At 43.5% G+C, this 144,179-nt stretch overlaps 1 protein-coding gene across 1 annotated transcript; it reads left to right on the top strand.

Annotated features, from left to right (window-relative positions):
• Positions 1-49,049: 49,049 nt before the first annotated feature.
• LOC147443930 (serine/arginine-rich splicing factor SR30-like) lies at positions 49,050-141,593 on the top strand. The gene is made up of 13 exons (XM_086526719.1): positions 49,050-49,203; positions 98,570-98,676; positions 99,068-99,133; positions 99,203-99,277; positions 107,284-107,383; positions 107,458-107,504; positions 107,578-107,635; positions 108,580-108,629; positions 108,706-108,762; positions 140,613-140,674; positions 140,844-140,927; positions 141,018-141,045; positions 141,267-141,593. The coding sequence occupies exons 2-13, from the start codon at positions 98,590-98,592 to the stop codon at positions 141,273-141,275; spliced, it is 723 nt and encodes a 240-aa protein (XP_086382845.1). The 5' UTR covers positions 49,050-49,203; positions 98,570-98,589; the 3' UTR covers positions 141,276-141,593.
• The last annotated feature ends 2,586 nt before the right edge of the window (positions 141,594-144,179 follow it).

The raw sequence follows: 144,179 nt of genomic DNA, 5'->3' as shown, positions 1-144,179 counted from the left end.
TGTTAGTTCCCAAGTCTCATTTGTCACAGAATCAAGTTATAATCCGATTGCATTTATTGCTTCCACTTCATGCTATCTTCCATTTGAATAGCCTCTTGGTAGCAGGTAGGCTCTCCGTAGTTAGTGACCAACAAATAGTCTAACCCTGGCTGAAAAAGCTCAGGCGCACAAGAGACTCACATAGATCTCCTAACTACCTTTGACTGTCTCACCTACTATGACATCACTTTGTGCTCTGATACCACTTGTAGAGTGCACGCTGCGTGCATAGTGCAAGGGAGAAGAAGAGCACACACATAGAGTGAGTGGAGCTTAGCAAGGATAACGATGCCTCATCAATAATTATTCTATTGTGTATTAAAGAATAAGGTTGGATGTGTTAGTAATGGATGTGGGCATCCCAACCAATTGGCATGAACCACAGAATGTGGTTCCCAAAAGTTGTTTTAAAGTAGGGATATAGATTGAAACCATGCATGTTGTCACGGGTCTCTTCCCAAAAAGAGCATACATTTACCTCTTTGAATGTTGTGTTTAACCAATCAAAGATGAGAGTAGCAACCTAAACACCAAGAGAGTGCAATGCAAAGTATCCATATTCACAAGATGTAATCCAAGATAGAGAACTCTAAGCACTAACTTGAGCATCTCATCAAGGAATTTCTCACAAAGAGTTGGAAGTCCTTTAAGCATGAAGATTTAAATCAAGGAGACAGTTCAAGCAATCATACTTATTCTTCTTTTAAAGAAGGAAGAATTGTTGGAGAAATATTTGCTTCCACTAAAAAAGGTACGCTCCTTTTTTTAAGACATGTATTCGGTTCTTCATGTAGCTTACATTTTGGGAAAGCAAAGTTATGCAAATTATGCTTTGTCATAATGCACAAGGATCCAAATAATTTTAGTAGCATATCTCAATGGCTTCTTAGCATGGTGATGCCGCTACTATAGTTGACACACAAGATTTTGTGTCGCATAAAGGATGAGAGAAAAGATTGTGCTTAAAGCCCACGTCTCTCTTGCTAAAGGAGACTATCGTGTTTAAGCTACATTTATTGTTATGATGACAAGGTTTCAACTTCTAACACTTCATAACAAGACATATCCTAGGTTTTTTAAACCTTCAAGTTAATAGAGAAAGTTTTCTTTTGTGGTTTATAAACAAAAATTATCACATCTAGTAGACCAAGCATATCACTACCTATTCCAAGTGAATTACCTCCCTCAAGAGGGGATGATGACCTTAAGGTTGAAATAATGCTTGGAGCTCCTCCTCTTAATGGATCTCATCATGTTTCTCACACACAACAAGAGGAGATTCTCTAACAAGTTAATGAGCTCATAAGAAAAGGCAATGGTACATCCAAGATCATCTCCTTTATCCTCACTTGTGCTTTTAATGCAAAAGGAAAATAGGTCCAATCACATGCATGACGACTATCGTGCACTAAATAAGAGCATAATAAAGAATTGATTTCTAATTCCTTGCATAGAGGACATATTTGATAAGTTGTAAGGATCTTCCTACTTCATTAGAATTGACAAAAGTGGCTACCATCAAATAAGAATTGAGCCTAGTGACCTCTACAAGATTGCATTTCATACATAGTTTGGGTTCTATGAATACCTGTTGGTAATGCCTTTTAGCCTTACCAATGCTCTCACAACTTTTAATAGGTTGATGGAAAGACTATTTTAAAAGCATAGATCATACATCATGGAAGTACTATCTGATGATATAATCATCTACTCCCAAGAATCTGGAAGAACGCAAAGAGTACCTTAATGTGGGTTTTGAAGAGTTATGTGCTAACAAGCTCTATGTATATGGAAAGAAAAGTGAATTCTTTCTCAATGAGATACGATACTTGGGTCATATTATCTTTAAAGAAGGAATATGTATGGATTCTTACAAACTTAGAGTAATAAATGAGTGGCCACAAGCAAAGAATTTACATGAGCTAAGAAGACTATGTAGCTATTATGATTGACCTAGAGAATAACAAGACCCATGGACCTTTCTCAATAAAGGATACATTTCTATTGCATGGTTCACGGCTATGCATAACAAAGAATACGTGTGCGACGGTTATGTACGAATCACCTCCTTATGTAGGGTACCATGGAATGCAAGTCACAACCCAAGTAATTAAAACTTAATTCTGTTGGCCCATTATTACACATGACATTCAAACTATGTAGACCAATGGACAGTATGTCAAAAGGTCAAGTATGATAAAAGCACAATGCCATCAAGAAAGCTATGAAGATGCAAAATAAAAGCAAATGATTGTTGTTGGAAAGCATAGGTGCAATGTCTAATTAAAAAAAGAAAATGATTAGGTTCATTATAGATTCCCAAAGCTCATGCAAGGTATTCTTCAAGAAGAATTTGGCAAGGAGAACTCATGGGTCATCAGAAGTACTATGCTAGAAAAAAAGTAATATGGTATTTTCAAGCTAGAAAAAAGCTAATAGGGTATTTCCAAGGTTCAAGGCTGATCAATGATCCAACTCGCAAGCTTAAGTTGCTTGCTTATTAGCCAAGATAAAATGTTCCATGAAAGTCTATTAGAAGCCTTTAAGGTTAAATGCCTTCAAGTTTCAATTATAGCAAATGCTTATCCTAAGAAGAGGAGATACCACCATGAAGACAAAAAAATTTATAGCGGTGAGGTCTCTAGTAAGTATTTATTTAAGTTTTAGAATTGCACATTTCAAAGTCAGTAAAAGAATGCATAAGCTAGAGCTAAAAGAATGCTTTAGCTCTAACTAAAGGACTAAATGTACTTTATTGTTGCTTACAATAAATTTCATAAAATGTAAAAACAATGTAGATGTTGCAAAATGATGTAATAAATTAAAACTTGAAACACTTGTGTCTAGATGCTCTTCATTTATAAATGTTATGAATGTTTTAAATGTGTACGCATACATTGGGCAACTTTGCCTCCCATGTACTGGGTGCAATTTTTGGGCGAGCAATTTTTAGCGAGCGCTTTTTAAGAATCGGGTGAGCGAATTCTCGAAAGAAGGGACAAACTATCCATCTCTCTCTCTCTCTCTCTCTCTCTCTCTCTCTCTCCAACTAAAATTTGATTGTCGTTTCACGACCAACTTACATTCAAACAAAAAACACAATGGATTCATTCATTACACAGAAGTTCCTTACACACAGTTATGGTCTATTTCATATAGCAAACCCAGAATCTATGTGTTCCATTGCATCAAAAGTAAATACATATGGGGGGGGATACATCATGGGTGACGTGGATGAAAGAAGGGTGGTGGGGGGCAATATGCTCTGGGAGGAAACAAAGGTCGTGCCAATGGGGGCAATGCACCAAATGGTGGGGGAACTCCTCCAAATGGCGAGGGTACAAACTATATGTGGGGGTGGCTGTAGGTAGTGAAAGAGGCAATGGATCAAGCCTCAGATGTGGAGGCAATGAATGCACTGAGAGACGGTCCAGTTGCATGCCATGCCAGAACTGGGGCCGTGAAAGTGGGATACGGTGCTGCTACTACCCCGTCCTGACTGCTGAGTGGTGTTGGGAAAGATGGCTTGAGCGGATGAAGCTGCTAGGACACCTGCTTTGGTTGCTCAGTTACCTGAGCTCTGACACTCCTATGAAACATCAATGTCAAGCCTAAATCGGAAGGTAGGCGATGAGCTGGCTCCAGACAAGCATTAAAAACTGCCCAATCCTTCTCACAACTGATGCAATGCCTACGTAGTGCTGCCAATGTCCCAACTCCTGCAAAACAATCCAACTCAGATGTGGAGGCAATGAATGCACTGAGAGATGGTCCAGATGCACGCCATGCCAAAACTGGGGCCGTGAAAGTGGGATATGGTGCTGCTACTGCCCCGTCCTAACTGTTGAGTGGTGTTGGAAAAGGTGGCTCGAGCGGATGAAGCTGCTCGAACACCTGCATCGGTTGCTCAGTTACCTGAGCTCTGACACTCCTATGAAACATCAATGTCAAGCCTAAATCGGAAGGTAGGCGATGAGCTGGATCCAGACAAGCATTGAAAGCTGCCCAATCCTTCTCACAACTGATGCAATGCCTACGTAGTGCTGCCAATGTCCCAACTCCTGCAAAACAATCCAACTCAGGATCTCCCATGTCTGTGAAGGTACCTAGTAGCCATCTACAAAAAAAAAAGTAATCTTTGGATTTATTATACCTATAATTTTATAGGAACAATCAGAAAAACTTCCAAACAGTTTCTACCACCTGGCAAATGTTGGACTCCTCTCAACACCTCTACGATAAGGCCGGCCCATACGATCAAGCGTCTACTGTGTGGAATCTAAACCTGGTAGCTTATCCCACAACATGTCATCATCTGCAGAGAATCCACGTACATTTGCTGCAATCTCTCCATCCGCTCGATCATACCTCGGAAGCCGACACCCACCGATTCTAGGGGGTGAAAAAATGACCAACAACAAAGTACCAACCTACGAATGGAAGTAAAACATTATTATTTTGAAATGCAAACATCGAAGTTACTATTCATTATCAAAACAAAAAAAAACATACCCCCTCTAAATAGTCTTGAACAGTCGTACAGCTAGACTCCGACAGCCGTATGTACAATATCCACAACAACTAGAAACCAACTCCCTCTGCCTTCGAAGTGACAATGGACAGATGTTTTGCACGACATGTCACCACAACCATGCCATCAACCAAAAGAAACTCGGTTGCCAGAAGGAATGCAGCATCCACAAGCTCACTATCCCATTGGTTCCATAAAGGAACCCCACCCGTGCTAGCTGCATGTATCCTAGTGTGTAAAGGAAAGGCCATGTACACCAAACATACGCCACCCAATCTCAAGCTGGGGTTCATCTGCCCTATTCTTGATAGAGAGCCCAGGAATCTACGTAGTGACTGCATAGAACTGCATGCAATCTTTGTTAGCACTAAAATTGTGCACATAACTATGATTGTAAATTAGCGTGGCTTACCTGTCATTGCACAACACATCTGGAATAGCTTTTGCCAACTCCTTGGCACTAGCATGCACTGCAAGGTGGCGTGGCTCTACATGCATATCTGTATGTAGCAACATAAGATCAAATATATCTTTCAAGCAATGCTAAAGAGAAGAACACAACATTAACCATTTTCACGTACTTGGATGGTTATCTCCCACAACTTTGGCCATGTCTAATAGGTCCTCTGCAGCCCTGTCATGTGATGGTGAACATGGAGGGGACTCATGGATGCCCCCCACTGGTCTTGGAGTGAAGGATAGTGTCGGTACATTGTGGCTCATAGCACCAAGGCTATGAGCACTATCACTGACTTCTACAAAATACTCTACAACCACATGCTCGCTCTCACTATCAGTGGAAACTATAGCCCTCTTCTTTCTCTTCCCACGTTGCTTGTCAGCCGGTTGTGCTTGCGAGTCTTTCTTTGAGGTCTATTTCTTCTTGTCCGTTTTCTTTGATGTGTTTGGAGGTAGAGCATCCTCTATCACAACCGCTTTCTTCCGTGACACAGTATGCATCGCTATTAATTAAAAAAGAACAGTTATTGAGCCCATGTTGTATTGCTGTATGGCAAAGGTAAAAACTATATAGAATGATACCTATGTATAGCTCTTCCTCTTCGGGTGGGTACTCCTTGTCCGGGTAGTCCAGCCACCAAGCACACTTGAGCGACGCTCCCTTTGGCCGCATGTCGTCTATCCACTCGTCAGGATATAAGCCCGTCTCCTCTCTCTCTCTGACATGCACCATGCATCACTGAGGTGCTCGGGAATGGGAAAGACAAGAGCATATCTCCACCATCTACAAGACAGACTACAATGTTTTGAGCCACCAAGAACAATATTAGTGTGTCCTACTACATTCTTAATTTGTCAATTAAAGATGTCAAACCTGTACAACAAGCGTCGTGCCATGCAAGCAAAGTGGGGTTGCTCTTCAGGATCCTGTGTGGACTTGATCCGAGCACTCCACTTCTTGAAGACCTTCTCAAAGTGCTTGCGTTTGTATGTCAGTAATGTGTGGGCAAGCGTGCAACCATGCCTACCTTCAACCTTCTCATGTTAGATAGCAACATCATGATACTCGGCCTCCATTTTCTCGGCCATCTCAAGCACTCTCTTGCAGCAAATCATAAGTCACAAGTTAGATCATCAACAAATTGCTAGCTGGTGCACATAATCACTAAATCTAACCTTTCCAATTGCCACCAATACACGTGATATCGAAGCCACTGGATCCAGGCCTTCTTCGTCAAACCTATGCCATTCTCCTTCAAGGATGCATCACCGCCTTGGAGCAAATTAAGCAAACGGCACTTCATAGCAAAGGAAAAGCGAGACTTATTTTTTATTGCTACATAATAAAAAGAGAAATATATCGAATGATTTAAATGACTTTTACTTACTCTTTCGGGCTAGTGCGTGCACGCGCAACCTCTGCCACTCACTCTCGAGGGTGTCATTTTCGTGGTCTTCTCGCCCCAACCTGTAAATGATATACATTTCTAGAAAAAATCGTTTCCATTCTCTGGATTTGCCGCTATCTCAAGCCCTTTGTGCGTAAAATATTGCTCCATTTGAGATAGCTCTAGATTGATGTTTTCCTCGTATGCGTCAGGTGCCAACTCGTAGTCAAAACTCCCTTTTGATGGCAGCCCTTCCATTTTACTACTAAACATATGAACTCTTCCTATCATTTGCCACCAATGACTCAATCAAAATAGACATAATAAGATTTCTCAATCAGAACATATTCTCATTTAGCATTGGTTTAAAGCATACCTTCCAAAGTAGTTGCGCAAGGACAGCCATTCGCAATTTTAGCCACTTTGACTTTTTTGGACCTCTAAAATTCAAAGCCCTTTCTGCTGCCAAATGCGCTCTTTCGAGGAATTTTTGCAAAAGTAAAGTAGGGTCCGCCAACCCTAGCTTTCTCATCATGAAAATATCATGAGCAGTTGTGTGAGGCACTGAAACCCTCATGGCCCTGTTTAACACTAGATTGTAATTTACATAGTTAAAAAATAAGATGCATTTACATTCACACACAAAAAAGTTGGGCTTACCTATTGATCATTCCCAAAACCAATAGAAACTTCGCTGTCTCATGGGGCTGAAAATCAACTAGAATGCACTCCACCTTTGGTGCCTTCTCAATTGGGATATCATTCTCGTTCATCCACCGCATCCATGCCTCCAATCGGTGATTACCATCCCAAACACAAAGTACCTCTCGACCATGTGAGTAAGTTCGGGGATTTGACAAAGCTCCTCATCCAAATCATATGACATTGCAAGATCCCTCGAAGCGTGACCACGACGAGAAAATTGTTTGTGATCCTCCCCAGGAATCCATTCACTAACAATAAATCTTGCCATGGTTGGTTGGTAGCTTTTGTCTGCAATGGAGAGTTGCAAATCGGCCACATGGTCATCATGCGTGCGGATGGCGGGGTTTAAAAGAAGTCGACATAGAGGTAAGCGTGGAAGTTTGCCATCGTATGGTGCTCTATGAGAATCCACCCAGCCCAATGAAATGTGCTTGTCGACAACGTTTCCAAACGCTTCATCTCTTACATCTTCAATTGCGGTACCTGTTTCCACACGATGACTGGGTCCGGCGCTTGATTGTGTTGTTCAATCCACTCCAATTACGATGGACACAATGCGATCTAAAGAACTCAAGGCTTGAGATTGTTGGGTATCCCGTGTGCATAGCGGAGGTACTTCTTGCGACGTAGTAACATCAACCTCATCCATGGCACTAGTATTTTTGGATTGATTTCTTGTTCTCATGCTTGTGCTAAAGAATTAAAGAAGATAGATATAGGTATAATTTATGAGAAATTGTAGGTAAGAGTTTGAGAAAGATAAGTGAGCCAAAGAAAACTTGACAGAAAGAAAGAGAGAGATATGTGCAATAGAAGAAAATAGAGATGAGGAAAGTGAAAAGAGAAGGTCAATGCTCTTTATAAAGCTTTAATTTTTATTTCCTAATTTTAATTTTTTAATTTAATTATTTTGTCCTTGTGTGTGTTTGAGAGAGGAGAGTGAAGGTGTGTGTGTGTTGGCGTGTGCGCACTGCCACGTAGGCAGCACGCAGGCCACATGGCCTGCTACGTGTACTACCATTGGGCGACACGTGGCACGCCACGTGGCACCTAATAAGGCACCACGTGGCATGCCACGTGTTCTATCGCCCAGTGGTAGTACACGTGGCACGCCACATGGCATACGCGCTACTGCGTGGCCATGTGTACTATCGCCCAATGGCAGTACACATGGTAGGCCACGTGGCATACGCGCTACTCCATGGTAGTGCGCGTGGCCACGTGGCCTGCCACGTGTACCGTCGGCTAACGACAGTACACGTGGCAAGTCCATGTGGACACGCAATGGCCTGCTTGGCCCTGCGTGTCCACAGGACTCCCACGCGTGTGATTGTGTGTGTGTACTCTTCCTCTGGCCATGCGTTGGCTAGAGGTGGACACACGTCCCCGCCTGGGGGCGTGTGCCCGCCCATGGTCAACACGCTGGCCATGGGCACTTGGCCGCCCATGGCCAACGCCCCGCCCTCCCCCGCCTCCGTCCCCCCTTGTGTTAGTGCCCCGCCCCCGCCCATGGCCTACGCGCGTGCCATGTGCGCTTGGCCGCCCATGGCCAACGCTCCAGCCTGCCCGCCTCCGCCCCCCTTGCCCCACCTGCGCCCCTGCCTGCCCGCCCCCAATAGCGCCCCTGCCCCCGCCTCCGTCCCAAGTGGCGGCCCTGCATGCAAATCCCACCCCACCCCGCCCCCCCTTACCCCGTCTTCGCCCCCGTTAGCGGCAACACACACGCCCCCCCCTTCCTCGCCTCCCGAATGGCGTGGGAGGGGGGCAGGGAGTACTATCTCTTAAACGTCCCCGTTACCTGACTCCCCAACCCTTCGACTTCGACTTACAGCTTCTTGCCCCCCTATCCTTAGCACACCCTACTACTCACACATCTCCTTTACACATAAACATTGAAAAAAAATTTAAAATAAATAAATTCACGTGATCACATAGTCACAAACAAATATTTTGTAGCAAATATATTTTTTTAAAAATATTTTGTATTTTTTTAACATTAATTTTTCAAAATAATAAAATAATATTAATTTTAAATTTATAACGGCTATATTATTAGACGTGAGTATATACACAATTTGTTAGTTTATACAATGTGATCTTGTGCTTAATTATTTGCTTAGCATATTTATGGCGTGCTCTTTATTTTTCTTGAGTAAAGAGATCTCTTATCCTTTTTACAATGGTAAATTTATAATATCTGAGTCATTTCTTTTAGAATTAATTTCTCCAATGCAATTTACAACTTTAGATGCAATCATCGAAGTTGGTGATATTGAAATGAATTTGCCTCTTGAGAGGACGCTCAACAATTTGGGTGAATTCATCTATGTACTGGATGAACAGCTTTCACGTAAATACAAAGTCAACGTATCCCATCAAACATAATATGCAGGCTCACCTAGCATGACTCCCATTGCCATTGTGGATAGTCCGTCAAAGGTGCAATTCGGTCAAAAGGAGTTAATAGATCTATGTACCCCCCCTCGAGTTTTGCTCTCAAATAGCTTCAAAAGGAGTACATGACAAAAACTCTTACACGCCGAAAAGAAGGGCACATTGACAAAGCTTTTAATGCAAATACAACAAGTGGAACAAGTTACAGAGATTCCAAGGTCTTACAATGGTGATCTCGTTCTAGAATTTCCACCTACCATGGGAAAGTTGCACCATATGGATACGATGGAGCATAAGTATGATCCTCATTTGTGGTCGAAGCCACAAACGTCCAATATTGTTTTTCCAGGTGTAGTGCCTCTTAGTCATTGCATAGGATCTCTCAAGTGCATGAATGAACAATGTGTCCGCTTGGTTAATTATCATATTCCCAATACAAGTCATTTCAACGGGTACATACAAAAGGCAACTGCACCCATACAATATTGTAAGATTGGAGATAAGAGCCTTACATTCCACTTTTGTAAGGCAATTGCTTTCTGTACTGCAACATGTGATTGTGTAGTATACTATGTCATGCCATCCGATGAGACTACCACTAGAGTCATGATTCATCGTGGCACACATCAACACGATGTGTGCAACGTCACATCCAAAACACTAACGGACAACACCAAGGTGATGGTGCAAGGATTTTGACGTTGACCCACACGCAGGAGCCAGGAAGGTTCAAATGTGTTTGGCAAAAGAAATTATAAGTATAACACCAATGAAGGAATTTTAGGTGAGCAACAGCTATTTGCAATCGCTGAGGAGTTGGGGCAATTGGTGCAAGATAATTGGTATGAGCATTTTCTAGATTCTTATTTCGATGCAAAACTCTATGCTAAACTATTTTTTTATCTAAACACTTTTAACATTAACAGGTTTCGGAGGTCAGTATCTATTTTACGTAGAGGGGTTGACAAAGAATCTTTTGGCATTGATGCACTCCTAAAGCTGAAGCGAGACTGCAAATATGAGTTTTTCCATGGAAGCCGGTTTCCTGGTCAAGGTACGGAGGGGGAGAAATGTTATGTCTTCAAAATGTCCACAATTGGTCCAGGATCTAGTGTGGACCTAGTGAACCGAATGAGACAAGATCAAGATGGTGATCTTCGACGTGCGTGGATCCAGTTTGATCACACCAAACGCGTTAACGAATGGGTGGCTATGGCCTGTCATGTCTATGATCCAAGGTACATGGTGCACCTTAAGAGCTTTGTGGCTTGCCTTTGGCTCTCTCTAAAACAATCTGTTTGCAGCATGTAGGACCTTTTGACTATTGCAACTGGGTGACTATGGCCTGTCATGTCTATGATCCAAGGTACATGGTGCACCTTAAGAGCTTTGTGGCTTGCCTTTGGCTCTCTCTAAAACAATCTGTTTGCAGCATGCAGGACCTTTTGACTATTGCAACTTGTGAAATGAAACAGGAAGACATGGAAACGCAATGTTTGTTTTGGGAGTGCCTCAATGATGTAATGATATTGTGTGGGTGTGACAAAGCTAATTTCTTTGGCTTCATGGCGGATGAAGATCAAGCAAATTGGAATGCAATTTGAATTGTTTTCAATGGTGGTGACAAGACCAATACAATGAGCGGTCGAGAGCGTTCTTGTCTTTTTCATTGGAAGCAAAGCTTGAATCAACACATAATGAAGTATGTGGTGCAATCTTCTCAACACACACACAAAGAAATGTGTGAGAAGTGGAGGCAAGAACCAACAAAAGAGGCTACAGCAGCAGAGGCTCGTCTGATACGCCAATGGTGGCGTAATGGTCATTGTATAGACCGTAACATTCCATACATGGACTCATGGCTTAGTTGGTGGGAAATTCGTATTGCACATTAGGGTGGCATTATGACATGCGTAGAAAGTAGCTCTGATGGACCAAACACTCCACGCACTAACCTTGCGAGAGCAAGCATGGCAGTTGGCTAGCAGGGGAGGGTTTTCATAAACGCATTTCATTATATGATGCATGTACAACCGACCTTGTGAATTTCATCTTACAGAGCACAAAGGCCATTTCATACAGCCATGGAAAACACATTGGGAAGGGTCCATCAATACAAAAGCTTACGGAACGCCATGAAAAACGTCCCAATCAAGTGATAAGAGCAGTGAATGTGGCTATTGAGGGCACTCCAATGTATAAACAACCAACTCCATTGACAGGAGATGAGGAGACATCAAGGCAAAAACGCAATCCAAATGAGGTTAAATGTGGAAGATGATGCATCGCATAGGCCTGAGTACAACTCGGTCACCAAAGATCGCAAGAAGTGTGGAAGACCACGTAAGATCAACTTTGCAGAAGAAGGGATATGACAAACCCCAAAACAAAGTATAGGTTTTGGTGGGCAGTATGTAGTTGAGCGTAAGGTCAATGAGGCAATGTGGGCCATATGCCGAACTCCACAAGGTAGTAGGGTCACATGTAGCGGCACGCCAAGAGGAGGACGCAGGTGTGGATACAGTATAGCAGGTTCTAGCCTTGGTATACCAGGCCCATATTTTGAAGGATATCAAAAACATCCAAATGGTGTGGTGCGTCAATGGTTTTGGTTTTGTCCGGATCATGTCTTGCATTACCATATAGTAGACCAAAACATTGAGCCGTAGCCTCATCATCCACCACACACTTGGCCCGTGCATGTGGGCACCAACCTGTAGGAGGATGAGGTGCAAATATTGCATGAAGGGGGGTATCAAGTGGAGCTCAGCAAAGAATGTAACGCCAGTTGCTCCTGCACAAAATATGACAAACTCTCCTTTCAAGTCAAAAGATACATCCACTCCTGAAGGCAGTGCAAGAGCCACAATGCGAGATGGTGTGCGTGTACGATATTGGACTTCCATTTTCGAGGATGCTGCTCGCAAGATCAGCTTAGCACTAGCCCTGAGAGCGAAGGTCGTAGAAGAGATATGTGCAAGGGATGGTGTTAATGAGGTCTTCAAAGTAGAGACCAAAAGTGAAGATGGTCATGTCGGGATGTACAAAGTTTGTATTAGCAACCAACCATCGTGCACATGTCCAGGCTTCATGGAACGGGTGTCAAAGCAAAAACCATATCTTGCATGTGAACATTTGTATTTTATTTATCTACGTGTGCTAGGGTTAAGCCAAAATGAGAACATGTTTATCCATCAACCAATCATGACAGATGCTGATATCTTCAGGGCACTGAGCTGAAGCCGGACTTATCTAGGCATAGATGCATAGAATTTATCAATTCTCACTTTTTCTTAGTATGCTTCACCTGGACAACTGTACTACTTTCTAATTTTATCTTATGATGGCCACATTTTGGTACATTCATTTGCAATTTTTTTTCATATTTGAGAATTGGTTGTTTATGTGTCAAATCGTGTATAAAATAATATAATATTTCCACAGTGGCTATAAACTGCCATAGCTTGAATTATTTTTGTGAAAGCGTCCACTAGCTTCCTAGCACACCTCTCTTTCTTTTCACGATGTCCGACGATCTTGAGAGTAAAATCAAGTCTGTGTGGGATGCCATGGAAGCCATTCCCAACGGAGAGGTGTTGTATGGAGCCCACTGGTTTAGGGAGGCTCTAAAGGCAACAATCATTGTGTATCACCTCTATCAATGCCACAAGGAACTCAATATGCGGAGCTTACTCAGCTTGAACGAGAAGGGACGATTTGCTTTCTCTTGCTAGAAGAAGATTGGGCTCATCACAGAGGAGGATGAGGAGGAAATGACGAGCAACTAGGGAACGTGGTGAATCTTCATTTGCCACTCGAAGGCAACACATCTACTCCTAAAACCGGGCCTTCTAGAAGATGAACGCTTCTTGCCTATGTAATGCAAGTGCAATAAAATGTAGCTTTGTATTATTAATGGGTGTTCTTGTTTTAAGTACCCTTGTCTGTTGTTTTTGAAACAATTTGTTTACTTCCATATCTTTGACTATGTCTCAACCTCCCTAATCTCTCTCTCTCTCTCTCTCTCTCTCTCTCTCTCTCTCTCTCTCTCTCTCTGACTCTCTAAGAGAGGGAGATAGAGATACGAAAGAGTCGACAAGGAGAAAGAGAGAATCGTTTTAGGATTTTTCTCACTTGATTCCTAAAAAGCGCTCACCAAAAATTGCTCGCCTGGAAATATCCCCCCCATGTACTAAGTAGAATTTCCCTCTATCATAAAAATGTGCACTTTAAATATTAAGAATACACACTTGCAACAACTTTTCCTTCTAGCTACTAAGTAGACTTGCTATCTACTGTAAATATGTGTGTAGCTAAAATGTTAAGACATGCTTGTGACAACTTAGGCTCCCAAGCACCAAGTAGGTTGGTCATCTTGTGTGGTATGCTGTTGAGTGCAAAAAAGGGATTCTCTACAAATTGCCAATGGACCGAGGATTATCCCTTGTTATAGGAAGCATAGTCAATGATGACTATGATAATAAGGGTGAGGTTATTAATTTTGGCTTACTTAAACAATATTCTCTCTCTAGAATTGGCCATTCTAAAGGGAGAAAATGTTGGGGTTCAAGCCAACTCGCCAGATGCACATATAGAAACCCTCCTTATCAGAAGCATAGTCAATGATGACTATGATTATAAGGGTGAGCTAATCAATTTTGGCCAACTTAAACGATCTTCTCTCTCTATAATGGGCCATTCTAAAGGGAGAAAATGTTGGGGTTCAAGCCAAACTGGATGAATACTCATTACTAACCCATCCATAACTATCTTTATTATTTTACGATCAATAGAATAAGGGAGGGAGTGAGGTGATTATCCTTAGTGTAGCTCCACCATTTCACTGTCTCCCTCTCCCTCACATGCACGCACTCGCGCACCACTTCCACTCTCCTTCCATAATTGGTATCAGAGATTTGGTAGCAGGAAGCGACGACATTGACCTCTTTCCCACACATGCACGAGCTTCAAAACAAACTAAGGCTTGTGGTTTTGAGTGAATCACACAACACTGCTCTTAGCAGGTTTCCACGACAGTAAAAAATCTTTGCAAAGTGTACTAAAGCTCAAGAAGATCTTGTGAATGAGAAAAAAGGTAGCACATGGCAAAGCATTCTGCAATAGTGAATTAAAAGAAACAAGCAAGGGGAAGCTTTCAATGGCCCTAGACAAAGCCACTGGAAGGTTGCGTTGTTGGAAATAAGAAACCAAGATAGCACCGAAGATTTGAATGCAAGTAGCACATGGAAAGCATTTGGTAACACTAAATAGAAGAAAGGAGAAGAGAAGGATGTGAAGAGTACATGTGCAACACACACACACACACACTGCTTTTGGAACAACATTGAAGAAGGAGAAAGAGAAGCATTTGCAAGGCTACACACACAAACAATTTTCACCCGATAGGTATGATTTCTTTTGCCCACACACACTTTCAACATCCTCTTCTTGGCATTGGCTTCTCCAACATTAGGCATCGGTGAGTACTCCTATTTGATATCGGCTTTGATAGATCTCCACACACACGCATGTGCGCACACACACACACACACACACACACTCTTCAAGATTTGGCATCAGGGAGGACCCATGTATCAATTTTTTTGATGCACACATACAAGCTCTCTAGCATTGTTGAGAGCAAGAGACAGAGAGAGAGCTTGTCTACAGTGGGAGGGAGGTACATGTGGAGTCTTACTTGCCATTAGCAGTAGATTATGTGCATTCAAAGGTGTTATGAGCTCTCCATGCATTTTTGAGAGTAGATTTGGATTTCCATATGCATTTTTGGGCCATGATGTATGTTCTTTGAGGTATTGCATATGCATATCCATTGACAGCTTCTCAAAGATAGCTCACAAATACATCTTCATAGGTATAGGGACAATTCCAAGCTCTTGCACAACAAACCTATAAGTGACAGGGGTCAAATGCGTATGTATAACATTTGAGTTTGATCTTTGCTCTAGGCTAGTTGGCTATCACATGTTGTCGAAAAATTGGCGTGCTTGCCAGGGAGGTACTTGACTCGTGGTTCTGAGAGCTTGTGAGGAGGTAACACAAGATTCACTTAATGAAGTGTGATACTTGGTGGTGAATATTTAAAGTGCAACCATAGAAGTATCTCTCCCACCCACTCATGTAGACATAGAATTCTCAAAATAAGATGAAGATGGAAAAATCCAAGCTCATATCTAATCAAGGGTAACATGAAAGGATTTACTGATGCATTTATACCAGCTAACCTCTATCGCCCAAACAAGCCCCGAATTGTTCTTTAAACTTGTAATTTTGTGCTCACAATGATGTATATATTCTACCTAGCAATTGGAATGAGTTGTTTATATAAGTCTTCTTGGTTCATGTCAAATCATGAAAGAATCACCCTCTAGAGCTAAATAAATATGTGCACATTAAATGAATTAGAATAATCTAGGAGTGGTAGAATAATGGGGAGTGGAGAGAGAATAATATCTTGTAGTCTTTCACATCCAAAAAGAAATACAATTCTTTGTTGGAAGTGAATTTTACAACTTAAACACACACTAACCCTAAGAGATTGTACAAAATGGAAAAGGTGAAAGTCATCATTGTGTAAGTTATTCATTTAAGATAATATAAGCATAAAGGAAAGGATATAGCTATGGCCGGTTGCTAGGATATGAGAGAGATAGAGATAGAGTTAGAGGTTCATGCAGAGATAGCTTTGTGGTTAGAGAGAGAGAGAGAGAGAGAGAGAGAGAGAGAGAGAGAGAGATAGATGGAGAGATACATGTGTAATTAGAGAGAGAGAGAGAGAGAGAGAGAGAGAGAGAAAGAAAGAGTGAGAGATATGTAAAGATACATATGTGGTCAGAGAGAGAGATAATGGAGATAGGGGGAAGCAAAGAATATAAGGGAGAAGGAGATAGGTGGAGAGATAGAACAACAACAAATGTAAAGAGTAATGCCTTACCTAATACACCCACAAGTATGTTGTTGATTTGTCAAAGAAGCAAACAATATGTAGCTTTCGATACCTTTTTAGGACAATCAAAACCCTTTACTGATGAGTGAAAGATGTGTACATTAGATGATCTTAGGCTTGTCAAGTTATGAGTGTGCTTGCAAATTTAGCTAGAGCTTCTCCAAGATATACGTAGAAATTAGGGTTCTCTCTATGCCTTACTCCCTCCTACTTACATCACTTCATTCACTAACTCTTGATTACTTTGCAAGGGAGAAGGAGGTCCTTTATATAGATGGGGAGAACCCTCATGAGTTCCACTTGATTCAATGTGAACAGGGGATGAGAAGTCTTGAAAATGATTTACTCTTTGGTGGTGTGGACATGTAAACTAGGACCCACCATTTTGATCATATCTCTTCCGTCATAGCTGCAAAAATTATGGAAAAAGGAACATATTATTCAGCTCACGAGCTACAACTTTTATGAATAATACTTTTTCAAATTCATATGGGAAGTGGATGCCAAAAAATCTACAAAACCATGTTTTTTTCCTCTCTGCAAAAGTCTTCAGGTGGGATGTAAACATGATCTTGAACCTTGATTTTCCTTATGGTTCCAAAAATACACACATCATGGTGCATGTAAGCATGATCATGATCTTTGAAAAGAGTGTCCAAGAGTTTGTATGCATTTCAATAGAAAATCAATATTAATTTAAAATAGAAAATAAAATATGACAAAATAAAAATAGGATAAATCTAGTATGATCATGATAGCTATAGGATCTAGATAGTAGATAAATCAAATTCACATTCGTTAAGGCTTTTTATTCTTGTAAATCTCAATAATAAAATTTAAAAAGTTACCCTCAAGATTATTTGGTAAATAAGGTAGATAACTTTGCCTTATAACACACACACACACACTTATGCATATTATTGGAAATGCTATAATGCATTTAAAATATATTCATATCATTTGTTCCAATGATGCCCATGCCACGACACAACAACGTTTGACAAGTTACAAATTTGTTGGAGATAGGTGTCTATGGGCATTAGATCAGTGATTTTGGTTCTAGTGGGAGTTGTTTGCATATGGTTTTATGCATGATTAAAACTTTGAGAGTGCTTGTGCTCTATTGAGAGCGTTGACTCCTTGTAGGGAGCTGAGTTCAAAACCTTTTTGACTTTTGCTTGCACACTTATTGGTGCTTGTTTATACACATATTGAGCATCTTGTAGTGATCTACATGATCCCCATGTACATTGTGGATACTGCTTGTGTATGCTATTGTGGAGCCTATTTTGGCTTGATTTGGCAGCCTTGACCATATTTTAGCCTCGCTCTAGAAGAGCCCTTTTTGGCACTATGGCTAGTCATTGTGTCTACATAGCCTTTTGCGAGTGTTGTGCGTGAGGTTTTTTGAAGCTGAAAACTTTTGCGAGGGTGGAGACCACTACTTGTGGCCTTGCCATAGCATATATATATAGAGGGGTATAGGTGCTTTGATGCCAAATTGGTAGTCTTTCAACAATGTTTTTTGAGAAGTATATGCGACTTGGTGCCCTTTTAGCACTCTTTTATAGGATTCATTATACTCAGCTTCGGATAACAAAAGTGCCTCAAATAAGGTCTTTCTTATGAAAAAGCTCACGTGTTTGAATATGAAAGAGGGCAACCATTTTAGTTCACACTTAAATGAGTTCAATTGTTTGTTTATGTAGCTTACATCTAAGGGACTCAATTTTGATGATGAAATGAAAGCTATCTTCTTGGTATGTTCTTTGCCTTCATTGTGAAACAAATGTAACACTACCATTAGTAACTCCATCCCTAACATTTTAGTTTACTGTAAAGGGTTTATGAGATTCATTACACTCAGCTTGGGATGACAAAAGTGCCTCAAATAAGACCTTTCTTATGAAAAATCATGCGTGTTTGAATATGAAAGAGGGCAACAATTTGAGTTCACACTTAAATGAGTTCAATTGTTTGTTTATGTAGCTTATATCTTTGGGACTTAATTTTGATGATGAAATGAAAGCTATTTTCTTGGTATGTTCTTTATCTTCATTGTGAAACACATTTAACAATGCCATTAGTAACTCCACCCCTAAGAGAAAGCTTTCTTTCATTGATGTTACTAGTGCTTTGCTCACGAAAGAAATAGACACTAGCATCTTGACACTAGTGGGCATCACGATGCATATAGGGCTAGTGATGGTCATCATAGGCAAAGAGATCATAATTGTAGTCATGGTCGATCACACGATTGCAAAAATGCTCATAGGGAGTGTCATAAAATATAATATCTAACTTTACCAGATGATTTTCTCATATTAAATTTGATCAATTAATGTGGGAGAATAAACGGGAACAAGAGTTAGAATAGAGGCATGTGCTTCTAGACCTATCTCAACACGGGACCAAAAGGAGAGATGGTTACATCTCCATAGGGTCCAAAAGGAAATGGTCTATCAAAGAGCAATGTGAAATAAGTGCTTCTAGACTTACCTTAGCAGGGGACCAAGAGTAGAGATGTTTACATCTCAATAGGGGTCCAAAAGGAGGTAGTCTATCAAAGAGCAATGTGCTTCTAATGGAGCTTAAAAGACCTTAGGGCTAGCTTCATTAAAGACCTCCAATGGTTAGTGTTAAAAGTCCATTGACCTTAGGTGACCTTAGGCAAGCTAGGGCTGAAGTTGATCTAGGAACCCAACCTAAGCTAGAGGTGCTTGTCGTGCTTGATGACTAAGGTGCGTGCTTGATGACTAAGGTGTTGGAGGTGCTTGTCGTGCTTGATGACTAAGGTGCGTGCTTGATGACTAAGGTGCTTGAGTTTCTTCTCATGCTTGATGACTAAGGTACTTGAGGTGCTTGTCATACTTAATGAGGAAGGTGCTTGAGAAGCTTCCCATGCATGGGGAGTAAGGTGCTTGAGTCAAAAAGAGACCCTACAAACTTAATGAGGAAGGTGCTTGAGAAGCTTCCCATGCATGGGGAGATAAGGTGCTTGAGTAAAAAAGAGACCCTACAAACTTAATGAGGAAGGTGCTTGAGAAGCTTCCTATGCATGGAAGTCCCAAAGTTAGGGGAATCTTTGACTTAACTTTCCCCTCACCCAAAGGGCACCCCTTTTCTCAAAGGGCACATGGGACACATGTCAGACTCCCCCTATGCTTAACCACATGGTGTGCTTGAATGCTATTGGTTGGGCGAAAGAGGGGTCCAATGAGATTCCTAGTTCCATTCAACAAATATCTAGATATTTTCAAGCTCTCTCTCTCTAAGGGGTAAGGAGGACGTTTGTCCAAAGACTACCCATGTACTTGAATGCATCCTGCATGTGATTGGCTAAGGGGGAGAGGGGTCCAATGAGATTGAAACATGTGTAAAAGCTACAACTCGCCCCAAGCAAGCAAGGGGGGTGCTGGGGGGACACACACACACATACAGAGGGTTAATTTTATTTGCGAGTTAATCAATTCGTGTTTTTTTGTTAAAGGTGATGCTTTTTCGAGTTTATAGAAGCATGGCTTTCACTCATATGTATGCTCTCTAAGGTGGAGTTGTGGTATGTTAAATAAGTACCGAGGGAAGGAGAGAGAAGAAGGATTAGACGGAGAGAGAAAAACGTACTTGTGAAATAGAGATAGAATCGAGGTGTGAGAGTACCGACAACGAGAGAGAGAGAGAGAGAGAGAGAGAGAGTGGGAGATGAGGGGGAGAGAGGAAAGATAGGTTCAAAATGAAAAAAGTCCGGCTCAAGTTTGGGCAAGAAGGTTCTCAAGCCGGTTCAAATTATTTCATTTAGTAACTTAGTATATAATTGTTTATGTGTTGGTTTAATGTATATATTTTATAAATATCCCAGATGAAAGTGGAGTTTTGTTGTGAAAAAGGAGGTTGTGTGCACGTTTTCTACTCACGTGTGTGTGTGTGTGTGTGTGTGTGTGTGTGTGTGTGTGAGAGAGAGAGAGAGAGAGAGAGAGAGAGAGAGAGATTTTGCCTGTTCATATGCGTGTGAAAAAGTTCCAAAGCCAGGTCCACAAATAATGTTTTCCGAGCCCTTAGAGAGGCAGTTAGTGGTGGTTACTCATTGCACTATTATATGCTTATAGTATTCATAGGGGAATAATAATCATAGTGTTTCCTGAGCCCTTAGAGAGGCAATTAGTGGTGTCTACTCATTGCACTTTTAGATGCTTATAAATTTTATAGGGGAATAATAATCGTAGTGACAAATCATGCATATTTTATTGCACGCCCCACTTTAAAAGTTAGTAGTGGACTAGTAGACGATTATAATATTCATAGGGGCATAATATTCATATTGACAAACCATGCATATATTATTGCACATTCCAATTTAGCAGTTAGCATATGCTGCGCGGGACCCCTCATTTCACTAACACATGCCACTCTTCCATCACTATCAATGCTTTTTGAGAGCATGCTGCTTTAGCCTATATAAATGTTACAAGGCAAGCATCATATGCTGCACAAGTGAATCAGAGGTGCTAATCAAGAGAGATTTTTTCATTTTCCCTGTACTTATACAATGCCTATAGGATATGCAACTACTGGTAATGAGGTAGTTGCAAAAATCCATGAAGAGCTTCACAAACTCCCCCCCAACGCACCCCTTGAAGAAAAGAAGATGTTTACACAGAGAGAGCGTGACACAAACAAGGCGATCCGGATGTTCAACCACCTTAATCGTGCTCGCAACACCGGAGACCAGGAACTCAATGATGGCTTTGAGACAATGCGAGAAGCTCTGGGCAAGTGGGAGACATGGGGGTACATAGACAGCTCTCGAAGGGCCGCTTTACAGGCGGAGATTGACCATTTGCTTGTCTGCAAACGCACAATCAACCTGGTCGACATCTCTGGCTCTAATGTGGTAGAAGATTGAGGCAAGATTTAAATAATTATGCACTAAATATATATAGTTAAATAAATATGTACTAGCACATGATAAATTGTACTAGTGTGATGCAAGTTGTATTGTGTGTGTGTGTGTGTGCAGGTTTGATTCCCTACCTAATCATGTAAACAACTTATTTTAATTATATGATGCTTATTTTAACTATATGATGGTGTTCCACTCTTCAGTGCCTTGGCGAGAATAATTCATATGTCTCTGTCTGACTTATTATTATTGAAGTAGCTGTGATACTTCTAATCGGCCTGGTCTACTAACACATCTTCAAGATCTGTCATAATTTAGGGTATTGTTGATATCTTGTAGCTAAACTGAACCGCCAAATGTAACTACAAGCTGTTTGAAAACCAAACGTAAAGAAAATCTATGTGAATTTTTTATATAATGCAAGAAAAAGATGAGCATGTCTTTAGTATTTACCCTACTTTTAGTAGATTGTTGTTTCCTGTCCATGTAGGTGTTGTTGCAAACAAGGATGAATGTCTAATAAGCCAATTTGAAACTAGGAATCTAAAAAATATTGATGGTTGTACTTGTTTGGGCAGAGACCTCAAAGTAATGATACACACATAGACTCTTGCATATAAAATAGTAATCAAGAACACTTTACTGAGTTGAAGAACTGCATACGTACATAAACACACACATATAAATAACTATATATATTGTATAAACAAGTACTTTAAAACACTTTACCGAGTTGAAGAACTGCTTACGTACATAAACACACACATATAAATAAATAAATAAATAGATATTATATATATATAATATAAATATTATATATAAAACTATATATATTCTTAGACCGACAGTGTAAAGAAATACTGACAAGCAATCAAAATTTTGACAGCATAACAACGTGAAAAATTAAAAAAAACCCATTCCATACTTGCTTCCGTGAAAGCTTGCCTAACTTTCGTTAAGCTTTCCCATTCTATACTTGCTTCCGTGAAGCTTGCCTAACTTTTGTGTATACATGAAACCATGATTATGTTTCTAAACATGAACAAAAAGCATGATTATATTCACAAGCAATCAAAATTTCGGCAGCATAACGGCGCGAAAATTTAAACAAAAAAATTTCCCATTCCATACTTGCTTCCGCGAAGCTTGACTAACTTTTCTGTATACATGAAACCATGATTATGTTTTCAAACATGAACAAAAAGCATGATTATATTGACAAGCAATCAAAATTTTGACAGCATAACGGCATGAAAAATCAAACTAAAAGAATCCCCATTCCATATTTGCTTCCGTGCAGCAGCGAATGCTCACGGGAAGAAGAAATTACATACGCAAAAAAAGCATGTGTTGGTATATTACTTTGGTAAATCCAAAGCTCTCAACTAACTTCTATCTAGCATAATAAATATGAAATCATGGCTGAATTGATAAGGACGATCAACACCAACAACATGTCTTCAGTAATACCAAAAAAGTGGCACCCAAACACCATGGTCACACGTCGTTCCATAAAAATCACAAACTAGAAAAAACGATAGATAATACTAATGTTGATGTCAATCAAGGGCAATGTGATCCGGGCTCATATTGTTGCCAATCAGTCTCCTCATCGCTATTTGCATCAACTGCTGAAATAGCACGTACACATGGAGCCTTGAAGCGTGAAAGATGTTGATGGAAGACCTCTGGATCACTATCTATGCAGAGACAGTGTCTAAACAACTCAATGCAAACATTGCCAAAGCCACCACATCTAGAAAACATATCAACAATGTAGGTGTGCTCCGCAGTAAATGTCCGCACAAGCCAGCTAAAAAAAGCAAAAAATATGCGCATTTTTACTTTATGTAACATAGTCCAATAACGCATAGCAGGAAGCATATATTCTTACCGAAAGAAGTCAAGGCTATGCTCGGCGGCACCTCTAAGAGCGTGTCCTCCAATGTACTCTCCGTCGGCGCGCTCCACCAGTATTCCGGACTTAGAGTTGTTGTCCACGCTCTCTCTATCTCGTCGATCGTAGATAGGACGTTGACCCTTATGATAAAACAATCCTAGCAATAGTATTTCCATCTACAAATTACAATTAGAATGTGATCTAATTGAAGAAAACTACGAGCATGCTTTTCAATCAACAAATAAATTTACTTACTCTCTCAATCTCAATGGTCTTTCGCACATAACCATCGGGGATCAAAATAAGGATGGTGTGCATCATTTTGAATCCCATCTCGATGGCATGGTTAGACAGAATGCCAAAGTGATCAGTGGAGCTTAAGGTGATGTACCACCCATTGTCTGCCACATACTTTGAAGCTATTACGGCCACTTTCTTACTTAATTTTCAAGAGAATTGATTCCATGGAGGGACCTGCATAATACCTATTGTTAATTTAATTAAAGTTCCAAAACTATCATAGACTGTCCATTGTGGTTTTGAAGGATGCATACCTCGTTCTCCGAAAAAATTTCAACTTTAAAGTTTGTTGGAAAATCCGCAAACAAAAGAGAGGCCACTTCATTGCTCTTTTACCCATCAACATGGGCTGAATGGAAAATCCAAGATCCTGCGTACGATCAAATACATGTATTTCAAACATTCACAACACACACCACACATAGTTAGTCTTTCTTTTCACATGTGTTTACCATTTCTCATCATCGAGAGAAATTTTGTAAACATCTAGCATGTTGCCAATAATGGTCACATCACAATCTATGGAAGACATTGCATAATCAGAAAATAAAATATTTCATCAAGAATTGTTGAGTAGAAAGAAAGTGACAGCTAGATATCTATACAAGCAAGTTTACCTGTGGAGCCTTGAGCACCTTTTTGGTTCTTTTTGGGAGACTTCTTGGGCTTTTTGGATCTAACAAAATCCAATCGTTTCTTTATAGAGGAGATTGTACTATTGTTTACTCTTTTCGAAGAGGTGGCTTTCTTGGAAGTTGAGCCAATCTCCTCAATACCATTTTCATTTCTTTAAAGAACGTGCTCTAAAGCAAACAAAAATATATTTCTCACAAACATAATATAAATAGTATGAGCACTTTAACAATTTTGTAGTTTTTATAAATGCCAAAAATAACCTTTATATAAGTTCCCTTCATCACGTAGGTAGGTGCCTCGAGTGTAATCTAGCCACCAAGGGCAATACTCAATTTCCCAAGCAATCAAACCATAATCTCTCATCCATAGTGGATACATACACTCCTCACAAGAGAGGTCCCTCCAACTTTCAACAGCAATTGGCAACTTCTCCAACAAAGTTTGATCGTAAAGCTGAATTAGCCATCTACATAAAATGCAGTTAAGTTTATTTGAGCTCCTTTCCTAAGTGACTTATTTATTATACAAACTCTAATAAAAAATAGAATAACAACCATAAAGATATCAATTGTATTACCTGAATAATACTCTCCTCGAAGATTCCATAAGCTCTGGAATTTTTTCATCCGACTCTTTTGTGTTGAGCTTACTCCAAAGCTCCACAAAAGCTTTATCAATGTGGTCCCTCAATTGGTGATGAAACCATGCTTCAAAGCCCTCCGGCATTTCTTCAATCATTTTTCCTTTGATCCTCAAGCATTGCTTCAAGATACTTCCCCAATACCACTCTTTACGCAAGTACATTCTAAATTTCATTGCACTAATATAACGCTCAGAAGTAACATCATCTACACGGCAATGCATCAAAAAGTGCAATATTTCCTTTTTCCTATAGAGCAAACAATAAAAAAACCATAAATGCATTGATTCATTTGATGATTTCATGTGTATTTTTTATCCAAAAATTATTACCTCTCTGGTGATATTTTAGAAGTTGCCAAAGAGTGGACCTTGTCTCTTGTAAGACCCACTTGATCCTTTTCTCTTATCCAATTGAAGTTAAATAATGAAGAGAAGAACCCCTGGCCATTGGCGGGGTTGGCAATGGCCAACATCTATGTTGCATTAGCACGAGATCAAATCAAATCAATTTTTCAATCAAATAAATCAAATTCAAATGATATGTCAACTTACAATTTTGTAGAAATTCAAACATGAACGGTGAGAAGAGAAAGTGTTTACCTTATAAGCTCTTTCTTTGAATATTTTTTCTACTCTTCCTCGAGCAACCATTTCCTTTTCTGGCAGTGAAATCGAGGGATCATTGATCTCTTGCATCTCTTTGATAAGAGACAAGTCAAAGTCTTCCTTTTGTAGAGCAAATGAAAAAAAAAGTAAGATTTTACAAAATAATGTCAAGCTTTAGAAATTACATAAAAAGTGTACTTTATGGCAAAAAAATATACCTTCCATATGAGCATTGCTAATAAAAGAGCAGGAGCGTTGTACCAACTCCCTTTAGATGCCTTCTTCTCACAAGCAAGCTTTAACTCTATCTATCGAACCCAATCTTGGGGAAAATCTTTCAGTACAGAATCTTTGCTTGCCACAACCAGTTTTTGGAATAAGAAGATCTCCTGCCCAAAATTTGTGCTCACAGTGGTTCTACCAATCCTAAACCACAATATCTTAAATTAAATGGCAGGAGAATGACATCGATAAAGTAATAGCAATAACTTTCAAAACAACAAATGTGTCTACTCATTTTGAGAGCGCAAAGCTAGCATAAGCTCCCCCTCTGCACTTCTATCAACATAGACAAATTGACACTTCACAGAACAATGTCTCCACTTTATCATTGAAAATTCTACAACAACAAAAAAGAAAATTAGAAAGCATAGAGTAATACAAGTCAACTTTACATTAAACAAAAAAGAAATCACTTACGTGTTTTTATTAAGCGCATCCAAGTTTTTAAACGGTGATTACCATCCCAAATGATAAATTTTTTTTCCCTTAAGTCTTCCCACTCAAAGGGAAGGGAATTATCAAAATCATTGCTTATTTCTCGCCAAATAGGCCCCCATTCATCTTTGTCTAAGTCGGAAACATAATGTTGATCATGGCCTGGCTTCTGAAATGACACAAGAAATGGAGCTCCAAGCACACTGTATCCAGACATCTCAAACCTTTTCACCAAGCCCTCAGTGCCTGGACCCACCGCTCTAATGGTTTCATTTTCCATCAATCTGCAGAGAGGAATGCGAGGAGGTTCCCCACCTCTCTTTACAATAAAACCCTCTACAATCTCCTCCAATATTCGACCATGAACATCCTTTCCAAATACTGTTGGATGATCAAGAGGTTTAGCAACAATTGTTGTTGCTTCAGACACGCTGTGAGCCACCAATTCACCTTGTGTAGCATGAATATCTATGAACACCTCTTCTTCATGCACATCACTCAATATATCCTCTTTTTCATGCACATCACCCAAAATATCCTCCTTTCGACGGACATTGGAAGAAGCAATGGAAGATCGTGCATTGGCCCTATGCCCTGTAGTGCCAAACCTTAATATGTATCCTACTCCTACAAGCAAAAAACAATAAGAACACAACTAGTTTAGTGAGTATGTGGAGACAAATAAAAAGAACACAAATAGCTTAATGTATTTGAACTTACTTTGAGAGATACCTGTCCTGCCATGTTTAGATGGTGTACGAGCCATAATCTATCAACCACAAACAACAAAAATCTTCTTAGCAATGACAATACAAATATAAACTTCTAAATTTCGGCAGCATAACGGCGTAAAATGAAAATAAAATAAAAAACCATTCTCAACTTGCTCATGCATGGCAAGGAAAAATACAAATCCACTTTGACATTTGTATACCTCTTCTCTACAATGACCTGTTCTTACATCATTGTAATTGTTAGTGTAAGTGTGTTGATGTGTGTGAATGCAAGTGTTTATATGTGTGTGGATGTATGCATGATTGTGTGTGTGTGAATGTAAGTGTAATATGTGTGTGTTTGTATGCATGATTGTGTGTGTGTTTGTGCTATGTATGCAAGTGTTTTGATGTTGTGAATGCAAGTGTTTATATATGTGTATGTGTGCGTATGCATGACAATACAAATATAAACTTCTAAATTTCGGTAGCATAACGACGTAAAATGCAAATTAAAAAAAAAAAACCATTCTCAACTTGCTCATGGCAAGGAAAAATACAAATCCACTTTGACATTTGTATGCCTCTTCTCTACAACGACCTGTTCTTACATCATTGTAATTGTTACTATAAGTGTGTTTAGTATGTGTGTATGCAAGTGTGTTGATGTGTGTGAATGCAAGTGTTTATATGTGTGTGTGTGTGTGTGAATGTAAGTGTAATATGTGTGTGTCTATATGCATGATTGTGTGTGTGTTTGTGCTATGTATGCAAATGTGTTGATGTTGTGAATGCAAGTGTTTATATGTGTGTGTGTGTGTGTGTGTGTGTGTATGTATGTATGTGTGTGTATGCAAGTGTTTTGATGTGTGTGAATGCAAGTGTGTATCATTGTGTGTATGTGAGTGTGTGTGTGCGCTTACCTACGCACGCTCGCCCGATCCACCGAAGGAGGTTCAATAGGAGCTCCTATTGGGCCTCCTCCGGTGGATCGGGCAAGCCATTGGAGCTCCTATTGGACCTCCTCCAGAGGATCGGGCGAGCGTGCGTAGGTAAGCGCACACACACACACACGTGAGTAGAAAATCTACACACACACACACACACACACACACACACACACACACACACACACAGAGTACCTTGTCTTCTTTTACTCCTTCTTCTTCACAGCAAAACTCCACTTTCTCTTCACTCCACTTTCATCTCCTTCTTCACAGAAAAACTCCAGTTTCACTTCACTCCACTTTAATCTCAATTAAAACTCCACTTAAACTTCACTCCACTTTCATCTCAACTACTACTTTTTTCACACACACCATATATTACAAAAAATGATATTGTGGTATAAACACTCACACACACACACACACACACACACACATTCATTTATATATATATATGTATGTATGTATGTATGTATATACACACACAGAGATATACACAAAATGGATTCATATATATAATTTTACTAAAAAAAATACTACGCTTTTTACACACACACACACACACACACACACACAACCATATATTAAAAAAAATGATTGTATGTGTTTGTGTGTATAAAAAATGTAACATTCTTAAAGTTAAGTTATATACACACACACGCACACACAAGATGGAAAAACTATGTACACAATCATACATACATACACTCTCTAGAGATAATTATATATATCTTAACTTAAAAAAATGCTACGTTGTTTACACACATCCACAAAATCATTTATACACACGCACAGTAATGTATATAACTTAACTAAAAAAATTATATATACACACTACCAAAAACACTCACACACATATATATAAAATGGCAAGATGGAAGCATATATATAACTTAACTAAAAAAATTGCTACGTTTTTTATACAAAGTCAGTCATATAGAATGCTACGCTTTTTATACACACACTCACACAATCATATATATATATGTATATATATATACACACACACACACACACACAAGATGGAGACACTATTAGACTGCATTAAATGCAGTCCTTGAACCACCATTTAGAAATTAAATGGCCCCTTAAATTTGATGACATATTCCACTGCACATACATTCACAACCGTCATATATTAAATGCACTTCTTCAATCATGATTTTCATTATTCTTTGAACCATCACAAGATCTTATGCAACTGTCTTTTCGTCTACCTACCAATATTTTACTTTCATTAACCTTCACATCTTTCATTAACTTTCACCAGTTTCATTAACCTTCACTTTATCTTTAACTTTCGTTAACCTTCACCACCTTCACTTAATGCACCACAGTTTTCTCACATCTCCACCCTGTAATCTTTTGCTTGAGAGCATATGTCCAACATGAAAGTAACAATAACTTGGAAGGTTGGTGGTCAGATAGTCAACCGTGACATTCAGTTGAAGGGAAACTCATTGTTGCTTAGTGCTTACTATTTGCAGAGTTTGCTGCCTCCATCTTGCCATTTTCATTCACTATCTGCTCTTGTTGAAAGTGATTGTGGCCTAACAAAAGTCTTACTGCAACCACAGTGGGATATCGAAGGTCATCAGCATTTCTTAATAGATGGATCTTTTTCGAGCTTGTTTGAGATGCTTCATTCAGACACATTTATACAGGTATCTAACAATGAGAAAGGAAATGACAAAGAGATATCTGAAGATGTTTTAAGCATTGTGCATCTTGAAAGTAGTGGTGACGATATAGGACAGCTCAAAACTCAGTCAATCGTCATTTGGATTCAACAAAATCCAGGGGAAAAAAAGTTAAATGATCTGTTAACATTATGTGGAGCTCCTTTGCAAGTTGTTGAACTTCCACAACATTATGATGGAAATTTGTGTTTTGAGTTACCTACGACTCAAGATAAAACAAAACGAATGATAGGGATGGAACAACGCTTTGATGGTCACTTGTGGACTCGCCCATGTGTGACAACCATGGCAATAGCATGCACAATTCGTCTAAGCCACTGTTTGGGATGCATGCAGTGAAATTATTCAACGTGTCCTCATTATATTAAGGAACAAGAATTTAATAGTAGAGATTTTCATGGATATTTTGACAGATAGGTCAAAAAGGACTACCTTGCAATGGAAGAGAATACAAAAATAACTTGTCATTATTGTCAGAAGGTTGTTACTTGTGTTGCTGCTTGTCCCTGCAAAATCTATTATGTTTTGCCTAGAGATGGTACAATGTCGCGACTGGCAATACATGTTGGTAAACATTGTCATAATGTTAAGGCAGGAACCTCTAGGGAGTACTAAAAATAGAAAAAGGTGGCCCAAGAAAAATTCAAATGTTGGTGACTCAACAACTTGTGCTTCACTCCTTGATTGGTGAGGAAGCTGAAGTTACATTCGATATACAATTCAATTATTTTGGAAGAAATGATGCCATTGGTTCAAACCAAAGGGTAAGAGAAACTCAATTTTGTTCCTTGAATTTGTTAATTTTTTAACTATTATAAATTTAGCTTTCTTGTGATGCATCATGTAGGTTTTCTTCAATTGTTTCAAAGGAGAGGAAGAGTCAAGGTGTTGTTATTGGGGATGGATATGATAATATTTTATTGCTTCAAAAAAAGTGTGTGTTTCCTTTTTTCCATGGGAGTAGATTTCCTCGACAAGGTGAAGAGGATGATAAGTGCTTCCTATTTAAAATGTCCACTAAAGGACCAGGTTCTGGAATTGATCTAGTAAATCGGATGAAAAGAACTGAAACTAGTGACTTGAGAAATGCGTGGGTACATTTTGATTTTACCCATAGAATAGATGGATGGGCAACAATGTCATGCTCAGTTTATGATCCGAGGTAATCTTTAAGTATTTAAATATCTCGTATTTTTTTATCATTAAATAAAAGAAGATGTGTGAAAATGTTTATGTTGAATATCTTGCAGCATACGATCACTACAAATAATTGCTATATGTAAAACTAAAGAGGAGGATGCAAAGACTCAAGTTATTTTTTGGGAGAACCTTAATTCAACAATGGAAAAGTACAGACATGGTGCAGCTGACTTTGCAGGTTTTATGTCTGATGAGTCTGATGAAAATTGGAATGCTATTCGAACGGTCTTCAATGGCGGGCCAGATAATATCATGGAGGGACGTGAATGGTCATGCCTATTTCATTGGGAGCAGAGTCTCTACAAATATTCTAAAAAGTGGATACCTCAACATCTAACAAATCACCACATTGATATGTGTGAGGAATGGAGAGCTTGTAAAACCATTGTGCTTGCATCTCAAAAGGCACTTTCAATTCAAAAATGGTGGAGACAGCATCTATCTACAGAGAGCATCACAAGAGTGAGCAGATGGTTTAAATGGTGGGAGCAACGAATTTCACACTAGGGAGGAATTGGAACAGATGTAAGTACCTTTATGACAATTTATATTTTTAGAAAAATTTATAAGATTTTCATACATGAAATTTATAAATTTTAATTCATGTTTTTTTGAATTTCATAGGGTGGTCTAAGTCCGTGGGAGCAGGCACAAATTCCCAATGTTAATTTATCAGAAAGTGTACATGCCAGTTGGTTAGCGGGTGAAGGCGGAAAGAGAAAAATATTCTTGTATAATGCATGTGTAACAGATGTTATAAACTCATATATTCAATGTGCAAAGCATTGGATATACTACTGGGCGTTATATAGGAATGGGTCCCACAATGGAGACCTTGCTTTCTCGAGATGAATCTCAGCAAACTCCAACTCCAACCAACGTGGCCCATCTATTACACGAGGCTGTTGCAGGGACTCCCATGTATGTGCAGCCAATTTTGCATGGAGACAAAGAAACAGTACAACGCAAAAAGAGGGGCAGAACAGGAACAAATAGCTCTCATCGGCCGGAATATGTCATGGAATCTAAGCAACGAAACCATCGCGGTCGACCCAAAAAAAATTAAGTTTGATACCCAAGGACCAGGTATTTCTAACATTCCGCTGCAAATTAGTGATAGTGATGATGATATTGGATCTCAAAAAGAAACAACCACACCTTTGTCATCTCAAAGAAACAATGTGTTTGAGAGTGATGTGCCACGCACTCAGCGGGCCCTCAGGAGAATGCCCATTCAAAGTCAAAGAAAATGTTTTGGAATAGTAGGGAGAAAAAATTGTGACAATATCTTGCATAGTCGCTCAATTGGTCTTGTTGCTCCATGTATATGGTCCGAAAGAATGTTCAAGGGTAAAACAATTGAGCAATGGTTATGGTTTTGTAATCATGATAATTTGCATACTCAATCAATCAAAAGACAAGTCAAAGATTTACCTCCTGCTCCAAATGTTTGGCCAGTAGCAAGAGGGACAGATATCTCCACACAAGAACTTGCCTCGCTACATCAGAGTGGATTTTGGACAGAGAATTCAATGGTAAATCCACAACCTCTTGCTGGCGACTGCAAAGAAGGTGGTGGCAACTCGAGGAAGAAAAAGTGGAGGCATGGAATCTCTAAAGAGGCCATGAAGAAATTGGAAGTATGTAATAGTATGACAATTCTATTTTTGGATGAAGTGAAAAGGTCTCAAGAGCATGTAATTTTTCGAGTTCTCACTGAAAATAGTTATGAGATTCATATAAAATAGAGTCCAACATGCACGTGTCCGGATTTTCAAAAGTGAGAGAATACCAACAAATCCTTTTTGGCATGCAAACATATGTACTATGTGTACACAAAAGTGCTCGGACTTGAACCTAAGAAGCACATGATTATTAATCAGCCAACCCTCTCACCAATGGACATCGCTTTTATTCTTGGACAACCAAGGAGGATTTCTCCCTCCATTTAATTACAGCTGGTTTGGTATGCATCTTTCACTCAACTAGAATATTGATCTATGATATTAAAGTGTTTTTCTGTATTTATTTTGGTTTATTACACTTGTGATTATTTATCTTGAAAAAACATTGTTTATGCAGCAAAGGATTTCAAATTTCAAGCAAAAGACATGAAGCAACTTGCAAGCTATTTGGGAGCAAATTACTTGCCTTTTAGAGTGACCATTACATTTATGGCGACTATCCTTTTTTGTACTCTAATTTTGATCTTATCCTGTGGTAGTTTAGCGAATGTACTTACATCCTCAAACTTACGTTGTTTCAAAAAGCTCAAGCTTGGAAAAAATAGTATTGTCTCTATCTGGCATGATTTTTGACTTCATCACATTTATATGTTGTGGATTATTTAACTCTGAAATAGTGTTGTCTCTATTTTGCATGATTTTTTACTTTATCGCATGTTTATATGCTGTGGATTATTTGACTCTAATCACATGCGCTGTGAGCATATTTGACTCTAATGGCATGAGTTGTAAAATGGTGATTTTATTTGTTTACATTTTCACGTCGTTATGCCCTCTCGGTCTCTCTCTCTCTCTCTCTCTCTCTCTCTCTCTCTCTCTCTCTCTCTCTCTCTCTCTCTTTCTCTGCGTAGTGATATACAACTCTATGATTTTACTTTCTCTCTCTAGAAGAGAAGTCACTCTCTCTCAAAGATTTATGATCTCTTTTTCCAATGGTCACACGCATAAATACTATCTCTCTAGAATTTATACTTTCTCTCTCCGTCAACCACACATATATGGAGTCTTATGATGATTGAAAATTACACTAAATAGATACTTTATGGTATAACACATATTTGGTTAAAAAAACTCTAAAGATTGCTAAAATTGTCCAAAAAACTTGAAATGAAAAACTTGCAAATGTTAAATCTCCCCCCCCCCCCCCCCCCCCCCCCCCCCCCACACACACACACACTCATTTTGTGGATTCATTCTCACTTGGTGAAATTTGAAGAACTCCACCTCCTTCTCCAAGCTTGTGAGAAGTGAGAGACTAAACCAACACTCTTGGCTATGGAATGCAAATCCAACCAAGAGCCATGCTTCAATGCTTAAGCTTGCCAGCTTCTCCATCTTCATTACTATGCTATTATGTATGCTAGCAAGAAGAGTGATGATAAGTGAGGAACTATTTCTTTATCCTATGGAATGTTTCTTCTTCCTCTTCCCTACCCTCATTCCCCGCTAGATCTCTCCACCTTCGAAGGTGTTTGAGGCCTTGTGAGTGAGGCTTGGGATAGTTAATGCTTTCTACAAAGTTTATGTTATGCTTGTGATGCATGAAGCTTTCCATATCCATTGCATCACCTAGGTCACAAGGAACACAAAGATTGTATTGTACCAAGTCTCTCTTGATGGGAGAAACTATAATACAAATGCCTATTGGAGGGGGGACCGGATCCGTATGAATCCGGTCCTCAACTATTGTCATGTTCTCTAAACTCTCTCTCTCTTGCAAAAGTAGCGTTCATGCCAAGTTAACTAAGTACCATGTTTATGTTGTTACCATCAATTAAGTTCACCCGCTATGCTCGCAAAGTAATCTCACAAAAGTGTTTCATCTAATTTCCTAATTCCATCACTCTCAAACTTCATAGGCCATTTCCATTACATTGGTATCAGAGCATTTGGTTTCTCTTTTCTAGTATAAGAAGAGAGGTCCTTAAGTAGCCTATTAATGGTTGATTTTGTTAATTATATTAAGGTAAGTGGGACTGGGATCTATTATCGGTTTTGTTGAGCCCACTATGTGGGATATGGTGCACACCTCGGGAGTTTTGGTCTTAATAATGGAGTCTTTTTAAACTTGCCTACAGCTTTGCCATTATTGAGCCATAAGAAGTCCAAAAGGAGCTATCCCTCGGCAACTTTGCTATGTTAAACTCACTCCACTACTCTCTATAATTAACCAATTCGAGCCGTGGATGTAGATACTTAAGTGCCTATTTTCAAAGGCTAAGAGGACTAGAAACTAAGGTTTTGAATTGACAAAGCATACACTAAGTAAACACATAAGTTTAATTAGCATGGCTGACAATAACCAAGAGAGTAGAATGAACATTGATAACTTTGATTTTGCACATGAAGGTGCTAATGATGATGTCCCCATGTTTGTTAATTATCTTGTCACTAGGTTGCAACAAGTTATGGGCAACCCCGCTTTGCAAGCCAAAGTTACTCAACAACTTCGTGTTTATGGGATTTCCTTTCCTCTCCAAGAGGAGAGAGAGCTTAGGAGGCCTCTTGATGAGACCCCAAAAGAAGACTCTCTCCCATACGAGAGGAGGAATCCAAAGATCAAGAAAGTAATGAATCCCTAAATTCCCCTAAAGATGTGGCTCCACGAAGAAGGCGGACTAAACGATCGCCAAGAGGAAACAATTAACCCATAGTCCTTCTCCTCGTCACTCCAAAAGGGAAGAGAGGAAACAAAGGAAGAAAAGGGCAAGAAAGAGGCCATCCTCTTCTCCTTCTTCTTCACCTTCCTCCTCTACCGATGAAATCTATGGCTATTCTCCTAGAGAATACAAGAGGGAGGACATCGCAAAGCTTACTCTGCATGGCGAAGGTCACAAAAGCTCAAGAAGTTCAAAGAGGGAGGAAAGAGTATCTCTTTTCTCACCTATGATGGCACCTTTGGTGCTACCGACAAAGTATTGGCCTTCATCCAACAATTTGATGCGGCCTTTGGAGACAAGGGATTCACGAAGTCCTCCAAGCTATGCCATGTAGCTATGCACTTCCAAAAATTTGGCTCGTCAATGGTGGGCTAGCCTTCGTGGCAATGGTGAAGCCCCAAAGACATGGAAAACTCTACAAGTTTCCATCATAAAGCAATTCCTTGCAAGTGATGCAAAGGACAAAGTGCTCACCGAATGGTGGAGTTTGAGGCTTCTCTCTCATGAGTCTATCCACAAATTTGTGGACAAGTTTTGGGATTTACATCTCAAGGCTATTGTCTTTCGAAAAATAAACTTCGTCGACCAAAAGCAACAATTATGTGTGGGATGAAATGGCCCAGTATGTCAAATCCCAACGGTCTAGTTCTATCATCGAAGTAATCCACCACACCATGGTTGCTTCGCGCATCAATTTCCAACAAGGGGCTAGACGGAATGTCAAGCCCATGGAAAATAAAGACAAAAGTGATGCCAAGGGAAAAACCAATGCCCAAAATTCTTACCAAGGCTATTCCAACAACAACAACAATCGATCCAAGGAGAAAGGAGTTCACAAAGGTAAATATAAACTCTCTCCTAAAGAGCTAGAAGGTTTTCGTAAGGACCGCATATGTTTTAAGTTTGGAGGGCAAGGCCATGGTTATCGTTCTTGCACCAAGAGAATTGCCCGCAATGAGACTCCTGGAGCATATATGTTGAAGCTCCAAAAGAGTATGCTCATTGCCAAGGATTTCTCCTTTCCTATGCTTGGGAAAAGATGCAAGAGCATGATGCCTTTATTTTGTTTGACCCTGTTCAACTCACAACTTCATATCCACGGAGTTGACCACCAAGCTAGGCATACAAGCCCACGAGATGGGAGATGCATTGAAAGCCAATGGAGTTATCAAGGGACAAGACGTCTCAGTTACTTCCTTAATTGGAAAATTAATGCTTATGTCCAAAGCTATGTGGACAAAAAGGATTTCTTCATCTCCCCTCTCAAAGATGAGAATGTTATCGTTGGGGCACCATGGTTTAACCGCATGGCTTCCAACATGAATTTCCCTGAAAGGAGAATCTACTTCACCTAACACGGAAGAGAGCATGTACATAGATGCTAATGAGTCGGGGAACACCATATTCTTGCAATAAAGGGAATCAAGAGGAATTAGAGTCGTCTAATTTCCTAAATGGATCCCAAGATGTTTTCATTTGATAGCCCTAGTGAGCTACCTCTAAAATGAGGGATGATGACCATGAAATTGAGCTCCTACCAGGAAGCTCACTGCCTAACAAGCCTCCGTATTGAGTTTCACAAGCTCAAGAAGAGGAGATCATGAGGCAAGTGCATGAATTGGTCAAAAAAGGGATGGTGATGTCTAGCTCCTCCCCATTTTGTTCACCATTGCTTTTAGTGCAAAAGAAAGACGACACATATCACATGTGTGTCGATTATAGAGCACTAAATAAGATCACTATCAAAAATAGATTTCCCCTACCGAGAGTAGAAGATCTATTTGATAATTTACAAGTTTTGGCTTGACAAATGCTCTAGACGCATTCAAACTCATGATGGACAAAACTCTTCAAGCCATTCAAATTCTCTTGAAGAGTACAAGCGACACCTCCATGTAATCTTTCAAGTTGTGAGAGAGAATAAGCTTTTCATTAATCAAAAGAAAAGTGAATTTTCCCTACAAGAGATTCAATATTTAGGTCACATTATCTCTAAATATGGCACCCGTATGGATCCACCAAATTTAGAGATAATAAAAGGATGGCCTATCCAAGGAATCTACAGGAGGTACGAAGCTTCATAGGTATGTGTGCATACTATAGATGCTTCATTAAAAAAAATAATCTCGCTAATAGCAAGCCCATTACATGACTTTAAAAAAAAGAATGTTAAGTATTCATGGACTGCAAAAGTGCAAGAAGCTTTTAAAGAAGCTTAGGTAGAATATTATCTCTCAATGTGTGCTCACACTATTAGATCTCTCAACGAAATTTGATGTCCAATGTGATGCTTGTGGTGATTGCCTTCGAGCTATTTTGCTTCAAGAAGGGCATGCCATAGCATATGAGAGTCAAAAGTCAAAGACTCGACTTCAATAAGTGAGTATTGGGCAAATACAAAAAAGAGCTACTAGCTATTCTATATGCCCTAAACACATGAAAACACTATCTCTTGGGGACTGCATTCATCCTACGAATGGATCACAAAGCCTCAAGAACTTCATGACGCAAACCAAGCTCTCCGACAAACAAATGAGGTGGGAAAATTTTCTTTTTCAATTTAAATTTCATATTGCTCACATTGCTAACAAGCATAGTCAAGTGGTCGATGCACTTTCACAACGACCAAGGGTAAATGTGGTGTCTATAGCAACTCACAATGATCTATCTTTTATAATAGATAAGTATGCTACTAACTGAAACTTTAAGTACGTAATTACAGCCTTTGCAATAGGGAAGAAAAAAGAACCATTCACCTTGAAGGATGGTTATCTTCCAAACGGCAATAGGCTATGTGTTACTGACCCATACAATAAGAAAGTCATGTATAAATCCCATATTTCTCCTTATGCGGGGCAAAGAGGGAATCCATAATCTACTCTTCAAGCAGTAGAAATGTATTTCTGTTGGTCTACCATGAAAAGAAAACATACAAGAATATGTTTCAAAATGCGTGGTATACCAAAAGTTGAAATTTGATCGAGGGAAGCAACTTGGATTGTTTCACTTGACAGGCTTAACAAGAAAACACACTCTGTCTGTCAAAAAGACTATTAAGGCACATCAAATGGCAACCCTCTTTAGTTCTAAAATTTTCAAGCATCATGGCTTTTCAGTACCCATGGTGTCGGACAAAGATCTAGAATGACTAGTAATTTCTAGAAGGGTCTCTTTGAGAATCGAGGAAGTATATTAAATTTCTCTTTCGGCCTATCATCCACAAACGGATGAACAAATTGAAATAACTAATCTAATGATTCTTGATCTTCTAAAAGCCTATGTCATGGAAGTAGATCAATGTTCTCAATGATAGAAGTACCTACCTCTTATAGACTATGCGTACAATGATATTGTACATACTTCTATGGGGAAAGTACCTTTTGAGGTTAAAGAAGGAAGATCCAAAAGTCCCTTACTACTTAAAGTACATGGAATCTTCGCTGCTGATGAAGATAGACAAGACCATCAAGAATCTTTTACAAAGATTAAAGGGGTTATATCCATCTCACAGGAAAGGCAAAAAGGGCTGCTGCTAATAAGCACAGAAGAACCTTAGCCTTTAAGGAAAATGATTGGGTCTTGCTAAAGTTTCTCAAGGCTCATCTGAGGCATACTACTCGCAAGAGTCCTACGGACCACCAAGAGTATGATGCTAAACTAGCAAAAAGATACTATGGTCCTTAAAATTCTTAAACCAATCAATGAGATGGCTTATCAATTGGAAGTTGCCCAACCATTGGCTCATGCACAATGTTTTCCATGAGAACCTACATAAGCCTTACAAAGGAGCGCCATCAAAAGAAGCAATAGTTGCAGACCTCCAAAAATCGAAGATCAAGAAAAAGTACTTCAATCTAATTTCATCCAATGACATGAAGACAAGGTATTAAGAAACGGTAAGATTATTAAGTTAAAGAATTATCCTTTTAAAGATGCTAAATGGATGCAAGGAACCTAGCTTAAGTATAATATGAACCTTATCAATGCTTACAATGTTGTACTAGAGTAAACATATGAAAATGCATTTTAAATGAAAAATGTTTTTGTCTTACAAGACTAGTTCTCTTTTTATTGTGCACAAATTTAAATAGTATGCATGCTTACCATCATGTTTGTGGTGACGACGTCTCCCAAACACCAAGTAGAACTTGTCACTCTATTTTGGAAGTATGATATGGACTAAAGAGCAGACATGCTTGCGGCAGCTACATCTCCCAAGCACCAAATGGACTAGTCATCCATCTTGGAATGATGTCGTAGGGTAAAAATGGATCCTCTACCCGCTAAGAAACATGGACTAATGACTAGGCTTTGTCTTCTCTACCTCATAGTTGAGGACAACTATGATTTCAAGAGAGAGGTAATGTCATCAAATATAATATCTAACTTTACCAAATGATTTTCTCATATTAAACTAATCATTTAATGTGGGAGAATAAATGAGAACAAGAGTTAGAATAGAGACATGTGCTTCTAGACCTATCTTAACACGAGACCAAAAGGAGAGATGGTTACATCTCAATATGGGTCCAAAAGGAGATGGTCTATCAAAGAGCAATGTGCAATAAGCACTTCTAGACTTACCTCAGCAGGGGACCAAGAGGCGAGATGTTTACATCTCAATAGGGGTCCAAAAGGAGGTAGTCTATCAAAAGAGAACTGTGCATCTAATGGATCTTAAAAGACCTTAGGGTTAACTTCATTAAAGATCTCCAATGGTTAGTGTTAAAAGTCCTTTGACCTTAGGCAAGCTAGGGCTGAGCTTGAGGTGGGAACCCAACCTAAGCTTGAGGTGCTTGTCGTGCTTGATGACTAAGGTGCGTGCTTGATGACTAAGGTGCTTGTCGTGCTTGATGACTAAGGTACGTGCTTGATGACTAAGGTGCTTGAGGTGCTTCTCATGCTTGATGACTAAGGTACTTGAGGTGCTTGTCATACTTAATGAGGAAGGTTCTTGAAAAGCTTCCCATGCATGGGGGGTAAGGTGCTTGAGTCAAAAAGAGACCCTACAAACTTAATGAGGAAGGTGTTTGAGAAGCTTCCCATGCATGGGGGGGTAAGGTGCTTGAGTCAAAAAGAGACCCTACAAACTTAATGAAGAAGGTGATTGAGAAGCTTCCTATGCTTGAAAGTCCCAATATTAGAGAAATCTTTGACTTAACCTTCCACTCACCCAAAGGGCACCCCTTTTCTCAAAGGGCACATGGGACAAATGTCAGAATCTCTTTATGCTTAACCACATGGTGTGCTTGAATACTATTGGTTGGGCTAAAGAGGGGTCCAATGAGCTTCTAGTTCCATCCAACAAATATCTAAATATTTTCAAGCTCTCTCTCTCTCTAAGGGGTAAGGAGGACACTTGTCCAAAGACTACCCATGTACTTGAATGCATGCTGCATGTGATTGGCTAAGGGGGAGAGGGGTCCAATGAGATTGAAACATGTGTAAAAGCTACAACTCGCCCCAAGCAAGCAAGGGGGGTGCTGGGGGGATACACACACACACACACACACTCATTTTGTGGATTCATTCTCACTTGGTGAAATTTGAGGAACTCCACCTCCTTCTCCAAGCTTGTGAGAAGTGAGAGACTACAGCAACACTCTTGGCTATGGAATGCAAATTCAACCAAGAGTCATGCTTCAATACTTAAGCTTGCCATCTTCTCCATCTTCAATACTATGCTATTATGTATGCTAGCAAGAAGAGTGATGGTAAGTGAGGAACTATTTATTTATCATATGGAATGTTTCTTCTTCCTCTTCCCTACCCTCATTCCCCGCTAGCTCTCTCCACCTTCGAAGGTGTTTGAGGCCTTGTGACTGAGGCTTGGGATAGTTAATGCTTTCTACAAAGTTTATGTTATGCTTGTGATGCATGAAGCTTTCCATATTCATATTATCATCTAGGTCACAAGGAACACAAAGATTGTATTGTACCAAGTATCTCTTGATGGGAGAAACTATAATACAAATGCCTATTGGAGGGGGGACCGGATCTGTATGAATCCGGTCCTCAACTATTGTCATGTTCTCTAAACTCTCTCTCTTGCAAAAGTAGCGTTCATGCCAAGTTAACTAAGTACCATGTTTATGTTGCTACCATCAATTAAGTTCACCCGCTATGCTCACAAAGTAATCTCACAAAAGTGTTTCATCTAATTTCTTAATTCCACTACTCTCAAAGTTCATATGCCATTTCCATTACAAGAAGAGTCGTGGATGTGACTTACCAAATGCAGAATGCTATCATTGCCACAAGAAGGGTCATTTGAAGAAAGATTGCCACATTTTGCAACGTGAAAAGGGTAAAGCCATTGTCAAGTCAAACCCTCCTAAGAACAGTGTGAAGATCGAGGAGCTCAATGTAGTTAAGTCTCCACGAGTTGAGGTTGTTCTTGATGTATTATCCGTAGCCATCATATGTCTTGATATTCTTTGCTAACTTGAGTCCATATGCATTATTGGATCTCGATGAGTGTTATGTAAAAAATTGGATCATTGACTCGAATGCCAATTTCCATCTTACTCTCTATAGAGAATGGTTCTCCACCAGTTATGCTCTTATGCATGGTTTGGTCAAGCTTGACATTTGTGGCATTAAAGATGTGAAGTGATGTATGCATAATGGCACAAAGTTTATGCTTCAAGGTGTCAGACATGTGCCAAAGTTGACTAAGAGCTTAGTGTCAGTCAATCAGCTTAATAATTTGGGATATACTGTAGTTTTGGCAATGGTTTGTAGATGATTTGAAAGGGAAATTTGGTGAGTTTGAAGGGCCAAAAGTTTGGCTCATTGTACTCTTTTTATGCCTCTTTTGTGAAAGATAATTCCATTTATGTGTCGAGATGCCTTCTACTGAGTTGTGATATACTGGCTTGGTCATATGAGTCCGAAAGGAATAAAAAAAAACAGCGTTTGGGCTACTTACCTATCTTCAACTATTTTGATTTTAGCTTGTGTGAGCATGGCATTTATGGCATACCACTTTGCCATTAGCTAGAGAGTTAGGGAATCCTCTTGAATTAGTAGATAGTGATCTATGTGGACCTAGTCACAAATCCCTAGGGGGGCACTATATTGAACTAGTAGATAGTGATCTATGTGGACCTAGTCACAAATCCCTAGGGGGGCACTATATTTCCTAACATTCATAAATGACTCTACTTAGAAGGTGTGTCTACCTCTTAAAGAGGAAAGACAAAGTTTTTTCTACGTTTCAAAATTCTTTGCTATGGTAGAGAACCAGTCAGGTTAGAAGATGAAGGCTTTGCACACTGACAACATGGGAGAATACGTCTCCATTGAGTTCAAGAATTTCTATAGCAAAAGAGTAATTACACAACAATTTACTATGTCGTACACAGGTCCTGCTCAGAATGGAATTCCTAAACATGTAAAATAGGACAATCCAAGAGAGAGTGACCATGTTGTCTATGGAGAACTTACCTCCAAAGTTTTGGGGAGAAGTTGTTATGACAACAGTTTACATCATCAATGGCTTGCCTAGTATGCCATTAAAGTATAAGATTCCGTAGGAGGTGTGGGTTGGCAAGAAGCCAAACTAAGACAAGTTATGTGTATTTGGGCGTGAGACATTCTCACATGTCCCTAATGATTCCTAAAGAAGCTAGACCCCAAACCACACAAATGCATTTCATTAGATATGGTGCAAATGGAGAGATGGGCTATTGCTTTTGGCATTTTGATTCTAGAAAAGTGATTGGAAACTCACAAGTTATCTTCAATGAGTCAAAGATGTAAAGATAGCATGTCAAAGAGATTGAGCATCACAAGGTCAGATTCGAGGATGTAGCCTCAAGTGAGATCAAACAAACAACTCGGTCTTGTAGTGAAGTTCTACCAATAGTAGTGCTCAAGAGAGAGTAGAGTCCACAGTGAGAAGATCTATGTGAGTCTCTCATGCCTCTGGGTGCTTTCAGCTAGACTATTTGTTTGTCAGTGACTGCTTAGAGCCCACTTGCTACCAAGAGGCTATTCAAATGGAAGATAGCGTGAAGTGGGAGTAGATAATGCAATCAAAGTATAACTTGATTATGGAAAATAAGACTTGAGAATTGATAGAGTTGCTAGAGTGAAAACAAGTCTTTGCTTGCAAATGGGTGTATAAGAAGAAATACACGGCAAAAGATCCCAAGCCTAAGTATACGGCAAGCTTGGTTGCTAAGGGATTTAAGTAAAAGAAAGGTGTGGATTTTGATGAGATTTTTTCTCCGGTAGTCAAGATGACCACGTTGTATCTTATGCTTGAACTAGTAGCCATTGAAAACACGGAACTTGTTCATATAGATGTGAAGGTGGCTTTCCTTCACGAGGATCTAGACGAAGACGTCTCGAAGAAACATCCAGAGGGTTTTGAAGTTAAACCAACAAGCCTACAAGGACAAAATTGGTGTGTAGACCATGTAAGGCATTGTATGGCCTAAAGCAAGGCTGAAAACAATGGTACAAAAAATTTGACATGTACATGCAGACCCAAGGTTATGTACGAAGCCAAGAAGATCATTACTTGTATACCCCAAAAGAAACATATATCCACAAGGTCTTGCAATCCATCTTTGAATAAGTTTCATTACCTTATATTTCACTCTTTGATTTCACTTCAATCTATATATTTGCCTACGTACTAATGTTGCTTCATTTTGTGGCCCTTTGAAGCTTTATATATTTACCACCAAAAGCGAAAACCTCATGTAAAGAAAGTGCATTATCCAATTTTTCATACACAACTTTGATTATGTCCTCATTTGTAGCTTATAATATAGTTGGTCATCTTATAGAAGACACATATCTATGATAGCTTCTAGCTTTGCTTGAGCTTGATTGTGAGCACTTCTATAGTTTAGTACCTACATCGTTTCTGATTCCCTAAATTTTGTTTGTGCTTTGCCTCTCTCAAAGCAATCCACTCCATCTCAAGTCCACATATTCAAATTATTCTTGTTTAATGGCCTCCTCAAAATTATCCCAACTATCTTCATATTCCATTGCAAGCTCTTGTTTTTGCTCATAGAAATCAAAAGCCACTATTTGTTCAAATGTTGCAATCATTTGATCTTCATGAACCCCTTGAAGCTTCATCTCTATCACATAACACTTAGAGATCTCCTCCTAGGTTGTCACCTTCAACGATGTTACATTTTTCAAATGTAAGAAAAATTTCAAATCAACCATCCACTCATACTCAAGGCCAAGAAAAACTCAAAACTAATGTTTGTGTGATGGTTCTATTCAGCCTCAACCCCAATCGAAGTGTTTATTTTTCCCTCAATAATCTCTCTCCAACTTGGTTTGTCATGGAATCATGATAAACTTGACTTTTTTCCCCATATTTGATCTTGAATGGGTATTTTCAAGCCAATTTTTTGGCTTTTTTTTGCCATTTTTAGCACAAAATTGATATATTTTGATCATAAAATGTCCAAATGAACTAGGAGAATCCCTAAAATTGTGGAAAAACTAAGGTGAACATTTTAATTTCACATTATGTACGTGCCATGGTATCAAACCATTAGATGCACATTTTGGCTTGTCAAAGAAGATTCATCTTTGCTCTTTCCTCACTTACTAACAATAAAAGCTTGGTTTATAAAATATGTAACGTAGTGTACTTCTATTTTGAACAATACTTGCCTTTGTTCAAAACAAAGACCACTTCTGAAGTTATGAGCGTTTAAATTGTCCTTCACCACAAGTTGGAGGATCTCAAAATTTTGATAAAGATATGGAGCACATTAAAAAGTCTGTTAACATTAAAAAGCTCATCTTCATAAATTGAATCCCCTTGAACTTTGTCAAAGAATCAAGATTGATCATGTGTTTCATTATTTGCTACCACAAATAACAAAACACAAGCCTCATTTGTGAATTGGTACATATCGACTAGCCTGTTCATGGTATCCTTACATGATTTGAAACCAATAGATGATGCATCTAGTTGCATATATTAGATCTAATAATGAGAAAAAATCATATAATTAAAAAATAAATGCATATTCTTGGATTATACATGAATAAACAAAAAGTTAGTAGTAATTGATCGATAGATAGCCTTATCCATCGATAGACTTATTAATCGATAAGTTTATCAATCAATAAGCTTATTGATTGTTTACCTGTAGTTATAAAATGGCAAAAAACACCGATCAATTACACTTTCAATCATAGTACGTAGCTCTTTCTCTCCCACACACATACACACACACACACACACACTCTATTGTCACCTATAGGTATACACACACACACACGCACTTTCTCACTACTTATAGTCACCCACTCTTGCTCTAGCTTACGATCACACCATGTCTTTAGCTTGTAGTCACATATTCTCTCTCTAGTTACATGCATGTGATTAACTATACTTTAAACTCTAAAAATATAAATTTTTTAATTGTTTTCGAATTATGTGTACCTATAGGCCTATTTGATGTGTCCTACTTGCATAAGGGATGTGTTGAGTAGATAGACACTACCTGTGTTAAGTATGGAGCCTGATTTACCCTTGTAATTTTCTATGGTAAAAGCGCACATTTGTAAGGCCCCCATTATGAGGAGAAGCCATCGTGCGTGAAGGAAAATCATTCACCGGAAACCAAAATTTTCACGGCCAAAAATCAGGGGCAACTTTAGGGGCCTCGGGGGCAGAAGCCCCCGATACTTTTTTTTCCCTCGCCGGAATATTATGGCCGGACGGCGGCCGGAAAGTGGTCGGAAAACAACCGTCGGTTGGCCGGTGGTCGGTAGTCAATGGTCGGAAGTCAATGGCCGGTGGCCGAATTCAAAAGCGGACTTGTCTTCTCAAGGGCGGCCACACATGGGCGGATTGGAGGGTCCGATTTGGACTTATTCGCACAAGGGCGGCTACACATGGCTGCCTCTCATAAGAGAGGGCAACCCTTTTGGCCTATAAAAGGAGGCCATTTCTACACACATTTCATAGTGTGAAGTTGATGCAACAAGGTGAGTGTGAGGTGGTGAGAGTGAAGCAAGGCGGGAGCTCCATTAAGGGTATAATCCCTTTGTAAACTACTTCTTGTTTTGAAGTACTAAATCCATTGAGTGGCTGCTTTCCCGTGGATGTAGCCCACATTGGGTGAACCACGTATATCGTGTGTACTCTCTCTCTCTCTCTCTCTCTACTCTATAATCTCGTGTATGTAAATTTGTCTCTCTTCATTAAGTAATCTACTCAATTATCTATTTAGCTACGTCTTATTTCCTAACAACCTGCAAGGTTTGATGCAACATTTGGTGCATCTACCCTAGAGGTAGTTCAAGGGGTTGGAATTTAGACATTAATGTGGATTGTTTTGATTCGATATAGTCTCTTACTCCCACAATAATTTAGAAAAAACATTAGATGGCACACCTTCTGTTCAACTCACTAGGCCTACTTGAGGTGCTGTCTTAGGAGACTATGGAGATTACATACAGTATCACTGTTTTATTGTCTGTGTTTATTTTTGTTTAAAAAAAGCACTTGACCATGTTGTATTTACTTGATCGCATTTCAATTTGCTTGAGTGCATTGTTATATGATCACAATGTATCGAAGTAGCCTGCGTAAGTTGTTGTCATGTTAATGATGAATATTTTGTAGTCATATTGCTCACTTTTTCCTAGATATATGACTTTGTGAACTACATATATTTGATGTAGGTACTCCATACATCATGGCTGGTCAAATTCACAAAAATAGAGCTCAGATTTGTAGAGAAATTCATATGCCTGCAACTTTATTCTGCTAGAGAGGATAATCTTCAATGCTTATTTGAAGCCTTGAGATTCAAGCCCTTTCTTGATGATTTATGCAAGGATACATACAATGCTTTGTTTGAGAAAAATTACAAAGCATGTGGTGGCATGGAGATTTTGATAGAAGGGCAACTAGCAAACAAAGCCATGATAATTTTTGGGGTAATCAAGGTCATATCCTCTTCTTCTCGACAAGTTGCTTCCTCGTGCTCGCAAGAAGCCATCCACAAGTTTCCAACACTCATTTAAGTATCTAATTTAGGATCTCTCCTTTAAAAAATCAATTTAAATGATTTTTTAATAGCAATCTCTATACCTTTCACTGCTTGGGTTAACCTTGTAACTTAGAGAAGGTGAGAGATGCCAAACTGGGTAAAACTGAGAGCATTTATTCCCATTTAATTCAATCGATTAACTTATCAATCGATAGCATATCGGTCAATAAAATAATCGATCGATAAGTTAATCGATCAATAAGTAAGAGCAAATACAAGATTTTAGAAAATAGCGATGTGTCATCATATCATACATTTGAATAATATAATTGAATGTATTACATGGCCATTATTCACGTTAAAAATGTTTTACAAATAATGCATTATGCAACCTGGTGATGCATGATGCATGAACATATTGGGCACTTGGTCTCAATAGCCAATGTGCAAGTTTCATCATTATTGTCATCCATGTCATAGCGACAACGAAAGTCCTTGGATTTTGTAGGGAGGGAAACAAGAGACAAAAACACCTTGTGCTATATGATGCAACCAAAAGAGGACTAAGGGGCTCTTGGCAAACAAAATTGCAGCCTATGCAAGTTTTCACACAAAAGGAAATTTCCACATAGTGCTTGGCTGATGCAAACATGGAGCCAAAACAACCCTAGATGAAGTTCAAACAACACCAAACTTTACAAGCTAGGGTAAATTATTAGTCCACCAATTGACACTTTTGTCCCAATCTTAGAAGAAGAGTGAGAGGGTGTTGGCAATACTACTCAAGATATTGCATTCTTGTTGAATGAGGCCAAAGGTTGCCAAAATCCAATTCCTCACAAGGCAAGCACAACAAGTTGTTTCTTTCATGGCACGTTTTAAATGATTTTCCTTGCTCATTTATTTTGTGCATGAACACAGGTTGAATGGATTATTTTGTTTTGATCATGCCTCATATCTTTCTCATGCTGCAACTAATCTTCCACCATCACCATCACAACAATTGTTACGATAACAATTTCAATAGTGTGGGTCCATCATCTTTCCTAGAGTGTAATCCAAGAAGTCTGCTAACCGTGCAACTATACTCGTCAACAACCCCAAGAAGAGTAGCACTCAAGAGGAGAAGAAAAGGCCATTGGCATTTGCATAGCTTCAAAACACCTTCGTGGCATCAATGAGATTGTAAGGCATGGAGAGCCCAACCAAAACCCTATACGTTTGGACATGTCCTCTAGGCAAAGTGACTATCAAAGGTGGAAGTGGATGGACGTCTAGATAAGGTTTCAAGGAAAGTTGCAGTAGGTTGAATTTGTTGCTTGAAATTTGGGAGATATTTTGTTGCTCATGGGTCAAGATAAGTTGGAGATAGCCAAGCTGTGAATGTAATAGATTCCAAGCCCTTTTCAAGATTAGAGATGGATTCCAATGGATATTCTATGAGTTTCACAATTAGTCATTACTGAATTTTCCTTAAGTTCTCCATCAACACAATTAGTCATTACTGAATTTTCCTTAAGTTCTTCGTCAACACAATTTTCTTAGCAAGAATTAGGATTGACACCAAGCCCATTTTTGTAAATAGATATATGTTGCAAAAACATCGCATCCTAACCATTATGATGCAACGCCATTCTTGCTAGTTCTCCTTGTCGATCGACATTGGAATAGAGACCAATTCTTTGATGCAGAGGGGGGATGTGTTCGATGCCTTGAGGTGAGGTGCCACAGGTGGAAGTCGGTGCCCCACTCATGTGACATCTATGCTTTGCATAATGTTTTCCTCTACTCCCCAAGTCCAACTCCAGTGAGCCCTAAAATTAAGCATTGTATGTCTTTAGGAGACGTTAACAAATCTTTTCCAACCCGCCCCCCCCCTCTCTCTCTCTCTCACTCACTCTCTCTCTCTCTCTCTCTCTCTCTCTCACACACACACACACACACACACACACACACACACAAACAATAATCGATGCCACGTGTTTCATTAGAGAGACAAATCCAGGCAAAGGTGTGATTCTTGATTGTTTACGACGCGCTTAGCAGTCACCCTCTGCGCAGGTATGCTAAGCGCTCTTAATCTTGTTCTTCTCAATTGCAGTCGGGGGACGTGTTGTAGAGCTTGCATGTTGCAAAATTGGCCTGTCTGGCTTGTTTTTATTGCCTGCAAGCTAAGAGGCACCGATTCTGAGAAGCCCCCCCCCCCCCCCCCCCCCCCCCCCCCTTCTTCCCTTTCTCTCTCTTCCAAGACACACACGCGTGCGCGCGCGCGCGCACACACACACACACAGGAAAAATGTGTCCCAAACAGCTCTGTGTCTTTTTTCATAAGTAAGCTTTCTGCGATGCTACCATTTATGTCTCTATTTGGAAATTGAATGTGACAAAGAAGAATGATACTTTGAAGGAAGTTCAGCGTGCATCATAAAAGACACCTCTCTGCTCATTGCACTTATCAAAGAACTTAGCCAGAAGGCAACGTAGTTTTGCAATCAAAGAACCTTGTCGGAAGGCATTATTCATGCTAATTGCTTTGAAAGCTTTTACTTGACTGTGCCTATATTGGTTCTTTTTGCCCTGTATTTTTAGATGATATTTTCGCGCTTTAGGTCTTTTGGCCTAGGCTTCTTGTTTGGGCACCCCAATTTGGGCCTGCTCCTCGTTGTCTAGAGCTCCATACATGTTGGTCATAGAGCTTGTGGTAAAGGTTTGGTGAAGATATCATCAGGGTTATCTGACGTAGAACAATACTCAAGTCAAACAGTACCATCCAGGGACTTCTCACAAACAAAGTGATACTGTATCTCTATATGCCCGGTGTGGGTATAAAACACTGGGTTCCTCACAATGGCTATACAATTGTGCTTGCAATAAATCGTGGCCTAGTAGGAAACTTTTGCTTGGGTCTCTCAAAAGATGCAATTTGTGAAGGTCCTCGACTAAATGGTACCCCGTTTTGAGTCAAGGTATGCAACAACGAAGTACTTTTTGCAAACTTTCGAATGAAATGCCTATAGTAAGAGCATAATTCCAAAAAGCTCTTCACATCATGTACATTTTGCAAAGGAGGCCAATCTCGAATAGCTGCCACCTTAGGCGAATCCATGCTAACACCTTGTGAGAGTGCGCGTGTGCGGAAGAGAGAGAGAGAGAGAGAGAGAGAGAGAGAGAGAGAGAGAGAGAGAGAGAGAGAGAGAGACGGTGGTGTGTGGAAGAGGGGGCGGCCATGACTACCAGAATAGAAGACTCCTACAATGATCAGATGATAATGAAATGTGTACCCCCCTGGCCCCATATATATATGAGTGCCCAAGGGAGTCCGTACTGGACGGGCGGCCACCCCAAATCTGGGTGGCCGGACAAAGGTGCAACCTATACATGGGTTGCCAGCCCAGAGACATACTAGCCGTACAAGTTTGCCGTAGGCCTATGTGAAGCAGTAGAGTGGTGTAAATCTAACACCCCCTCTCAACACCTAATGCTGAACAAACCGCATGAAGCCGAAGATGTGAGGCAAATGATGAAGATGTCTGTTGCGATGTCCTCTGAAGGACAATACTTTGGCGAACTCCGCGAGTGTAGCAACAGTCTTGGGTGTCCCAACCGCCAAGAAATCTCCATGGTAAAGTGCAGTCACGAGCAGTGTAGCAAACTGCTGTACTCCGCCGATACAGGGTGAAGATACTGCGTGAAGCTCCCGACTTGAGTGTGAAAACAACTCCTTGTCGTGAAAGAAGTGCCAATAGACCTGCAGGTGTCCTTTCCAATAGGATCCGTGGTGTCTGTAGTCAAACCGTCTGGAGAAAATGGGAAAGCCTAGGAACGGTGAGAATGATCGGAAGCCTGTCAATGCATGAACCTGTACCTAGTGTGGCGAGGTGGCTAAGCTATGAAAAACTCCAGGAAGGCCAAATGTAGCAATCTGCACAGTAAACGTCCTCCGAAACAAGGAAAGCCAGACTAACTAGTCTGCACTGTAGAAGCTACCGTAAGCTGCAGCAGTTACCAGGAGGCCGCATGGACCAACACCGGATGGTGTCTTGTCAGTAGGTAAGGTAATCCAAGAGGAAAAGCCAGACTCAACAATCTGCGGTGTGAAGGGTTTTTGAGAAGAGGTGTGGTCAGACCAAGCTGTTTGCACCGTGATCATCCTATAGAAGTAGGGAAGCCAGACTGACTAGTCTGCGCTGTGAAGTGAAGTGGCCAGACCAAGATGTCTATGCTGTCTTGTCTGTATCTCCTGCCTCCTGCGGTGTCAACCAAAACAGTATCCGCGCCAACAACGCCACCAAACTGATCTTGGTATGGCTCTCATTGTCAACGAGCTGGGAGTGGTCTACTGCCCAAGTCGGGGGATAAGTCTGGTGTAAGGTTACCGAGGGTGAGTGTAAGCAACTTTGAATGTAGCAATCCAAATGATCAGGAGTGTAGAAGAGCAACTGCAATACCATCCGAGCCAAGCTCCAAGTGATTCCAGATGTAGTCGCGGGATGCCTGGTCTCCCGCATCTCGCGGGTAAACTCTCCTAGAGAGTCCAAAGCACTGAAGTCCCACTCCAGTCTGTAGATCCAAGCAATGAACTTGTCCAAGAAGAGATCCAAGATCCTCTCCCTAAGTCCATGTAGATGCTCTTGTGTAAGCAAGTGATCTAAGGTGTCGAGGTCAAGTTGTTAGTGTGCGTCCACCAAAGATGGTGTCTTCCGTGGGAATGTTGGAATCCCACATGTCATGAGCATGGCCATATCTCGTGTGAACTCCTTTGATGAGTGCATAGTGTGTTCAAAACAAACCACGAGTCACCACCCCCTCTGGAGTGCGCAACCGTCGAATGATGGCTGGAATGAATGGATTTCCCAAGGATCGTATGCCCGTAGATGATCAAGTCGATGTCGAAGATACCGTATACTGCAGCAGTCACTGAGAGACCGCACGGACCACCATCGGATGGGGTCCTGGCAGGAGGTAACTTCATCCTTTGTGAAAAACACAAGCCAGGAGGTTGCTGTCTGCCCAAAAACACAACTGCTGGGTGATGAAAACGCTGCTGTCCAGCGATTTTCAGCGTGCTCGTACGCTCCCGGCAAGGTCCGAAGCGGTGCAGAGGGTCTGGGGTGGGTGGGAAATCAAAGTCACAACCCCTAGTGGGCTGAAAACAGAGAAAACAGCAGGTATGTGTGGCTGAAATCTGATGGAAATGAAGAGGATTTGTCGCCGGCAAAGCACTGGATACTGAGCCGGGTACAAAGGCAAGATCCATGATGCGTGTGAAGCCCAATGCTCCCCCTCTTTTGCAAAGATCTGCCTTGAAAACGCAACTCTGCAAAAAACGCATGCGTTGGCTGCCCAAAACGCAGGTGGAAGGAGGCAATTCCGGCGATGAAAAGCCCTTGTGCTGCTAGTGCTAATGGGGGAGGGTAGAGATCTGGTGTTCTCCAACAAAAACGCAAGGGGAAGGATGAGGTCTTCGTGGTGGATATCCTCCAGCTGATGTCGCTGTCACAAACGGATCTTTCAGGCATTACGAGATCACAAATTAATGATTAATTGTCACAAACTGGTGACGTGGCTGCCCAGTACACACACACACACACCCTCCCTTTGGCATGAACAGTCCCGCGGAGAACCTGGCTGAAATGATGACGTGGTTGCACCGTACGGACAGGCCCGCGTTTTGCAGCACAGATCACGGAAATCTGTACAGCTGACGTGGTAGAACTGCGTACAGAAATTGCTGGCAGATTTTGGGCTGCTTTTTTGGCTATGCAATTTGCTATATATATATATATATATATATATATATATATATATATATATATATGTATATGTGTGTGTGTGTGTGTATATATATATATATATATATATATATATATATATATATATATATATATAGAGAGAGAGAGAGAGAGAGAGAGAGAGAGAGAGAGAGAGAGAGAGCCCTTTTGCTTTATTTTAAAAGGCTTTTGAGTTTTCAGCTTTTAGGGGCTCTGCTTTTGGGCATCCCTTGTAACCTTTAAATAAGTGGGCAGACTTCCCACTTCTCAGAGAATCTGGACGCAGAGTCTGAGAGTGAGAGCCTCCCACTCCTTTGTACTTTGAGTTGTAGATTAATACAAAAAGAAATACCGAAAGGGCGCCAGACTTTGGGGCCAATATCTCTAGGTTCGGAACTCTGCCGGGCTAGTGTCGAATCAATTGTGAACTGTGAACTGTTTTGAAGTGAATTCTTGTGGTGTTGCAGTAGAATCTTGACTTGGAGTGTCCAAGTCTGTTTCAGTGGTAGCAGAGCGCGGCAGATTTCTCTCCTACCGGGAAATCCGATTCTTTTTACGCGGCACTTATGGATTCAAGCAAAGATCGGTCGACTTCCTCCCGACTTCCTCCGCATCCGGAGATGCGGGAAGAGATCACGAAGAAGATTCATGCGAGGAGTACGGCCCGCCTCCGCCTACTCAGGCAGAGCTTGAAGAGATGGAGCGTCAACGATTGATCGACGATGCAACAAAGATGATGCTAAATTTTTCGAAGGACGCGAAATTTGCAAAATTTATGAGCCAGACCTCCTTCGACGAGGTGCACTCACAGTGGCGGCAAACCACAGAACCACCCCTCAAACTGGCACTCAAGAAACCTCCTACTCCAAGGGTGTTTACAGAGCATTAGAAGAGGTGGTTGATGCACGGATTCCTCAGCTTTTTGACGCGTTGAACAAAGCAAAAAAGCACAACAAAAAGCAGAAGAAAGGAACCGACTTCTTGGGTTATTTGGGTCGTCAGTCTACATTTGCATCGGCAAGAAAGCAGAAGAAGTGTGTTCGATTTGAAGGAGTACCCAGTTCTTCTTCTTCTTCTTCTTCTTCGAGTTCTTCTAGCTCCTCTGACTCGAGCGAAGAAGACAGAAAAGGCAAAAAGTGAAGCACAAAGCAAAGCTTCGGAAAGGGCAAGAAAAAGGCAAAGAAGTCTAAATCTCAACCAGTTGTTGACAGCTCTACAGAGGACTCGTCTTCGGATAGTTCGGACTCTGACAATAGCTTTTACGCAAAGAAGAAGAATTTTCAAAAAGCCAACCAGTATGACTTCCTGGAAGATAAAAGCAAGAAAGCTCGAGACATTAAAGAAGGTGGACAGTCAATTAAATTTGACACGTTTTCTGGTTATAGAGATGCTTCGAAGGCTTTGGCCTTCATCCAATAGTTTGATATAGCTTTCTCTGGAGGGCGTTACTCAGAGCACTCCAAGATTCGGAGGCTACCTCTTACTTCAAGGGAAATGCTCGAACTTGGTAGTCCACGCTTCTATTGAACAAGACAGCGCCAGTTAAATGGCTGAAGTTTAAAAGGCTTTTTATTTCTTCTTGGCTGACTCGAGAGTACGAATGCGACATACGAACTGCTTGGAACCATCTTCGGATGACCAAGAAGGATACATTGGACGCATATTGCGAGAGAGTCTGGAGCTCTTTTCTACCAGCCTCTTCATTTAAGAAGATCTTGTTCAAAGAATAGATTGAGCGGTTTACCTTGGGACTTCCTACAGAGATCGGAGATCACTGCTTAGAGCTAAAGTCAAATTCCATTTAGGAATTGATGAGTCATGCAAAACGGGGTTTTGCCATTCATTCACGCAGTTTGACCTACCCCACAGATGAAATCATGACGCAAAGGACCGAACAGACTTCGAACAAATGAAAGTAGAAAGAGGAAGAGCAACCCATAAAAGAAAGAAAAGGATGCACGACCCAAGCTCACTCTTCGGGAGAGAGCTCTCTACATCAAAGAGGAGAAGTGCTTTGGATGCGGGGAAATGGGGCACATCTCCGCGAAGTGTCCTAAAAAGGCACCAAAAGAACAGAACGACAAAGACGAAGAAAGGCCTGAGAGTTCAAAAGCAGCCGAGGAACGTCGACAAAGAGGCAAGACGAAAACAGGACTGGTTCCAGATTGCGTGGGTACTGACCCAAGCACGATGGACGAGAGTACAAAACTTTGCCGACCATGGGGCAAAGTGAAAGACCAAGAAGCCCTGATCTTCTTTGATGGAGGGGCCAAAGCCAACTTCATTTCACCTGAATTGGTGGCGCGGCTCGAGATCACACTCAATCGGATGGGACCACTAGCAGAGGCAGTTCTAGCGGCACCCGGTAGGGACGTAGCCATTACACCTGTCATTGGCAAACTTCGGTTGCATTGTCAGGGGTATTTGGGGCATGAGGACTTCTACATAATGCCCTTGGAAGGTTGTGATGTCCTCATGGGAATTCCTTGGTACCACAAGAACAACGCCGTGGTCGACTATTGGGCGAGAAAAGCGACTTTGACTACAGAGAAGGGCCGAACCATTGTACTTGATGTAAAACTTAAGGGCGAGTCTGTCCCTATCGTATTGGCTTCGGCCGTTTCAAAATTAATGAAATCCAGTCTGTTTGTTTACTCGATCTTTTTGAGAGAGATGAATGATGAGAACAGGACAAATATGTCTGAACTTATGCCAAGATTTTCTCCACACTCATGCCGATTGCTTTTCAGAGGGCCTGCCAGGCGAGCTACCACCCGCTCGTCCTGAGGATCATACTATTGATCTGATACCTGGAAGCACACCACCGAACCGGCCACCTTACCGTGTGAGCCGAGCCCAGAATGAAGAGATTATGAACGAAGTGAAAGACCTCTTGGAAAAGGGTCTTGTCTAGCCTAGTACCTCACTGTACTGCTCTCTAGTGTAGTTGGTTTTGAAGAAAGACAGATCCTGGAGAATGTGCATCGATTATAGAGCTCTCAACAAAATCACCATCAAGAACAGATTTCCGATTCCTAGGATCGATGATATTCTTGATCGACTACAAGGATCCTCGTGCTTTAGCATGATCGATTTGAAGAGCGGATATCATCAGATCCGAATTGCGCCAGGAGATGTCTATAAGACAGCTTTTTGGACGACTTTTGGGTTATTTGAGTTTTTGGTGATGCCTTTTGGCCTAACCAATGCTCCTGCGACATTTAACCGGATGATGGATAGGATTTTTTCAAGAGTACAGTCTATTTGTTGGCACTTTCTTTGACGACATCATTGTTTTCTCCAAGGATGAGGCAGAACATAGAGAACATCTGCTTTAGGTCTTTCAGGCATTACGAGATCACAAGTTGGTGATTAATGCGAAGAAAAGTAAATTTTTCCTACATGAGATACACTTTTTGGGACACATTGTCTCAGCAGTAGGAGTGCAGATGGACGCGGCCAAGATAGAGACTATCTGTGATTGGCCCGATTTGAAGAATGTCCATGAAGTTAGAAGCTTCTTGGGATCGTGTTCGTACTACAGGCGGTTCATTAGAAAGTTTGCAAAGGTTGCTTCCCCTTTGCATATCTTGACACATAAAGGAGTCCTTTTCTCGTGGGGACCCACAGAGGTGACTGCCTTTCAGACATTGAAAGAGAAATTGACTATAGGACCAGTTTTGACTTTGCCGGACTTGCAGAAGTCATTTGAAGTATATTGTGATGCTTGTGGTCGTAGTCTGGGTGCAGTCTTAATGCAAGAAGGCCATGTCATTGCCTATGAGAGCCGATTGTCCTCAGGCCGGAATTGACAACACAGATTTATGAGAAAGAGCTTTTGGCGGTTATCCATGCTCTTACTCACTGGTCTTCACAGACCATCAGAGTTTACTGTCACAGAAGCAGCTATTGGAAAAGCAGATGCGATGGGTGAACATCTTTCACAGTTTCACTTTCAAATTGTCCATGTGCAGGGACATAAGAATTTGGTGGCAGATGCTTTGTCCCGGAAGCCGTTGGTTCTGGCTATATCTTAGGAGCTTCGAGGATATCGTCGATCAGTATGCCACAGATACAGATTTTGCAGATATCTTCTCTCTGATACGGAATGGGGAGATAGTAGCGGGATATTCCATTCGAGATGGCTACTTGATGAGGAAAACCATGTTGTGCGTTACACAGCCGTTGAGGGAAAAGGTTATGACCGAATGCCACTGTCCACCTTTTATGGGTCATCGCGGCATTGCTACCACCTTGAAAGAGGTAGAGAGATACTTCTTTTGGCCGAGACTCAAGAAGGATGTGGACGAGTTTGTGCGCAGTTGCTTGGTATGCCGGAAGGTCAAGTTTGACAGGCATAAAGCACAGGGATTGTTACAGTCTTTGCCCATACCCACTTGCCCCTGGGAAAGTGTAAGGTGCAGCGGAATGAATGTTTGCGCTTTGCTCAAGATGAGTGCTCCGAACTGTGCTCAAGGTTCCTTTTGTTCTTATGAAAGGGAGAGCCTTCCGTTCTTAATGAGAGAGTGCTATGATCACAAAAAAAGTGAATGGACACTGTGCGTGCAAGTGTATGAGACTGAGAGATACAGAGAGAAGAGAGATACGACACTAGAGACGTTGTAAAACCCTCCTCCGAAGGCCCCACTCTCGTCGGCGAGAGTGGTCTACTTATGATTGCACAATCTGGTACAAATGGTATGCATGAGACTGATGCAAGTCTAGGCTATGTCGACGATGAGGACAATGATGACGAAGTCGACCTAAGGGCTGAAATCTGCAATCTTTCTACTGCTGTCCAAAAACACTATGGGCTGAAATCTGCAAATCTTCTATCGGCTGAATTCTGACTCTATGTCGATGACGACGATGTGACTATGACACGATGAAACTGTAAACCTTGCGGAAACTGACCGTGCGGCGAGGAACTATTGCGGGAAGGTGAGATCTGCGAGGTTCGGGACTTGAACTGCGGGTACTAACTGCTGAAAACTGAAAACACTGATGTTCCTCGACTTTCCGTCGCAGTGAATCTGCAAAACGCTAGGGTGTGTAGCAGATGCAAAAATGCTAGGGCTGAAAATCTGCAATTCTGACGCCGTTTGTCTTGCAAATGCAAAACGCTAGGCTGATCTGATGTCTTGCTGCTGCCGGAATCTGCAAGTGCAAATCACTGGCTGATCTGGTCCAAAAACGCTAAGCTGTTGCTGTGGAGCAAAAATGCTAGGTCTCTTGGGGGGGTTCTGCTGGGGTTCTGCGGAGAAGGTGCCTGTTGAGCATGTGCTCCTGCTACCTCTTCTGCCATTGAGTGCTAACTTGGGTTTGCTTATATGTTAACTTACCCAATTTGCCCTACCTACTTTTGTTGGGAAGTCACTTAAATTAATAAGTGAAAAATGTCAAAAATAGGTAAAATAGGCTAAATGCATTGGAAAATTCCCCTGACTGATTTTGATGGATTCTGATGGGAATGCTTATGATCATGCTGTGTGCAACCAGAGGATATGCATCTATGCTAAGTGACTGGGCATGCACGGTCTACAAATAGACTCACAAAAAGTGCCAGATCACTTCTAATCTAGACTGACTGGGCGGACTGAACCCTTGCTATGCTGTAGCTTGTCCACGGACACATAGGGTTGGATGTGTCACGTGACAGAAAGTATTGCAATGGATTTCATTTTTGATCTCCCGAGAACACAGAGTGGTCACGATGGTATCTGGACTGTTATTGACAGATTTATCAAGCAAGCTCATTTCATTCCAGTGAAGAAAACAGTCAAGTCGGATCACTTAACGAGACTGTTTGTGGCCCAGATCTTCAGATTACATGGCATGCCCGAGACGATTGTCTCCGACAAGGACCCTAGATTAATGAGTTTATTTTGGAAGGCTATTTGGGAGAACATTGGCACGCGGTTGTAGTTCTTGTCATCTTTCCACCCGCAGACTGACGGGCAATCTGAGATTGCCAATTCAATGGTACTAGATTTATTGAAGTCTTACATCTCGGATCAGAAGACTCAATGGGAAAAGTATTTACCTTTGGTGGAATTTGCCTACAATAACACAATATCCTATTTGACGGGGAAGGCGCCATTTGAGAGTATTGAAGGTGCTATGAAGGTTCCACCCTTTCTAAGCACGAAAGATAAGATTTTTGAAGCCGATGAGTACACGCGTGACTTGGACACGGCTTTTGCCAAGGTCCGCGAGGCTTTGCAAAAATCTCAAGAAAGACAGAAAAAGGCAGCAGATCGCCATTGTTGCGATATGAAATTGAAGGAGAACGATTGGGTGCTCTTACGTTTTTAGAAGGCACTCTTGAGAAAGAAAAAGGGAAAGGAGAGGCTTTTTCCAAAGCTTAGTATGCGATACTACAGACCTTTCCAGATCTCCGAAAAGATAAATGATGTCTCCTTTTGATTGAAGCTGCCCGACACTTGGAGGATTCACAATACTTTTCATACGAGTCCCCTGAAGCCTTTTAAAGGCGATGTGCCCGAAGATGGGAGCCTGATGAGCAACCCAAAGTGGAAGAAAACGAGGAGATCTTTGTTCCCAAAGACGGTTTTTGGTTAAATTCAAGAACTATCCTACATTGGATGCAAAGTGGATGGAGGAGGAGGACCTAGCAGATACTCCTCAGATTGTGAATCTTTACCTTGAAGCTTTTGGTTTAGCATAGTCTATTCCAAATGGAACACCGAATTCAGCTTGGCCGGTTATCTGGTGCAGCGGGTATGCACAAGAGGGGAGTTACTCCGCTCCTTTGTCAACAGATGCCTCGATTTTTGATACTATTGTCACTGATGTCTCTTTGAGCTTCAGGGATACTGAGAGCTGAGAATATTCTGCTGTAATGAGTTTATGAACTGGAATTCCCGATAATATGATACTGATTTGTTCTTGCCTTGTTTAAGTGCAGGAACTGATAAACGACATGACTGTAGCATTTTGGTATGAATGATCTCGATAGACATGGTTGCAATAGGGATTAGTCAATCGGGCATCTATGAGGTCCTGAGTGGATCTAGATGCGATTGCTAATTGTTCTGCCGATAAATCATGGTTTGAGATCCGAATGAATGTTGAATGTGATTTGTCATGTGATGTCCTGTGATGTCAAGTGATTGTGACTGTCGATTGGTACATGTGCTAGATGTGTGTTCCTAGTGTGTCGGTACTAACAGTCTGTAAGGATTCTAGGTACTAAATTCTTAATTAAGTACTTAAACTCATGATTAAAACTTAAGAAACTTGAACTGAACTCAGAAACAAGACTTAGAAGACTCTGTGTTTATTGATTGAATGTGTGATACAAGGGTTCCTTATATAGGAGACGAAGAGACATAAATGAAAAGACACGTCTCTTGATGAAGAGACATGACTTTAGAGGTAAAAGACACATCCTTTCGGCGAAGAGCTGCAACCATTGGGCGAAGAGTCGCACTCGTAGAGCGAAGGGGTGTGACCAGTCGTCGAAGGAGTGTGGCTTTTGGCGAAGAGGCACGTCTCTTGGGTGAAGGGTGTGACCATCCAAGCGTAGGGGTCCTCCTTGGCATGGCACTTCGCGTATCTGCAACTAGGAGTAGATGTATTGTTGTTAACATAGTCACAATCGTGACATTCCCTCCCATTTAAAATGAGAGCCCGTGTCAAAGAAATGACTTCTGATGTTGATAGAACTCTGGAAAAGCATTGAATCTTCGAAAATCTTCGATCTTTGAGTTATCGGAAACCTTTGTTTTGAACCTTTGCTTTGGCCGAACCTTCTTTAATGTGATCGTAGACTGTGTTTGTGAAAGAAAGACATTGAGATTAATGCTCTATGATTTGGGCATTTGTCACAAAGTGATGACGTGGCGGACAACAGAAACCCTAATTTCTGCCAGAAACCCTAAAATTCTTGCAAACCCTAATTTTTGCCAAAAACCCTAAATTCCGGAAATCGCGGAGGCGGATTATTTATTTATTTATTTATTTTTTGGAAAATGATGAGCGACGCGAATTTTGCTTTTGCTTTTAAAAAAAAAAAAAGAGAAAAGACTCTCTAAGAGAGAGAGAGAACTGATGCTTTTGATTTTAAAAGCTTTTGGGGCTCTGCTTTTGGGCATCCCTAGTAACCTTTAAATTAGTGGTGAGGGCCTCACTTCTCAGAGCATCTGGACGCAGAGTCTGAGAGTGAAACCCTAACCGCTCTCTTGTACTTTGATGATTGATTAATATAAAAAGAAATACCGAAAGGGGCGCCAGTCTTTGGGGCCAATATCTCTAGGCACGGAACTCCGCCGGGCCAGTGCAAATCTATTGTGATCTGTGAATTGTTTTGAAGTGGTTATTTGGTGCTGTCGCGGTTGATTCTTGACTTGGAGTGTCCAAGTCTGTTACAGTGGTATCAGAGCACAGCCGATTTCTCTTCTACGGGAAATCCGATCCCCGAATATTTTTTTTCCGCGGCACCTATGGCTTCAGGCAATGATCAGTCGACTCCCTCTGCATCTGGAGATGCGGGCTGGGATCACAACGAAGATTCAGACAGAGAGTATGGCCCGCCTCGGCCTACTTAGGCGGAGCGGCGAGAGATAGAGCGTCGCCAGTTGATCGGCGATGCAACAAAGATGATGCTCAATTTTGCCAAGGACCCGAAGATGGCAAAATATATGAACCAAACCTCTTTGAAAGAGGTACAGATGGAGTGGCAGAGAACCACAACACCACTCCCGAAACTCGCTCTCAAGAAACCTTCTGCCTCCAAGAAATATACGGAGAAGGAACTGGAGAAAGTGGTTGATGCACGGATTGCTCAGCTTTTTGACACGCAAAAGAAAGCCAAAAAGCAAAAGAAAGGCACTGACTTCCCGGGATATTTGGGTCGTCAGTTGACATTTGACAAGGCAAAGAAACGGAAGAAGCGTGTTCGATTTGAAGGAGTACCCAGTTCTTCTTCTTCTTCTTCTGACAGTTCTTCTAGCTCCTCGGATTAGAGCGAAGAAGACAGAAAAAAGCAAAAAGCGAAGCAAGGCACACAGCTTCGGAACGGGCAAGAAAAAGGCAAAGAAGGCTACATCTCGCCCAGAGATTGACAGTTCTACTGAGGACTCGTCTACAGACAGCTCAGATTCCGATGACGGAAAGTTTTAGGCGAACAAGAAGAATTTTTACGAAGCCAACCAGTATGACTTTCTCGAAGATAAAAGCAAGAAAGTCCGAGAGTTTAAGGAAGGTGGCCACTCGATCAAGTTTGATACTTTTCAGGATACTCAGATGCTTCGAAGGCTGTGTCTTTGACATCGCTTTCGCGGGAGGACGCTATTCAGAGCACTCCAAGATTCGGAGAGCTGCCTCTTACTTTAAGGGGAATGCTCGTACTTGGTGGTCCACGCTTCTATTAAGCAAGACTGTGCCAGTTACATGGCTGAAATTCAAGAGGCTTTTTGTTTCTTCTTGGTTGACTCAAGAGTTTGAGCGAGATATACGAGCTGCTTGGAACCATCTCCGGATGACCAAGAGCGATACAGTGAATTCTTATTGTGAAAGATTCTGGAGCTCTTTTCTACCCGCCTCTTCATTCAAGAAGATCTCGTTCAGAGAACAGATTGAGCGGTTTACCTTGGGTCTACCTACAGAGATCCGAGATCACTGCTTGGAACAGAAGTCGGCTTCTATTCAGGAGTTGATGAGTCATGCGAAGCGGGGCTTTGCCATTCACTCTGGCAGTCTGACCTACCCCACAGATGAGGCCATGACACAACGAGCCGAACAGACTTCTGGGAACGAAAGTAGAATGAAAAAGAGCAACCCAGAGAAAAAAAAAGGATGCACGACCCAAGCTTACTCCTGAGGAGAGAGCTCGCTTCATCAGAGAGGGGAAGTGCTTTGGATGCGGGGAACATGGACATATTTCCGCAAAGTGCCCTGATAAGGCACAGAAAGAACAAAATGATAAAGACGACGACAGGTCTGAGAGTTCGAGAGCAGCTGATGAATGTGGCAGAAAAGGCAGATAGAAAAGCAGAACTGGTACCACATGGCGTGGGACCTACACCGAATCTAATGAATGAAAGTACAAACTTTGCCGCTTTCGGGGCAAAGTGAAGGATCAGGAAGCTCTTTTGAAGGAGCCAAGGCCAACTTCTTTTCACTTGGAATTGGCGGCTCGATTTGGAACTACGCCCGACAGATTGACGCCACAGGCGAAGGTAGTTCGACTGGCACCCGGATGGGATGTTGCCATTACACCGAGCATTGGCAAACTTCGTTTGCAAAGACAGGGGTGTTCAGGGCACGCGAGTGACGTTCTACTCGGGATCCCTTGGTACCACAAGAACTACGCCGTGGTTGACTACCGGGCCGAGAAAGCGACTTTGATAAATGAAGGGCTTAGAGATTGTACTTGAAGAACTTCAGTTTTCTTACTCATTCTTTTGGGAGAACTGAACGATGGATAAAAGTTGAATATGTTTTGACCTGAAGAAAAGAACGCCAAGATTTTTTTTCTCCACGCTCATGCCGATTGCTTTTGAGAGGACCTGAAGATCATACCATTGATCTGATATCTGGAAGCACGCCACCGAATCGGCCACCTTATCGTGTGAGCCGAGTACAGAATGAAAAGATTATGAACTCAGTAAAAGACCTCTTGGAAAAGGGTCTTGTCCAGCCTAGTACTTCACCGTATTGCTCTCCAGTGTTGTTGGTTTTGAAGAAAGACGGATCTTGGAGAATGTGCATCGATTATAGCACTCTCAACGAAATCACCATCAAGAACAGATTTCCGATTCCTAGGATCGATGATATACTCGACAGGCTACAGGGGTCCTCGTGCTTTAGCAGGATTGACTTGAAGAGTGGATATCATCAGATCAGGATAGCGCCAGGAGATGTCTACAAGACAGCTTTTCGGACGACTTTTGGGTTATTTGAGTTTTTGGTGATGCCTTTTGGCTTAACCAATGCTCTTGCGACATTTAACCGGATGATGGATAGGATTTTTCGAGAGTACAGGCTATTTGTTGGCACTTTCTTTGACGACATCATTGTTTTCTCCAAGAATGAGGCAGAACACAGAGATCATCTGCTTCAAGTCTTTCAGGCATTACGAGATCACAAGTTAGTAATTAATGATAAGAAAAGTGAATTTTTCCTACTAGAGATACACTTTTTGGGACACATTGTGTCAGCAGCAGGAGTGCGAATGGACCCGGCCAAGATAGAGACTATCCGTGATTGGCCCGACTTGAGGAATGTCCATGAAGTTAGAAGCTTCTTAGGACTATGTTCGTACTACAGGCGGTTCATACGAAAGTTTGCAGAGGTTGCTTCCCCTTTGCATATCTTGACACAGAAAGGAGTACCTTTTTCGTGGGGACCCACAGAGGTGACTGCCTTTCAGACATTGAAAGAGAAATTCACTACAGGACCAGATTTGACTTTGCCGGACTTGCAGAAGTCATTTGAAGTATTTTGTGATGCTTGTGGTCGTAGTCTGGGTGCGGTCTTGATGCAAGAAGGCCATGTCATAGCTTACGAGAGCCGTTTGTTCTCTAGGCCGGAGATGACAGCACAGATCTATGGGAAAGAGCTTTTGGCGGTTATCCACGCTCTTACTCAGTGGCGGAATTACCTACTCGGAGCGGATTTTACTGTCTTTACAGACCATCAGAGTTTGCGCTACTTCTTGTCACAGAAGCAGCTTTCGGAAAAACAGATGCGGTGGGCGAACATCTTGTCACAGTTCCACTTCCAGATTGTCCATGTGCAGGGACAGAAGAATGTGGTGGCAGATGCTTTGTCTCGGAAACCGTTGGTTCTGGCTATTTCCGCAATACATCATAGGAGCTTCGAGGATATGGTCGATCAGTATGCCACAGATACAGGTTTTGCAGATATTTTCACACGGATACGGGATGGGGAGACAATAGCTGGATACACCCTTCGGGAAGGCTACTTGATGAAAAAGGCTATGTTGTGAGTTACACAGCTGTTGAGGGAAAAGGTTACGACTGATTGCCACTGTCCACCTTTTACGGGTCACCGCGGCATTGCTACCACCATGAAAGGGGTAGAGAGAGATTTCTTTTGGCGGAGACTGAAGAAGGATGTGGAAGAGTTTGTGCGCAGTTGCTTGGTATGCCAGAAGGTCAAGTTTGACAGGTATAAGGCAGAGGGATTGTTACAGCATTTACCCATACCCACCCGCCCCTGGGAAAATATTGAAATGGATTTCATTTTTTTTTATCTCCCAAGAATACAGAATGATCACGATGATTTTCCGATTACATGGCACGCCTGAGACGATTGTCTCCGACAGAGACCCCAGATTTATGAGTTTGTTTTGGAAGGGAATTTGGGAGAACATTGGCACGCGGTTGCAGTTCTCGTCATCGTTCCACTTGCAGACTGACGGGCAATCTGAGATTGCCAATTCAGTGATTTTAGATTTATTGAAGTCTTGTATTTCGCATCAGAAGACTCAATGGGAAAAGAACTTACCTTTGGTGGAATTTGCCTACAATAACACGATACACTCTTCGACGGGGAAGACGCCATGAGAGATTGTTGAAACTGCTGCGAAGGTTCCATCCTTCCTGAGCACGAAAGATTAGAAATTTGAAACGGATGAATATTCGCGAGATTTGGATACGGCTTTTGCCAAGGTTCGCGAGACTTTGCAGGAGTCTCAAGAACGACAGAAAAAGGCAGCGGATCGCCATCGTCGCGACTTGAAACTGAAGGAGGATGATTGGGTGCTCTTACTTTTGAGAAGGCACGCCTAAGAAAGAAAAAGGGAAAGGAGAGGCTTTTTCCAAAGCTTAGTATGTGATACTACGGACCTTTCCAGATTACTGACAAGATAAATGATGTCTCCTTCCGATTGGAACGGCCAGATACTTGGAGGATTCATAATGCATTGCATGTGAGTCTCTTGAAACCTTTTAGAGGTGATGTGCCTGATGATGGGGAGCCTGATGAGCAACGCGAAGTGGAAGAAAACGAGGAGATCCTTGTTCCTGAACAGATTTTGGCACATAACGATACGAAGAAAGGTAAAGTCCGAAGGCGGTTCTTGGTTAAGTTCAAGAACTTTCTTGCATTTGATGCGAAGTGGATGGAGGAGGAGGACCTAGCAGATACTCCTCGGATTGTGAAACTTTACCTCGATGTTTTGGTTTAGCACAGTCTACTCCAAACGGAACCCAGAACTCAGCTTGGCCGAAGATCTGGTGCAGTGGGATGCACAAGAGGGGAGTTACTCCGCTCCTTTGTCAACAGATGCCTCGATTTTGATACTAAAGTCACTGATGTCTCTTTGAGCTTCAGGGATACTGAGAGCTGACAGTATTCTGCTGGATGACTTTATGAAATGGAATTCCTGATTATGATATTGATTTGTTCTTGACTTCTTGTGAGTGCAGGAACTGATAGACGAAATGACTGCAGCATTTTGGTCTACTTGATCTCGAATAGACATGGTTGCAATAGGGGTTAGTCAATCGGACATCGATGAGGTCCCGATTGGACCTAGATGTGATTGCTAGCTACATTGCCGATAAATCATGGTCTAAGATCCGAATGAATGTTGAATGTCATGTGATGTCCTGTGATGTCTGGTGATGTCCTGTGATGTCGTGTGATGTGACTGTCGATTTTGTAAATGTGCTAGATGTGTGTTCCTAGTACGTAGGTACTAACAGTCAGTGTCTGCTAAGACGGTTTATGGCTTTTGTCGGTTTTGCAGGCGTAATCGCGGTCGATTACAATGCTTTCAAGAGGGGGGTATGTCACAAAGTGATGACGTGGCGGACAACAGAAACCCTAATTTCTGCTAGAAACCCTAAAATTCCTGCAAACCCTAATTTTTGCCAAAAACCCTAAATTCCGAAAATCGCGGAGACGGATTATTTAATTTTTTTTAATTTTTTTTATTTTTTTTTTGGAAAATGATGAGCGACGCGAATTTTGCTTTTGCTTTTTAAAAAAAAAAAAGAGAAAAGACTCTCTAAGAGAGAGAGAGAACTGATGCTTTTGATTTTAAAAGCTTTTGGGGCCCTGCTTTTGGGCATCCCTTGTAACCTTTAAATTAGTGGTGAGGGCCTCACTTCTCAGAGCATCTGGACGCAGAGTCTGAGAGTGAAACCCTAACCGCTCTCTTGTACTTTGATGATTGATTAATATAAAAAGAAATACCGAAAGGGGCGCTAGTCTTTGGGGCCAATATCTCTAGGCACGGAACTCCGTCGGGCCAGTGCAAATCTATTGTGATCTGTGAATTGTTTTGAAGTGGTTATTTGGTGCTATCGCGGTTGATTCATGACTTGGAGTGTCCAAGTCTGTTACAGCATTCCCTATGTGGGAGGACACAAGAGGTTTAATACTCTCTTGACTAACAACGCAGGATTATGCGCAAGGACAGATACCTAGATTGATTTCTAGGAGGATTACTCTTCTCGAGGTTGAGAAGGCGAAAGTGACTTAAGAGATTTTCGGATGAGGACACTTCTAATCTGTTGGAAAGACACGAATGAAGAGTTCTTACATTGCTCGTAAGTTTGATGATTGGTGAAGGATATCCCGGAGGTACTAGAGGAACGACATAAACGGATAATGTAAGTATTGAATTATTGAGTTTTGTGTAATTTAATTTTTAAGTTCTCTTCTGAGAAAGGAGTAGCTCAACTCACCATTGAGTAAGATTTTGATTTTTTCTGGTTTATCCCCAGCAGTTCAATTGGACCTCTACATTTGAGGACAATTGTTTATAAGTGAGAGGGATGTTGCTAAATTGGCTTTATCTGACATAAAAATAATTCTAAATGAATTATTGGATTTATAAGTATAAGGGTTTTCTTGCTTGGAACACAAGGAAAAATAATTCTAAATGAACTTATTGGAATTTAAAGTGAGAGGGTTTTTCTCACTGGAGACATCCCAGTACAGAATATTCCTAGTGCGTCATTGAGAGTAATGATGGGAGCACTGTGAAAGGGAATATTTGTAAGGCCACCACAAACGGGTACTTCTGATGCGTTACATCGGATGGGTGGCAGGGAGCATCGAGAAGAAGTATTCAACCATCCGTGAATGGACATCTCTGATGCGTCATAGGATGGGTGACATAGAGCATCGCGAAGGACGTTGTACTGTAAGTTCGGTAGGGTGATGGGTATTCCTGATGTGTCACAAGGTGGGTGATGGGTGCATTGGAAAAGAGATATCCACAGTCGAGAGGAAATTCCGAACTATGTTAGAATTGTGCACAAGGAAAACACTTGAATGAAGATGGGTTCGAAGGAAACTTTGAGGAAAAACGAATGCTTTTTGAGAAAGCAGGTTGCTTTTCGAAAAAGCAGATGCTTTCCCGCGAGGAAGTCTATGTCTTCATTGCAACCGTGCATGTGATTGCATCCAGGGACGCCTAGGAAGTGCTGTGAAAGCATTGTTTTTAGCTTATAAGGTTTTATTGAGTTCTTGGGCAGATGCATACTATTTTTAAAATACGCCGGCTGCCATTTGATAAATAAGGCAGCAAAGCAGCCAGCGTTCTCTCTCTCTCTCTCTCTCTCTCTCTCTCTCTCTCTCTCTCTCTCTCTCTCTCTCTCTCTCTCTCTCTCTCTCTCTCTCTCTCTCTCTGGCTGAACAATGCCAAAAAAAAAGACCGCGATCTCTACACGGGCAGCTTGTGCTCTTCTATCTTTGCGGTGACCAGGGAGCTATAAAAGCATCACATGCCCTCTCCCAAAAAAAAAGACCAGTTTTTGCAAGGAGGAGATGATGATGCAGATTTCAGCCGCAAAGAAGACGTTGCCGGTGATGCCCATGGCTGCCCCAAGTGTACCAGACGTTGCCAGGACCCAGTGCACGAGTCCCCTCGCGAAGAAGTGCCTACGGAGTGTGTTTCCATCCCGAAAGCTGCTGTTCTTCTCTGTTTTCAGCCCACAAACGTCGTAGACGGGGCTGATTTACGAGAAGGAACCTAAGAACACACCTCTTTTGCGTGTAGGATTGGAAGAGAAGATTTTTCTATGTAGAGATCTCTTTTGGGGAATTGCTTTCTGAGAACCGAGTTGCGTTTCGAGCGTTGGAACTTGAAGGTAACGATTTTCATGTTATGATCTCTAAGTATTTGTTTGCAGGTGTACTTCCTCTTAGTGAGGGAGTAGGAGCAGAGCGAGGCATGAGCCTCTGCAGGAGAAAGCGCTCTGAGGAACCAGAGCCAGATCAGCCCAAGGGTTTCATACCCAGGTTTGGGAAGCAGATCCACACATCGGAGAGAGGTAGTCTCTCTCGTTGTGATCCGGAAGTGGGGATTCCCAAGTAAGGACTTTGTGTTCGGGAAAGCAGAGTTGTTCTGCTGGAAGAGGACTTTGGAAACAGAGTTGGAAAAGAGAGTTGCAGGGATGCCATGCCCTGAGTTTGGAAGGTGAGATCCAGAGGCGAGAACTTAGATTCTCGAGGATTCAGAATAAGGAACGGGAGTTCCTTGGAATAGGGTTTTTGAAACAGACTTGGACACTTCAAGTCAAGATTCTACCGCGACACAACAAGAATTCACTTCAAAACAATTCACAGTTCACAATTGATTCAACACGGCCCGGTGGAGTTCCGTGCCTAGAGATATTGGCGCCCCTTTCGGTATTTCTTTTTGTATTAATCTGCAACTCAAAGTACAAAGGAGTGGGAGGCTCTCACTCTCAGACTTTGCGTCCAGATGCTCTGAGAAGTGGGAGGCCTGTCCACTTATTTATTCATTACAAGGGATGCCCAAAAGCAGAGCCCCAAAAGCTGTTCCAAAAGCTGCCCATTAAAAGCAAGCAACTCCTCTCAATTCCTAGGTGGGAAAATAAAGCAAAGCTTTAAAAAATAAACTCTCTCTCTCTCTCTCTCTCTCTCTCTCTCTCTCTCTCTCTCTCTCTCTCTCTCTCTCTCTCTCTCTCTCTCTCTCTCTCTCTCTCGCTAATTGCGTAGATGAAAAGCTGCCCACGCATCTGCTTTTCCGTATGCTGCTGCCAGCGCTTTTGGCGCCGCAAATTGCGGAGGGTCCGTACAACATGCCATGTCAGCATTTCCCATCGTTTTTCGGGCTCTACCGCTAGCCAGGGTATGTGTGTGCGTCTGCTGTCCACTGGCCACTGGCACGTTACCAGTTTGTGACATACCCCGCTCTTGAAAGCATTGTAATCGCCCTCGATTACGCGTGCAAAACAGACAGAGGCCATAAACTGTCGTAGCAGACACTGACTGTGTCACCAGGAGGCGTATTTTTCCTGTTGCCTTCCGTAAATAAGTATTAGATATATTTATTTTATTTTTACTTGTTTGTCCCAAAACCCTTGAAAAGGTGCAAGTGGACATTGCATGGCCAGTGTGAAACGGCTGCATCCAAATGGGTTTCTCACATCGGGGATCTAGGTCGGTCAGACAGGGACTGCTCGGGCCAGTTAGCACTGAATTCTGATGAGTATGGAAGCTCGTATGCGCCAAACTGGAATTTGGGCCACTCGTCAAGTCACTGCAACTTTATAAGTTGAAAGGGGCCAGTAAATTAACCCACATTGTAGATGTTGGTCAAATGGTAGTCTTCAATGATGGTCAGGAGACCGATAGGGACGCCATGGAAGCATCTCCTAAAATTTAGGGAACTGCTATTTTTGACTGGAAAATGTGTTCGCGTCATTAGCTCTGGAATGACAAGGGGAACATTTTATTGCTCTGCTGCCAAGTCAACTGACGCACCAGTTGAGATATTTTTAGCAGGGAAAGCCCAAACTCGGAAACTGGGCGACGTGTCAGCCTGTGAGCGATTCTGCCACTCTGGGAGGCAAAAACGAGCTGCATATCAACAAAGGGGGCGCCATTTTCAGCCTCAGGTGGATTGTAGCAGGTACAGAAGCTATGGAATGCTTACCTTGCCCTCTATGCACAGTATGGTGATGGGAGTGATGCCCTGCATGCTACATACTGCTCTCTTTCTCCCCTACGTACAGTATGTTATGCCCCACTAGTGGGCTTCTCATTTGACCTATGTACAGTTCTGGGGGTTTATGCGCGTTTGCCAAGGCAAGAGCCTTCTGAACAGGAACCGGATTAGCTAATTGCTAATCCCCCACAGGTACGCACAGTTCCATCACGAAAGATTGCGAGTTTGGAGAGTTTTCTCGCGTGAAAACTCGTCCAATTCACAGGGGAACTGTCCCATTGCGTGCGAGAGCCCTTGGGACACGCGTAGGCGTGTTCGCTCCGCTAAAAACGATCCGAAACAGGGAATTACAGCCTGCTGTGTTTTTCTGCAGGTTTAGGGTTTCGCACCTAAACTGCAAGGGGAACATCGGGGGAGCCTCGTGAGAGCCTTGGGATGCGTGTACAGGCTTTTGGGCTCCCGGCAGTGAAAAACAGAGAATTACAGCCTGCTGAATTTCTGTGAGAGCTCACCAGAAAGCTTCCAGATATCGAGGGAATCCGTCCTAGACAGGTGTTTTTGACCTATAGGGGTTTTTGCGTCAATATGCTGTCGAAATCCGGTTGAAAACCTGCGTTTTCAGCCCTCTCCAGGTTTGGACAGCTTTGTGAAAGCTTGTGCTAAGTGGTCGGATCGTCTACCTTAATTTGAATAAAGAAATACTGAAAGGGGCGCCAGTCTTTGGGGCCTACAGGGTGTCGGTCTCGTGTGCGCAGTGACATTCTAGTCGTTGGACGCAACTGTGTTCTCTTCCCTTCTCAGTGCTCTGTGTAAAGTTAACAGGTAATTGAAATAGTACCGCCCTCTACGTTGTACTGGCCGGTTATAGACTGTTGGTACCGACGCACTAGAAACACACATCTAGCACATGTACCAATCAATGGTCACATCACACGACAAATCACATTCAACATTCATTCAGATCTCAGACCATGATCTAATCGGCAACGCAATTAGCAATTGCATTTAGATCCACTCAAGATCTCATAGATGCCCGATTAACTAATCCCTATTGCAACCATGTCTATCGAGATCATTCAAACCAAAATGCTGCAGTCATTTCGTCTATCAGTTCCTACACTTAAACAAGTCAAGAACAAATCAATATCATACGAGGCAATCTGTTGACAAAGGAGCGGAGCAACTCCCCTCTTGTGCATACCCACTGCACCAGATTCCACCCAAGCTGAGTTCGAGGTTCCATTTGGAATAGACTATGCCAAACCAAAAGCTTCAAGGTAAAGATTCCTAATCTGAGGAGTATCTGCTAGATCCTTCTCCTCCATCCACTTCGCATCCAGTGCAAGATAGTTATTGAATTTAACCAAGAACTGCCTTATCACTTTACCCTTAATCTTTCTGTCTTTAGTGCCAATATCTATTCTGGAACAAGGGTCTCCTCATTTTCTTCCACTTCGGGTTGCTCATCAGGCTCCCCATCTTCGGGTACATCGCCTTTAAAAGGTTTCAAGAGACTCACATGAAAAGCATTGTGAATCCTCCAAGTATCGGGCGGCTTCGCTCGAAAGGAGACATCATTTATCTTTTCGGAGATCTGGAAAGGTTCGTAGTATCGCATACTAAGCTTTGGAAAAAGCCTCTCCTTTTCCTTTTTCTTTCTCTCTCAAAACGTAAGAGCACTCAATCGTTCTCCTTCAATTTTAAATCGCAACGATGGCAATTTGCTGCCTTTTTCTCTCTTTCTTGAGATTTCTGCAAAGCCTCGCGGATCTTGGCAAAAGCCGTGTCCAAGTCACTCATGTACTCATCGGCTTCAAAAATCTTATCTTTCGTGCTTAGGAAGGGTGGAACCTTCGCAACACCTTCAATAATCTCAAATGGCGCCTTCCCCGTCGAAGAGTGTATGGTGTTATTCTAGGCAAATTCCACCAAAGGTAAATACTTTTCCCATTGAGTCTTTTGATCTGAGATGTAAGACTTCAATAAATCTAGTACCACTGAAGATTGCCCGTCAGTCTGCGTGTGGAAAGATGACAAGAACTGTAACCGCGTGCCAATGTTCTCCCAAATAACCTTCCAAAACAAACTCTTGAATCTGGGGTCCCTGTCGGAGATAATTGTCACAAAAATACGGAAGCGTAAACTGACTTTTAATTGTACTTCAAATACTCAAGAGAATTAGATAGAAAGAGAGAAAGCTTGACACTTCATTGGGGACCAGAAGATGGGCTGGTCCCCCCCCCCCCCCCCATAAAGAGATTATCTTTTTTACTAAGGGAGAATCTTTACAAGCACAGGAATGGAGCAATAGCCCGTCCTCTATTCTTTCTTTTTTGCTTCTGACTGAGAGAGTGGGAAAGCTACTCTCTGAATACTGAGAGGATTTTCCCTTTGCTACGAGATTTTGGGAAGCTCTCGAAAACGAGAGTCTATCTTCCACAAAACTCAACGGAAGCTCTCAAAAATGAGAGTCTACCTTCCTCTAACTGTGTCCCTTTATGCATAATCATTCCTGCAACAAAAACAAGGCAGAAGCACGCAGAATGCACGCACACATGCTTGCTGTAATTTTCTGCACATAACCTGAAAATGTTACCTGAGCACCTTCCAAAGCCGAAATAGAGGCCTTTTTCGCGATGGAATCGCACCAAACTTTGTGTATGTGTAGTGTAGGTAGAGAAGAACTAGATTCTATGTGTATTTTGCTGAAATCCACCCTAAATGAGATGATTAGGGGCTGAAAACAGAGAATTTACAGCCACCACACTCTACGAAGAGAGTGCGTGTTGTAACTTCTCGCGATGAAACTTCACCAAAAGCTGGCTATGGCTATGGGAACCCTTGTTCTAGACAATGGGAGCACAAGGCCACCACATATGTGGCAAGGGGCTGCTCTCAAGCTACCATGGAGAGCTCCAATGCGTAGAGCATACTCACAATAGGGAGGGGGGAGTAGGAGCACTGCCAACACTGAGAAGTGGCTCAGTGGGGGAGGGGGGACCTCTTATCAAGCCAGCAAGAAGAGGGGGTGCTAGGAAGAGAGAGAGGGTGAGCGTGAGAGTGAGAGGGTTAGTTTGCATTGGTAAGTGTGCCACTTGGCACACTTAATAACTTAAAAACCCTTCAACTTTCACTTTTAAAAATTCACAAACTATTAATGAAATGTGCAAATTGAACCACAATTGTACACATAAATGCAACCAATGAAAATGTTAGTTGCTCCCCGGCGCAATGCCGTCCCAACACTGCTCTGGCGTTACTTGTTCGCACTTGTCCGGCCGTTTGGTCCAGCATAGATCATTTAAAATAATTTAATTGACTTATCCTAAGGCCGTAAAAATAATTCAGGTCTTAGGGTTACTGTTGTTCTAAGGACCCCATCTCATTCCTGTGCTTGCACTAACGTGCATAATTGTCTGAGCCTGAAATCTGAGGCTACTATTTACCCCTTTATTGAAGACCCGATTTCCAATCACTAGGGCTTCAGGGTGTTTTTTGCTAGGGTCTCCCTGAGGTGCTCTGGCCCAAACTTGAGCGCACCTGAGGCCCCAGAACTGCTAGATCTATTCTGATGTGCACACAACTAATTAGATAATTCTTTTCTCGTAAATAAATTAATTATTTATAAAGTCTGACATAGTTACATCCCTCTCGGTTCTAAACAGTTGACCTCAACTGTAGAGCGTTAACATAACTGTGCAAGATGTCTGGGTAGTCCTTGAGATCCGACTCAGTCATCCACTTTGTGTCTAAAGGGGTGTAATTCTTGAACTTGACTAAATACTTTTGATGTAGGCTCCCGGACTTTAATTGTCTCTCAGAGTAGTGTATTATCTGTTCAGGTTGAAGGATTTCCTCAGTCTCTTCGACTTCTGGAGGATCTTCTTGTACTGGCGTCACTGGAGGAGGTCCAACATATGGTCGGAGGAGACTTACATGAAAAGCATTATGGATGTGCCAATGAGAAGGAAAATCCAATCTGAAAGTCACGTCATTGACTTTATCTGTAATCTTGAAAGGGCCGTAAAATCTATGGGAAAGTTTAACAACTTTCCTTTTTCAGATCCGCTTTTTCAATCTAGCTTTCTCAAACTTTAGTAGAACATATTGTCCTTTTTCAAGATTGAGATTCCTTTTGTGCTTGTCTGCTTTTCTCTTCTGTTGCTCTTGAGTACGAAGAATCGCTTGCTTTACTTGTTGATATGCAATATCAATATTGCGCACAAATTCATCTGCGGCGAAGATCTTTTCTTTGGTAACCATAATAGAAAGTAAGAGTGGCTTTCCATAAATAAATTCGAAGGGAGCTTTACTAGTTGAGGAATGTATGGTATTATTATACGCAAACTCAACTAACGGTAAGTACTGTTCCCATTCGGATTGTCTTTCCGAAACATAGCACTTGAAGAGGTCTAAAACAATGGCATTAGCGATTTCGCTTTGACCATCTATTTGAGGATGATAAGCTGACGAAAAATCAGGCTTAGTTCCCAAGTTCTCGAATAATGCTTTCCAAAATAGACTAGTCATGCGAGGATCTCTATCGTTGACAATAGTCTTTGGCAATCCATGGTGCTTAAAAATCTGGGCTAGAAATATTCTAGCCATGTGATCAGCCTTCATCGTCTTCTTAACTGGAAGGAAATGTGCTTGCTTATTGAAATCCGTCTACTATAGTCCAGATTGCATCATTGCCATTCTTGGATCTAGGAAGATCCGTAATAAAATCCATGGCAATACTTTCCCATGGCGTGTTAGGCACAGGGAGTGGCTGAAGCTTGCCATAAACTTTATGTCTGTCATATTTTACTTTTTGGTAGACTAAACACTCGCGTACATATTTTTCAATGTCCGCACGGAGTGTTGGCCAAAAGAAATATTTTTCGAGGGCACTAGTGGTAGCAACAATTCCCCGATGCTCGGTTAGGGAGAATTATGTGCTTCATCCATCACCTTCTATCGTAAGGGCTGAGCTATGCATATTGCTTGTTGACGATATATCGTATTATCTCTAATAAAATAAGGTGGCCGTGAGTGACCAGCTTGAAGATCTGCCCAAATTGTAGCGAAGTCTGGATCTTGAGGATACATCTCACTAAGAGATTCTAGTTCCTTATGATAAATTGTTGTCATTGCATTAATCTTTGGACGCCTAGAGAGAGCATTTGCAACCGCATTCTTTGTTCTTGAAGTGTGTAGAATTTGAAAATAGAACATTGAAAGAAAGTTGGCCCATCTCATCTACTTTTCTGATAAATTTCTCTGTGTGAGAAAGTAGCGAAGACTGAGATGATCTGTCTTGATAATAAAATCAGCTCCTAACAGATAATGTTTCCGATTGGAAAGAGCATGAATTACTGCCATTAGCTCTTTCTCATATATGGAAGCATGCAACTCTGCATCTCTAAGGCGCCGACTTTCGTAGGCTATGGTGTGACCCTCTTGGTTCAAAACTGCTCTTACACAATCTCCAGATGCATCGCAGTATACCTCGAAAGGTTTGCGAAGATCAGGGACGGTGAGAACAGGTCCATGACTAAGTAGATACTTAAGCTTGTCAAAAGCTTGTTTTTGTCCAGGCCCCCAATCAGTGTTGCCAAGAAATGCGTTTCTTCACTCATGAAACGTACGAAACGTTTCAGAAAGGTTCTGTATGAGTTTGGACGTTTCAAAGGTAAAGTCAAGGCTCGTAAGTTTTCGCACGTCAGGCTGTAGCGTTACATGTAAACCTTGAAGCCTCTTGTTCTTTGTTTCGGTCATGAAATCCTCAATGTCATGAATGTAGCTTCTGTCTTGCTTCTAATGTTGAAAGTTAGTTCTATTCTCCCTCTTTTTCATGTCTAATTGTAAGATAATTCTTAAAACATAGATCTCAGCTTATACCACTTAACTTACGTACATTTCTTTAGTTTGCACGAAACTTCTGTTTTGGTGTTTCTTTCTCGGACGAAACCGTTTCGAAACTTCTGAAACTCGTTTCAAACAAAACGTTTTGAAACTCGTGGCAACTATGCCCCCAATGGAATGGAATCCGCTTCTTTGTCAGATCATGGAGGGGACCTGCTATGGCGGCAAAGGCTCGAATGAAACACCGATAATAGGAATAGAGGCCGAGAAAACTTCGTACATCATGTACTGTAGTTGGCGTAGGCCATTCTACAACTACTTGAATCTTATCAGGGTCCATTCTCACCTGGTTGTGAGATACTATATGGCCAAATATTGGATTTCTTTTGTTGTGTTTGTGTAATTCTTCAAACACTAATGCGAGATGCTTATAGTGTTCATCTTCCGTCTCTGAGAAGATTAAGACGTCATCAAAGAAAACGCTTGTAAATCTTCTATATGAGTGAAAGATTCTACCCATCATTTTGTTGAATGTGGCTGGTGCATTAGTGAGTCCAATAGGCATCACTAAGAATTCATACAACCCAAAGGTTGTTCTAAATGAAGTCTTATGGACATCCCGAGGAGCTATGCGGATTTGATGATACCCGCTCTTCAAGTCTATACGACTAAAGACACTTGCTCCTTGTAACTTATCAAGAATGTCATCAATCCGAGGGATTGGGAATCAATTCTTGATTGTGATCTTGTTAAAGATCTGTAGTCTATGCACATACGGAATGTGCCATCCTTTTTTTGTACTAGCAAGACAGGCGAACAATATGGAGAAGTACTAGGCCTTATTAGACCCTTCTCCAAAAGTTCGTTGACCTGTTTGAGGATTTCCTCTTGCTGCATTAGACTAACTCGGTAAGGGGGCTGATTTGGAGGAGAACTTCTTGAGATCAAATCAATTGTATGATCCTCAAGTCGAGAAGGTGGGAGTTCATTTGGAAGTTCGTCTACAAAACAATCTTTAAAAGTTTCTAATAACTTAAGTCTTTTTCGCTTTAAAGAGGAAGAAAGTTGTGAAGCAGACATATCTCTCTCTCTTGCAAAAATCAAGTACACTGAAACACACTTTTTCATTACTTTCTTGATAACAATGTGATTGGCGATGGGGATACGCCAATCACCTGCATCCGCAAGTACAAGATATTCCTTTCCTTTATGATCAAAGGATAAAGTTTTCTGAACATGGTGTAACCAAACTTTTGCCTCATCCTGGAGTCGAGAGAGAGGATGCTCGCCCCCCCTCCCCCCCCCCCCCCCCCGGCGCCTGCTCCTGCCTCCCCCCCTCTCCATTGCTCTCCTCTCCCCCCCTTCGCCCTCGCGCTGCGTGCTGCCCCTGCCGCGCGTTGCCCCCCGCTTTCTCCCTTGCCTGCGCGCTGTCTGCCCCGCGAGCGCTGCTGAGCCTGCACCCAGCCAGCGTGCAGTCTTGCCGCTGCCCCCTCTCGTTCGCTGCCCCCGCCATTCCAATCGTCCTTATCCTCTCGCCCCCCCCCCCCCTCCCCCCCCCCCCCCTTTGCGCATTCCCCCCTCCCCCCGGCCGCCGCCCAGAAGGCCTTGCTTGAATTGCCTTGCATTGGATTCACCGTTGGATTCTTCTTGCCGAGTTCTCAAGCGATAGCCTTCTCGCCCTCCCTTTTCCTTCAGAGCAACAGACACTAATGGAGCCTCATGCTCCGCCCCAGAGGGACTCCTCCGAAGCCCCCTCGCCCGACTCCGTTGAGCCCACCATTCGACTTGCTCTTTCGCCGACAGAGCAAGCGAGCCTAGCCGTTGAGGTAGAGCGTTTGCAGGCGATTTCGGTCATCTGCAAGATTCTCGGCACCCGACCTAGTAGAGGAGAGCTGCATGACCTTCTCCAGGCCCGCCTTCTCGCAGAGGTGGGCAAGATCTTGGACGTACAGATTCTCGGACGAGGTTACTATCCGTGACCTTCTCCAGGCCCGCCTTCTCACAGAGGTGGGCAATATCTTGGACGTAGAGATTCTCGGACGAGGTTACTATCAGATCGAGTTTGAGACCTCCGAGATGGCGTCCAAGGTCATCGCCATGAGTCCAATGACCATCCGAGCAGCACGTGCCCACTTTCGACAGTGGAGACATGGTTTCGACCCTGCTTCGGATGTTCTAGTAGAGGAGGCAGACATCCCTATCTCGGTCTGCTTTCCGGGTTTGCGGAGGGAGTACCTACCACTTTTATCCAGGATCGGCTCAGCCATTGGGACTGTTCTGGAGACAGCTCGCACGACAGCCTCAGTAGCTGCCAAGGCGGCTGACATTCCCTCAGTTCGCGTTTTGGTCAGAGACATCACACGCTCCCGAAGGTTATTCTTCTGTCTCGGGTGAGTGGGGGTTGGTTTAGACAGAGTGTGGAGTATTTGGGCCTCCCGAACCAGTGCTTCATTTGTCGACAGATGGGCCATCTAGTGAAGGCCTGTCCACGGAGGAGGCCTCGACCTACACCACAGCCTCAGCCCCAGCCAGGGCTGGCCAGTAGACACAGACAGAGACACAGCGCACACATGCAGAGCCACCCTCTGAGCTTGGGGCTCCAGTAGAGGAGGGATGGCAGCAGGCCCATGGTAGACGACGACAGGGACCACAACGTCAGCCTGGCACTTAGAGTGGTCCCGAGGTGCCTACTCAGCAGCAGTGGGTTCCCATGGGGAACCGTTTTGATCCTCTTGAGCAGGAGGAGGTCCCTGCTCCTGCCCCCACCCCAGCTTCACCCTCGACAGCCCCTCCCCCCCAGAGTTCCCCCCCTCTTTCTCATCCTCCCCCCCGCCTCCTGCTCCCGCCGCCTCTTTCCCCCGCCCCTCTACCTCTGTCGCCCCCTCCTGCCCCTCTTCTCCGCTGCTCCCCCCAGCTCCATCTCCCCTCCCTCCTGCTCCAGTTCCACAGTCGACCCAGGGGGCAGGGCCTTCTCCGGTGGCTAGGAGATCTCTTGGCAGCGCCTTTGCCACGAGTTGCCTAGCGAGAGAGGGACAGCCTTTCTTACGGCCCCCTTTGCAGGTACAGACATCTTCCCTTGCAGCTATCCCTCGTGGTCTGACAAGCATTGACATCCGGCGCCGATGGGACTTCTTCGACTACGGCTTCACTCGTTTTCTCGGCGACCCCTCAGCAGACCATGAGGGAGCCTGCTTCAGGGCCCATGTTCTGTTCCTTGCAGCTAGGGGAACTGAGGCCTTGGACTCAATAGTTGGTTTCTCCTTCCCCCTTTGCGGGAGGGCCCAGACAGAGTGGACTCTCGACTCAGTGTTGGGATGGTTGCACACACAGGTCCTAGAGTTCTCTCACCACATGGGAGAACTAGGAGTTACAGACATGCTCGAGACTTTGTGGCCATTGGCCAAGTTTGCGGTGACACCTCCAGACTCAGCAGGATGTAGGCACATTGTGGTTTACTTCTATGTTGATACACAGTGCTTGCCATGCTATGTATACATTCATGAGGACTCCTGGACAGAGGAGGTTGCTTTACATACGGCTCGCTCTGCTTGGGCTTTGGGCTAGGCACTCGTTGCAGTCACACCTATCTAGAGGACGCTCGGATGCGGATTACTCCCCATCCAAGCCAGCCTCGAACATAGCCCGTCTAGCTGCTGCGGCAGCATCTGTTCTCTCTCGCTCCCCATGAGGATCGTCTCATGGAACGTGCAGGGACTAGGTGGGCCCCAGTGTCAGCGTCAGCGAGGCCGACTGCGTTAGGAGCTTCAACGTTGCCTTGTGGGAGGAGAGATTGATCTCCTTATGCTTCAGGAGCACCATCTGTGTGAGAGCCGCATTAGACGTTGTGGTCAGCTCTTGCGTGGACGATATGATACTTTTTGGTCAACTGCTTTTGGACCTGGAGGCATCCAGGGTGGGGTATGTATGACTATTGTGGACTCTTTGCAGCAGGCCATTGTGGGCAGATGGATTATTGTGCCAGGCAGGGCTCAGTGGATTACTATGCAGGTTCAGGGTGGCCTAGTGGGTTTCCTGAACATCTATGCGCCCAATGTGGCGAGTGCTCGTGCAGAGTTTTGGTCACAGATAGTTGAGTCTCTGCCGTCGCAGGCAGAACATTGGTGTATAGGAGGGGACTTCAACATGTTGGAGGACCCTTTTGACATGATTGGTGGTAGCCATGCTACTGTGCATGGAGTTAAGTTGGTAGCTTGGGAGAGGTTTTGTATGACTCTGAGGGTCTCGGATGCGTGGCAGCACTCTGGTGTTGTGAGGCCCCCAGACAGTCTTGCCTTCTCTCGATCGGACCGTAGAGTGGGAGGAGTGAATCTATCGCGGATAGATCGCTTCTACACTAGTGACCACTTCAGTGACTTGGGAGGGTCAGTGGGCATCCTGACAGGGACCTCCTTCTCGGACCACGCACCAGTGATCCTCACAGTGGCAGACAGGCAGAGGAGTGGGAGCACGTTGCTTCGCATCCCAGAGAGGGTCTTGTTGGACTCAGCACTCAGAGAGAGGGTAGAGGCTCTCTGGAGAGAGGGCTTGGACATGCAGGATTCTCCTGCTGACAGAGTTGCCCCAGGGCTAGCTCAGATTAGCCATTTTTTTCTCCAGGAGTCTCTGGCTCGCCGGGCTGCAGCGAGAGAGGCGGAGCAGCGTCTCAGACGGGGCATTCCTTCGTTACAGAGGATGAAGGAGCAGCATCCAGACAGTCCTTGGTTGGAGGAGCAGTTACAGCAGGCTTGACAGGAGCTTGCTAGCACAGAGGAGAGGCGACATGAGTTTGCTTTCCAGCGACAGGCATCTCAGTGCACCCAGGTGGGCGACAGAGTGACTGGTGCTTTCTTTGAGGCAGTGGGACCTCGGCACTCGCATGCCAAGGTCAGTCAGTTGAGGAGGCCTGACGGGTCAGTTGCTTCTGAGCCCGAGGATATGCGTGCAGTTGCTACTGACATTTATCGTGAGTTACTGTCTGCACAGCCCCAGTCAGAGCGTCAGGATGCATGCAGGGAGCAGGTTTGGGCACAGATGCCTTGTCTTGTGACTGAGGAGATGCGTCAGAGGCTTGAGCTGCCACTTCAGCTTGAGGAGCTGCACACGGCTCCTAGGGCCCTCCCCCGTGGTAGCTGTCTAGGTGAGAGGATGGGTTGACTCCCAGTTTTTTCTTGGAGTACTGGGACCTGCTTGGCCCAGATCTCTGTAGTGCTTTTCAGTACATTTTACACGCAGGAGTGATGCCTGACAGCATGAGTGAGGGCCTGATCTATCTCATTCCCAAGGAGGGTGGCTTCTTGGATGAAATTCGACAGTGGCACCCCATCACCATCCTCAACTCAGCCTACAAAATTCTTGCCAAGGCTCCGAGTTTGAGGATTTTGCCACTCCTAGAGAGCCTTATACATGGGACCCAGAGAGGTTTTGTCAAAGAACGCAGTATCCTTGACAACATCTTTACTTTTTGGGAGGCTTCTGCCCTGGCACGGCTCCGAGGTGAGGACCTCGTGATTCTTCTTCTCGGTTTTGAGAAGGCATACGACAGAGTTGACTGGGACTTTCTAGAGGGCACTCTACGCAGGATGGGCTTCTCAGATGCTTGGATCAGAGGGGTGTCAGCCTTGTACAGACAGGCTTATAGTCAGGTACTTTTGGCAGGAGGTAGAGGTGATCGCTTCATGCTTACACGCTCGGTCAGACAGGGCTGTCCTCTTGCCCCCTTTTGTTCTATGCGGAGGCGATGAGCAGGTTTTTGGTGTTGCAGCGGGTTGGTCTACAGGGCTTAGCACTCCCTATTCGGGGAGAGGAGCTACTGGACGCTGAGTTTGCCGATGACTCAGCCTTGTACTAGATGGCCAGGAGGCCAACCTTCATAGGTGTGAGCAGGCTCTGGAGATTTTCTGTTGTGCATCGGGCGCAGTGATCAACTGGAGAAAGACAGTGGCTTTCTCGGTTGGTAGTGCTCTTGTGTCAGATTGGATGCCAGGAGAGGGTTTTAGGTGGATTTCCCCAGGGACTGCAGTTCGGTACTTGGGCTGTCAGGTTGGTTTGGACTTGTCTCTCGAGCAGCAGATTGCTCCCCTTCTCCTGTCTATCAGGAGAAAGTTGCTACATTGGAGCACGACTTTCTTTGGCTGGCAGAGTAGTAGTTGCCAACCACGTGTTGTTGGCGACTATGTGGTACATCACTTCCTGCTGGATCTTCTCGGGTTCTTGTATCAGCCAGGTAGAGAGGCTGATCAGGAACTTCCTTTGGTCAGGACGTGACACTCAGATAGCCCGAGCCAAGGTGGCTTGGCAGGTCATCACTCTTCCCTTACTTGGGATCATTGATCGAGCACAGCAAAGCAGAGCCCTTCTTGGGAAGTTCATCATCAGAGGACTTCTTCCAGGTGAGGAGCCCTGGAAGGAGTTCTTGCTACAGAGGCTCCGTGCTAGGGTGCCTCACGCAGGAGGCCCTTGGCAACCTTTGACTAGATGGATATTTACAGAGATGCGCCGAGTTGGTTTGAGCAGGAGATTGGAGGGCCGCTTCGCTGTGAGTTTGCTTCGATCTTGGGAGCTCTTGCGGCGTGGCTTGGAGCAGAGACAGCCTACGTGCACGGAGGAGCGCCTACGGCAGCCCCTCGTCTGGAACCCCATGGTTAGCACTTAGAGAGGCCACTTGGTTGGTAGTCGGCCTCATGTTTCCTGGGGTCCCATGGCAGCAGGTCCAGCGCGCTCTTTAGGTGATTGGCTAGAGTTCATAGGTTTGTCAGAGGAGATGCAGGGTCTCCAGCTACAGGGCATGAGAGGGGTGCAGAGCATTTGTCAGGACATCTCAGAGTCAATTCCAGCAGAGTGGCTCACGTCTCTCGAGCCAGTAGCACTCCGGTGGATGGGAGCCTTCACATGACTGGAGGTTCTCATCTCAGTCAGGGCTTGCTCAAAGACTGTCCCAGTCCTTTTCTTCGAGCTTCAGGGTGGGGGACACCTACAGCGAGTTACAGTAGAGGCCCCGCAAGATGCCGCAGGTAGCAGAGTGTTGTTTTCAGAGGATCCGAGTAGTGGGCATCTATGGGAGGACTTGTGTCATAGACCCTGAGCCAGCAGCTCTTGAGACTGGACACTGGAGGCTGTGGGCTTGAGAGTGCTGTCCACTGGCACGAGTACAGTGGGATCCTGGTGAGTGGCTATAGAGGGACCCCTTCTCTTCTGCAGACCACCCAGGAGTCCCTTTCTTTCAGTACACTGTTCGACTGGGACGTCATATACTAGTAGCACAGAGAGAGGCCCCCCCTGCTGCAGCACCTCATTGGCAGGAGGAGGGTCTCACAGTTGAGTTCTTGGCAGCCTTTTGGGAGAGGTTGTGGAACTCTAGACAGCTGAGGTGAGTCACCTTGTTTCAGTGGCTGGTCGCACACAGAGCTACAGCAGTTGGGAGCTGGCTAGTGCATAGTGGTCTCTCAGCCGCATGTGCAACTTGTGACCATTTGGTGGAGAGCCAGCGTCACTGTCTTGGGACCGTCCCTCGGCCCAGCAGGTGTGGCTACGAGTTCTTCGACTGATGCCTGCTCTCTCCACGGCTCGACAGTACACTTGGGGAGCAGTGGCTTGGTCCACCCTCACGGGCCTGGCACTTCAGTTTGAGCTATCTTCCACTAGCAGGATGATAGTGATGCAGGAGGGGCGACCTACACTCCAGCCTGTTGCAGAGCTTACTCCACAGGAGTGGTGCAGTGAGAGAGAGGAGTGTTGGGAGCTCATGAGTGGCCTGACACTCTGGTTCATCTGGCGGGCCCGTTGCTTCCGCATCTTTGAGGCTCGCCCTGTGCCACCAGCAGAGACTGTTCGCGATTTTTGGCTAGAGCTGATCCATACTCTCAGAGGACAGCTTGAGGGACTCCAGGGCAGCTTCGACCGCATGCGGGAGCGCCGAGAGGCTTTCCTTCGACTCTGGCGTCCTGGGCCTTTTAACACCATGGTCCAGGGTGTACTCCGATGGCATTACTGACCACCTGTGTGGCTCTTCCCTCCCCCCTTTTCTTGATTTAGCCCCATTGTACATATACTGGTTTTTTCATTGGGAGAGTCTCCCATCATGGTTGTTGTAGCCCTCTCTTGAAGAGGTGGTTGTAGCCCTATGGGCAGTTTCAGTAACTAATAGAAGGATCTTTTTCTCGGAAAAAAAAAGTTTTCTAAACATAGTCAGGAATGGGATGCATCTTGTAGTGCCAAGGCATTCCCAAGATGACATGGCACCCTTCAAGTGAAGCTAATAAGAAAGACTCTTTATCTTTTTAGTTGTCGACCTTTAAATTAAACTTCCCTATGATTGGAGTAGAGCTGGAGTTCTGCCCTTTGAAAGCAGATTGTGCTTGAATAGAAACTCCAAAACGGTTGGGTTGTAAATTCAGGTCATCAGCTAGCTTTGTAGAGATGAAATTGTCTGTACTGCCAGGATCAAACAAAATAAGAGCCCGTTGGTTGTTGATACTACCCCATGCTTCGACAAGAGCTCTTTCTTTTCCATCTTTGGTTGTATTTCCTTATACATTTGGGACTGCATTAGAAAAGGGTTGTTGCGGGGTTTTATTAGGGCAATCACCCTTCATATGTCCAATTTGTCCACACTTGGAGCATCTTCCTTCGCTGATGTAGGTTCTCAATTCAACAGGACAGAGATATTTCCCTTTCTTGGGCTGATTTGGCTTTGCTTCTGCATCGGAGGCGGTTCTTTTCTTCTTTTGAGAAGAAGAAGAAGTAGAGGGAGGCTGCTCATGGAGAGCCTTCTGCTTGGCATGATAGGTGCTTTGCTCCATCTTCCTAGGAGTACCCTTGTCATGTATTCCATCAGCTATGCGAGCTGATTCCATAAGTATCTGCAAGTTACCTCGAGGGTAAAGCTTCATAGCCTTTTGCAAGGCTTCATGCAATCCTGCTTCAAACTTCCGCATCCTCTCCGAATCTTCAATCTTCTTAAATGGAGTGACTTTCAAGAGAATGTCCCAAAACCTATCCACATAGCATGGAACAGTTTCATTCTGTGACTGTTAGAGTCAATCCCATTCTTTCTTTACCTCTTCCTCATAGTGTGGAGGAAGGAACTATGCGTAGAACTCCTTGAAAACAGTCCAATCTTGGGGTTTGCGATCTTCTAAGATCAGGGTCAACCACCAACTGCTAGCGGTACCTTTCAGGTACATGCTGACATGGCGAAGCTTTGATTTTTCTTTAAAGTTCCCTTCTGCAAATGCAACTTCAAATTGGCGGATGAAAGCCAAAGCTTTGTCATTATCACACCGTCCATTGTAGGTGTCGAATTTTACATCTTTGTCTCCTAACCTGAATGTTTTGTGCCTGTGGTGCTTCCTCTTATGGTGCTCCTTCTTTCTATGCTTAGACTCCTTGTGGACAGGAGTCCTTTCCCTTGAATGCACTTCTTGCTGCGACGGATCGTCAAGAAACATGTCTTCTGGAGCGACATGTCATCCAGATCCTTCATGAAAGGAAACTAAGGAGAGTTGGGAGCATCCCGCTCTTGAACCTTTGGATTAAACCGCACATGACATTCTGGAGGTTTCCTCTGCCTCTCGTGCATGTGGGAGGTTCCAATTAAAGGATCTTTCTCTGGTTCTTGCGTCTTTGGGTTCTGCGGGATTTCTCCCGACCCCATCGGCACTTTCTCCTTCCCTTTCTCAAGGTATGGAGAATCTATTGGACTTCTCGATGGGAGAGAGCTTTTTGCAACTCTGCCACCTGCTGTTGAAGGAGAGAGAATTCTATCTCGCCTCCTTCCATTTCTGCAATCTGCCAAGAGTCGTCAATCCCTTAAGAAAGAGAGAGATGACCTTGCTCTGATACCACTGTCACAAAAATACGGAAGCGTAAACTGACTTTTAATTGTACTTCAAATACTCAAGAGAATTAGATAGAGAGAGAGAAAGCTTGACACTTCATTGGGGACCAGAAGATGGGCCGGTCCCCCCCCATAAAGAGATTATCTTTATTACTAAGGGAGAATCTTTACAAGCACAGGAACGGAGCAATAGCCCGTCCTCTATTCTTTCTTTTCTGCTTCTGACTGAGAGAGTGGGAAAGTTACTCTCTGAATACTGAGAGGATTTTCCCTTTACTATGAGATTTTGAGAAGCTCTAAAAAACGAGAGTATCTTCCACAAAACTCAACGGAAGCTCTCGAAAATGAGAGTCTGCTTTCCGCTAACTGTGTCCCTTTATGCATAATCATTCCTGCAACAAAAACAAGGGAGAAACAAGTAAAATGCACGCACACATGCTTGCTGTAATTTTCTGCACATAACTTGAAAATGTTACCTAAGCACCTTCCAAAGCCGAAATAGAGACCTTTTTTGCGATGGAATCGCACCAAACTTTGTGTATGCGTAGTGTAGGTAGAGAAGAACTAGATTCTATGTGTATTTTGCTGAAATTCACCCTAAAAGAGATGATTAGGGGTTGAAAACAGAGAATTTACAGCCACCACACTCTACGAAGAGAGTGCCTGCTGCAACTTCTCGCGATGAAACTTCACCAAAAGCTGGCTATGGCTATGAGAACCCTTGTTCTAAACAATGGGAGCACGAGGCCACCACATATGTCACAAGGGGCTGCTCTCAAGCTGCCATGGAGAGCTCCAATGCGTAGAGCATACTCACAACAGGGGGGGTAGGAGCACTGCCAACACTGAGAAGTGGGGGAGGGGGGACCTCTTATCAAGCCAGCAAGAAGAGAGGGCGCTAGGAAGAGAGAGGGTGAGAGTGAGAGTGAGGGTTAGTTTGCATTAGCAAGTGTGCCACTTGGCACACTTACTTAATAACTTAAAAACCCTTCAACTTTCACTTTTAAAAGTTCACAAACTATTAATGAAATGTGCAAATTGAACCACAACTGCACACATAGATGCAACCAATGAAAATGTTAGCCGCTCCCCGGTGCAATGCCATCCCAGCACTGCTCTGGCGTTACCTATTCGCACTTGTCCGGCCATTTAGTCCAACACAGATCATTTAAAATAATTTAAATGACTTATTCTAAGGTCGTAAAAATAATTCAGGCCTTAGGGTTACTATTGTTCTAAGAACCCCATCTCATTCTTGTGCTTGCACTGACACGCGTAATTGTCTGAGCCTGAAATCTGAGACTACTATTTGCCCCTTTATTGAAGACCCGATTTCCCAATCACTAGGGCTTCAGGGTGTTTTCTGCTAGGGTCTCCCTGAGGTGCTCTGGCCCAAACTTGGGCGCACATGGGGCCCTAGAACTGCTGGATCTATTCTAATGTGCACAACTAATTAGATAATTCTTTTCTCGTAAATAAATTAATTATTTACAAAGTCTGACATAGTTACAACAATCGTCTCGGGCATGTCATGTAATGTGAAAATCTGGGCCACAAACAGTCTCGCTAAGTGATCCGGCTTGATTGTTTTCTTTACTGGAATGAAATAAGCTTGCTTGCTAAATTTGTGAATAACAATCCAGATACCATTGTGACCACTCTGTGTTCTCGGGAGATCAAAATGAAATTCATTGCAATACTTTCCCAGGGGCGGGTCGGTATGGGTAAAGGCTATAATAATCCATGTGCTTTATGCCTGTCAAACTTGACCTTCTGGCATACCAAGCACTGCGCACAAACTCGTCCACATCCTTCTTGAGTCTCGGCCAAAAGAAGTATCTCTCTACCCCTTTCAAGGTGGTAGCAATGCTGCGGTGGTGGACAGTGGCATTCGGTCATAACCTTTTCCCTCAACTGCTGTGTAACGCACAACATGGTTTTCCTCATCAAGTAGCCATCCCGAATGGAATATCCCGCTACTATCTTCCCATTCCGTATCCGAGTGAAAATATCTGCAAAATCTGTATCTGTGGCATACTGCTCGACCATATCCTCGAAGCTCTTATGATGTATCGCGGAAATAGCCAGAACCAACGGTTTTCGGGACAAAGCATCTGCCACCAAATTCTAATGTCCTTGCACATGGACAATGTGAAATTGAAACTGTGACAAGATGTTCGCCCACCGCATCTGCTTTTCTGATAGCTGCTTCTGTGACAAGAAGTAGCGTAAACTCTGACGGTCTGTGAAGGTAGTAAAATCCGCTCCGAGTAGGTAATGTCGCCACTGAGTAAGAGCGTGGATAACCGCCAAAAGCTCTTTCTCATAAATATGTGCTGTCAATTCCGGCCTTGAGAACAATCAGCTCTCGTAGGCAATGACATGGCCTTCTTGCATTAAGACCACACCTAGACTACAACCACAAGCATCACAATAAACTTCAAATGACTTCTGCAAATCCGGCAAAGTCAAAACTGGTCCTGTAGTCAAAACAGAAGCCATAAACTGACTTAGCAGACATTGATTGTGTCACGATTGTGACTATGTTAACAGCAATACATCTACTCCTAGTTGCAGATACGCGAAGTGCCATGCCAAGGATGACCCCTACGCTTGGATGGTCACACCCCTTCAGGCAAGAGACGTGCCTCTTCGCCAAAAGCCACACTCCTTCGACGAATGGTCACACCCTTCGCTCTACGGGTGCGACTCTTCGCCCAATGGTTGCAGCTCTTCGCCGAAAGGATGTGTCTTTACGTATAAAGTCATGTCTCTTCATCAGGAGACCTGTCTTTTCATTTATGTCTCTTCGTCTCCTATATAAGGAACCCCTGTATCACACATTCAATCAATAAACGCAAAGTCTTCTAAGTCTTGTTTCTGAGTTCAGTTCAAGTTTCTTAAGTCTTAATCATGAGTTTAAGTACTTAATTAAGGATTAGTACCTAGAATCCTTACAATGCTATTAGAGCAAAAAAAATTTCTCCGGCCTTTGGACTTGGCGTCTACTTAGCCTCGTCGTTGCCGACCTTACCCGTGACACTCACCTCGTGTCTTGTATGGCCATAGAGGAAAGATGGTGTACTTCTACTATCAGTACGAGGTAACATTAATTTTTCTATTCCAATTACATAAATAAAGACAGATACACAGGTGTGTGTGGTGTCCCCAGTGACTGTCCGGAAACTTCCTACGGGAGGCCTCTTCGCGTGCTTCTTCACCAGATTGAGAGCCTGAATCTTGGTGCCTTTTCACCTCGAGCGGACACTCCCTTGTGAAGAGTTGCATCTATTTGCCCCTTCAATACTTTGCACAACGCTTCAATTTGCTGAAATCGCTGGCTGCTGAAAACGTCACAAATCGGCTGAAATTTTTGAAATGCTTTGGTGAAATTCTGAAACGCTGGGCTGTGTGAAGCGTTGGAATAAACTTACGCGTGGGTTTTCAAATTAGATCGCTGACTGTGCTTTAATCACCTAGCATACATAGCCTTTTATAATAAAAAATTGCCATGTCATCAACTTATGCCACGTTAGCATAAGGCATAAAACAATAAACCTCTTCGCTGGCTGACCTGCCCCAAAACATTTCGCTGGCTGCTGGCTGCCCCTTCGTAAAAAAAAAAAAAAACTATTCGCTGGTAACTCTTTGCGAGATGAAGTTTACGCTATTAAGCCAGTAGTGCTACATTAAAATACCCCAAAAAATTTCAGCCCCAAAGTGGCCGGCCAACATTGACTGACCTGCCCTAAATTTTTAAAGCCCATGTGAACACACTCAATCACTTAGAAGGCCCCAAAATTATTACGTGCCTCTAGGTGCTCTAGGTGCTCCTCTTCGTGCTCACAGTTGCATGGACGCCGAGGCCAATGAGTTCTGCGTGTCAGTGCCATACTTGAGCTACATTGACTTACTCCCAGAAGAGTCTCTTCCGAAAACCTGTTCCCATAACCTGTTCTTGACCTAGAACTTGCACCTGTTCGAGTTCCTTTTGAGGCGTAACCATGCCGAATTCTCAGGATGGAAGTGGTCAATCTGACGACGCCCTTACTCTTATCAAGGAGCAGATGGCCACACTTTCCATAAGCCTCGCATCACTTCATACTTGCTTGGATGAGATGCAGACGCAAAACACTTCTCGAAGTCGTCCTGCTATTTCTTGGACAACTAATGCAGCATCTTCAACACCTTCTTCCGAAGCTTCAGTGGACGAACCAAACGAACCAGATCCAACTGAAGAGGTAGACAATCATGAACTTCAATTACTTTATAAAATCTTTAATGCTGCACAGAAGAAGAAGCTTGATGTTAAACTGCCGGAACCATACACTGGTCGCCGCGACAAGCGCTTGCTGGACCAATGGCTATTCAAAATGGAGGTCTACTTGTCGAACACATACTTGGTCGAGAGTAAAAAAGTTGCACTTGCTAGTTCTTTGCTCAAGGACATTTCTTTGGTGGCAACGACGGGTTGCTGATGGTAAACACACACCTTATTGGGATAAATTCAGGTGTGCTATTCACAAGGCCTTCGAACCTGCCAATGCGGATTTTCATGCGCGGTCCTCTCTTCGCCGCCTGAGCCAGACAGGTTCCTTGGCTGCGTACATCACAAAGTTCCAAAGGTTAACTCTCGAGATGGAGACCCTTAGTCCCTCTGATAAACTTCACAGCTTTATCGACGGACTCGAATCCAACCTGAAGGACGATGTGCACAGATACAACCCTACCACCTTGGATGCTGCAATTGCCTATGTGGAGCGTCTTGGCGATAATCGGCGCCCTACACGGAATTTTCTCCCTGGTGACAGATCTTCAAACAACGCTCGTTTTTCACAGCGCGATCGCAGAGTCAGCTATGAGCCAAAGTCAGCAACATCAGTCTCAGTTCAGACAGCAAGCAATGCAACCTTATTCAACTTCAAGGTTCTATTCTCAAGATCGATAATCTCAAAGCAGATCCTCTTTAAATATTCCTCCACTTTGATCGTGGTAAAGGACGTGATTTTTCTCAAGCTCGGCATTCCAATACTCAGCAAGGCTCTTTATCAAATGGATCTTCGACTTCAAAGAAGGAAGGATTATGTATAATTTGCGGTGGTGACCATAGATGGTATCAATGTCCAAAGAAACCAAACCCGTCTAATTCGAAAAGAAATTCCAACGCGGAAATTTTGAACAACTAGATTCTGCTAAGGATAAAGGAAAATCAGTGGTCAATATGATTCGTGTCTCAGAGGATACGACTATTCTTATAAAGCATGCTCAATGCAATTCTTCAGTTTTGGAACCTCTCTCAAAGCAAGTTTTGAGCCTTCTTGGAACACTCAATGGTCGCTCCATCAATGTTTTGGTGGACAGCGGATGTTCTAATAATTTCATTAGCGCTCAGATAGTTCAACAGCTTGGCTTAACAACTCAGAAGACATCTCACTTATATGATGTGGAATTAGCAGATGGATCAATTTTGACTTGTGATCAGACAGTTCGACAGTTGCATTTCGAGATTCAAACTTATGCAGAGCAACTGGATTTTGAAGTCGCCTTTATCTTATTACGACATGATTCTTGGTTAGCATTGGTTATTCCAATATGATCCAGCAATTAGCTTTCGAGGACATGCTATCAATTTGTTCAAAGATGGACGTGAATTGACTTTACACGGGCTTTCTCATGCGGAAAGAGTGATTCAAGCCTCACGTGTACTAGTCACACGACATGATACAGTGGATTATGAAGAGAATATGATTACCAATGCAGATGTAGATATTATTATTGATGAATTTTTGAATAAATTAACTTCTCTTGAATCAATTGTTGAAGACAAAGATGATTTCAAGCAAGAAGTTTTTTCCAAGTGATACTTCGTTCCCAGACAAAGATAAGGAGATAGTTGCAAATTCTGAGTCTGAAGACGACTATGCTTTCTTTGATTCTTTGTTGGATGATGATATGCCAATTGCAAGTCATGAAGTGACAGTTTCTGAAGCTGATTCTGAAGAATTTTGGGATTGTTATTGAAAGATGATTACAGCCTCAAGCCAAAATCCTCTCTAGTGATTACTAAAGTTGAAGTTACCCCATCTAAAGAGTACCTTGAGAAGATTTCCTCTTCCCCAAATATTTCGCAGTTACTGGAAGATTTTGAACGAGAAGTCTTACATCGCATGAAGAATTTTGAAGATCAACCTCTTGTTGCAGTTAACCTGATTATGCCAGATTCCTCTAAAAAGTCTTTGAATAATGCAATGACATGGGATTTAGCAGTCAAAGCAAAAGGTCAACGTAGACAGACGGTTCCAATCCAAAGATTCCTTGTGAAACGGTGGCAGTTCTTTCCAATCTTTTCCTCTTGCGAGTTATTACCACTAGCAGTGTTTTCTCGACGCGCATTAGCGTCTCTTCTTTGCAAAATCATAAAAAATGATTCACCTTGCAAGCATCAATGATGACTTACAAAATCTCAGGAAGATAGGATTCTAGCCATAGCATTTTCTGAACGTTCGAACCCGGTTCACAATAGAGCGAACCCTCTTTGATTCTCAGGGATGTTCTCCCATATGTAATTCTTACCATTTTGAAATGGTTGGCGAATTATACTCTTACGAACATAATAGTTCGAATTTATTCCAACAGCGTGTAAATGCTACTTGACCCTCTCATGGAGAAACATATACCGCAACCAAAGGTTGCTACTGTAATGGTAAAAGCACATAGCGTACTCAATGATCAACGACCATCAGAAAACCTCTTCTCCGCAATGAAACTCAAATTCCTTATACCGAACACATCTCAAATAGAGATTCTTGTGTCGGAATATCCTTGCGTGCAAAAAGGCGCTCAAGAGAGTATAACAAACTCCCGTCCAGTTCCTGAAAAGGAAGTTGGTTCATCTCATTCCGTTTAGCAGAAAAAAATTCGACTAGTAGATGACCCACCTTAGCATAGGTCTACGTTTTCGTGTGTTATCCATGTACCTAAAGGTGTACATAATTCTTAAGCTGTGCTAGAGTTTCAGTAAACCTAGGAGATTACCTTCCCTTCGTAAGATCCTTAGAGCGAAGACGCTCAACCAAATGATTTCTCGACTTGGTTCTAGAGCAAACCTGCTCATCAGAGAAATTGGCATTTCAAATCTCGAATTCCACCGGCACATGCCGTAGCCGGCTCTTGCTCCTTCCCTTATAATGAGAGTGTTCATTCACTTGTGCGAAAAGCACTACCATATCTTCCCTTACCGGGTAAGGGGTGTAGGCTCATAGGGTACTCAAGCTTGATAAAAGCTTTTCTTTTCTTGAAAACTTCGAATGGTTCCTTCATAATGTCCTACCCGCGATAGCAGGTAATCTGTTAGGAAATTATCAAATACTAGATCAATCAGTAACCTTCTGAATGGTTGAGCAAACCAATTCATCGCATAAAGCAATGTTTCAACTTAATTCTACTCTTATAGACACTCGAGAGTGATTGTCCCGGTTAAACACATTTATATACCTCGTGCATAAAAGCAATACGTAGTTCTCGAATCCCTCAAAGATTTAACTTTGATCAAAGACGTGCCCTCCCAACTTAAAGTTCGAGGGTCTTTTGTTCAAAATCTCAGGAGTCAATTTGAATGCCCTTACTCCAAACTTTCTTCGGATAGCCACATATCCGTCGAGGAGAGAGAACAAAAATTTGATATTTTAGTGTTCAATGGTTCACGTCCCAATGCGGGGATTAGATTCTAATGTACACTAAGGTGTACACTTTCAACTTTTATTGCTGACTCTACCATCTGCTGCAAAGTATCTTGCAGATGCGTCTACAAAATTTGGGCAAAAGTCCTTCGTTGAATTTCTTCATCTTTCCTTGCTTAGAGAGGGTCAAGAGTGGAGCTACCTTGGCAAGAGTAAACCACTACTTGCTTTGACTCGCTCGTGTTCCTATTGGGCGAACCGATCCCAATCTTCTTGGATGCCTTCCTCAAAGCGAAGTGCAAAAAAAATTTGTCGAAAAATTCAGTCTTGAATTGAATCCAAGTCTTGTTGTAAGTTCCTTGCAGAGCTTTGGTATACCACCAAGTACTTGCAATCCCCTTGAGGTGTTTGGTCACATGCCTCACCTTCGACGTTTTTCAGAAATTGTCGTTTGCAAAAGCAACTTCAAACTGTCGAATGAAAGTGGTAGCTTTCGGGACATCTTCCCTTTCGTCAAAAGTATCAAACTTGACTGGAGTGTTTTGAGGTCTAAAGACCTTCATATCCTTCACGCGAACAGATTTTATGGTCCAAAATAGCAATTCCCTAAATTTTAGGGGATGCTTCCGTTGGACTCCCACTGGTCATCTGACCATCTATTCCTAATGGGACTGCATCCAAAAATGCAATGTAGCCCATCTGTCGGATACTTTCCTTTGGTAACCCCACCTTAGCATTGTGCCTTTATTGAGTTCACTTTCTAGCATCCACCAACTTGCTAAGTGCGATGGGGGGACCTACATGATCTTGAACTGAGCCTAGACATCCTCTTACTATACGACTTCCAGTGCCGACCAACTTTCCGTCTGCAGATGAAACTACTGTTCACATTGGCCATACAATTTTCGATCATTTGCAACTTCAAAAAGAGGGTCTCAAAAATTAAACAAAAATCATTGGAAAGAAACCAACAACTAAGGTTAGCAGTTGCCACGTCCTCGTGACATAGTTAACAGGTGCCACGTCCTCATGAAAGGGCCTCTGCGTCTAGAAAATTAAAACAAATGCTAGGTGTAGCTGGACCTGAGAAGAGCTACGTGTTGAAACCGGCTGAGACCTATCGCGCGCGAGACCTGCTGCCTTAGCCATACGACCCTGTTACATCGCACGACGTGCTGCAGATGACTGCTGCCCTGCACGACCTGCTGTCTGCCCTGTGCGCACAGCCACACCTGCGCACCTGCAGCACTTCAGACATTGCTGAACGTGGCCTGCAACAGCAGTCACGACTACTACCTAGAGAGAGAGAGAGAGAGAGAGAGAGAGAGAGAGAGAGAGAGAGAGAGAAATGAAATGATATATTAACGTCTTCAAAAGGCCAAAATGACCTATGAGACCATCAGATACAAAGTGGTGAATCTAATACAACGTCTGAAGTACAAGTACAAAAAGTACTGAAAGTAAAAATGAAAACTGAAAATGAGTGTGAAATGTGAAATGTGAAAATGTAGAATAGGCCCTCAATGACAATCTGGGTGTCGTGCTAGAATGCCTCTGATCCTCTGTTGGAGTCTCCGTCGATGGAGTGTGCTCCTGTGTCTCGGTCGTGGTCTTCTCGATCTCCCGAGCTCAGTCGTCCTGTCAATGAGGGTGCCTCTCATATGAATGCGGGTACAACCCTGTGCTGGTGGTTGGTCTCTTGGCTCCCTCGATCCAAAGAAGTCTGTGATCTGTCTCTGCGACTGTCGTGCTCCATGTCTCCTCAACAGACTATCTCTATGTCGGTGTAGCTCAAGTAGATATAAGCCAAGGCATCTCTGATCCTGATACCTCATGACTCTATCTAGGGGTCCAAAACCCTCCCTGAATAAGCAATGGAAGCGCCCTCGTATCTCATAATACACAGTGCAGTGGCATATGTAGTGTAGCTTTGTCTCTGGCTCTCTACCGCATAGTTGACATATCCTAGACTCCGGTGGTATCCCTCTGAATCTACCCGTCTCAGTCTCCAGCTGGTGTGAGGATGTGCGAATCTGACCAATAGCACATCGCAGACCATGAGACAAATGAGTGTCCATGTAGCTCGGACGAGTCACAAACCCATCTCCCGAAAGTTGGAGAAGGTGCTCTTTGTAAAAAGCCATCTTCGTGCCCAACTCCTGCATCGGCTCTACCCATGTCCTCCTGGTGTCCAACTGTATTAGATCCTGCCGAATGAGTCTAGTGATCTGCGTCCGTGTGACTGGCAGGGAGGGTGCATCTAGGGAATACTGAAAAGGAGGCAATCTATCCATGCTGAGACCATGCCTCTGAAACCATGAGGTCATCTGCGCATACCAACATGATGCATCTCCTTGCATCGCTAACTGTCTAGAAGACTCAAGAGCCAATCTAGTATATCTGCCTCTATGTGTATCCCATAGACTGTGCATAAAGGACACTGATCTAGTAAGAGCCTCAATCTCAATAGGAGGGGCGGCTACCTCCGCTCGAATAATCGCATGTGGTACGGAGGCCTTGGCTCTAATCATCCGGGATATCATAAATACCATGGGTCTCTCCATGTTCCTCCAACTATCATGATTCACAAATGGTCCCCAAACTTGGACCCCATAAAGCATAGCTGAAGCAACCAAAGTATCAAAGAGCCATAGCTTTGTTCGTGGTTCTTGAAACTGAACCTGCGAACACATCCTCTCTAGCCCTCCCAATGCCGCATAGGCTCTGGACAGTCTAGTCTCTGCTGCTCTCCTCAGAGTAAACCTCGGTCCCGTGAATACCACCCCCAGATATGTATATTCATTTGTGTACTCCACAGTGTCCTGACCATATACGAGTGTAGGTGCCGATCTATTGACCCACTGTGGTGTGGTGTTAAACACCATAACCTTGGTTTTACCAAGGTTCACAGACAGTCCACTATCCTCTGCAAAGTTGTGCAATGCATCTAACTGTCTCTGCATGCCCTTTGGCGACTCTGATATCAACACAATATCATCAGCATATAATAATAAAGGGATCCATGTCCCTGCTAGCTGAGCGCCTCTGTCACCCTCTCTGTCAATGTAGTCAGAGACCTCATCTACATACATACCAAAAAGTGTAGGGGACAAAGGACACCCCTGCTTCACTCCAATAGTGGAATGAATAATGTCAGAAATCCCGTCAAGAGTGCGTACCTGGCCAGTCACTGAGCCGTATAAAGCCATGATCCCCCATATGATCTCTGTGGGTACTCCCAACTTCAGTAGCATGTGCATCAGTCTGGCCCTCGGCACTGTGTCAAATGCTTTGCGGAAGTCCACAAAGCAACAATACATCCGTCTCCCATGTGCCCGACCCTCCTCAATAATGGCTCTGAGTGTAAGAATATGGTCCAAAGTGGAGAAACCCCTCCTGAATCCAGCTTGTCCTGCTGCTCGTATGCCCTCATTTTCTGCCCATTTACTCAGTTGTTGTTCAAGAATGGATGCATACAACCGTGCCAATGTGTGCCCTATCATAATAGTACGGTAGTTCCCTGGCACAGTGGGGTCCCCTGCCTTGAAGAGAGGTACAATAGTAGATAATCTCCAGGACTTGGGTAGTCCCTCACACATGACACGGTTAAACAACCGCGCAAGAACCTCTGACAGTAAATCTCTAGCATGTATCAAGTGCTCTGCCACCAAACCATCATGATCATATGCTCTCCTAGTCCTCATCCTGTCAATGGCGTTCTTCACCATCTCAGTGGTAAAGAAGGTACTAGTGGCTGGACATGGTTCTAGAGGGTCCGGTAATGGTTCTAGAGGGGGGAGAGAGAGAGAGAGAGAGAGAGAGAGAGAGAGAGAGAGAGGACGAGGAGAAGAAAAACAAGAGATCCTTCTGTTCAAACTATGATATAGTTGCAAACAGAAAAGTGATTTTAGGAACACTGGTCCAAAGATAATTGTTCTTGAACACCAATCCCTATCAATGATTAGATTCTATTGGTGAAACCACTTAATGTCCAAAATCACATCACAGCTAATGAAGTTCAACGCAATCTGATGGGTTAGGGTTTCTGTCTAGATCAAAAAAGTAATTGATTACTGATTCATTAAGTAGGGAAAGCGAACTCACCCCTAGAGAGGTGATCCCAGGCTCCAGTCCAACTTTGAGTCAGGGCAAGACTCCTCCTGGCCCCGATATGACTTAACAGTTTTGCTTTAGTATTAGTGCTCTTGGTTTTGCTGTAACTGTGTTTTTGTCAATTGTTGTATTATCGTTTTCAAAAGATGTTCAAGTTGAAGGTTGCTGTTTGTTTGGACTTAAAAAGGCTTTGAGGCCAGGTGTCATTTCTTTGTTTCTTTTCTATGTTAATGTTTCATTGAATCGTGTGTTTTGTCTGAAGGTCCTCAATCCATTTAGATAATGAGTCGGAATCTGAGCTGCACAATATATGTGGGAAACTTGCCAGGAGATGTGCGAGAGGAAGAAGTTGAAGACTTGTTCCGTAAGGTTTGGTGCCTTCTGATACTTCATCGACCTTAAGGTTTCCGTGCATATTCAGGGTTAATTAGCTTAGTGTTTATATATGGTTTAGGGATAAGGTATGGGTGGTTGTCATAGTGATAAATGCTATTATATAGATTTCTGCTTCAGTATGTGTGCGGTTGGAGCTTATTGACCAAACTCTTTCCAAACTCTATAGTTAAAAGATTGCTTCCTACGTTCTCATGGAAAGAGCTGGGACATGGATTTTTAGTTCACATAAATATTTGGATTATTTGAGAGTGGAGAGGAGCCCAATGGTCAAGCTTTTGTAGGTATGACAAATAAGCTGACACAATGTGCTTGACTATGTTATGATTGTTCATCAATTGAATTTGACTGACTTGTTTGGTTGCAGTATGGACGAATTGTGGATATCGACTTGAAGCTGCCGCCACGGTCTCCAGCTTTTTGCTTTGTAGAGGTAAGTTGTTTACTTTTATGGAAAGTATTTACATACGGAAGAGACAACCATTTATGTGTACACTTACAGTTTGAAGATGCTCGAGATGCTGAGGATGCCGTGAGAGGTCGGGATGGTATTAAGTATGATGGAAGCACCATTCGGGTAAGAAACATTGGTAGACTTTATACTTATGAATGGAAAGAAATTTTCTTAGAAGCAATTAGTTGACTGTTAAGTGATTAGCTCAAAGAAACAAGTGCGGTTTGCTTATGGTTCCATGGAGCTATACCTTGATTTACCCTTTACAATTGAGCTTCAATGATAGCCTCGGGATGGACCACTTCATCTTTTGGTAGGTCATGCAATTGAATAGAAATCTACTGAGTGAACCACATTCTTGACCCAGGTTGAGAAATTTTTGATGTCAAAAAACACAAATCACAAATTCTCTGCACATCCTTGATGTAACCGGCAAGCCATTGGCAAGGCGGTCAAATCATTGCAACAATGACCGATCTGAACCAAAACAGCAAACACTTGAACTTGAAAGAGAGAATTCCACTCCCAGAAGCTTTTAGTGATTGGCAGAAATAGCTAGCCAATTGTGCCATGTCATAGCTTGCAATTTGCAACGCGATTGTGGTGCAAGATGCAGCATGTTTTTTGGGATGTTTGCACAGTCATCTCTCTCTCTCTCACTCCAATGGGACCGTGGGTGTAGCCACGTCATCATTTTGTGACATTCCCCCCCCCCCTCCCCCAAGAGAAGAGTAAGCGTTCTTGGTTACGCGTGCAAAATAGACATTAAGCAATAAACCAGCTCAATAGACACTAACTCCATGGTATTGTAACGAAAGGGCACCATGTGCCAACTAAAAGAACATACTTTTAGGACTTCAATACAACTGAACTAAAAGAGAGCGAATCCACACATGGAGTGACAGAGTTCCACTCTTAGGCGGCACTGGCCCCCATACTCTAGCGCCCCTTTCGGTTTTTGATGGATCCATGGGACTCGTCACTCACTATAGGAGTCTCCATTTGCGATAGGGTCGGTTGCTTTGCCTTAGCCATTCACATCAATTGCGGTGATTATGGCGAATTTAGTTATCACATCCAGATTGCACGAATCTCTAATTGATGTCTTGATGCACTCAATCTCGTCATTACTTTTTTTTTTGTTCAAGAAAAAGATCCTTCCTTTAGCTAAGAAACCTGCCCAATGGGCTACAAAGTGCCCCTACTAGAGAGGGCTACATCAAAATGTGGGGAGACTCTCCCACTGAAAAAACAAGGTATGTACAATGATGGATAAATCAAGATATGGGATGAGGAAACAATCACAGTTGTGGGCAATACTGCCAACTAGGCACGCCATGAGCTATGGTGAAGAAGGGCTGTGGTTGCCATGCCAAAGTCGCAAGAAGGCCTTGCGGCGCTCCTGCATGCAATCGGAGCTGCCCTGAAGGCTTTCAAACTGTCCCTTGAGTGTATGGATCTGCTTCAGCCAGATGTCACGTACCAGACAAACCTCGACCAATGAAAATAGAAAGAAAAAGAATCCCCAGAAAAAGAAAGATGCACGACCCTGATTGACTGCAGAAGAGAGAGCTTACTATCTGAAAGAGAGGAAGTGTTTTGGTTGCGGGGAACAAGGGCACATCTCCGCAAAGTGCCCCAAAAAGGCACAACGAGGATAGACTGAAAATAGGTCAAAGAGTTCTAGAGCAGCGGAAGAACGTGGCAGAAAAGGAAAAATGAAAGCATGACTAATATCGGATTGCATGGGAACCGACCCAAGCCAAATGGATGAAAGTACGGAACTTTGTCGTGCATGGGGCAAAGTGAAAGATCAGGAAGCCCTTATCTTTTTTGATGGAGGAGCCAAGGCCAACTTCATTTCACCTGAATTGGTGGCGCGGCTCAAGATTACGACCGACAGGATGGCGCCACCGGCGGAGGCAGTTCTAGCGGCGCCTGGACGGGATGTAGCCATTCCGCCTATCATTGGCAAACTTCGTCTGCATTGTCAGGGGTATTTAGGGCACAATTGACTTTTACATCATGCCTTTGGAAGGGTGTGACGTCCTCCTAGGAATCCCTTAGTACCATAGGAACAAGACTGTGGTTTGACTATGGGGCTAAGAAAGCGACCTTGGAAAATGAGAAAGGCAGGAAAATTGTACTTGATGTAAAATTGAAGGGCGAGTCCGTCCCTAATGTATCGGCTTCGGCCATTTCAAAATTAATGAAATCCAGTCTCTTTGTTTACTTGATCTATTTGAAAGAATTGAATGATAAACAACTAACGAACATGTTTGATTTGGACAAAGAACGGCTAGAATTTTTGCACACATGTTGATTGTTTCTCAGAAGGCCTGCCAGGCGAGTTACCCCCATCTCGTCGTGAGGACCATACTATAGATCTGATTCCTGGAACCACACCACTGAACCGGCCATCTTACCGTGTTAGTCGAGCCCAGAATGAAGAAATCATGAACCAAGTGGAAGACCTTCTTGAAAAGGTTTTATTGGTACTAGAGAAAGACGGATCTTGGAGGATGTGCATTGACTATAGAGATCTCAATAAAATCTATCAAATTTTTGCAGCAGCATGGTTATCTGATGACTTTGAAGCAGATGTGATGACAGAATGGCACCAGCTTAATGCTGCCACTTGCAAGAATCTGGATGACTACAATCGGAAGTTTTGGAAAGCTCTACTTCCAGTAACTTCCTATAGGTTTGTGCCATTGACAGAACAGATTTTAGCACACAAAGAAAGGAAAGTGAAAGGCAAGGTTGCTAGGCGTTACTTGGTAAAGTTCAAAAACTATCCACCAATGGATGCTAAGTGGATGGAAGAAGGTGAACTTGCAGAATCACCAACTGTGACTCAAAGCAATGGCACAGTGCGAAACTACCACTATGTCATTGGGACAGGGTTCACATGCAGGCAATACATGTGTCGACGAGGTGTTGAATACACGAGGGTTGACAATGAGCATGTATGTGTCGTACATGTGTCGATAGGTGTTGAATACATCAGTGTTGACTATGAGCATGTACGACATAGATGCAAACGAGGACGTTTGAGATTTCAAGAGGGGGGTATGTCACCAGCGTGTGACTACTATCTATCCTTTTTGTTGATTTCTTTCTTATTATCTATTTACTTTCACTTTTTGGAAACACCCCTCGGGAAATCTAACTGCCCTGCATTGCATAGATGGTGTGGAACTGTCCAGAGGGAGTCCAGTCGTGAGGGCAAGAGAGAACTAAAGTTGGACAAGGACTATGGTTAGCCAAGTGGGGTCATTGACTAGCCAAAGTGGAATCCTTTGCTACAGAGGCTACATTTCAGTTCTGGGTGTGGCTGCAGTGTACAAAGGGGGTCAGATGACCTAGAAAGATACAATGGCAGCATCTCCTAAAATTTAGGGAACTGCTATTTTGGGACTTGAAAATGTGTTACCTCCGGAATGACAAGGAGAACATTTTCTTACTCTGCCGTGAAGTCAACTGGGCGACCGGTTGGGAGATTTTTAGGCGGCAACCCCGAAACGGGAAAATGCTTGTAAATGTGCCAAGTGGCACCTTTTGGTGCACTTTCCTCATGCAACAAGAAGTGGCGCTGAATTTTAAGCTGGGAGAGGCTCATTTTCAGTTGTCACAGGTTAAGAGCTATGGAGTGCTTGCTTTCCCTCCTATGTACAGTGCGGTGCCAGGAGTGATGCCCTGCACGCTACGCATTGCCCTCTCTCTCCCCTATGGCAGTATGCTATGCCCCACTAGTGGGCTTTTCAATTGACCAATGTACAGTTGTGTGGGTTCATGCGCGATTGCCGAGGCAAGAGCCTCTTGCACAGGTACTGGATTAGCTAGTGGCTAATCCCCCGCAGGTACAGGTGAATTCGGAGAGGTTTCACACTTGAAATCTCGTCCGATTCAAAGGGCAAGTAGCCCTACAGGTGCGGGAGCTCGAGGACTTGCTAGGGATGCGACCGGCACGTGAAACGGAGCCCGAAACAGTAAATTACAGCCTGCTGTGTATTTTTGCAGGTTTAGGGTTTTGGCCTTAAACGGTCCCTAATACTCCCAGGAGGTTCGGGGACGTGAGGGGACCGTTGTACAGGTGATCTGGCGCATTTTCGGGGCTGAAAACAGAGAATTCAGCGTGCTGCAGTCTCGCCAGGTTTTGCAAAGTACCCGTATGCGTTGGGAAAGTCAGTCAATGCGTGGGAATATTGATTGTGAAGGGTCCTAGTACAGTTATGCTGCTGAAATCGGGCCGGAACAGTTGAAATTCAGCCAAGTGTGTGCGGGGCAGCTTGTAGGGAACCACAACGTTTATTCCCTCTGTTGAACAATAAAGAATACCGAAAGGGGCGCCTAAGTTAGGGGCCAATCTAGTGTCGGTCTACTCATACAGGTGCAATGTAGCAGCCTGTATCCCTTTCCCCTTTGTTGTGTCTTGAAAGTACAAGTAAAGTGGACGACAAATTAAATGGGTGAAAGCAAATAAGGTTTAAGTTTAAAGTCTACCGCCCTTTTTTGAAAGTACAGGCCAGTTTCACTACCCGCACACAGCTGGGCAATCTGAGATCGCAAATTCAGTCGTTCTGGATTTATTGAAGTCTTACATCTCTGATCAGAAGACTCAACGGGAAATTTTTTTGCCCTTACTGGAATTTGCCTACAATAACATGGTTCACTCTTTGACGGGGAAGGCGCCATTTGAGATAATTGAAGGTGCTCAGAAGGTTCCACTCTTTCTAAGCACTAAACACAAGGTATCTGAAGCCGACCAGTACACGAGGGACTTGGACATTGCTTTTGCCAAGGTCCGCGAGGCTTTCGAGAAGTACTATACACTCTTTCTAAGCACTAAACACAAGGTATCTGAAGGCGCCATTTGAGATAATTGAAGGTGCTCAGAAGGTTCCACTCTTACTAAACACTCTTTCTAAGCACTAAACACAAGGTATCTGAAGGCGCCATTTGAGATAATTGAAGGTGCTCAGAAGGTTCCACTCTTTCTAAGCACTAAACACAAGGTATCTGAAGCCGACCAGTACACGAGGGACTTGGACATTGCTTTTGCCAAGGTCCGCGAGGCTTTCGAGAAGGTTCCACTCTTTCTAAGCACTAAACACAAGGTATCTGAAGCCGACCAGTACACGAGGGACTTGGACATTGCTTTTGCCAAGGTCCGCGAGGCTTTCGAGAAGGTTCCACTCTTTCTAAGCACTAAACACAAGGTATCTGAAGCCGACCAGTACACGAGGGACTTGGACATTGCTTTTGCCAAGGTCCGCGAGGCTTTCAAGAAGTCTCAAGAACGACATAAGAAGGTAGCAGATCGACATCGACGAGACTTGAAACTAAAGGAAGACGATTGGGTGCTCTTATGTTTTGAGAAGGCACGCCTAAGGAAACGAAAAGGAAAGGAGCGGCTTTTTCCAAAGCTTAGCATGAGGTATTATGGCCCTTTCCAGATTAAAGAAAAGATAAATGATGTCTCCTTTTGACTCAAGCTGCTCGATACTTGGAAGATTCACAATGCATTCCATGGGATTCTCTTGAAACCGTTTAAAGGTGAGGTGCCCAGTTGATGGGGAGCCTGATGAGAAACTCGAAGTGGAAGAGAGCGAGGATATACTCATCCCTGAACAGATTTTGGCAAACAAGGAAGAAAGATGAAAGGTAAAGTGTTTCGGCGGTTCTTGGTTAAATTCAATCATTCAGGAACTATCCAACATTAGGTGCGAAGTGGATAGAGGAGGACCTACCAGATACTCCTCAGATTTTGGAACTTTACCTTGAAGCATTCGGTTTAGCTACGTCTACTCTAATAGATCTCGCAGATTGGCAAGGTTGAATCTGGTGCAGAGGGATTGCATAAGAGGGGAGTCACTCCGCTCCTTTTTCACAGATTACCTGGATTGAATAGAGTCACTGATGTCCCCTTTGGGTTTCAGGGATACTGTTGGGCTGACAATATTCTGGTGTATGATTTTATGAAACGGATTTCCCAAAATTAAATATGAATGATTTGTACTCTCTTATATGACTTGTTTGAGTGCAGGAATTGAAAGAGGAAATGACTGCAAAATTTCGGTCTCATAAATCTCTATAGACATGATCGCAATAAGGATTAGTTAATCTGGCATCAGTGAGGTCCGGGATGGATCTAGATGCGGTTACTAAATATGTTGCTGGGAGTCACGGTCAGAGATGTGGAATTAATTTTTCTCTGATTGAATTGTCATGTGATGTCATGTGCAGCGATGTGACTGGCGTCTTCGTACAAGTGCTAGATGTGTCGTGTCTAGTGCGTCGGTACTTAGAGTCAGTGTCTGCTAAAATGGTGCCTCTGTCTGTTTTGCAGGCGTAATCGAGGGCGATTACAATTTTTCCAAGAGGGGGGTACGTTACAAAGTGGTGATGTGGCAGGCTGATGACATGGCGTGCTGACATGGCAAACAGGCAGCACGGAGCCGTAAAACGCACTGATGTGGCACTGTACGAACATCGTAAAACGCGCTCACGTGGCACCGTACGGATGCCTGCTTTTTGCGCTGACCTTGCTGACGTGGCAACGTACGGAAATTCCACTTTTTGGTGTTGACTGCTTTTACTGGCAGCTTTGAGTAAAATTGCTTTTAAGTTTACATGCTTTTGGGGCTCTGCTTTTGGCATCCCTTGATACAATAAATAAATCCTCAAGGGTCTCACTTCTCAGAGCATCTGGACGTAGAGTCTAAGAGCGAGCACCCGCAGGAGTTGTACTTTACTCAAAGATTAATATAAAAAGAAATACTGAAAGGGACGCCAATCTTTGAGGCCAATCTCTCTTGGCACGGAACTACGCCGCGGGCCGTGTCGACTCTTGATTTGTGAAGTGTTTTTGAAGGGAATTTCTTTTGTGTCGCGAGACAGAATCTAGACTTGGGGTGTCCAAGTTTGTTACAAATGCTCTTTGAGAAGTGGCCCTGTGGGCACTTTTTAACTTACAAGGGATGCTCAAAAGCATCATATTCAAAAGCATTCACACCCAAAAGCATCTGGTACCAAAAGTTCACACAAACTCTGCTTACTCTGCCAATGCAAAGCATGGAAATCCGTACAGCCTGCCACATCATTAGTGTCAGCACAATTTATGGAAATCAGCCTAGGGTTCAAGCTTTTGATATTATTGGGCTTAGGTCCCACGGCCGGTGCTCATAAGTTCTTTCAAATTGGTAGGGTAAGGTTTTTATGAAAAATCCTAACCCTTTCTATATTATGCCCCTCGGCCACACTTGCTAAGTTCAGTTTAGTGCTTCTTGTCCTCTTGGCCAGCTCTTCCCAATTGGGCACGCCACGTCATCACTTTGTGATAGTCGCCCACCTGGGTCCACGAAGATGTCTAACGAGGGAAGCAAAACTCGTGGCACCGCTCCTCAATACTTATTAGCTCTTGCGGAGCTTGCTGCATTGGATCCTCCATCCAAGGGCTACGTGGGTGATGCTCTTGCATCCGCTGTAAAAAAGCAATGCCCTATTGGAGCCGCTTCTCCTTTTCTCGGGCCGCAGCCAAGCGGGCTGCTGCCTTATCGAGGAAGAAACGACTAAGATCCACAAGGCCAATGGCCGCTCGAGCGGTGTGGCCAAACTTGTCCAAAGCACCACACCCTGCTCTTTAAGCTCTATATCTAGCAGAACGACTCCGTTGTCTATCTCACAAAGTAAGAATCACTGGCACATGATCTGAAAAAGTAGCAATGCGTACTAAACCGCCCATGTCATCACTGGCGTAAAAGCGATCTATCCTGGTAGATTCACCCCTCCTACTCTGCGATCTGACCGAGAGAAAGAGAAGGGTTATTTGAAGGCGCACAAAGCCTGCATGCTTCCATACATCCGAAATCCTCAAACCATTTTAGTAACCACTACCTCTGCCACTGACACGATCATGTCCTTGAAAACATTTTTGTCTGCACCAATATCTAAAAGTTTTCATGCAAAGTTTCTCGGTGATGAATATTTTATTACGCCCTTGCCGAATGCTGGAAATCACTGGAATGTTGACAGTGTAATAGTTTAGGTTCTAGAGCATGTTTCTAGTGAGCCAGAAATATTTCTTGGATAGTTTGTTTGGTTGAGAATACTCAGTTGTACTGAAGGTTGAACTTGCTCATGGAGGCCGTAGTTTCCTTCCATCTGCTGATCGACATGGCAGTAACAGTGGGCGATCTGGCATTCCACGGAGAGCTGAGTTTAGAGGTGCTGGTAGTTATTGTTTCACATGAATCTACTCTCTCATGTTTTGGCAATCTTGACATGCAAGCTCTTTGCAGTGTATGTGTCAAAGCTTCCTTGGAGAGCGTCTTGGCAAGATCTGAAGGTAGTTTTCAAAATTCAAAGCATCTATATAGTTTATTTGTTGTTGTGCTTCACATATTTATGTCTCAATGTAGGATCACATGCGGCAAGCTGGAGATGTTTCATATGCGCAAGTGTTTCATGAAGCAGGAGGTATAGAACCAATCAAGCGTTGGTGCCAAATGTACATCTTGTAGTCATTAACCAGAAAATGCCCAACAAATGTCAAACTAGTAGACAGCGTAACAAGTCTCCTCTGCCCTCATGCGACTCAAAGTGGTAGGAGTGACGTTAGAGGTGGTGCCAAATATACATCGTGTAGTCATTAACCAGAAAAGACCCAGGAAAGGTCAAGCTAGTAGACATAGCATAATAAGTACCTAGTCTCTGCCCTTGTAAGGGTCAAAGTAGCAATTTATGGGCGTTGTTAATGGTTCTCCAGCCAGGCTTAGTGGGCATGTGACACAGTCTGATGAGGCAAATGTGGAGTCAGGCTGTATGTTGATGGAGGCTACCATCTGCTTCATCTTCCAAAACAGTGTAGTATATTTTTCTTGTTCATATATTTTTTTCTGAGAAAACCTCGTCAAAACTTTCATCTGTCCCGACAGTACCCTCTTATTTTGTATGAGGATCAAGGGGCTGGAAGTGTAAACTGTTTCTCACATGTTTTTGTCACTAGTTCCAGTATCTTACAACTTTCGTAAAGTGTAGCTTTTACTGCTCCTTTTGATGGTGTGTTTTACTCTGCTCGTTATAGTCTTCAGAAATTATCCTTACATTTTCAGTATTTTTCCATGCAAGTTCAGGCAAACACGAAAGGTAATGATTACAGTATTTATTATGTTCTCTCTTTATGGAGCACAGTGCATATATTACAGTATTTATTATGTTTTCTCTTTATGGAGCATAGTGCATTTATTACCTGCCTGAATATTGTCTGAAAAGTGGTTTTGCTCCGTGCAACTTTGTACAAACAATATACAATCTTATGTGATCTCGTTTTACCAGTAGGTCCTGTTCTATAAGTACCTCAAGTGATGAAGTTTCTTAGCAAATGTAAATGTTCACACTTTTTTTTGAAATCTCTGTTTCAGGTACAGTCGGTATTGTTGATTACACAAATCTTGAGGACAAGAAATATGCGGTCAGTCATCATTCTGTCATAGCCAAACCTCTGTTTCAAAGTATCAGATGCTTACTGGATATCTCGTGTGCGCTAGATAAGGAAACTTGATGATTCGGAGTTTCGCAACCGTTATTCGCGCTCATATATACGGGTAAGCTTTTTTTCATTCCTGCTTGGAATCTTTTTGGATGGATAGCTCTGGTTGCCAAGTTGCTTAATCCCCACATGTTTACAATCCATCATAAGCCAAACAGAAGCCAAAGGTTTATCATATGGTATGCAAAGTGGCCTGGGCTGTACCATGTTTTAATTAGTCACAGGCTCTTTGTAATGGGCCGGCATAATATGCCAAGCGGAAATCCCTGATACATAATCAAATACTACTGGAACAGTATCAATCACACTTTGAATAACATAGATGACGTGGAAGAGGCTGAGTGTCTTCATAGAGTGCTACCACAAATAAGCACCCTTGGTGGTATTGCTTTTTTATACTAGACAAATACTGTGTATACGGCTGTTGAGTGACACCACTCACCACAATCGGAGTTAGAACTGGCACTCTGGCCACATATTCAAAGGCTATGAGGCCCAAAAGCAGTTAAAAGCTATCTACTGTTACAACTTAAACCCCAAAAGCAACTATGACTAATAATCCACATAAGAGATCTTGATAAAAAACTTGCTCAAGAAAATCTGCCATGTCATCATGTCGTACAGCTAATCACTTGTCCGTACGGTTGCTGGTTTTTGCATTGAAACACACGACAAGATTGCTCTGTACAAGATGCCGGGTCATCAGCTGCAAGTTCTTTCTCTTTTCCTCTGCATCCACTCTCACGCTTACTGAGCATGGTGAGGCCATGCCTTATCACCAAGTTATCACATACCCCCGTCTAAAAGTGTAACTGGCTTGGCACTGACAAGATTGTTATCCCTCACAACACACAAACAGAACAGAAACCTTAATACTTGTAATTCAAAACTCAAAGTAGGCGAGACACGAAGCAGGGGAGTTCCGCTTGCAGATGCATTGGCCCCAACGTTTGGCCCCTTCCATTACTTCTTTTTATATCGATAAGGACAGAGTACAACTGCCAGGGAGTCGCTCTACAATATGTGACCACACACTCAATGTGCACAAGCCTCTCCCAAGGCACAACTTTATAGGTCTTGAAAGCTATGGGGCCCAAAAGCTAGGCACCCCCTAAAGCTCGAGTCTTACCAAGATTAGATGCTTACAAAAAGCTGCTCAATAATAGCTACACAAAAACTGCTATGGCCTGTGAATTGCGGCACAATTTTCGGCACTACGTATGGACAACCACGTCAGCAATCTTTTATGATCATCACTTTAGTGCCACATCATCACTTATGTGACATATCCCCCCTTGAAAGAAGAGTAGCTCAATAGACACTGATCCTATGCTTAAATGCATTTGACCACGTCAAACCATGCACTCGCACAAATATACAAGTCATTGAACAATACACGATCAACATGATGATGGAGATCGCAGTAGACATGGTCGACATGAGACACGTATAAAAGACAAAGAGACCATCATAGAGAGGATGAATATAGAAGGGATAGTAATTACAAGGATGGTGATTGAAGGACTCACGGAGAGCATGATCTCATGGATAGGTACAATGGATATGCTAACTGTGACAACAATGATGAAAGGAGGACCGTATCAAGAGGGATGGACAGATGATGGAAACCGTAGCTCTGCAAGAGGGCATCAATCATAGGAACTTGAGTTGTTCAATGTTTATCAAGGTAGGGATTCATGTGCCATGGATCATGGCTACTTTGTGCAACTTGTCAGCTTCATGAGCAAAAGGAAGGGATTGTGCGTGTTTCGCAGATTGCCACCTGTCGCAAAGATGTGGTGTGCCCAACTAGAAGAGAAAATGGCCGAGTGGACAAGAGAAACTGAACCCAAGAGAACTTTGAAGAAGTTGTGGCCGAGTTTCCTAAAAAGGGGTTAGGATTTAAATTTCCTCACCCAACAACTTAAAGAACTTGTGGAGCATTGGCGGAGGAGCCTAAAACCCTAAAAATTAAAATATTAATCTCTGGACGAGATTTCCATAAATCGCGCTACATGACACATGGCATGGCTGTACAGAATTCCATGATTCGCGCTGTTGTGCTATGTGGTAGGACTGTACGGATTTTTGCAAATTACGTTGCTTGCAGTTTTGGGCAGCTTTCACAAGCTTTTGAGAGCAGTTGCTTTTGGGTTGCACTTCTTTTGAACTATGTGCTTTTGCTCTGCTTTCGGGCATCACTTGTATTGTTTATATGTGTCCCTAGGGTCGCTCTCTTGGAGCATGTGGATGTAGAGTCATAGAGAGAGTTGGACCCTCGGGAGTTGTACTTTGCGAGCATAATAATAAAGAAATCCCGGAAGGGGCGCAAATCTTTGGGGCCAATGCATCTTGGCTCTGAACTCGGCCGTGTTGTGGTCACTCTTCTTCTTCTTCTTCTTCTTCTTCTTTGTCTTCTTCGTTCATTCCATTGTTGGAGTAAAGCAGGGATGCCCACTGTCCCCTACTTTATTTGGTATGTACATCGATGAGGTATCAGATTACATTGATAGAGAGGGTCTCTCTCTCTCTCTCTCTCTCTCTCTCTCTCTCTCTCTCTCTCTCTCTCTCTCTCTCTCTCTCTCTCTCTCGCGTAGCGGGGTAGTTGGCGAGCGAAAACAGGCAGCGAAACAGCAACGCACAGGCCGCGTACAGGTTCAACAGGGCAGCGCCGCAGCTTAGGGGCGCTGCAACTCAAAGCTCGAGAGGGCTGGTGCTGCAGAAAACGGCGGGACAGAGAGCTCAAAGTAGGGTCACACTGCACAATAGGGCGTGCCAAAGGAGCGCGAGGCTGAAGGGGTCTTGCCCTGCGTGCTCCTGCTGAGGCTGAGGCCTACGCGAGCAGTCCTATGCTCAGCAGTCCCACGCGTAGCAAGTCCAGCTGTTCTACGCGTAGCAAGTCCAGCAGTCGGCACCCCCCTTCTTCTACGTGTAGGAAGTCAATATCTCCTACGTTCAAGTTTATTTCATTTTAAGCCTTAAGATAAATTTTAAGTTTAAAGAGATTTTAAGCCTAAGACCATTCTCTTTGCGTTCAAGTTTAAAGAGATTCTTAAGCCTTAAGGTAAACTAGTTAAGTTTGCCATATTCTCAGTCTCTCACCCTAGTACCCTACCCCACCTTGTGGCTTGGGTTCGATGGATCCGTCCACCGAAGGGGAAGGGCCGGGTGTAGATAGCTACACCACCCCCAAAAAAACAACAGCTACATTTAAACGGAGAAACAGAGATACTGTACTATCACCAGGATCCTTACGAGTGGGGAAAACCTCCAGGATACATGATGAACTAATGATGGAGAAGGTCCAGGTGATGCTCAAATCAGAGCTAAACCATATGAGGGATGACATCAGGAAGGAAATGCACGCGAACGCTGAGAGCTACAGGAACTCCATGTATGGAGACATGATGAGAGAACTAAGGAGAGAGATCCGAGGGATACAGAATGAGGAAATTCAGATCGTGAAAATGGAATTACAAAACCTAATCAAGGCCGAAGTAAATGTAACAGAATGCGTTATGCAAAAGAAACTCGATAAGGCAGTAGCAAGTTTTGAAGCATGGAGAACAAATATGGAAAAGCACATGGGGGAAAAAGATGCAATAATCGAGGAGCTGAAAGGAGAACTTGCGGCTTGCAAATCTGCAACTAAGGAGAAGGGAGACGACCAACCTTCGGTGTTGAAGGAGCTCGAGGACATGAAGGATCAGATGAAAGCTCTACGGGAAGGAGATGAACAGAAATCGAAAACGGCATCTTCATGGGCGGAACGTCTTTGTAAGACACAAGAAAAGGTTGATGAAGCAGAGAAATGGATTGAGGATGCGAAGAAAGGGAAGGCCCAGATGCTTGAGACCACACCTACCTCCACCATTATTAATATGACCATTGAGGAAGAGCAAAAAAGGAAGAATCGGGCTCTGCATGTGCGGGTCACAAGAGTCAAAGACAAAGAGAATGTAGATGAAGAAGTGAGGGAACTGCTACAACACATGGGCATCACAGAGCCTACTCACACAAGTGCATGGAGAGTGGGCAAGAAAGGAATCGATGAGAAGGGAAACGTAAAGGATAGGGCACTTATTCTCCGCTTCCCGAATATAGAAATAAGGAAAGAATTTCTAAAGAAGAGACCAACTCTTAAGAAAACCGGTATTTTCTTGGGAGATGACCTTACATTGGCACAAGTGGCACACATGCAAGAGTTGATGCCAGAGATCAGGGCAGCAAGAGAAAAGGGGAAAATCGCCTTTTATAGAGGAGGGAAAGTAGTGGTCTTGGAAAAGCGCTCATCATGACGGTGCGAGACCTATGGGGCGACGCTCCGGATAGCGGCGTGGAATTGTAATGGATCATATAGGCTAGATGTAGGTGCCTTTGAAGACAGCTTTAGGGATAGAGACATAGTTTTCTACTCAGAGACACACCAGATACCGGGACAGCTTATGCCACATGTGAAGGGGTATTTATGGGAAACAACTGGTCGACCAAACAAGAGATCTCTATGAGGTAGCCGGGGTTCAGGAGTAGCAGCAGTCTTATTTAAAGAGGAGCTGAAACCACTACTACAGATTATCAGGAAAGATGAACAAGCAAGGTATATGTGGGTGAGAATGAGAGCCGAGACAGGTAGATTTCTATATATCGCTATATGCTACTTCCCTCCAAGTACATCAGTCTACTCCTCACCTAAAGGACAGTCCCCTTTCTCCATATTGAATAATGACATATGGGAGTTCTCTAGAGATGGAGACATCGTTCTCTTAGGAGACTTTAATGCCAGAACGGCCAACTCTCAAGCAGTATTCTATGATACTTCTGAGGAAATGCTAAGAGAAGTGGATTTATCACAGGAGGGGCTTACAAGAAACTTACAGGATAAAGAACACACTGAATATGGGAGACATCTCATGGAGATGGCAACTACACATGGTTTGGCCATACTTAATGGTCTAGAGAATTTCCCTTTATTTGGGGGATTCACATGCTTCCCGTACAGGCATGGGGCCAGTACAATAGATTATGTCATGACTTCACCAAGCTTTATTTCTAGTATCGAGGACTTTAAGGTGGGACCCAAACCGGTTGGGATTGCAGTGGATCATGCTCTCTTGACCTTATCAATCTCCTTCCAATACAATGCCTCTCAAGTACAAAGGAAGAAGACACACACAAGTTATACTTTCACGCCATAGACTGATTCAATCTATGTGGAAAAGATCTATAATAGGATGTGGGCAGCCGAGCTAGTATATATTGTAGAGGAGATTACTTCTCAGCTAACAGAGATACTACATGGAGTAGCACAAGAGGCATACCCACATACTCCGCCTGATCAGAAGAGAGGATCTGGGAACATGCCTCAAAACAGTTGGTACGACGAGGAATGCACAGAGACGAGAACCCAGGTCCAGAAAGAGCTTACACTTGGGATCATCACATATAAGCAGTCTCGGATTGCTCTTCGGCGTATAGTACGTCGCAAGAAAAGGGCATTTTTAGCCAAATTGGAGAAGGATTTATATCAGCTCTTCTTGAGTCAGGACTCACATGAGGCCTGGCGTTTATTTCACGAGCACTCATCGCCTCCGACAATTACTTCTCCTGAGATTTGGGGTCAATATGTAACATCATTATATATGGTATCTGGACAGCCTCCATTACCAGATCCGCCAGAGCCATGCCCTGCTACTAGTACTTTCTTTACTACGGAAATGGTGAAAAAAGCCATTGACAAGATGAAGACAAGAAGAGCATATGATCATGAGGGTTTAGTAGCAGAACATCTGATCCATGCAAGGGATCTACTTTCAGAAGTCCTTGCTCGTCTGTTTAATCGGGTCATGTGTGAAGGATTACCTTGAATCTTGGAAATTATCTACTATCGTACCTATTTTCAAGTCAGGGGATCCTATGATACCCAGGAACTACCATACCATTATGGTAGGTCACACATTGACCCGACTGTACGCATCCATTCTGGAACAAAAATTGAGTAGATGGGCAGAGAATGAAGGCATAAGGGCAACAGGACAAGCTGGATATAGGAGGGGTTATTCCACTTTAGGTCATATTCTTATGCTCAGAGCCATTATTGAGGAACGAAGAGCAAGCGGGAAAAGGATGTATTGTTGCTTTGTGGATTTTCGGAAAGCTTTTGATACAGTACCAAGGGCCAGATTGATGCGCAGAATGCAAGAGTTAGGGGTCCCCGAAGAGATTATCTGGGGAATCATGGCCTTATACGGGTCAGTAACTGGTTATGTACGTACTCCAGAAGGGGATTCCGACATTGTTCATTCCACCGCTGGAGTAAAGTAGGGATGCCCACTGTCCCCTACTTTATTTGGTGTGTATATAGATGAGGTATCATATTACATTGATAGAGAGGGTGACAAAGGTGCTCAACTTGCAGGGTCATGGATCCCTTTGTTGTTTAGCAGAATCACCAAATGGAATGCAGATGCAGTTAGATGCATTACATAAATTTGCGGAGGACAGCGGACTGTCGGTAAATTTGGGTAAAACCAAAGTTATGGTGTTTAACACCACACCGCAGTGAGTTAGGAGATCGGCACCTACATTTGCATATGGCTTGGATACAGTAGAGTACACAGATGTATACACATACCTTGGTGTGGTATTTACAGGACCGAAGTTTACTCTTAAGAAAGCAGCGGATGCTAGATTGTCCAGAGCCTCTGCGGCCTTGGGAGGGTTGGAGAGGATGTGTTCACAAGTGCAGTTTCAAGAACCACGAACAAAACTTTGGCTCTTTGATACTGTGGTGGCTTCGGCTATGCTTTATGGGGTCCAGATTTGGGGACCATCTGTGGATCAGGATAATTGGAAGTCAATGGAGAGACCTTTGGTATCTATGATTTCCCGAATGATTAGAGCCAAGGCCTCCGTACCACACGCGATTACCCGAGCGGAACTAGCTGCCCCCCCGATAGAAATTGAAGCTCTTACCAGGTCAGTGTCCCTTATACATGGTTTGTGGGATACAAATAATTGCCGATATACTAGATTGGCCCTTGAATCCTCCCGACAATTAGCAATGAAAGGAGATACATCATACTGGTATGCGCAACTGCCCTCGTGGTTTCAGAGACACGGGTTCAGTATGGAAAGATTACCCCCCTTCCAATACTCTCTTGAGGCTCCATCACTGGCAATCACACGAACGGAGATTAATAAAATCATCCGCCAGGATCTTATACAGTTGGACACTAAGAGGACATGGGTAGACCCTACACAAGAATTGGGCAGGAAGATGGCCGACTACAAAGAAAACTTCCTATAGCTATCTGAAGATGGTTTTGTGATTCGCCCGAGCTACATGGATACCCACCTGTCTCATGGTTTGAGATGTGCTATTGGTCAGATCCGTACATCCTCACACCAGCTGGAAATTGAATTTGGCATATTTAGGGGAATCCCACCTGAGAGCAGAATTTGCAAGTTATGCGGAATGGAGCCGGAGACAGAATTACACTACATATGCCATTGCACCGTATACTATGAGATACGTGGGCGTTTCCATTGCCTTTTCAAAGAAGGCTTTGGACCTCTAGATAGAGTCATGCAATACCAAGATCAAAGATGCTTAGGCCTGTACCTACTGGAACTACATCGGCACAGGGATAATCTAATGAGAAGACAAAGAGCACTACAGCCTCAGAGGCAGATCACAGATTTCTTCGGATTGAGAGAAGCAGGAATGGAAGGAGAAGGAAGAGGCCAGCAGCGAGCACAAAGGAGTACCCACATTCATACCAAAGGCACCCTCATTGACAGGGCGATTGAGCTTAGGAAATCGAGACAACCACGACCGAGATGCAAAAGCACACTTCACCGGAGGAGACTACAACAAAGGGTTAGAAGCATTGTAGCCAAACACCTAGAATGCTCCTAAGAAGTTTATTTAATACTTTGTATTTAGTTTTTTCACATTTATTTTCACACTTTCACACTTAGTACTTTAGTACTAAGGTAGTACGAGTGTGATATGAAACGTTTCGTGGTTTCGGTCGTTTCGGGGTTTCGAGGTTTTGAAACGTTTCGTTTCATAGCGTCAAAAACATGAAACAGGTATCATAAACGACATTGAATTATATATTAATAAAACATGATAAATATGTATACAATGTAGCACACATGACTCTAGACTTCAATGTCCACTAGAGAGAGAGAGAGAGAGAGAGAGAGAGAGAGAGAGAGAGAGAGACGTGCTCACTGCTCAATGCTCACTGCTTAGAAGCGACTTCAAGCAAGCACGATCAAAGAGATGTTCAGTATTGATGAAAGTTAAAACACAGCCACTAGTTTCATGAATCATAAGTGATGCATCATTAATTCATTTAGCAAAGTACTTCTATTGAACAAAGTTCAAACTTAATTCAATGTCACAAACCATAAGTTTTAGGGACCACAATCATCTGTTAACTGGAGCTAGACCTCAAAAAAATGGAAAAAAAGCCCCAATTTTAAACGTTTCATAAAAAATGCCTGTCCGTTTCATGCGTTTCGGCAAAACGTTTCATAGGTTTCGGGGTTCGGGGTTTCATCTACATGAAACGCGTTTTTATGTCACACTGTAAGGTACCCAGACATTGTAACAGATTCACCACTTTTGTATTAGTTTGGCCTCATAGGTCATCCTGGCCTTTTGAAGACGTTTAATATAACATTTCATTTCATTTCATTTTCTCTCTTACATATGGTCGAGAGACTGTGGAGTATGCAGATACATACACTTATCTTGGGGCGGTTTTTAATGGTCTAGTATTTTCCCTGAGGCGTGCAGGAGATACGCGTTGACCAGAGCCTATGCAGCATTGGGGAGACTTGAGAGGATATGTTCGCAGGTTCAGTCCCAAGAACCTCGGACAAAGCGTTGGCTCTTTGATACTTCGGTCACTTCGACCATGCTGTACGGAGTGGAGATATGGGGCCCCTCAATTGATCATCATAGCAAAGCTGGCAGTACTGATGGATGGAGATGTATGGAGAGGTCCTTGGTGTCTATGATTTCTCGGATGATTAGGGTCAAGGCCTCAGTGTTGGGTCTAAAGGTCCTCTGGCCACCCTTGTATACATTATTTTATTCTTTGGGTGTGAACCATCGCTAGGGTCACTTATGTGACCCTTATAGTGTGTACCCTCATAATAATAAAACATTGCATTAGTAAGTGTGCCGAATAGCACACGCCAACACCTGCGTGCGATTTCTCCTCTCTCACACGTTCGTCTTTTGTAGAGCACAACCTGCGCTACCCTCCTCCTACTGCTAGCGCTCCAACAAACTGGTATCAGAGCCTTGCTGCGAAGCATCGTCTTTGGGTCAGGAAGTAGCCGCAATTATTTTCTCTCGTCGATTACAGCCCTCCCTCTCTCTCTCTCTACGATTTTCAGCTTTCTCTCTCCTCTCACTACAGCCCACAGCTTCTTGATGAAGCTTTGAGACTGTGAGGGTCTCGTTCGTGATACAACAGGGAGTAGCAGGCAAAATCAATCACAGAAGAAAGGGGGATTTTATAGGTGGTTGAAATTTCAGCAATTTGACAGCATTTTGATGCTTTACAAGTGGAAATTGCATTTACAAGTTGAGGAAAATTGGGGCTTTTGCTAAAATTGCTGAAATTTGCAGAAATTTCAAAAATTAGACAATCAAAATTTGGGGCTTTTGCTGAGATTTCATCACTTTGCAGACATTTGTGCATGTAGTGCAATTTGTGGACAGTTTGAGCGGAGAATTTGAGGTTTATTCTTGAGTTTTTCAAGAAATTATGTGAAAACACAGGTCTATACGCATCGGAAAGCTTATGTGGTGCACATTTATGTATTTTACATGCGGGATGCTCGCCATTGAGTTGATGTATTGCTGAAAATACATTTTGCAGCAGCTTTTAATCCATTTGCAGATTTGAGGTTGATGCATATGCATTTTGGTTATACTATTGAAGTGGGAGTATTCATGCAAGGATTGTATTTCCTATTTGTGTGCTGAAATTTCAGCTTCTACTGCTGAAATGTATCCTGCTTTACTGCTACACACTTGTAGTAAAGTGCTAGTAACACAGTATTACCATCCCTTGCTCTTGTACACTGAGTATTGAGCACGTAAGAGGCTAAAATCTCAGTTTTTAGCCTGCTGTCATAAAAATACAGCAGTGAATTTTGAGTCTTTTTGCACCGAAATGGCCTCTAATGCGTCTACAAGCAGTAAATCGAAGTCTCTCCTTGAAGTTAGGTTTGACGGCTCTGGCTTCGACTTGTGGAAGGATAGAATGCAGGGAATCCTATTCTTGAAAGATTGCGACGATGCACTTTTGGAAGTGAAACCTGCAGCTTTGTCAGATGAAGATTGGGCTAGACTTAACAAGAAAGCAATTGCTTACATCAAGATGACGGTGTCTGATGATGTGCTCACAGGCATCTTGACACTGCTTACGCTATCTGGAAGAAATTGACAGATACGTATGAGAGCACAACTCCTGTGAATCAAGTGCATCTTATGCGAAAGCTTGTAAACATGGAGTTGGATGAGTCCAAGCTTGCATCTAAACACTTGAGTGCTTTCACAGGTGTCTTGAGTCAATTGCAAGACTCTGGTTTGTAGCCTTTTGGTGATAAGCTCAAAGCTATTTTGTTATTGATGACTCTGCCTGACAGTTGGGAAGCTTTGGTTGTCTCTTTGAGCAACAATGCTGCTTTGACATTTGATGGTGTACGAGGTTCTATTCTCAATGAAGAGATTAGAAGAAAGACCAGCGGTGAAAGCAGCGGGTCAGCGTATAATGTAAGAGGCACGTCTGAAAAGAAGAATAATGCAAACAACAGAGGCAAGAACAGGAGTAAGAGCAGGGGTAAGTCCCAAGATGTTACATGTTATCAATGTGGACACAAAGGGCATAAAAAGCCCGATTGCAGGTACTACAAGCAGGAACTTAAAAGAAAGAAGCAGCAGGGCAAGAAGAAGAAGGATTCTAGTGATGCTAAAAGTGATGATCATGACTCTTCTTCCAAGGAAGTTGCAAAGGCAAATGTTGCTTCGAGTGTTGTCATTGAAGAAATATTGATACAGATGATGCACTTGTTGTTGACTCATACCTTCATGATGATAGTGTGGCAATGGCCAGTGACATGTATATCACAAAACCAGAGGTAATTGATGCATTACTTTCAGCACAGGATGGTTTGTCACAATCGTGGATAGTAGACAGTGGTGCCTCGTTTCATGTTACTCCATCTTTGGAGTCTTTTGCTTCATACACTATAGGTAGTCTGGGTAAAGTTAGCTTGGGCAATAACCATGCATGTAAGATTGAGGGCGTTGGCACTATACACTTGGCGCTTGAAAATGGTCAAGAGCTGATTTTGCATGATGTTAGGTATGTACCTGGTATCAAGAAAAGTCTACTTTCGGTTGGGCAGCTAGATGTAAAGTGTTATCACATTATGTTTGGTGGTGGCTCTTGGAAAGTGCTTAAAGGCTCTATGCTGATTGTAAAGGGCAGCAAGAACAAAATTCTTTATTATTTACATTGCAAGGCATTACCTGGCAAGTTTTTGGCTGTAGCTGAAGTTCATTCTTTTTTTTTTTCTGAGAAAAAGATCCTTCTATTAGTTAATGAAAGCTGCCCGTAGGGCTACAACCACCTCTGCAAGAGAGGGCTACAACAAACATGATGGGGAGACTCTCCCAATGAAAGAACAACATATATACAATGAGGCTAAATCAAGGGATGGGAGGAGGGAAGAGCCACACAGGTGGTCGGTAGTGCCATCTGAGCACACCCTGGACAATGGTGTAGAAAGGCCTAGGGCGCCAAAGTTGAAGGAAAGCCTCGCGGCGCTCCCGCATGCGGTCGGAGCTACCCTGTAGTCCCTCGAGCTGTCCTCTTAGAGTATGGATCAGCTCTAGCCAAAAGTCACGAACAGTCTCTGCTGGTGGCACAGAGCGAGCCTCAAAAATGCGGAAACGGCCCGCCAGATGAACTAAAGTGTCAGGCCACTGATGAGCTCCCAACACTCCTCTCTCTCACTGCACCACTCCTGTGGAGTAAGCTTTGTAGAAGGCTGGAGTGTAGGTCGCCCCCCGTGTATCACTATCATCCTGCTAGTGGAAGATAGCTCAAACTGAAGTGCCGGGCCCGTGAGAGTGGACCAAGCCGTTGCCCCCCAAGTGTATTGCCTAGCCGTGGAGAGAGTAGGCATCAGCCGAAGAACTCGTAGCCACACCTGCTAGGCCGAGGGACAGTCCCAAAGACAATGACGCTGACTCTCCACCAACTGGTCACAGGTTGCACATGCGGCCAAGAGACCACTATGCACAAGCCAGCTCCCTACTGCTGTAGCTTTGTGTGCAACCAGCCACTGAAACAAAGTGACGCGCCTCGGCTGTCTGGAGTCCCACAGCTTCTGCCAAAAGGCTGCCAAGAACTCGACTGTGAGGCCCTCCTCCTGCCAATGACGTGCTGTAGCGGGGCGGGCCTCTCTCTGTGCTGCAAGTATATGACGTCCAAGTCGAACAGTGTACTGAAAGAAGGGGACTCCTAGGTGGTCTGCAGAAGAGAAGGGGTCCCTCCATAGCCACTCACCAGGATCCCACTGTACTCGTGCCAGTGGACAACACTCCCAAGCCCATAGCCTCCAGTGTCCAGTCTCAAGAGCTGCTGGGTCAGGGTCAATGACGCAAGTCCGCCCACAGAGTCGTGTTGAGCTCCAATGTAATAGCTTTCTCTTGATGGACAGGAGAAGAGGAGCAATCTGCTGCTCGGGAGACAAGTCCAAACCAACCTGACAACCCAAGTACCGAACTGCAGTCCCTGGGCGGAATCCACCTGAAACCCTCTCCTGGCATCCAATCTGGCACGGGAGCACTACCAACCGAGAAAGCCACTGTCTTTCTCCAGTTGATCAGTGCGCCCGATGCACAACAGAAGGTCTCTAAAGCCTGCTCACATTTGTGAAGATTGGCCTCCTGGCCATCTAAGTACTAGGCTGAGTCATCGGCAAACTCAGCGTCCAGTAACTCATCTCCCCGAATAGGGAGTGCTAAGCCCCGGAGACCAACCTGCTGTGACACCAAAAATTTGCTCATCGCCTCCGCATAGAACAGAAAGAGAAAGGGGGCAAGAGGAAAACCCTATCTGACCGAGCGTGTGAGCATGAAGCACTCACCTCTCCCTCCTGCCAAAAGCACCTGACTGTGAGCCTGTCTGTACAAAGCTGACACCCCTCTGATCCAAGCATCTGAGAAGCCCATCCTGCGGAGAGTGCCCTCTAGAAAGTCCCAGTCCACTCGGTCGTATGCCTTCTCAAAATCGAGAAGAAGAATCACTAGGTCCTCACCACAGAGCCGTGCCAGGGCAGAAGCCTCCCAGAAAGTAAAGATGTTGTCAAGGATACTGCGTTCCTTGACAAAACCTGTCTGAGTCCCATGTATAAGGCTCTCTAAAAGTGGCTGAATCCTCAAACTCAGAGCCTTGGCAAGAATTTTGTAGGCTGAGTTGAGGATGGTGATGGGGCACCACTGTCGAATCTCATCCAAGGAGCCACCCTCCTTTGGAATGAGGTAGATCAGGCCCTCACTCATGCTGTCAGGCATCACTCCTGTGTGCAAAATGTACTGAAAAGCACTACAGAGATCTGGGCCAAGCAGGTCCCAGTACTCCAAGAAAAAGCTGGGAGTCAAACCATCCTCACCTGGACAGCTACCACGAGGGAGGGCCCTAAGAGCCGTGTGCAGCTCCTCAAGCTGAAGTTGCATCTCTAGCCTCTGGCGCATCTCCTCTGTCACAAGACATGGCATCTGTGCCCAAACCTGCTCCCTGCATGCATCCTGCCACTCTGACTGAGGCTCAGCCGACAGTAACTCACGGTAAAAGTCAGTAGCAACTACACGCATATCCTCGAGCTCACAAGCAACTGATTCATCGGGCCTCCTCAACTGAGTGACCTTGGCATGCGAGTGCCGAGGTCCCACTGTCTCAATAAAAGCACCAGTCACTTTGTCACCCACCTGAGTCCACTGGTGAAAGGCTCATGACGCCTCTCCTCTGTGCTAGCAAGCTCCTGTCGAGCCTGCTGTAACTGCTCCTCCAACCATGGACTGTGTGGATGCTGCTTCTGCATCCTCTGTAGTGAAGCAATGCCTCGTCTGAGACGTTGCTCCGCCTCTCTCGCTGCAGCCCGGCGAGCCAGAGACTCCTGAAGACAAAAGTGGCTAAGCTAAGCTAGGCTTGAGGCCACTCTGTTTGCAGGTGAGACCTGGCTGTCCATGTCCTCTATCCAGAGAGCCTCTACCCTCTCTCTGAGTACTGAGTCCAACAAGACCCTCTCTGGGATGCGACGCATCGTGCTCCCACTCCTCTGCCTGTCTGCCATCGAGAGGATCACTGGTGCATGGTCCGAGAAGGATGTCCCTGCCAGGATGCCCATTGATTCCCCCAAGTCACTGAAGTGGTCACTAGTGTAGAAGCGATCTATCTGTGATAGATTCGCTCCCCCCACTCTGCGGTCCGATCTAGAGAAGGCAAGACTGTTTGGGGGCCTCACAAAACCAGAGTGCTGCCATGTATCCGAGACCCTCAAAGTCATACACAACCTCTCCCAAGCAGCCAACTCAACTCCATGCACAGTAGCATGGCTGCCACCAATCCTGTCAGAAGGGTCCTCCAACATGTTGAAGTCCCCTCCTATACACCAATGATCGGCCTGCGGCAAAGACTCAACAATTTGTGACCAAAACTCTGCACGAGCACTCGCCACATTGGGCGCATAGATGTTCAGGAAGCCCACAAGGCCACCCTGAACCTGCATAGTAATCCACTGAGCCCTGCCTGGCACAATAATCCCTCTGCCCACAATGGGCTGCTGCAATGAGTCCGCAATAGTCATACATACCCCACCCTGGATGCCTCCAGGTCCAATAGCAGCTGACCAAAAGGTATCATATCGTCCACGCAAAATCTGACCACATCGCCGAATGCGGCTCTCACACAGATGGTGCTCCTGAAGCATAAGGAGATCAATCTCTCCTCCCACAAGGCAACGCTAAAGCTCCTGACGCAATCGGCCCCGCTGTCGCTGAAACTGAGGCCCACCTAGTCCCTGCACGTTCCATGAGACAATCCTCATGGGGAGCGAGAGAGAACAGATGCTGCCGCAGCAGCAAGACGGGCTATCTTCGAGGCAGGCTTGGATGGGAAGTAATCCGCATCCGAGCGTCCTCTAGATAGGCGTGACTGCAGTGAGTGCCTAGCCCAAGCCCAAGCAGAGCGAGCCGTGCGTAAAGCAACCTCCTCTGTCCAGGAGTCCTCATGAATGTATACATAGCAAGGCAAACACTGCGTATCAGCAAAGAAGTACACCACAATGTGCCTACATCTTGCTGAGTCTGGGGGTGTCACCGCAAACTTGGCCAATGGCCACAAAGTCTGCAGCATATCTGTAACTCCAAGTTCTCCCATGTGGTGAGAGAACTCTAAGACCTGTGTATGCAACCATCCCACCACTGAGTCGAGGGACCACTCTGTCTTGGCCCTACCATAGAGGGGGAAGGATAAACCAACTGCTGAGTCCAAGGCCTCTGTCCCCCTAGCGGCGAGGAACAAAACATGGACCCTGAAGCAGGCTGCCTCATGGTCTGCTACGGAATCGCCGAGAAAACGAGTGAACCCGTAGTCGAAGAAGTCCCAGCGGCGTCAGATGTCTAGGCTCGTTAGCCCACGAGGGATAGCTGCAAGGGAGGATGTATGAATCTGCAAAGGGGGCCGCAAGAAGGGCTGACCCTCTCTCGCTAGGCGACTCGTGGCAAAGGCGCTGCCAAGAGATCTCCAAGCCGCCGGAGAGGGACCAGTCTCCTTAGCCGACTGTGAAACTGGAGCAGGAGGGGGGGGAGAAGGAGCTGGGGGGAGCAGAGGAGAAGAGGGGCGGGATGGGGCGACAGAGGTAGAGGGGCGAGGTGGAGAGGCGACGGGAGCAGAAGGTGGGGAGGATGAGGAAGAGGGATGGAACTCGGGGGGGGGAGCGGCTGTCGAGGGTGAAGCGGAGGTGGGGGCTGGTGCAGGGATCTCCTCCTGCTCAAGAGGACCAAAGCGGTTCCTCGTGGGAACCCACTGCTGCTGAGTAGGCACCTGAGGGCCACTCTGAGTGCCAGGCTGACACTATGACCCCTGGCGTCGTCGGCCACGGGCCTGTTGCCACCCCTCCTCCGCTGGAGCCCCAAGCTCGGAGGGTGGCTCTGCATCTGTGCGATGTGCCGTTGGCTGTGGCTGCAAGCCAGCCCTGGCAGGCTGGGGCTGATGTTGTGGTGCAGGTCGCGGCCTCCTCCGTGGACAGGCCTTCGTTAGATGGCCCATCTGTCGACAAATGAAGCACTGGTTCGGGAGGCCCGAGTACTCCACTCTATCTAAACCAACCCCCACTCACCCGAGGCAGAAGGATAACCTTCGGGAGCGTGTGGGTATCTCTGACCAAAACTCGAACTGAGGGGATGCCTGCCGCCTTGGCAACTACTGATGCTGTCGTATGAGGTGTCTCCAAGACAGTCCCAATGGCGGAGCCAATCCTAGAGAGAAGTGGTAAGTACTCCCTCCGTAAACCCGGAAAGCTGACTAAGATGGGGATGTCTGCCTCCTCTACTAGAACATCCAAAGCCGGGTCAAAACCATGTCGCCACTGTCAAAAGTGGGCGCGCGATGCTCGGATGGCCAGTGGACTCATAGCTATGACCTTTGACGCCATCTCGGAGGTCTCAAACTCGATCTGCGTCCGAGAATCCGGACATCCAAGATCTTGTCCACCTCTGCGAGAAGGCGGGCCTGGAGAAGGTCTCGCAGCTCTCCTCTGCTAGGTCGGGTGCCAAGAATCTTGCAAATGACCGAAGTCGCCTGCAATCGCTCTACCTCAGCGGCAAGGCGCGCTTGCTCTGTTGGCGAGAGAGCAAGTCGAATGGTGGGCTCAGCGGGGTCGGGCGAGGGGGCTTCTGGCGAGTCCCTCTGTGGCGAAGCTGGAGCCTCCATCTATGTCTACTGCTGTGGCGTGAGAAGAAGACGACGGGAGGATGCTGCAATGAGGCGCACAAAACACTGCCCCAATGACTGACGCAGTGCTGGAGGGCCGAATTGCAAGTAGCTCACTGGGCGAAGAATGAACCACAGCGGGCAACGGGCTGGGGGAGGGGCGGGCTAAAGCGATAGCGCGGCAGTAGCGTGTGGGAATGGCGGGGGCGGCAGCGGCGGGCATTCAACGCGGGCGGGCGGACATGGCGGGCAGGGGGCAGCGCGGGGCAGCGCGGGGCAGGGCAAGGCAGCGGGAGGGTGGACAGCGAGCGGCGCTGGGGGAGGGGGGGCAAGGCAGCGGGCAGCGCTGGGGGGCGGGGGGGGGGAAGCGAGGGAGGCAACAGCAGCGAGCGCGAGGTTGACACTTGTTACGATCTTGACATAGCTGATGTTCATTCTCACAAGGAGCTTTGGCACAAAAGGCTTGGCCATATGAGTGAAAAAGGGTTTGATGTTCTCTCGTCTTTGGGGAAGTTTGATGTAAAAGGCCCTGGCCTTGATTTTTGTAATAATGATTGTATCTATGGAAAGCAAGTGAAGTTCTCTTATTCCTTTGGTGTCGCTCGCAAATTGCATGTTCTTGATTTAGTACATTCTGATGTTTGCACTATGCCCATGAAATCACATGGAGGTGCACGGTACTTTGTGTCTTTCATTGATGATCACAGTAGAAAGACATGGGTGTATGTACTAAAAAGTAAAAGTGATGTACCTAACTCCTTCAAAAAGTTTCATGCATTCTGACCACATAAAAGAGCTTGAAGTTAAAAGCTATTAGGATGGATAATGGAGGAGAGTATGTATCACGTGAGTTTAACAGTTTTTGTGAGATGTATGGTATTAAGCGGGAATTGACAGCCCCTTATAATCCATCATCTAATGTGTGGCTGAAAGATACAATCCCACAATTTGTGAGAGAGTGAGATGCATGTTGTCCACGGCTAATCTCCCACAAGTGTTTTGGGGAGAGGCTCTTAAAACTGCAGTTGATGTGCACAATCGCTCTCCGAATCGTGCGTTAGATAATGGCATCCTTGAAGAGGTTTGGTCTGGCAAACCGGCTTCATATGACCACCGACTTCATATGACCATTTACGAGTCTTTGGTTACGATGCATTTGTGCATGTACCTATTGATTAGAGTACCAAACTTGACATGAAATCTATCAAGGGCAACTTCATGGGATATGGAGATGAAGGAGAGATGGGTTACCAAGTTTGGATACCTTAGTACAGGAAGATAATACGCAACCCAGATGTAGTTTTCAATGAGGTTAAATTGCTGAAAATTGCTACACATGTAGACATTGACAAAAAGAAGGTCAAGTTTCAGCAAAATCAGCCAGCCATAAAGCCACCTTTGGCTGAAAATTCGACTCCTTTTGATGTTGAAAATGAGCAGCAACCTACTGTGCAATTGCCAGAAGACAATGATCAACAAATAGATGCACAAAATGGGATTATACCCCATGACCAGCATACAACAGCGAGGTAATGCTGAAAATCAGCCGCCAATTGATGGTGTGCACATTCCGGACAATGTAGACCCATTACCAGTTGATGCAGATGATTGGGTGAGGTCTACACGTGTTAGAAGGCAACCACAGAGGCTTCAACCATCTATGGATTGCATTTTGTTGACAGATGAAGGGGAGCCTCTTACATACAAAGAGGCCCAGTCTTGTGAAGTCAAAAGTAAGTGGGAGCTTGCTACGAAATCTAAGATGCAGTCATTGTATGCAAACAATACATGGGAGCTTATACCTTTGCCCAAAGGTAGGAAGGCTATTCCTAACAAGTTGGTTTATAAGGTCAAATGTGTTGATGACAGATGGATTGCATTTTGTTGACAGATGAAGGGGAGCCTCTTACATACAAAGAGGCCCAGTCTTGTGAAGTCAAAAGTAAGTCGGAGCTTGCTACGAAATCTAAGATGCAGTCACTGTATGCAAACAATACATGGGAGCTTATACCTTTGCCCAAAGGTAGGAAGGCTATTCCTAACAAGTGGGTTTATAAGGTCAAATGTGTTGATGACAAACCTAAGTACAAAGCACGTTTGGTTGCTAAGGGTTATGCACAGAAGGAAGGCATAGACTTCCAAGAGATCTTTTCACCTGTGGTGAAGATGACTACGCTCCGGGTTTTGTTTGACTTGCTCTCTTGGATTTGGAGTTGGATCAAATGGATGTAATTACTGCTTTCTTACATGGCTACTTGGATGAGGAGCTATACATGCTGCAGCCTGAGGCTTTGTCATTCCAAGGAAAGAGCATTTGGTATGCAAACTGAAACGCAGTTTGTATGGGCTGAAACAAGCCCCTAGGCAATGGTACAAAAAGTTTGATACTTTTATGCTCAACCATGGATTCAAACGCAGTCATACAGATCACTGTCTTTACACCAAAAAGGCTCCTGATGGTAGTCTTATTGTGCTAGTCTCCTATGTGGATGATATGCTGATTGCAGGCAAGCATAAGGAAACTTTGAATGCTTTGAAAAAGGAGTTAAATTTAGCTTTCTCTATGAAAGATTTGGGTGCAGCTGAACATATTTTAGGTATGTGCATTGCAAGGGATAGAAAGAAGCATCTTTTATTCCTTTCTCAAGACATGTACATCAATAAGGTGCTTGAGAGATTTAATATGGCTGATGCTAAGCCTCTTGGTATGCCGGTACCACCACATGGTATGCCGGTACCACCACACACAAAGCTTAGCAAGTATGATTGCCCAAAAGATGTTGCAGCTACCCATGCTATGAAAGGTATTCCTTATGCATCAGCTTGTGGGTCTTTGATGTATGCCATGGTTGCTACACGACCAAAATATTGCTTATGTAGTCGGAGTTGTTAGCAAGTTTATGTCTAACCGTGGCAAACCACATTGGGAGGCAGTAAAAAGCATTTTCAAGTACTTGAAAGGTACACAAGACACATGCATATGTTATGAAAAGGGGACATTGTCTGTGCGGGGATTTTGTGATTCGGACATGGCAGGTGATCTTGACACTCGGAAATCTACCAGTGGTTGTCTTTACATTGGCTGGTGGAGCTATTTCTTGGTGTTCAAGATTGCAAAAGATTGTTGCATTGAGCACTACAGAGGCTGAATATATTTCAATCACAGAGGCTTCAAAAGTAGCCATTTGGCTTGGTCGTCTTGTGAGGACGTTGGTCTTCCAGCTCATGCTCCAGTGCTTGGTTGTGATAGTCAAAGTGCAGTATGCCTAGCTAAAAATGCCATGTTCCATGCTCGTACCAAACACATTGATGTGCGGTACCATTTTATACGCTAGGTGTTGGAAGATGGCCTTGTCACACTGACGAAGGTCAAAACACAGGATAATCCCGTAGATGTTCTCACTAAATGTCTTGCTAAGACACAACATTCAACATTGCTTGCACTTAGTGGGAGTTTTAAAGGTACCACATCATGCCTTTAAGTGGGAGGTTGTTGGGTCTAAAGGCCCTTTGGCCACCCTTGTATACATTATTTTATTCTTTGGGTGTGAACAACCCCTAGGGTCACTTATGTGACCCTTATAGTGTATACCCTCATAATAATAAAACATTGCATTAGTAAGTGTGCCGAATAGCACACGCCAACACCTACGTATGATTTCCCGTCTCTCTCTCACGTTCGTCTTCATCAGATCACAGCCTGCGCTACCCTCCTCTTGCTGCTAGCTCTCCAACACTTAGTACCACATGACATTGTTAGGGTGGAGCTCACTGCTCCTCCATTGGTAGTGGAGGCACTCACTTGATCAGTTTCATTTATGCATAGCACCTGGGCTGTCCCTAGAGATAGATATGCTCGATTAGAACTCAAGTCTTCGCGATAGCTGGCATTGCAAGGAGATAGCACATGTTGGTATGCAGAGATGGCATCTTGGCTTTAGTATGGATCGGCTACCCCCATTTCAGTATTCTCTGGATGCACCCTCCATCTCCCTCACTAGGGCAGAGATTACCAGGCTGATCAGACAGGACTTGATTCAGTTGGATACGAAGAGGACATGGATACAACCTACACATGAGCTGGGTACGAAGATGGCTTTCTACAGAGAGAATCTTCTCCAGGTCATGGAGGATGGTTTTGTTATCTGACGAAGATACATGGATACTCATCCATCCCACGGGATACCATGTGCTATTGGTCAGATATGCATATCCTTACATCAGCTAGAGATCGAGACATGTAGATTTAGAGGAGTACCCGTTGAGTCCAAGATTTGTCAGGTGTGCCAAATAGGGCTCGAGACAAAGCTACATTACATATGTCATTGCCCAATATACTATGAGATACGAGGGCACTTTCACTCTCTATTCAGAGAGGGTTTTGGACCACTTTTTAGAGTCATGAGATACCAGGATCAGAGATGCCTCGGATTATACTTATCGGAGATTCGCAGATAGAGAGAGGGGCACAATGAGAGAGATCCAGCGACAGCGGCAGATTACAAATTTCTCTCTCTCATAGACAGAGGAGTTCGAGCAACGCACTCAGCATAGCAGCACCAGAGGCACCGGAGGCATACTGCTTGATCGGGCGATAGAGTTGGGGCGGTCCCGTCGCCCACGGATGAGGGGGCCCTCTTGACATCGACGCAAATTGCGACAAAGGATCCATACCAGACAGAGTGACTACCTTGGAGAACATTGAACCTCTATAGCCTTTTGGATATTGATGTATATGTATATGATGCCTCTACAATCAGAGAGCTCCATTGTATCGGCTCACCCTTTGTATTCCCTTTGTATCAGCTTTCACCCCACCCCTACCCACTATTTTCTTTTCAGTTCTTTGTACTTTTTGTACCCAGACCTGGTATTAGATTCACCACATGTAACCTTTTGGTCTCATAGGTCATTTTGGCCTTTTGAAGACGTTAATATTACATTTCATTTCATTCTCTCTCTCTCTCTCTCTCTCTAGCTTTATTTCTAGTATCGAGTACTTTAAGGTGGGACCTAGACCGGTTGGGATTGCAGTGGATCATACTCTCTTGACCTTATCAATCTCCTTCCAATACAATGCCTCTCAAGTACGAAGGAAGAAGACACACACAAGATATACTTTCACGCCAGAGACCAATTCAATCTATGTGGAAAAGATCTATAATAGGATGTGGTCAGCCGAGCCAGTATATACTGTAGAGGAGATTACTTCTCAGCTAACAGAGATACTACATGGAGCAGCACAAGAGGCATACCCACATACTCAGCCTGACCAGAAGAGAGGATCTGGGAACATGCCTCAAAACAGTTGGTACGACGAGGAATGCAGAGAGACGAGAACCCGGGTCCAGAAAGAGCTTACACTTGGGATCATCACATATAAGCAGTCTCGGATTGCTCTTCGGCGTATAGTACGTCGCAAGAAAAGGGCATTTTTAGCCAAACTGGAGAAGGATTTATATCAGCTCTTCTTGAGTCAGGACTCACATGAGGCCTGGCGTTTATTTCACGAGCACTCATCGCCTCCGACAATTACTTATCCTGAGATTTGGGGTCAATATGTAACATCATTATATACGGTATCTGGACAGCCTCCATTACCAGATCCGCTAGAGCCATGCCCTGCTACTAGTACTTTCTTTACTACGGAAATGGTGAAAAAAGGCATTGATAAGATGAAGACAAGAAGAGCATATGATCATGAGGGTCTAGTAGCAGAACATCTGACCCATGCAAGGGATCTACTTTCAGAAGTCCTTGCTCGTCTGTTTAATCGGGAAGGACTACCTGAATCTTGGAAATTATCTACTATCATACCTATTTTCAAGTCAGGGGATCCTATGATACCCGGAAACTACCGTACCATTATGGTGGGACACACATTGACCCGACTGTACGCATCCATTTTGGAACAAAAATTGAGTAGATGGGCAGAGAATGAGGGCATAAGGGCAACAGGACAAGCTGGATTCAGGAGGGGTTATTCCACTTTAGATCATATTCTTACGCTCAGAACCATTATTGAGGAAGGAAGAGCAAGCGGGAGAAGAATGTATTGTTGCTTTGTGGATTTTCGGAAAGCTTTTGATACAGTACCAAGGGCCAGATTGATGCGCAGAATGCAAGAGTTAGGGGTCCCCAAAGAGATTATCTGGGGGATCATTGCCTTATACGGCTCAGTAACTGGCTATGTACGTACTCCAGAAGGGGACTCCGACATTGTTCATTCCACCGTTGGAGTAAAGCAAGGATGCCCACTGTCCCCTACTTTATTTGGTATGTATATAGATGAGGTATCAGATTACATTGATAGAGAGGGTGACAGAGGTGCTCAACTTGCAGGGTCATGGATCCCTTTGTTGCTATATGCAAATGATATTGTATTGATAGCAGAATCACCAGATGGAATGCAGAGGCAGTTAGATGCATTACATAAATTCGCGGAGGACAGCGGACTGTCGGTAAATTTGGGTAAAACCAAAGTTATGGTGTTTAACACCACACCGTAGTGGGTTAGGAGATCCGCACCTACATTTGCATATGGCCAGGCTACAGTAGAGTACACAGATGCATACACATACCTTGGTGTGTTATTTACAGGACCGAAGTTTACTCTTAAGAAAGCAGCGGATGCTAGATTGTCCAGAGCCTCTGCGGCCTTGGGAGGGTTGGAGAGGATGTGTTCACAAGTGCAGTTTCAGGAACCACGAACAAAACTTTGGCTCTTTGATACTGTGGTGGCTTCGGCTATGCTTTATGGGGTCCAGATTTGGGGACCATCTGTGGATCAGGATAATTGGAAGTCAATGGAGAGACCTTTGGTATCTATGATTTCCCGAATGATTAGAGCCAAGGCCTCCGTACCACACGCGATTACCAGAGCGGAACTAGCTGCCCCTCCGATAGAAATTGAAGCTCTTACCAGATCAATGTCCTTTATACATGGTTTATGGGATACAAATAATTGCCGATATACTAGATTGGCCCTCGAATCCTCTCAACAATTAGCAATGAAAGGAGATACATCATGCTGGTATGCGCAACTGTCCTCGTGGTTTCAGAGACACGGGTTCAGTATGGAAAGATTACCCCCCTTCCAATACTCTCTCATCACTGGCAATCACACGAACGGAGATTAATAAAATCATCCGCCAGGATCTTATACAGTTGGACACTAAGAGGACATGGGTAGACCCTACACAAGAATTGGGCAGGAAGATGGCCGACTACAAAGAAAACTTCCTATAGCTATCTAAAGATGGTTTTGTGATTCGCCCGAGCTACATGGATACCCACCTGTCTCATGGTTTGAGATGTGCTATTGGTCAGATCCGTACATCCTCACACCAGCTGGAAATTGAATTTGGCATATTTAGGGGAATCCCACCTGAGAGCAGAATTTGCAAGTTATGCGGAATGGAGCCGGAGACAGAATTACACTACATATGCCATTGCACCGTATACTATGAGATACGTGGGCGTTTCCATTGCCTTTTCAAAGAAGGCTTTGGACCTCTAGATAGAGTCATGCAATACCAAGATCAAAGGTGCTTAGGCCTGTATCTACTGGAACTACATCGGCACAAGGATAATCTAATGAGAAGACAAAGAGCACTACAGCCTCAGAGGCAGATCACAGATTTCTTTGGATCGAGAGAAGCAGGAATGGAAGGAGAAGCAAGAGGCTAGCAGCGAGCACAAAGGAGTACCCACATTCATACCAAAGGCACCCTCATGGACAGGGCGATTGAGCTTAGGAAATCGAGACGACCACGACCGAGATGCAGAAGCACACTTCACCGGAGGAGACTATAACAAAGGATTAGAAGCATTCTAGCCAGACACCCAGAATGCTCCTAAGAAGTTTATCTAATACTTTGTATTTAGTTTTTCGCATTTATTTTCACACTTTCACACTTTTCAGACATTGTAACAGATTCACCACTTTTGTATCAGTCTCGTCTCATAGGTCACACTGGCCTTTTTGAAGACGTTAATATAACATTTCATTTCTCTCTCTCTCTCTCTCTCTCTCTCTCACACACACACATCAAGTTCAGTGATTTTGCAGTTTCTGTTTGTGTGTTGCTATTGATTTCTCGCTTGGAGTGTCCAAGCCTGGGTCATGTAGCTACTATCGATTATTATGTTCTTCCTTTTGATTCCTTGAAAGACCTTTTCTCTAGGGATACTAAATATAGGCTCCCTTCCTCGGATGACTCTTGCCTTCTCAAAGACATAGAGAAAGATGCAAGATGCTAACAAGTGTGCACAGTGGGTGGGAGATTTTGGACCTACTACTTTTGGATGCAATGCTTTCCATGTAACTGCTTTCGGATAGGCCAAGGGCCTTTAAATATGCTATGTGGGCTCTCTATGGCATTCTACCGCCTGGAGAAGCAGAGCAGAGTTCCGAGAGCTTGTACCTTGTTGAAGAAATGTAAAGAAATATCGAAAGGGGCACCAGGGTTTGAGGCAAGTGCCGTCTGAGAGTGGAACTCCACCACTCCGTGTCTCGTGTGGACTCTCTCTCTTTCTATTCAGTTGTTTGAATTGCTAAAAGTCTATTCTAGACTATTCTTTTCAATGGCACGTGATACCTTCCCGTTACAACCCTACAAGCCCCATAGTGTATCCTATAAATATGCCCTATGGAGCTATGCTTTTCGCTTTTTATCACAAATAAATTAAACCAAACTGGTTTGTATCGGTCAAACTTATTTTCTTAATTATTAACATGATCGAAAAGCACAACATAGTGTTCTCAATCCAGAGTAATAATTCTCCCTCCGCTTGTGTGGTAAAGTGACGGACTTTCTTGCATAAATCCAAAAGAGTATAGTTCTTGGAAAACCATGGCATGCCCAAAAGGACATCAGAGTGGGCTAGCTTTATAACGTGGAAATCAAGTTAATGGACCGAGCGAGATAGCCTTGAACTTGTTGGGAAGAGAGCGCTATCGTTTGATTCCCTTTCTTCTCCTGAATCCTCTGATGAACTTGCATTTGGTTCCCTAGTCTCGTCGGAACCCTCGGATGCACTATCATCTGATTCCCTTTCTTCTATGGAATCCATCGATGAACTTTCATCCGGTTCCCTTGATTCATTCTCTTGATTGGAAGACTCTTGCCCTATTGAGGAGGACACTAGCATGTCCGTAGGGTAGGTCAATGATCCGGCATGCATTTCAAAACCTTGCTTGGCATGTCCCATAAGTCTCTGAATAGAGTCAGACTTCTATTGCAAGCAACATTGTTAAATCTCTTTTGGCAAACCACAACAAAACCGCTCAATCTGGTCCTTCAAAGTGACCCTCCTAAACGAGGACACTGGCAAAAAGGCCTCTAGAAATAGTCATCCAATATGTCTTTCTTAGTCAATTCTCAGATGATGCCAAGCCGTGATGACGTCTTCTTCATATTTTTTTGATATCTAAGTTGACGTGAAAGTTTTCTTGAATTTTACCCATGTCGTAGGTGCTTCTCTCCTTTCAAGTAAGATGCTGCCCTTCGCACCTTGGAGTGTTTCGAGAACCGACCTCCCGAGAAGGTAACGTCAAACCGCTTTATAAACTCAAGGGCTCGATGGGCGTCCTAGTAGCCTGAAAACGTGTCAAACCTGACGGCCTGGCGGCCTTCCTTGAACTCCTTGGTCTTCTTGCTCATTTGTTCATTGTCTAAAGAGGATGAGCTCTTCTTTTCTGAACTGCTAGATGGCCTTCCATGCCTTCTAGACTTTTTCAGAAATCAGCTTTTCTTGCTTTTTCTCCACTTCTTTTGCCTTTTCTCATCCTCACTGGAACTAGAGGATGATGAGTCGTCGGAACTCTTTGAAGATGAACCAAAATCTGGTCATCCTCCAAACAAACACGCTTCTTGAATCTGCTTGCCACCTCGAAAGTCGACTTCCGGCCCAAATAACCAGGGAAATCCGCTTATTTCTTCTTCTTCAGAGGGTGTTTCAAGCCTTTCATTAACTGGTTCATCTTCTTTTCAAGAGCTCTGTCCAGCTCTTTCAGCCAGTACAGTTTCCACTTTTCTGCACTCAGCTTTTCTCTCAGCTTCCTTCCTAATCTGAGAGGAGAATCAATGGCCTCTCACCATCTTGGGTGACTCTAATCCATCGGGTAAGTCTTCAAATGCTTCACATATTTCGGGTTCTGGAAGTACTTCATCAATCCTTTTACACACTTGTCAACCTGCAGTTGATGTTTGTACTCCGCTCTAGCAAAATTCCCTGTCAGAAATTTGCCTAAATCTTTGTTATTCTTCAGTTCCCGCGCTGGGTTTCAAATTTTCTTCACCTCCCTATATAGGGTTGTTGTTTCTGTCAGATTCTCCGCAAGAACCCATGTGTGTTGCAAAAGGGATCGGATCCTCTGGAAGAATCTTGCTAAGCTCTGATACCGTTGTTACAAGCTTGGACACTCCAAGCGAGAAATCAATAGCAACACACGAATAGAAACTGTACAATCACTTAACTTGACGCGAGAGAGAGAGAGAGAGAGAGAGAGAGAGAGAGAGAGAGATGAAATGAAATGAAATGTTATATTAACGTCTTCAAAAGGCCAAAATGACGTATGAGACCAAAAAGTTACAACGCCCTCTGATCCTCACTTTAAGACCAAGGGATTCTCGTAGCTCGCGTTCTTGGAGGACGACCTTTAACTCGGTGCCGATCTTTTGTGTGATGCCTTCTGTGACTTCTCGGACTTCCTTTTGGACCTTCGTGACAGACTCCGCAATGGAGGCTTCAACCTCTCATGCTTTTGTAAGGAGAGTCTGGCTCTCTTCTTCCTTTGTGACCTCGAGCTTGTGTAGGCGTTTCTTGAGGGCTACATTTTCCCTAATGAGCTCTTGGATTTGTGTCTCAAGAGCCGAGATTCTAGCTTCTTGGCGAGTGAAGGAGTCCTTCCTGGAGGCAACTGCCACAGCAAGAAAACTTTTGCGTGCACATGAAGCCGGTGTGCTAGAAGTAGTCATTGATGCAAAACTGCGTGAGAACTAGTGTCTGCGGGTCAAATGACCTAGCCCAAAACGAAGAAGCCGAGTGGTTGAAGTCTAAGGCGGTGGGCTCGAGGCGACGGACAGGGTTTGCTGGCTGTTGAGCCCGGGTGAGGCCAGCCGGCTCTATCTGTAGCTGCAATGTTGCCCAAGACTGGAGCAGGGCAGAGCTACGAGTCGCCAGGGCTGCATGGGCTGTGATGAGCACGCGGGTAGGGCACGCGCCAGAGCCGCAAGGTGTTGAGATGAGCTTGGGTAGAGTTGCATGGCAAAGCTTAGCTTAACGCCCCCCCTGCAGGGCTGCCCCTCGCCCAGGGGGAGACTGTGGGAGAGGAAGAGAGGCTAGGGTTAGCGCTGAGAGAGAGAGAGAGAGAGAGAGAGAGAGAGAGAGAGAGAGAGAGAGAGAGAGAACAGTAACGTGAGAGAACGTATGTGTGGAAGTTGTAAGAGAGAGAGAGAGAGAGAGAGAGAGAGTGTCGAAGACATTAGGAGAGAGTGTGTCAACGACACTAGGGCACTTATAAATAGTAGGGAAAATGAAATGAAATGAAATGTAATATTAACGTCTTTCAAAAGGCCAAAATGACTTATGAGACCAAAAGGTTACATGTGGTGAATCTGATACCAGGTCTGGGTACAAAAAGTGCAAAGAACTGAAAAGAAAATAGTGGGTTGGGGTGGGGTGAAAGCTGATACAAAGGGAATAGGAAATACAAAGGGTGAGCTGATACAATGCAATGGAGCTCTCTGACAGTCGAGGCATCATATACATATACATCAGTATCCGGGACGGCTCCTATGTCCCGCCAATATGGTATGGATCCTCTGTCGCAATCTGCGTCGATATCGAGAGGGCCCCCTCATCCGTGGGCAACGAGACAGCCCCAACTCTATCGCCGATCAAGCAGTATGCCTCTGGTGCCTCTGGTGTTGTTATGCCGTGGGGGTTGCTCAAACTCCTCTGTCTGTGACTGAAAGAAATCTGTAATCTTCCGTTGTTACTGGATCTCTCTCATTGTGCCCCTCTTCAAGAGTTCCTCTCTGTGTTTGCGAATCTCCAGTAAGTATAATCCGAGGCATCTCTAATCCTGGTATCTCATGACTCTAGAAAGTGGCCCAAAACCCTCTCTGAATAGACAGTGAAAGCGGCCTCGTATCTCATAGTATACTGGGCAGTGACATATGTAATGTGGCTCTGTCTCTGGCTCTATTTGGCACATCGGACAAATCCTGGACTGAGTGGATACTCCTCTAAATCTACGTGTCTCGATCTCTAGCTGATGTGAGGATGTGCGTATCTGACACATCGTATCCCGTGGGATAGATGAGTATCCATGTATCCTAGTCTGATCACAAAACCATCCTCCGTGAGTTGGAGAAGATGCTCTCTATAGAAAGTCATCTTCGTACCTAGCTCATGTGTAGGTTGTATCCATGTCCTCTTCGTATCCAACTAAATCAAGTCTTGTCTGATGAGCCTGGTAATCTCTGCCCTAGAGAGAGAGAGAGAGAGAGAGAGAGAGAGAGAGAGAGAGAGAGAGAGAGAGAGAGAGAGAAATGAAATGAAATGAAATGTTATATTAACGTCTTCAAAAGGCCAAAGTGACCTATGAGACCAGAAAGTTACAATGTGGTAGATCTGATACAAAGTCAGAGTAACAAAAGTAACAAAATGAAAATACTATGCTATGGAATCCTAAACTGCTAGGTGTGAACTAAGCAGCTAGCTAGGATAGCTAAATCACAAGAGATCCAGCATCGGTCGCTGGTGGATCTCATCAATCTCCTCCATGGTCAATAGTCTGACCGGGCGTCGTGCATGTCAGGCCAAAGTGATCCGGATCCTCTGATGCAGCCTCCGTCGATGCTGTGTAGTCCTCTGCAGTCGTGGATGTCTGGATCTCCCCATCTCGATCGCTCGATCGATCAGTGTGCCTCTGGTGTAAGGCGACAAACTCTGTTGTGGTGGTAGCTCCTCCAGGTGTGTAGTGTCTGCTCTAAAGAAGTCTGTGATCTGTCTCTGAGACCGCCTAGCTTGTCCTCTCGCCAGGCTCTCTCTGTGTCTGCACAGCTCGAGCAAAAACAAACCCAGGCATCTCTTGTCACGTGACACATCCAACCCTGTGTGTCCGTGGACAAGCTACAGCGTGACCAGGGTTCAGTTCAGTCAAGTCTGTCTAGAATAGGAAGTGATCTGGCACTTTTGTGAGTCCGTTCGCAGACCGTGCATGTCCAGACACTTAGATTAGATGCATATCCTCCGGTTGCACACAGCATGATCATAAGCATTCCCATCAGAATCCTTCGGGGGAATTTTCCAGTGCTTTTAACCTATTTTCCCTATTTTTGATGTTTTTCACTTATTATTTTTAAGTGACTTTTGTTGGAAAGTAGGTAGGGCAATTTTGCTAAGTTTGTATATAAGCAAACCTAGGCTAGCACTAATTGGTCAATCCAAGCATTGTAGAGATTTGTGCAATCATAAGTAGACCGCTCTCGCCATAGAGAGTGGGACCTTCGGAGGAGGGTTTTACAACGTCTCTGGTGCCGTATTCTCTTCTCTCTCTATCTCTCAGTCTCATACACTTTCACGCACAGTGTCCATTCACTTCTTGTGATCATTGCACTCTCTCATTAAGAACGAAAGGCTCTCCCTTCCCTAAGAGCAGAAGGAACCTTGAGCACATTACGGAGCACTCATCTTGAGAAAGAACAACATTCATTCCGCTTCACCTAACATCTCTAATGCTCGTACCGCATGACTCTGGAGAGTGGTTCGACGACACTAGAGCACTTATAAACAGTACAAGGGATGCCCAAAAGCACTTCCACCCGAAAGTACTAAACACCAAAAGCATCTGCTCCAAAAGCTAGCGTCAGCAACTGCCAAAATCTGCGAACGACAATTGCTGAAATCCTTGCAGCAGTGCCACGTGGCATGTCAGTGCAATTCCCAGAAATCTGCAGTCAGCCCTCACGCCTTTGAGACTTGCGTTCGGTTGGAAGCCTTGCTTAACAAGTAAATTGTATAATTTGCCAATGAGAAACTTTGCATATTGATTCCATAATTGTCCCACTGCAAGTCTGTAGCAGATGGAGGACGTATGTGCTTGCCAGAAAAGCAAATTTTTTAGCTTTGATACCACTGTAACCAGCCAGCACCACTTGCCAAGCGGTAATCCCCTGGTACAAACTCAACTACAAGTGAAATAGGTTTTGGCAAACAACTTTACACACCATTTCTGTGTTGCTGTGCTTCTTTTTTATGTGGCTACTTGTGCTGGCTATTGCTTTGCTTTTTGTGGCTGCTTGCACTCTGTCTATTTTGTCCTCTTCTTCCGCAGCAGAGCAACTGTTTTGTGTCGTCAGATTCAGAAATTCAACCCTCTCAAAATATTCTAGGAATCAGCTTTGATCTTGTGGAAATTCAAATTTGACTTTGGGTAAATAAAGGAGAATTTTACTCTAATAGGGTATCCTTATCTATTTGCCTGTTTCTTTTGTCCAAGTATTTTCTTCATCGTCGTTTTAATAATAGAAGATATGAACTTCTTTTCATACATACGATTCCCCTCTCTTGATTGTGTGTTTTGTGCAAGTGCCTTTAGTCTTTCTCTGAGCCCTCTATAATTAGGGAGTCTCACCTCGTGAGAATATCGATATTGGTGAGGTGATATAATTTAGCTGTGATCGGGCTTGAAGGTTAGGGGCATTCACCTTTTTGCTATGTTTAAAATGTTTCATTTATAGATTATGGGTCAATCTTGCACATTTTTACTTACTAGTATGGCTACATAAGATGCTTTTGTCAATCTTATTACATTTTCCGTTGCATGATACAGTTACTTAAGCATATTTGCCTTGGCTAGGTACATGAAGAAAGGGGAAGAGCTCCTTCGAGGAGAAGCCATTCTCGATCTCTTAGTCGGAGGTATTGTCCTCTTCTGCTGTTGAGGGTTAAATTTGGGCGGATGCACACCTGAGAAGCTGTCTTAAGGAGATTTCCAGATGATGTTCAGAGATTTTAAATGAATATTCCTCTTTTCTGTGGACCATTCGTTTAAATTGGCATTCACTAATTTTCAAAACCATTTATACAGCCGTTCTGCAAGCAGAGGCCCCTCCAGATCACGTTCCAGGTCTCACTCCAAATCTCCTCGCAAAGCATTGAGGTCAATGTCCAGGTTTGAAGCTCTCAAGTTTGTTCTCATTTTGGAGCTTTTTTCCTCCTGCCATTGTTGATTTATTTAACATGAATTGTCTCTGTTGTCCAGGTCCTTGTCAAGATCACCCCCTATGAAGGTAGTTAATCATGTAGACCAGCTTAACGATATGTAGGCAGTATTTGGGATTTTTGTGTTTCATGTGTCAAATGGATAAAAATGGTGCAGGCCATCAAAAAATAGAAAAACATGAGCAATGTTTTTTTTGTAAGCTTAGCTTCTTTGGGTAAATTTTATGGATTGGGGTGTGACTTGTCAGTGGTAGCCATAAGTTGAAGAGCAATCGGTCTTTGTTTGCAGGAGGTCTAGCTGAAAGGACGAGGCTTTAATGCGACAGGTTTTTAAGCATGCTCTACCCCACCTTTTTGAAAATGGAGGTACAAGGGACATGATACATTTACTGGCATTTGATATTCATGGTGCCCAAGCTGTAAAGATGGACTTCAGCATATTGATCTGTAAAAGGTAGTTTTAGACTTTTGGCTGTGCTAAGCCTTAAAGAGTGACACTAGTTGTAGAATCGGCTTATTAGCTTTAAAGAACCATTCGTAGATGCAACCTAGTTTATTGTAACCTTAATGTTAGGATTTTTAGATATGCTTAATCAATGCAGATGATTGTGCCGTATGTTGGGCAGTTGTTTTTGTGTTGTTGCAAAATTGGACATAAATGTGTTGAGTGCCGGATACGGGCACAATTCTTTCATAGTGGAAGGAATGCACCCACATTGAGGCATTGTGTTGCAAAACTGAACATGTTTGTGTGTAAGTGCCAGGTATGGGCACATTGCCTTTGTAGTGCAAGGAATGCATGCACATTGATGCACTGGTATAGTCAATGCTATGCATTTTCTCCATGTCAGGACGAATGCATGCACATTGATGGTCTTGTTCAATTTCTTAGTCTACAAAATGAGATAGATTTGTGGCATGTGAAGATGTGCCCTTCTAGTTTTTGATTGTGTGAATGTTTGTCCACAGAGGTTTCTTAAAGTCTTTACAGACGTCGATATCTCAATGACTCGCTCGTAATTCTCATTGTGTATTCAGGTCTGAAGTCAGTATGATTTTACAATAGATGACTAGGTAGAATTTGTGTGGAAGAATTCGTATAGCATTTGTTTCAGGAGAGAATCAAGGTAGGACTTAGTAGAAGGTCTTGTGTAGCATTTGTCCAAGAGAATTTTCCGAAATCAGAATTGATAGAGAAAGCAATGAATTTTATCTAGAAGTTATGGGTATATCTCTCCTCCTATTCTTCCTGGTGACCATTGATTTATTCATTTTAACGTAATACTAGATGAAAATGACACTTGTAAGGAGAGTACTGAGTGAATTTTATCCACATCAAAATTTATCTGAATGTATGGTTCTGAACCCCCCTTCTTATCAGAAAATTTCTCGGATAATGAGCTGATGAGCACTGCCAATCCCATTGACAGCCATTGAATTTCCAATTTTAGTAAAACCTTCTTCCTTTGGATCCATGATAGTCCTTTATGTTTGGAACTGCCTTTTTTAAGCGGTGATAAAGCATTAATGAGGGGTACGAACATGGAGATAATGTGGTTCTTCATGCTGCCTTTGGTTCTGAGGCAACACGCGCAGTTCTACTACTACAAACATATCCTCTGTGCTTGCTTTCAAATTAATGCAGTCTTTGCAATCATGCTTGTAGCTACCATGTACTTGATTGAGATAGCCTCCTTGTTCCTAGCAATTCACCATCCCTAAGGTGAAATGCTTGTTTCAATGGTCTTTTTCTATACACTATTACACCCTTAGTGCTGGGTCCATTCCACCTCTTCATATCATTGTTCTATGGCTTGCACATCCAATTTCTTCGCCAGTCATCACTCAGAGTTCCTTCATAGAGTTGGCCTTCTCTACAGCTTGGTATCGTCACTTGTATCACTACAATTATTACTTTCGATATTGCTAGAGTGTGAACTAACATTTTGTGATACATAGGGGGCATTAATGCACCGAGGATGACTCGGTTAACCTACATTGTTGTTCCATGTTCGCAATGTGGCAGGCTCAAACCTTGAAGTTTTGGAGCAAGAAAGCGATAAGGAATCTTCCAAAGATTCCACATAATGCAAAGCACAAGAAATGTGGAGCTGAAAAGGGTGAAACCTTTAGTGCCCATAGTGATTGGAATATAATGGCACAAGCTAAGAAATAAAGGAATATTTTAAGTTACAAGTAGAGGAGCAAGTAGAGCTTAGGTGATTGCTTAAATAGGTCTTTGTAATAGTGTAAAATTGAGCTCCCTCATTTACTAGAAGAGGAGAAGTAGGACCTTCATCATTGTCATGCCACCTAAAATTGAGTCCCCTCATTTACTGAAGAGGAGAAGTAGGAACTTCATCGTTGTCATGCACTGTTTGTATGCACAAATTATAGGCAAATGGATATTGTCTCTAAAGCTTAGGTGATGGGTATGTGAAAAATGGTCCTGAAAAATTTGTATAGCATTTGTTTCAGGAGAGAATCAAGGTAGGACTTAGTAGAAGGTCTTGTGTAGCATTTGTCCAAGAGAATTTTCCAAAATCAGAATTGATAGAGAAAGTAATGAATTTTATCTAGAAGTTATGGGTGTATCTCTCCTCCCATTCTTCCCAGAGACCATTGATTTATTCATTTTAACATAATACTAGGTGAAAATAACAATTGTAAGGAGAGTACTGAGTGACTTTTATCCACATCAAAATGTTCTCAATGTATGGTTCTGAACCCCCCTTCTTATCAGAAAATTTCTCGGATAATGAGCTGATGAGCATTGCCAATCCCATTAACAGCCATTGAATTTCCAATTTTAGTATTGTGGAAAACCTTCTTCCTTTTGATCCATGATAGCCCTTTATGTTAAGAACTGCCTTTTTTAAGCGGTGATAAAGCATTGGATTCTTGTATTTTTGTAATGAGGGGTACGAACATGGAGATAATGTGGTTCTTCATGCTGCCTTTGGTTCTGAGGCAACACGCGCATTTCTACTACTTCAAACATAACCTCTGTGCTTGCTTTTCAAATTAATGTGGTCTTTTCAATCATGCTTGTAGCTACCATGTACTTGATTGAGATAGCCTCCTGGTTCCTAGCAATTCACCACCCCAAAGGTGAAATGCTTGTTTCAATGGTCTTTTTTTATACACGATTACACCCTTAGTGCTGGGTCCATTCCACCTCTTCATATCATTGTTCTATGGC

The sequence above is a fragment of the Adiantum capillus-veneris genome, chromosome 13, assembly GCF_014529385.1.
Source record: "Adiantum capillus-veneris isolate H3 chromosome 13, ASM1452938v2, whole genome shotgun sequence".
Taxonomy (NCBI): domain Eukaryota; kingdom Viridiplantae; phylum Streptophyta; class Polypodiopsida; order Polypodiales; family Pteridaceae; genus Adiantum; species Adiantum capillus-veneris.
The sequence above is the reverse complement of the archived record's forward strand: the minus strand, read 5'-3'. Positions and strand labels throughout refer to the sequence as shown.

Excerpts from the sequence above, each read along its gene's own strand:
- LOC147443930 (XM_086526719.1), top strand. The coding sequence starts at position 98,590 with ATGAGTCGGAATCTGAGCTGCACAATATATGTGGGAAACTTGCCAGGA. Across the intron at positions 99,278-107,283 it reads ATGATGGAAGCACCATTCGG|GTTGAACTTGCTCATGGAGG; the intron begins GTAAGAAACATT and ends GTTGTACTGAAG. Across the intron at positions 107,384-107,457 it reads ACGGAGAGCTGAGTTTAGAG|TGTATGTGTCAAAGCTTCCT; the intron begins GTGCTGGTAGTT and ends AGCTCTTTGCAG.